This window comes from Eleutherodactylus coqui, unplaced genomic scaffold (assembly GCF_035609145.1).
Source record: "Eleutherodactylus coqui strain aEleCoq1 unplaced genomic scaffold, aEleCoq1.hap1 HAP1_SCAFFOLD_52, whole genome shotgun sequence".
Taxonomy (NCBI): domain Eukaryota; kingdom Metazoa; phylum Chordata; class Amphibia; order Anura; family Eleutherodactylidae; genus Eleutherodactylus; species Eleutherodactylus coqui.
The window spans coordinates 491,061-635,239 of NW_027102355.1; the positions used below are offsets into that span (position 1 = coordinate 491,061).

Sequence of the window (144,179 nt, forward strand, 5' to 3'; positions counted from 1 at the left end):
CACACTAGGACATATTCAGAGGTCCCACTCTTAGGAAACTGGATGAAATTATTCTGCAATCGCTGAAAATTGGCGCCTGGCATTAAGGTCAGGACTGCCAGCTTTTGGTAATTTGGCCTTCCGCCTATCACACCCATAGCAATCCAACAGGGAGAGCCAGTCCCGTCTTCAGATATCTAGCTATGTGCAAAACCTTGTGTCCCGCAACTGTCAGTGGGCGGCTATCCCAGAGCCCAGTTACATATACCTACACTCTATCGGTAGCCAACAACTGTAGAGTCGTATTGAAACCATGAGTAAGGGAAGCGTACAGAGCATAAAAACACAACCACAAGTGAAAATCTATGCGTCAATACCAGAATCTCTCTCTGAAGCGTTAAAATTATATTTACATTCAAGCTCATCTTCTGTAATTGTGCAGAAAAGAATAAAGCAGTCTTCTGGGGAATAAGAGCTGTCTCACAGGGATGTTGCATATCAGTAATCATACTGTAATACTGCACAACATTAATATAAAATAATACACGATGTAGCAGAGCTGAAGAATGACACAGGAAGGCGAGGAAGCAGTAGGGATAGGAAGAGTTAAAGCATGAATACAAGGCAGGAAATGATATGTAGCAGAGCTATTGCTGTGCTGCTTATAGTAAGACAAAGAAAGACAAACAAATAGAAAGATAATTTTACCTGATAGGGAGCAAGTTCAGAAATGCTGAAGCTGTACACCTGACACTGACACCGCAGACGACCCCCTCTCTGTGGAGAAGTCAAGAGAAATCTCTTGCCCCGGGGAACTGCTTCATCCAAGAGAAGAAGGCCGCTGCTCCCCGTTCAGTAAAAAGAGTGTAAAGGTATAGCATCTCGCTGGGGCCTCCAAAACTGTTAAAGAATTTTTAAAGAAGTACACCTAGATCAGGTAAAATTGAATATAAGAGTCACTAGTGACTTAACCCTTAACCAGAATTCAGACACGACATCCGAATGTAGTTAATGGCAGAGAGAGCTTGGCGAGCCAGGCACCCAACTTTTATTGAGTACACAGGAAAGACGTAATTAACATATAGATGAGGGAAGGCATATTCAAATAAGGTATAGGTAAGACATATGGGCGTATACGTTATTGGCAAATTAATGACTTTCCCAAGCTCAAAATATCACATTTGACATAGAAACATTGGAATTCGCAGATGTTGAGAAATCACACAATGAAAGGATAACCCCTACGCACTCCATCAATCTCAATGCATCCTGGTTCCATAATAAAGATAGTTTCCAGCGCAAACATCCTTGTACTAATTACTAGTGTGCATGACATGCTAAGTCAGCACACAGTTCATGACCAGGGCAGTGTGTTCTTCTCTGAAGGCCTTAAAGGGATCTGCAGAGTGAACCAATGTCAGTGAACCAAACTATATCTTTCACAGTATGGAATTTGTGAACTTTCGTTTGGACCATGGCACCATGAATAATAACTAGAGATGAGCGAGCATACTCGGCCACGCCCCTTTTTCGCCCGAGCACCGCGATTTTCGAGTACTTACGTACTCGGGCGAAAAGATTCGGGGGGCGCCGTGGGTGACTGGGGGTTGCAGCGGGGAGTGAGGGGGAGAGGGAGGGCACCCCCCTGTTCCCCGCTACTAACCCCCGCGCCGCCATGCCTCCCCCCGCTCCCCGGCGCCCCCCGAATCTTTTCACCCGAGTACGGAAGTACTCGAAAATCGCGGTGCTCGATCGAGTAATTACTCGAAACGAGTATACTCGCTCATCTCTAATAATAACGTTAAAGGAGAATCATACTTTTACACAGTAAATTTACAAAATATGCAGAAATATTCACTTTACTTACATCTTTTAATCACTTTTTATTTTAAAAAAACATGATGTATTTCACTAGGGTCGACCTCACAGTACAATGAGAAATATTTGGTAGGGTTCAGACATAAGGTTATGTTGTGCTAAAAGGCTATGTCCACCTTGGCAAACAATGTTTTTCTACAGCTCCTATGTAGACCTATGCTTCCCCTTTGTAACAAACAACAAATACAACCTACGTTGTCTGATGTTTCTGTTGATGCCATACATCCTTATATATGTCCGCTAAATCTTGGTAAAGTACATTCAGTAGATAATCATGACAAAAGGGACAGAAAAAATGTATGACAACTGGATCAGACTACACAGAGCATATCTGTAGTCTCTTACCATAGAGACACATAGAACTATATAGGAGCTGCAGAAACAAAATGGTAGGAAATGTTTAAATGAGTTTTCCAGGGAGAATACTACTGCTGACCTGTCCTTTTAATAGGTCATCAATAGTTGATCTGCTGGGGTCTGCCGCTTGGGACCCCGAGAGTTCAGCTGAGCGGGCGCATGCTGTCAGCGTCGCAAATACACAGAGGTCAGAGTGGAAGTCTCCGCGCCAACCTCAGTCTAGTGGCCGGCGCTCGTAACTGCAGGCATGGCTCTCATTGAAATCAATGTGAGCTGTGACTGCAGTTACAAGTGCCAGCCACTACACAGAGGTCGGCTCAGAGACTTCCGCTCCGATCTCTGTATTTGCAGCATGTGCCCACTTAGCAGATCGGTCGGGGCCCCAAGCTACGGACCCCAGCTGATCAACTATTGATGACCGATCATCACCGATCATCAGTAGTATTCTTCCTGGAAGACCCCTTTAAATTTATGCAAAGTTCCTTTGCTTTTAGTTTCAGGTGTATTAGAACACTTAAAAAAAGAATTTAGACTGAGGCCAGCCCCAGGAACTATGGCTTGTTGTATATTTTCAATTAAAGCCGTTAAAATGCAGAGCCATCCATATAATACTTGAATAATCTGGAACAACTCCAGTAGAGAAAACCATATGCCTAGAAAGAGTAAAAAGGGCGTAACGAAAGGGGTACTCGTAATGAGACAGCATTGGGCTCTGCATAAAACTTATGGTTTTAATTGTGGACATGGTTCCCTAAATTTCAAAAAAGGAGAAACTAAATATAAACCAGCGAACTATGATAATCATCTTCAATGAGTAATGTATCACACAGGCAAAAAGTGGGGAAAAGCCCCCTGCGTCCTAACACAGATATAAAGCACAACTTTATTTAAAAATCCTTATTCTTTTTAGTCTCATTCAGTCTACTTTTTTGTCTGATGAACTAGTAGCTTCCTCTATGCTGCTGTTGGTGCCCTGGTTTCCGGCTATGAAGGGTTCTAAATTCTTGTCTTCCTCTTCCTCTTGCTGCAGTACATGCAAGTAATATTTCTGGTGGTCAAGGTAGGTTGTAAACAATTTTGAATATTCTGGATGACTCAGGAAAAAGTTTTTAAACTCCTCTACAAGAAATAGAAATAGAATTAAAATAAGCCATGAAGAATTTTGGTGCACAACCATAAACATATTATTGGAGCATCTCATGTACATGAGGCAGACAAACATGGTATTCCATAGAAGACAGAGCTAAAAAATACACTGATTTTTACCCGTGGCTACTGCTTTTCAGCATACCTGTACTACCTTTATTTTTTATAATAAAGTTACATATTTTGCCTACTGTACTTCTAGTATTTCTAGATTTGTAGGTTGGTGCATATATAGTTAATGAAGTTGTCCAGTTGTAAACTATTGTTGGCCTATCCTTACGATAGGCCATCAATAGTAGATTAATGGGTGTCTGCCGCCCAGGATCCTTGTCCATCAGCTGTTTGCCAAGCCAGTGCACTAATGCAATGAGCAGAATTCTGCAGCAATCAGACAGCTCCTTTCCCACTGTAGTGGTGAGGCTTGGTATTGCAGCCAAGGTTCCCATTAAAGTAATTAGAAACATTTTCTGTAATACCAAGCTGGTCCACTACAGTGAAACTGAAGCTATCTGCTTATTTTAGAAATTAGCTCAGTACTTGAACAAAGCAGCCCCGCAAAGAGTGATTGGTGGAATACAATGCAGCGGAACCCCACCAATCTGCTATTGGATAAAGATAGGCCATCAATAGTTTCCAGTTGGACAACACCATTAATCTGACATTAATTTATGACAGCAGTAAATTTAAAAGACTTGGTTTGGTTGAAGGCATACAGTGTATAAGGGGGTTGTCTGGTTTAGAAAACTGGCTGATAGTTCAACCCCTTAGTGTTAAAGCCCGTTTGTGCCTTAATGATCAGGCCAAATGTTGGAAATCTGACGTGTCACTTTAACATAGAAAAACTCCGAAAAGGTTTTGCATATCCAAGTAATTCTGACATTGTTTTTTAGAAACATATTGTACTTCATTTAGGTAAAAACAGACCAATAGAATTTGTGTATATTTATTAAAAGCACCACAATTGGGAAGATTTTGAGAAAATTGTCAGTTTAACATTTTCAAATGCAATATGTCAAATATGTGCAAACATACTGTACACTTTTTTGCTAAGATATATATTTTCATCTGTTTACTTTATTCTGGAAGCACATTGGAAAAACCTTTGTTTTTTTTAACCATTTAGGAGACATACAAAATTTAACATTAACATTTTGAGAATCATTTTGTTTTCCTACACCAAGCCAAGATTGCAAAGGCTCATAGGTGTCCGAATGACAGATACCCTCACACTTGACCCCATATATTCACCGAAGGGTGTTTTGAGTATTTTGACCCCACAGTTTCTTTTCAGGAGTCAATGCAATTTAGAGGAGAAAAAAACAACAATTTTATATTTTTGAAAATATGTCATTTTAAAGACAGTTTTTTTTTCTATAGTGCACATGAAAATGAGGATTTGTACCCCAAAATGGATACCCCTGTTTGTCCTGTGTTCAAAAACATACCCATTGTGGCCCTAATCTTATATATGTATGCACAATGGGGCCCAAAACGAAAGAAACAGCTGGTGGCTTTCAGAACAGAAATTTTGCTTGAAAGTGTTTAAGGCCCCATTGCCCATTTGTAGAGCCCTAGAGTGGCCAAAATGATGGAGAAACCCCACAAATTACCCCATTTTGAAAACCGACGCACATGTGCAGAAGACTGTGTCAGGTCCTGGAAGGACTCTCAGCTCTTCCTATGGATCCAATCCGTGTGGGGACATGAAACTTTAACCTTCTCCAACTTTTCTTTTACTTTTATGCGATCGCCATTATTGCATAATCACAATCGTGTGACCCATCACAACTACAGGCTATCAGCAACCTCCGGCAACCTTTAGCAGGGAGCTGTCACCCACACAGACCCCGGGGCCTTAATATCCAGGGCAAGCATGTTTTTACAGCCCTGGGGATTAAAGCCCGGAAACCCAGGATGTAAAAACACATATGAGTGGTCACTAAGGGGTTAATGGGGGCCTGTTAGCTCTCCTGACTTGTCCATTTTAGTTAATACTTTTATTCTTCATGAAACATCTTAGAACATAGTTTCTTATAACATTGTGTTGTGCTGTTCCTCTGTTATTCCTCTTGTGAAACGGGTGTGTCTCTACACCAGGGTTCCCCAACTCCAGTCCTCAGGGACCGCTAACAGGTCATATTTTCAGGATTTCCTCAGTGATGCACAGGTGATGTAATTATTGTTGGTGCCTCAGACATTGGCACAGGTGTTCTTTCTATAGGATATCCTGAAAACATGACCTGTTTGTGGTCCCTGAGGACTGGAGTTGGGGACCATTGCTCTACACAACCTGACTCTGTCAAGCACTGATTGGATAGTGTGAGAATATCTAGGGACACGACCCCCAACTAGTAACACCAAGTGGTCAAGCTATTCATACCATAGAAGTGGAAGGAACAATAAAGGAATAGTACAACAAAGAGCTATAAGTAAAGCTGCTCCAAGGTCGCGACAATAATGGGGAATACAATTATTTACCAAAACGGGTATGTCGGGCCTCTTGACAGGTCCTCTTTAAAGCCAGACAAATGGGGCAATCTTGCAATATATGGGCATCCATTTGAATACTTCCCATGTCTACCACACCTCCAAAATAAGGGATTTTAAAGCTCTCACCATTTAACACTCCAAATAAAATGTTTTTCATAGATACATTTGAAGGTCTATAAAAGTAAAGAACTGGCATACTAAGTAGAGAGGGACATGAAATTACAAGACACTGAACTCCTCCATTAGTAAGTATATAATAATCACATGTGTTAGGCTGGGTTATATCCCCTGGGGAGAGAATTGTGTGGGGAATGGTTTTGCAGAGGGAGGCATTTGATTAATGAAAATATATGTATTGTCCTTGCCATATATTCCTCTTCTTTTATACACATTTGGAAAATGTGTATGATCTGTATGACCTCTAATGCTTTGTATGTAAGTGGGATGTGAAAAGGTAACGCAGACTGGATAGTCAAATGTCATTGGTGATAGAATTAGAGATGAGCGAGCATACTCGATAAGGCAAACTACTCGAGTGAGTAGGGCCTTATTCGAGTACCTGCCCGCTCGTCTCTAAAGATTTGGGTGCCGGCGGGGAGCTGCGGGGAAGAGCAGGGAGGAAGAGGGGGGAGATCTCTCTCCCCCTCTCCCCCCCCTCCCCCCTGCTCACCGCCGTAACTCACCTGTCACCCGCGCCGGCAGCCGAATCTTTAGAGAAGAGCGGGCAGGTACTCGCATAAGGCACTACTCGCTCGAGTAGTTTGCCTTATCGAGTATGCTCGCTCATCTCTAGATAGAATGCTTTTGTAGAAATGATGTTGTTGAATGGAGCATAGTTAGAGGAGTGATGTTAATGCTAAAAGTGAAGAAACTAATGCAAACACTAATGTATATGAAGAAAAGTGATACTAATGTTATATTTAATGGGAAAAATATGGTTTATTACACAGATGTTAGTGTTTAGTAAAGGAAATACTCAGGTTTATCATAGCAAATACTGTGTTGTTTATTACATAACTACAGAGGTATATTGGATATTGTAATTGTGTATTATACAACTGTTTGATGTAATTGCTGACATGAGAGTTCGGCTGATGATTACTGCCTGACTGATGATGAGTATTGTTTGTGGCCATGCAGTTAGAAAGTGTGATAGTCTCTGTCATAGCCTCCATGGACGTCATAGGATTAGTTTGTATCCCAGTCATTTTTTTGGTGTTTCTCCCCGGGTATCGTGCTGCGCAGAGTATGTGTGTTGGATGGATGAATAGTGGATCAAGTCTGATTCTGTGGGAAGGTGCCTGTTGGGGTATGATAGGCAGGGTGTGGTGCACAGCTGAGGGTTGCGTTTTCTGTGCTGATAAAGTGCGCAAGAGAATTGTGAGGTTCAAACAGAAGTTGATGCAACCTATAGTCATTAGTCACAAGTGAAGTTCTGTGACGCCTGCTGTGGGGAAGAGGCTGGGTGAAGGTAAACAGGGTATTAGTGTAGTATGTCTACACCGGAAGTGTGGGCATGACAAGGCTGAGCTACAGGTAATGCCCAGGTCACGCCCACAGCTCCCAATTAGCTGTGGCATACACACCTTCACCGAGCTGCCAAAAGCTCGGTGCATCATAGAGACGCTGTTAAAGGGGTTGTCCCGCGAAACAAAGTGGGGGTATACACTTCTGTATGGCCATATTAATGCACTTTGTAATGTACATTGTGCATTAATTATAAGCCATACAGAAGTTATCAGAAGTTATTCACTTACCTGTTCCGTTGCTAGCGTCCTCGTCTCCATGGTGCCGTCTAATTTTCAGCGTCTAATCGCCGGATTAGACGCGCTTGCGCAGTCCGGTCTTCTTCTTTTCTGAATGGGGCCGCTCGTGCCGGAGAGCGGCTCCTTGTAGCTCCGCCCTGTCACGTGCCGATTCCAGCCAATCAGGAGGCTGGAATCGGCAATGGACCGCACAGAAGCCCTGCGGTCCACCGAGGGTGAAGATCCCGGCGGCCATCTTCACCAGGTAAGTAAGAAGTCACCGTAGCGCGGGGATTCAGGTAAGCACTCTCCGGTTTTCTTTTTTAACCCCTGCATCGGGTTTGTCTCGCGCCGAACGGGGGGGGGGGGGGCTATTGGGAAAAAAAAAAAAACGTTTCGGCGCGGGACAACCCCTTTAAGGGTTTTCTTAGAGGGAGGCAGCTCCCTCTGTTTTTGTCATCGGACCCCCGAGATAAAAATCGTGTACTGCCGATGGGTTGTTATGGCAAGAGGATTCCAGATACAGGCGTCCTGTTCTGCTATCAGCCCCCACAGTGACGAGCTCTGGCAGCGGGAGCCAGCTGTCAGTGATAGCTAGCCTCCTGCTGCATCAGCTGCAGGGTGCATTAGAGCAGTGACTCCCATTGTTAACCCCAGGTTGAAGGTGTATGTGTGCCACAGCCAATCGGGAGCTGTGGGCGTGACCTAGCCGTTACCTGCAGCTCAGCCCGGTCACGCCCACACTTCTGATGAAGACATACTACACTAATACTGGTAAACAATGTGAGTGAGAAAATTTACTAGAACCTCTTGTCCTGAGGAAGAGAATGCATAGACAGTTTGGACCATGGTACCGTAGCTCTGAACTGGGACTTGTTGGTTTGAGCAGTCCATGAGAGATAGACTAGCATCATAAAGACTGCAAGTAGACCAGTAACTTGACTGTGTTAGGCCGCCTGCAGATGGGTGGGTCGGATCCGGCTGCGAGGTTTCTCGCCGCGGGATCCGACCCGAGCGCCTGCAGAGAGCGGCGCGTACTCACCTGCGCCCGCAGCTCCAGCTGTTTGATGTGCCGGCTTGCTGGGCAGCCGGTGCATGCGCAGACCAGAGCCGGTGGCCGGACAGTGACGTTTCTGCTCTACGAGCCCCGCACAGAAATAAAGCATGCCGCGGTTTGTTTGCCGCGCGGCCAAACTGCGGCCGTCTGCATAGGATTGCGTTTGTCATCGTACCCCTAGATAAATTCGTTAAGGGGTCTACTTTTCAAAATGGGGTCACTTGTGGGCGTTCTCCATCGTTTTGGTCACTCAATGGCTCTACAAGTGTGCAATAGGGCCTAAATCTTCTTCAAGCAAAATTTCTGTTTTGAAAGCCACCGGTGGCTCCTTTCATTTTGGGCCCCATTGTGCATACAGGCGTAATACTAGGGCCACAATGGGTATGTTTCTGAGCACGGGATAAACAGGCTTATCCATTCTGGGGTGCAAATCCTCATTTTCATGTGTACTATAGAAATAATTCCTGCCTTTAAAATGACATATTTGCAAAAATATGAAATTTTAGTTTTTCTCTTCTAAATTGCATTGACTCCTAAAAAAAACCTGTTTGGTTTAAACACTCATAACACCCCTTAGTGAATACGTTAAGGGGTGTAGTTTTAAAAATGGGGTCATTTGTGGGGGTATCTATCATTTTGACTTCTATGAGCCTTTCCAATCTTGGCTTGGTGTAGAAAAACAAACTGTTCCTCAAAATGCTGAAAAGTAATATTAAATTTGTACGTCTCCTAAATGGTTAAAAAAAAAACGAAAGTTTTTCCAATGTGCGCCCAAAATAAAGTAAACGGATGGAAATATATATCTTAGCAAAAATTTCTATATTATGTTTACACATATTTGAGATATTGCAGTTGGAAATGTGAAAAAATGACTATTTTTAAAAATTTTTCCCAATTTTGGCGCTTTTAATAAATAAACACAAATTCTATCGGTCTTTTTTTCCACCTAAATGAAGTACAACATGTGGCGAAAAAACAATGTCAGAATCGCTTGGATATGCAAAACCTTTCTGGTGTTTTTCCATGCTAAATTGACACGTGTCAGATTTGCAAAATTTGGCCTGGTCATTAAGGCGAAAACAGGCTTGGTCACTAAGGGGTTGATTCCACAAAGACTGGCTAGCAAATACAGCATTAAAAAGATTTCTAAGCCTGTGTAGTTGAGTGTTCCGAATTATATTGACAAAGGATTTAAAACTGTATTACAACATTTGAAAACATATGCTACTTAAAGGGGGTGTCCAATTGTAAGCTATTGAAGGTCTATCCTCAGGAAACGCCATCAATAGCAGATCCGTGGGTGTCTGCCACCTGGGACTACCTCTCATCATCTGTTCTCTGGTCCACTGCTCTCATGCACTGAGCCAATTTTTGCAGGAAGCAGACAGCCCCTTTTCCACTGCAGTAGCCAGGGAACGAAGCAGTCTGCTTCCTGGTAATATCAGCTCAGTGTACAAACTCACCAGCCCAGAGAACAGCATATTGGTGAGAATCCCATGCAGCAGGCCCATTCCAGTCTACTATTGATAACCATCTTGAGGACAGACCATCAGAAGCCTACCACTGGACCAACCCTTAAAGGGTCTGTATGTTTATTGTGTATGTGGGGGGTCTGGAACGCAGACCGAAATGCGAATGTTGCCTGTATCCAAATTAAGAGGAAATATTATATAGAGTACTCATAGTTGAGAACCATAATGACCCACTATACACAGACTTAGTAAATCAGAATGAATTCTGTTTATTGTTGTACATTGCTAGTTTATATGCAAGTTGTAAAGAAGGCGTTTCCAAATGTTACCTGATGCCTGGTTACAAAGTACATTTGGCAACTGTAAATCAACAAGCTTTTCTAAACAAAAGGTATCAACAAAACTGTTTGAAGTAGACATGGAAACAGTTACAGTGTGATAATACAGGTTTTGTTAATTACATTTCTTGTTTGGGAAGAACTGTAATCTTCAAAGTTCATCAGCAATTTGCACATCAAAAGAGGGGACATTGTTTCTAATTTTTACATAGACAAAACTGGTTCAGCCACCTACTCGGAAGTCAGCACAAAGTTGGTAAGTTGGTATTCAGTAAGATAACTGAATAAAATCTAATTAGTCATACATTTAGTATTTTAAAATCAATATTCAAATAAACGCTTGAATATACCTTTTTACATATGATTCTATATCCAAATTCTACTAGCAACTTCCGGAATGTTTTACATATAATACATAACATTATATAACCAAATAACTAATGTCACATTCATTACACTGTTTCCTTATCTTTCTTATGTTAGGTTATTGATTAATAATGATTGACCCCTATCATTCCCCCATTTGGACATCAGAGCCACCATTATCTCCTGGTTCTGTCACCCATAGGTGCCGGGTTCCCAGGTAGGAATGGTGCACTCTATGTCCATCAAGATATGAAGACATAATATCAAATATTGCAAGTCAATCAAGTTCACAATACAGTAATCTTAGATTTATCAACATCAATATCGTCATCGTCATATTAGACACTTAAAGGGGTGTAGAAAATCGGCATTCAGTACATTTAGCTATTCATAAAATTATTACCTTAATTGCAATATATATATATATATATATATATATATATATATACACATAAGATTATACTAGTCGGACGATTGCAGAGTAGCTGTTATTTCTGTTGCCTTAATTCGTTGGCATTTCCCGATTTCATTAGAGTCACAAGTAAAATTACAACATTCTTCAGCCAACGCAACATTTCTCACCTAAAACCGAGTTATATTCGTCCAATGTGTATATTCAATGGTATCGCAATGGGGACAATATTCAAATAAATTAAGGAAGGTGTTTTCCTGAACAACATTGTCATCTACTACATCACTATCATTGTGAACTATTGAGCGTATGTCTCGAAGAGTCTCTACAGGAGTGGGGACAGATAATAGAAAAGTCCGCAAAATGTCCTCTCCACTCCTGAGGTTGGGCATACACGTGTGGGAAATATTTGCCCACCCAGTCCATCGCTTGTCCATGTGGATCGTTCGTAGTGGTGTTTCCCAATAAGAAGACAGTCCAATAAGACAAATGCAGAAGTCAAAATCAAAATGTCCATTACCTCCCCCACCCAAACAACGCCGGGATCCCACCCATCACTTTTCCTCTGGCTCGGGAACTTTCTTGCAGTGGGAGGCATGTATCCACTTTTACAGAAGTAGGTTTTTTTGTTTTTTTTTTTCGACCACCCAGTCTCCAGGCTGCAAGAAATGAGTCCCCTCTAGATTGTCAGGGTCTGGAATTGGGGAAAACACTAGATCGGGTGTTATTTTCAGTTTACGACATAGTTCTTGTACATATTCAATAACCTTATCACACCCCTGCTGTAGGGCCTGTGGATGGTACAGGCCTAATCTTGGCATAGAGCCAAACACTTCTTTTAACTTAAGCATATCATTTCAGTTCTTTCAACTCTGTTAAACTCTGCGGGTGGTATGGAGTGTAAAACGCTTGTTCCACCCCAAGGCTGACATAACCTTTCGCATCACTTAACCTGTAAATTGTGTACCTCTGTCACTCTCAATTGTCTCTAGTACCCCAAATCTACATACAAGTTCTGACACAAGTTTAGCCACTGTACATTGTGCGGTGGCTTTGAACAGGTCCACACACACAAGGACGTACTCATACCTGCCTGATTTGGGAAGCTGGATGTAATCGATTTGTAATCTCTGAATAGGATACAGTGGTCTGGGTGTGCACTTCACATGCCTTCACATATGCCTTTGCCAACCTGTCGAACCCTGGAGCATACCATACCTTGTCCATAACAGAAACCATGGCATTCCGAGAGGCATGCACTTTCCCGTGAGCTAGGACGGCGAGGTGGGGGTAGGCAGCCGCTGGTACATCATCTACGTCCCGTAGGACGCCAAATCCCAAATCAACAAGAGTGGTGGGACCAAGATCCAACTTACAGCACAAGGGGTCTTGCGTCCTGTCCTGGGAGAGCTGCAGCCTTGGCTGCCCTATTCCCCTGTTCTCTGGTGACTGCCCCTGCGTGTGTGCTTTAACCTTTATTATGGCCACCTGTCCTGGCAACATGATAGCTTAATGGGCTTGCCTTGTGCCGTGAGAAAGCTCCTGGACCGCCAGATGGGTCCATAATCGTGTGCAGTACCAAAGGCGTACCTGGAATCAGTGTAGATATTAGTAGTGGTATATTTTTCAATCGTACAGGCCTCAGTTCCTGCGCTGACATGTATGGCGGCAGTGGTTTTTGTACAAGTATCTCATTCAGTATGACTACTTCAAAACCTGTTACAAACCTTCCTTCGTCATTCAGGTATCTAGATCCATCCACAAACATTTCAAGGTGGGGGTTTAGGAGGGGTTTGTCAGTGACATGTGCGAACCCAGCTGTCACAATCATGCTGGTGTTCTGCGTCAAAGGCCTCCTCTTCATCATCAGTCAGAGAATTTGCAAAGAGCTGGTCCTCTGTACTTACTCCCCCATTTGAATCAGTGTCACCTAATGGCAATAAGGTGGCCGGATTCAAAGTGGTGCAACGTTGAAATGAGACATTGGATGAAGAGTGTACTGCAAGTTCCATTTTGATCTGTCTAGCACGGGACAGATGTCTACGGCTTACCTGTGGCAGGATACCATGTATGTCATGTGGGGTGTAGATCACCATGGTGTGATCTAGGACAACGTCAGAACTTTTGTCCATTAGTGCCTGAACTGCTAGAACCGCTCGGACGCAGGATGGAGACCCTCTAGCCACCGCGTCAAGATGGGCACTGTAGTATGCTACAGGTCGCTTTTTGTGTCAGTACAGCGGTGGCGTGTCCCTCCATCTCAGTGATGTACATTTGGAAAGGGTTGTCATAGTCTGGCAGCCCCAGTGCAACCGGTTACCTGTACTTTCAGCTGATAGAAGGCTGACTCGGCCTGCGGGGTCAGGGCAAATGGCCGTGAACCCAAACAGTCGTACAGAGGCTGCATGGTCATGGAGGCAGAGCGTCCATTGCCAATAGTATGAAACCAGTCCCAAGAAGGTACGCAACTGGGCATGGGAGGTGGGAAGTTACATGTCACTTACCACCTTCGTGCGTTCCGGCGTCAGGTGCTTAGTACCTGGACCTAGGCAGTGGCCCAGGAACACTACGTGAGACTTGCAGAACTGAAGTTTCTCTTTGCTGGCTTTTCAGCCATTCTACTCTGATGGAGGAAACACAAAAGGCTTAGTGATGCATTGAGGTAACTGTCAGCAGTACATAAAAGTAAATTAAAAACAAATCATCAACATATTACAAGAGGGCGGTGCCCTCGGGAATTGGCCAGGCGTCTAATACCAGTTTCATGAATCTGGTGAACTGGTATTGGGCTATACTGTGCCCCTTGTGGCAGCACTATCCAACAGTACTGCTTTCCTCTGAAATTAAATACAAACAAATACAGACAGTCTGTCGAGGTCCGTCTGACTGGTAGCCCAAAGGCTCAAAGGAATGACACTAAGAACTTGTTTCTCTGCGTGCGTAAGAGTGAAGACAGGTAGAGGTGTCGCTAGGTCTGCTGCCATCCGACAGAAGGTCGGGTGACTTTCAGACCTGGGGTGTATACGAGCCTCACCGGACGGGTGAAATTCGATACAAGATCCCAAGGATCCCATCATTTCGGTTCCCAATATGCTTTCAGGACTTTCCAGCACAAGGAAGCGCATGAGGCATCGTGACCCTTTAAACATTACCTCTAGTGGTTCAGTTTCTGCCAGCTGAATCGGCACTCCTGAAACCCCTTGCACCAATTACTGCTAGACAATCAGGCTGGTATTCTATTTAAAATAGATCAGAACCTTGTAGCAAAAAAAAAAATTAAAAATTAAAAATTTAGAAATTGCTGACCTGCAATACCTGGATCAATTATGTCAGATGTCCAGTTCCTTGGGCTAAGCAATGACTCAGGAATTGGAGTTTGTCTTGGAGGTGACTTACTATTTGTCAGGACCTGCGGAAAGCTGAGTTTCTGCAGTGGCTATCAAGACAAATACATGAGCCGGATCTACCAAGAGAGCAGTTCGTTTACAAAACCTCCTCTGAACTGTCACTTGAGGTCTCAACCCGTACCGATCCATCCGGTGAAAATTTGATGGATGCAGATAAGGCTTGTAAGATATTAGTACAAATAACAGACATGAATTACAACAAGGCAGAATAATCCACAAACATGTATTCATATTGGAATATGATATTCTTTAAGCAAATTCATTATTAATCTGATCCTGCCTGCAATGTCTCATCAAATTTGAGAAGAAAAAAATTTCCTAACTGCCCAAGCTCCTCACCCCCTCCTTTGTAGACAAAAGAAGGATGAAACATTACCTACTTTTACATTATCTAGCTCCACCCCTTCGATGCTGGTCGTTTGCATGTCTCTCCTACAGAACATTCTTTCAGAGACAGTGCAGTACTAACAGCATTTAGCAGTGATATAGACGTCCAACCAATCACAGAACTGACATTTACACAAAAAGCAAAAAAAAAAAAAAACTAAAATATATCTTAAAAATCCCTATATTCTCTATTTTTAAGACCGTATAATTCACATAATTCATTACAAGTTTCTTTTTTCATCAGCGTCTGTCTTCCTTTCTATGACACTGAATTTTATCTCTATGAAACAGAACAATAGCTAAGATATTAATAAGCAACTAAAACATTCAGACTTCAAACAGCATTAATTATTAGTAATTACTAGACGTATACTTCTCTCCTAGGCTGGTCTGTGTTGAGGGTGGAAGACCTCTTCCTATTGTTCTTCCCTCCCATCTCCTTACATCACCTAGCTCCACCCCCTGTGGTCTGGCTCAGCGTTTGGTCTTTCTTGCCTCATTTAGTTTCTAGCCACCGGACAGTATACACCATATAACACAATCTAACTCTCATACGGGCCCTTCATTAATACACAAATTCACACTCACTAAGGGGTTTTTGTTTTTTGTTTTTTTTTCATTCCTATACGGACTGATAATATGTGAAGTAGAAATTGGGATTGTATTTACTGTACACCAGACTTCCAATAATGAGCGAATTATGTATAGATAAGAAAAACTCTTAGTACCGCGGTTTTTACACAATTTGCTCAGAATAGGCTATCCAATGACAAACATAATACAACTTATGCCCATTTCCACCTACATACTTATATTCACCACTCCAGATAGCAACTATTATTACCGTGCATTGTTAAACCTTCTACCTTTCCTTAACTCATTGACTTGCTTTTTTTCTTTCTTTTAACCTTCAGCTAAAATTGCTTACATCAACTTTACACTCAGGAAAAAAAAAAAACACCACACAGTATATATACTTCATTGTTCTTTTGAACCCCCACAGATGTGAGTGGGGTATAACTTTCTTACACTTAGAAATTAGACATTACAAGAACACTAAGACGTACAACAAAGACTAGTTTACATAACAACAAGACTTACAAGACAAACAATAGTGGTTATTTGTCACATAATTGTCCACAGATTTTGCATGAACTTACTTTATGTCCCAGAGGGACACAAACTATAAGAGGATTCCCTTTCTCTGATAACCCCTTACTGCCGTATCTATACTTGCCTTAATCCATCTGTCTAACATATTTTTATACAACCTTTTGACTATCTCTGAATCTTTTCCCCAAACTTGCTGGTCTAAGACTCCCAAAATTCTAAACACCTTACTACATTCTTCTTCCCACAGCTAACGTGCCTTCTTTGTCTTTTACTATTTCTCTAGCTGATTTCCATATAGGCATACTACTTGCCCTGTACGTTTCCCATATTGTCTGTTCCTTTATCTAAACCGGCGTCTCTGATATCTTTCATATGCTTTTTCCCGTACTATTGCCAGAACTCATAGTTAAAAGGTTCCCGCTTTTCTAAGTCCTATCTGTCTATATATTTTATACGTTTGTCTGCATACGTCTCCCCCTTCCCTTTCTCTTATGGACTTACCTCTTGATTTACCACTGTAACACAGCATTGAGGATGCATACGGCTTTCCTCAGATAAATCTGGCGGTCCCTTCTGCCAAGTCCGAAACTGGCAGGATAACTATTTATTTTATTTCCCACTATTCATCACTAAGTAAACAGGACCTGATATCACCTAGTAAACTAAGGACCCCTGGTCCCTGGTCCTGGAATAGTTTTACGGACTCCTTAAGGGGGGGTTTAGGGGACTTCTGGTGATATTATAACAGACTCAGTAAAAGCAAATTATGGCTAACACGACACAGACAATCAACATACAGATTTCAACAATTACTACAGGCAACATGGCAATATACACACAAGGGTTCTTCCATCTAGCACGGTTACTAAGAACACCGTAAATAACAGGCAGAAGCGTCCTATATAACATACAGCAACTCACCCCCTGTCGACACGAGGACTGAATGAAGTCAGGAGAGCCCAGAGCTTGAGTGGTAAGTCAAGAGCTTACCGTATACCGGTGTTTTGTAGATCTGGGGTCCCGTGGCCTCTCGTCCGGCTGGTCGGCAGGTAGTGTAGTCAGGTATCGGCTGCAGGTAAGGAGCTAGCTTCTGCCCCCCTATCATGTACAACTTAAAGTAAACATTGTTATAGTTTGCTGCAAAATGTGCTTCATCTCTCAAGACTTCTGCACAGTGGGACAACTCCCCTCACATGCTTATACTACTGTCCGGTCTTCCATTCTTCACAGACATGGCCAGTAGGAGGGATTCCTCCTTATTAATGACAGATCCCCTTTGAATGTGTCATTTTGTGATGATAATGTATTAGTTCTGGTCTTTCTTACCATAACAGAGTTTTCCTGACTCATCAGCATCCATATCCTGGAAAAGTTTGGAAACATCAAGGTCTGGAACGCCAAGTGAAGATCTTAACAGGGAACTGAATTCATTTTCTGTGATGCTGCCATCGCCATCAATATCAAATAACTAGGGTAAAGCAAAACATTATAATGGCATGTGATATATGTTGTAATTACTTCAGACTCAGCTGTATGTGATTATTATACCTGTACAGAGACAGAGAAAAGTAATAAGGGCTAATGCCCACGGAACTCCGCGACGTTGCCCTGCAGCTATAAGGTTCTATTGAACCTAATAGCTTAATGTTCATGCAGCGGAGTTTTAAATGCCACAGGAATATGCGTGGCCAGCTTCCATTGTAGACAACGTGGCCTTGCCCACTGTAAATACGTGGCCCTGCCCACTGTAAATACATGGCCCCGCCCACCGCTGGCCACGTCATCTGACACTGCCGGCACGTCATGCACTGTACTGTGAATGCCTGCTGGCCCTCCATGCGGGACGTGTACAGAGGATCCGGAGCGGTCAGTATGGAGGTTTTGTGGTGGGGTGCAGGGGGCGTGGCGGACTGCGCTGTGATATTCCGCTGGCGGAGTCAGTCACGGCCGTGGGCATGAGCCCTAAGGCTGGGTTCCCACACGGCGTATTCCTGGCGGAAATATCGCAGTTTGGCCACAGCGAAAAGCCGCGAGATTTCCGCCTGCAAAGCGCTACTTCAAAACCCGCGGCACTTAGAGGAGAGCGCGGCCGCAATGAAAAAAATATAAGAATGGACATGCTGTGGCCAGTGAATCTGCGCCACAGCACTTGCTTCTGCCACCTTTGCTGCAATGAATTTGCCTTCCCATGTGGACAAGATTTCTGAAAAATCTTGTCCACATGGCTGGCTAATCCCGGGATTACCGTCCGCAAGTGGATTCGCCTCGGCCTAAGAGAAAAAAACAACTGCAGGACTCATCATCTACAAGCCTATAGCAAGTGCTTTACACAAATAAACTGGATCCAGGGTTTGAGCGAACGTCTGATCAACCACATGTACAAGGGTGGACAAAAATATGGAAACACTGAACGAAATGCATAGGATTTTAATCATTAGCACTGAGCTGCCCTATCGGCCCCTGCTTAGTGGAGAGCTTTCCACTAAATTTGTGTTTACTTTACCTCTTGCCCTGCTCTGGGTGGTTTTGGGAGCCAGCTGGTAACAGAAGCTGAGTGGCTCAAACTCCTGATTAAAGGAACCTTGTTGCTCAGGCAGATGTTCACTTTTGCCCAGCAGCATATATGTCCTATTACCTCCACTTAAAATTGGTCTCTATATGTCTTATTGAAATATGGATTATAATCCTAAACATGCATTTTGTACAGTGTTTCCATATTTTTGTCCACCCCCCCCGTATGTCTTATGTAAGCACAGCAGTAATACTCATATGACTTACAAATGTTTTACAGAATGTCATTTATCTAAGAACTACCAGTTTTGTTCTATAAGCGTTAACAGGTCCATTAATGATACTTTTTTCTGCAATTTCGCCATTTGTAAGGCTATTAAAACAGACAGATATGGCCCAATTGCTATATTTTATGCAATTTTTCTAATACATTTTGATTTGTTTTCTGCGTGTTTTCTAACGCAATCCTATGGCAGCTTCCACGGGCGGAAATTCTGCCGGAAATCCCGCCGTGGAATTTCTGCCCATGTGCAGGGGGACTAAGGCATTTTTTTTACATGCATAATAATATATATTGTTTGTAGTACGGTATGCATTGCAGAATATCGTTTGTACTTATACTTGCAGAACCTTGCATAAGCTGAGGCTATGCTTAAATATAAGGGTTAAATAGTACAGATAAGAGGTGATTTTGGTTACCAAGCAGATAGATCTTCAGCAAGTTTTGCAGAGTGCATCAGTTTTTGCAAAGCTAAATTCTAGCAGTTTTGCAAGGCATCACAATCCCCGGGAATGTGGGAGGAGCCAGACGCCAGGCACCAGTCAGAGTAGAGTTGCTTGTGGGATGGGGGAGAGAGAAGAACAACCCGGCAGGTGAGTGCAAAGACCAGAGACCCAGAATCTTCACCCGCCCTGCCATGTTTTCTTTGTGCGCAATATGCAATCAATAGAACCCCTTGATTTCAATGGGTTCGTTCACATGCGCAATCTTGCGCGCAAATTTTCAAACAAAATACGCTGCATGCTCTATCTTCCTGTGGATTTGCACAGGCAAATAGCAGATATAGGACTATTAGACTTAATTACCCATTTCAATGAATTAGGAGTATGGTTGCATGTTGGTTTTGCTGCGCAAATGCACACAATTTGCGCACACAAAAAGTACAGTAGGACATGCATTTGCGCATGCAAATATGCAGCATAAATTCTGCAAATATGTGGCGTAAATGTGCACATAACTGCACTCATGCCCATGTGATAACTTTAATAAGCTTAGTCCTCGTGGCTCTGAATCTATCGCCTTTGATGTGTTAAGCCCCTGTCTGCTGGAGAGTCATGTGTGCTGGCATCAGAAATGGTGGCAGCAAGAATCTTGGGGTGTGTTGAGGGGCATTTTATGCTCAGTTTGCTTCCTGAGTGTAAGGTGCATGCAAAATTAAATGATAGATCAGCCTCTTGCAGTCACATCCAAGTCCTGAGATTGCAGAATGTGTACAGGACATAAGGCTAGCAAGGATTAAACAAAAAGGCCATTTTAATTCAGATCAGCACCACTCTTGTCTATTTTGCAGTGCATTCCTATTCAAGTTCATGGGCCTAATCTACAGTATCAGTCATAGTGGAAGGTCATAGACAAAAAATGGGCTGGGTTTTTTTTGGGGGGGAGGGGGAGAGACAGCATCTTTTCTAACCCTGGATAATCATTCTAAGATCTGTGTTCCTTATGATTTTGCAAAGAAATGCAAACAAATCTAACAGGTGGCATTGCTACCTTTCAAGGTAAGTGCATGACTACTATAAAGTCTGGTGTTTATCAGTAGCATTAGGTTATAAGGCAGGGGTGTAGAATCTGTGGCCCAGGATGGCTATTAATGTGGCCCAACACAAAGGGGAGGCTGCATCTGCAGGAGGCGAGGCCGCAGGCAGTACCTGGCACTGGCATTTGCTGTGATTGAGTTACTCCAGGTCCAGTGTGATTCTCCTTGTCCTCCCAAGTCCTGACTGCTGCCAATCCAGTAACAAGGTGAGGACGAGAGACGTGGTCTCATAGTGGATGGCCAGCGCTGTGTCCCCTGTTGTCAGAATGGCTGTAAACTGCATGCGAGTCTGCACAGGCTTCTGTGTCTAGGCTTGCATGCATGGCCTTGTAGCAGCGGGGGTTATTTGCAGGATGATTGGGGTTGTGTGGAGGTTGATGGAAGCTGTATGGAGTACTGTGGAGGACTATGGGAGTTATGTGGAGGATGATGGGGGTTGTTAGGAGGACTGTGGATTAGGATTATTAGGGGAGGATTTTTTTTGCTCATCTGTGGTGGCAGATATCCCTATAGTTATGCACATATCTGTTTTGTTTGCTTATAAGGCCTCCTTCCCACGAACGTATTTCCGCTGCGTAATTCGCAGCAAAAATCCGCTGCGTTGCCCGCAGCTATTAGGTTCTATTGAACCTAATGGCTCAGGGCACACGGTGCGGAATTCCGCACCGTGAAATCTCCCGTTCTCACCCGCGGCATGCTCTATTTGCCGCGGGTGTACGCGCTGACGGCTTCCATTGCAGTCAATGGAAGCCGTCCGTTCACGCTATCTCCTGCTGTAACACAGCGGAGGATACCGTGAAAACGCTTTCCCGCCTACCACCGCCGCGTCATGTGACGCGGTGGGTGTGTCGTGATGCGGTGGCGGTGGGCGGGGAAGCGTCATGCGGGAGCGAAGAGATCGGATCCGCTGGCAAGTATGGGGTCTCTGGGGGGCACCGTGACAGGCTTCGCCGCGGAATATTCCGCGGCGGAGCCCGTCACGCTCGTGTGCAGCCGGCCTTAGATTTTGTTAGTGATTGTTTATTTACCACTCAGTCCAAGACAACTCCTCTTCTCTGCCCCAGAGATGCCAAAAGGTTTGACAATCCTGTTAATAAGTTTTGTTATGTGGTAATGTAATATTGCAGGCTGGCGAGACCCTGCTGTAAGTGAAAAGGAAGTTGAATTTGTTGCCCGGTGGGGTATATAAATAAGATGTACATCACAGCATGGGGAGTTTCTTTGGGTGAAGCTTTTAGTGAAGTACAAAGTAATGTACATGGAGGACAAGACACACTGCTGCCTGTGGTTAACCGGCGTGAAGTCCAGCAGACCTCTATATGGGTAGCTGAGAAGAGTCCAGGACTTAGCGACTTGGCGTTGCCCGGCGAGGCATATCAGTGGGGCGGACGTCACAGCATGGGGTACTGAGTTTCTAGGAGTGAAGCTTTTCCCGCAAAGTATGCAGTAGTGTAAATAGAGAAGACGCACTGCTGTTTGCAGTAGTCCGGCGTGAAGTCCAGCAGACCTGACCTCTTTATGTGTTGCTTAGCAGAGTCATGACTTAGCCTGGTTGCACATGAGCGAGCCGGAGTCGGCTGTGGGCACCCTGTTCCCAGCTGGCATCTACAGGTACCCATCATTACTTCTCTTCTGTACTGCGGATTCTGCTGTGGGCACCCTGTTCCCAGCCGGCATCTGCGGGTACCCATCATTCCTTCTTCTCTTCTGTACTGTGGATTCTGCTGTGGGCAACCTATACCCGACTGGCATCCACGTGTACCTCATTTCTTCTTGTCTGTACTGCGAATTCCGCTGCGGGCACCCTGTTCCCAGCCGGCATCCACACGTACCTCTCGTTTCTTCTCTTCTGTACTGTGGATTCCACTGTGGGCACCCTGTTCCCGGCCAGCGTTCACACGTACCTCTTATTTCTTCTTCTCTTCTGTACTGCGGATGGCCCGCATGGCTCACCGTCTTCAATGGAAGCCATCTCAAATAGAGAATGCTGCGATTTTTCCTCCACGAGCAGAAAATCACAATTGATTTCCGCTCGTGTGCAGGAAAAACCGCTTTTCCATAACATGCTATGGAAGTGATTTGCTGCAGATGCCCGCTCCGGATTCCGCAATTCAAATACAGTTGTGCAGCCGGCCTTATTTAGTGTACCAGGTGATTGTAATTTCATCCCGCTTGTGCCCCTCATCCTACCGAGGTAGATAAAAGCGTTTCCCTGGCTGTCAGCCTGACCGAAACGTGATTTCCTGCCTGCAGCAATTAAAGCTTGCGCAGTGAAGCCCCTGCCACCTGCAGGTATGTTCTATCAACATCTGGAATATTCCTACTTCTGGACCCGGTTCCATCTGCCACCTAGTCTGCATGGTCAGACCCCCATTACACTCCAATGGGGCCTGTGCATAGGATGGACGTACCCATGAGTTACATATAGACACTTTCAGACGTGGTGGCTTATGTAAGGCTGTCCGTCCTGCCTTGTCCACCACAGTCTAGGATTCTTTTTGCACTATGGAATTTATGCCCGCCTGATACTTCAGTGCGCGACTCGGTATGTCTCTAATGCTTGAAGAAAAGGAAATGCACATTACCTAGAAGGAAAAAAACTACCTGCCTGAATGCCTAAAGCAATGTGTGAAGGTTGATTTTTGAAGTATCTACATATAGTGTCGGGTTATGGTTTGGGTTGGCAGGTTTTTTATTTTAACCCAATAGTAACTTTGGGTTTTCTTTGTAGATTTTAGATGTGTTTACTAATTTTTATAGAAAAAAAATTTGCACACAATTTTCCTTTATGAGGTCATAAAAAGCTTTGTTGTACATTAGGAACTCCAAAGAGAGGGCAAAATAGCCCTCTGTGGTGACATTGATAACAAGTAGAACTGTTCTGGGCCTGCTAAAACCCTTACAGACTAAGAACATCATCTGATCCAATAGAGGCAATGTATGGTCATGGACAGCTTTGCTTCCTTCTAATGTACACAAAAGAGTTCTCATTCACCGACAGCAAACTAATATCTTGTAAATGGTGAGAAATTACATTATAAAGTTTTAGAACTTTTTATTTATTGGGTGACTAAGAGTTAATTGTATATAGAGCAGAAAATCTCGTTACGGCCAGTTTCATAGAAGCACACTGTGGGTACATTTATGCGCCCGTAAGATAGACAACTGTTCCAGCCTTTCTACAGGTCTACTACTCTAAATTCAGAGGGTCTAAGGCTGCCTGTCCACGGCCGTGATGGAATATCGCTAGCGATATTCCGCTCCAGGGGAGGAGGGGGTGGGGGAGCACTGACAGGTCTCTGCGATGAGCCTATCTAATAGATAAGCTCACCGTGTAGAATTGCGGCAAATTGTAGTATGCCACAATTTCAATCCCGCAAGCGTAGAAGCTCGTAGATGTCGGGCTGTGCTTTCCATAGTTAGCCTATGGAAAGCTTTTCATAGCGTGATCCGCGGGCGATTTATCACAAGTGGATCCTCGCCCGTGGAAGGCAGCCTTATGATGCTCTCAGTTCTGATTAAAGGTGCATTTATGCTCGTATAAGCAAACGTAAATGCACCCTTAATACTCATGTGAAATTAGAGGAGAAGGGAGGAAGTGTTCCAGGCACACACACTTGACACTACTGAGACCACTGCGAGTGGGGGTCGCTATTACAACTGAGACCACTGTGGTGGGGGTCGCTATTACAACTGAGACCACTGCGCACGCGCGGGGGGGGGGGTCGCTCTTACAACTGAGACCACTGAGGAGGCGGGGTGTCGCTGTTACAACTGAGACCACTGAGGGGGGTCACTTACTACTGAGACCACTGTGGGAGGGGGAGCGGGTCACTATTACTACTGAAACCACTGGGGGAGGGGGTCACTATTATTACTGAGACCACTGGGGGAGGGGGTCACTATTATTACTGAGACCACTGTGGGGGGGCCACTATTACTACTAAGACCACTGGGGGGGCACTATTACTACTAAGACCACTGGGGGGGGGTGTCACTATTACCATTGTAGTGGGGGTGGGTGTCACTATTACCATTGTAGTGGGGGTCAGCATTACTACTGAGACCACTGTGGGGGGGGGGGGTCACTATTACTACTCAGACCACTAGGGGGGGGGTCACTATTACTACTGAGACCACTGTAGAGGGGGGTCACTATTACTACTGAGACCACTTTGGGGGGGTCACTATTACTATGGTAGTTGCCGTTTGGTTGCATAAGGCATATTTTTCACATGCATAATAGTATATATTGTGATAGACATGATGATTATTTATAAAATGTCTATCGATTTGTATAACCCAAGTGTATTATGCTATTGTAATGACTTCAGCCTAATGTGGAACTCTGCTGCATAAGGAAAGAGTTAAATCACAGTGTTATATACAAGCAATATATATATATATATATATATATATATATATATATATATATATATATATATATCTATCTTGGATGAATCCCCAGCTCTGCCCCCCACGCTGAAACTTCTACAACAAAGGAATTCCTTCAGCCTGAGCACATGTTGATAAGACTTGCCACATACACAGAAACTGCTTAAGGTTGCCTGCATAGAGGGCTATAGTGTTATGTGTATATCCTGTGTTCAATACTGAGTGTTTACCTAGGCCCCCTTCCTCTCCTCACCCAGGCTAGTTAAACAATGATTCATCACTACACAGAGCTGACTTCAGCTAGGACAAAAGTCCATACTACATCAGCATTTGGAGAGGGTGGGCAGAGAGGTGGGGGATGCTATATGATCCGACGAATGAGAATCTTATATGTTACTGATGTAATCTGTTGCACGCCCATTGAAGGGCGGTTGTCATGTGTTATAATAAAAAGCCTGAGCCTCTACACATTGTATGGGAAGACAGATCCCTTAGGGAAGTTTAAAATAAGGGGTATGGTAGATGCAGCCGAATGGAAGCCTTCACTTAGTCCCGTGCCCATAATTAACCCCCTCCGCCGTAAGATAAAGACCTTGACGAACATGATGATCATAGCCGACCCTACCTTTTGAGGACACCTTGACAGTAGCGACTGGCTACTCTGACCAGAATCTCTGGTTGGAGTTGATGAGGTACAATGCTAACAGGAGCAACAAGTCTAACTGTTGCATGTGCGGTAGTGCCCGACTACACTCGGGGATGGTCCCCCTAAATCTCCCTGTAGATGCTGAAGAGTGGTTTATTAGTCTCTTCACGAACATTTCCGCTAATTACACTGTCCGTGAGAAATGGAAGAAGGAATACTCTATAACTACTTAAGTGTTTTGCACCGGAGAGAGTATTACTGACTACCCTGGAAACTACACCTGCCAGGCAATTAGGCAGGGTAGAGGGAGATTTTTGGGGAACTCACCAATATTTCCCTTGTTTAAAAAAGGATGAAGAGCCAGTTCCGATAATGCCAACCACATACGCTACCAAAGGAAAGGAGAAATGTACTAGTACTGCGCCTGCCCCGATCTCCTAAGATGGATTGTCAGTGGAATTCCCATTTGCCAAGGGATAGTGCAGAAGACCTTAGGTTCCGGCGAGGGCACACCCTGTGGGGTGTTAACTTGTACAGATAGAGGGTATGGATGCCCGGAAATGAGCCCAGGGAATCCATGGCCTCCCTCTGAGGTGAGGTAGGGATCCCCCCCCTCCTAGGAGTAGGGACTTACGGGCAGTGGGAAAACCCTGACGCAAGGGTGAGGCGACCTGGACGTGTTCACCATTAGGACTATCTCCAGGAGGGACATTGGTGTGGGTGAAGATTAGGGAGTCCCACGCCGTGCGTACCTGTGCATACTACTAGTATTGTAACATTATACTAGAGCGAGAAGAGAGACCCCTGGTGGTAGTTTTGATCTACACGTGTACATTGACGTCATAGGATAGCCAAGGGGGGTACCTGACAAGTTTTAAAAAAATAGAGACCAAGTTAAAACTAGATTCGAGTCCATTTTCCTGATCATTAGGGTAAATAAACGTTGATTGGATTAATTATGTTTATTATAATTAGCAGTGGTTTATAAATTATACTAGAGTCGCCTTATAGGGACTAGTCGACCAATAGGACCTACCTCGACTATGACTTTTCAAAATAGAATGACCTTAGATATGACTTTAGCTAAAAAGGGGAGTGTCTGTAAGATGATAGGGGAGACTTGTTGTACCTACATCCTAGACGACACGTGACCCGCGGGTAAAGACGCACTTGCCATTAAGAAGCTGACCGCACTAACTAAAAAGAGCTAACTTTTGGGACCAGCACTCGCCATGGATGAGCGGGTGGTAAAGGATCCTGGCACAGACGGGCGTTGCTGTTGTATGTGAACTGATGGTTATCTTTTCTGTTCTAGTCTGCTGTGTTATCCCCTGTGTCAGAGAGACCTGTGAAACTGATGCTGGAAAAGCCGCTCCCACCATGAGTTTGCTGGATGCATCCCCAGAAGGAGTGGACAAGTCCTACACCCCCTTGAAGACTCTAAAACGAACCTTCAACGCGCTCCAGTTATAGGCTCACGCGCAGAGAACTGTGAAAATTAGATAGAGAGTTAGAGGATAGACATTTTAAGGGGGGATTGTGATAGACATGATGATTATTTATAAAATGTCTATCGATTTGTATAACCCAAGTGTATTATGCTATTGTAATGACTTCAGCCTAATGTGGAACTCTGCTGCATAAGGAAAGAGTTAAATCACAGTGTTATATACAAGCAATATATATATATATATCTATATATATATATATATCTATCTTGGATGAATCCCCAGCTCTGCCCCCCACGCTGAAACTTCTACAACAAAGGAATTCCTTCAGCCTGAGCACATGTTGATAAGACTTGCCACATACACAGAAACTGCTTAAGGTTGCCTGCATAGAGGGCTATAGTGTTATGTGTATATCCTGTGTTCAATACTGAGTGTTTACCTAGGCCCCCTTCCTCTCCTCACCCAGGCTAGTTAAACAATGATTCATCACTACACGGAGCTGACTTCAGCTAGGACAAAAGTCCATACTACATCAGCATTTGGAGAGGGTGGGCAGAGAGGTGGGGGATGCTATATGATCCGACGAATGAGAATCTTATATGTTACTGATGTAATCTGTTGCACGCCCATTGAAGGGCGGTTGTCATGTGTTATAATAAAAAGCCTGAGCCTCTACACATTGTAGAGACTCTCCCAGTTTTAGACCAGCACTTGTGTCTGATCTGGTTCGATGATGTGTGCACACGATATAATTCGGAAGCGACAAAATACCCCAAAGCCTGCTGGAGAAAATCATAATCCAGAACAATATAGCTTGTACTTTGCATTGCAGAATGTTGTTTGTACTTATATTTCATCATAGCCTGAGCTTATGCAAGGTTCTGCAATTATAAGGGTTAAAGGGGTTGTCCCGCGCTGAAACAGGTTTTTTTTTTTTTTTTCAATAGGCCCGTTCGGCGCGAGACAAACCCGATGCATGTATTAAAAAAAAAAATCGGATAGTACTTACCCGAATCCCCGCGCTCCGGTGACTTCTTACTTACCTTGCTAAGATGGCCGCCGGGATCTTCACCCACGGTGGACCGCAGGTCTTCTCCCATGGTGCACCGTGGGCTCTGTGCGTTCCATTGCCGATTCCAGCCTCCTGATTGGCTGGAATCGGCACACGTGACGGGGCGGAGCTACGAGCGGACCCATTCAGAAGGGAGAAGACCGAACTGTGCAAGCGCGTCTAATCGGGCAATTAGACGCTGAAATTAGACGGCTCCATGGAGACGAGGACGCTAGCAACGGAGCAGGTAAGTGAATAACTTCTGTATGGCTCATAATTAATGCACGATGTACATTACAAAGTGCATTAATATGGCCATACAGAAGTGTATACCCCCACTTGCTTTCGCGGGACAACCCCTTTAAACTGTACAGAAGAGATGTGATTTTACCAAGCAGATCTTCAGCAAGTTTTGCAGAGTGCATCAGTTTTTGCAAAACTAAATTCTAGCAGTTTTTTGCAAGGCATCACAATCCCCGGGAATGTGGGAGGAGCCAGACGCCAGGCACCAGGCAGAGTAGAGTTGCTTGTGAGATGGGGGAGAGAGAAGAACAACCTGGCAGGTGAGTGCAAAAACCAGAGACCCAGAATCTTCACCCACCCTGCCATGTTTTCTTTGTGCGCAATATGCAATGAATAGAACGCCTTGATTTCAATGGGTTCGTTCACGTGCGCATATCTTGCGTGCAAATTTTCAAACAAAATCCGCTGCATGCTCTATCTTCCTGTGGATTTGCACAGGCAAATAGCAGATATAGAACTATTAGACTTAATTACCCATTTCAATGAATAGGAGTATGGTTGCATGTTGGTTTTGCTGCGCAAATGCACACAATTTGTGCACACAAGTAGTAAAGTAAGACATGCATTTGCACATACAAGTATGCAACATAAATTCTGCAAATATGTGGCGTAAATGCGCACATAATTGCACTCGTGCCCATGTGATAACTTGAATAAGCTTAGTCCTCGTGGCTCTAAATCTATCGCCTTTGATGTGTTAAGCCCCTGTCTGCTGGAGAGTCATGTGTGCTGGCATCAGAAATGATGGCAGCAAGAATCTTGGGGTGTGTTGAGGGGCATTTTATGCTCAGTTTGCATCCTGAATGTAAGGCGAGTGCAAGATTGAGGGATAGATCAGCCTCTTGCAGTCACATCCAAGTCCGGGGACTGGAGAATGTGTACAGGACCTAAGGCTAGCAAGGGTTAGGGTGCGGGCAGACGAGCGTAGGCGTATTTACGTTCGCACGAGCGCAACGTATAATCGCCCGAGAGAACGTTTTTCACCGATCACGAACAGAGCTAGAAAGCGTATTTTCGGTTGTTCCTACTTTGCAAACTATCTTTTCGGCCATCGAATATGCGTTGGCGCGTATTTCGGTCGCATATGTTCCGTTTTTTTTTCGGGTTGCCGTTTTTACGCGCCGTAAAATCGCCCATGTGAACGAATACATTCGAAACCATTGCCTCAGATGGTCACGTATATACGTTTGTTCGCAAAAACGCGCCGTTTATGCGCTCGTGTGAACGCACCCTTAGAGAAAGAAGGCCACTTTATTTCCAATCAGCACCACTCTTGTCTGTTTTGCAGTGCATTCCCATTCAAGTTCATGGGCCTAATCTACAGTATCAGTCATAGTGCAGGGTCATAGACAATGAATGGGCTGTTTTGTTTTTGTTTTGCTTTGTTTGGGGGGGGGGGGGGACACAACATCTTTTCTAACCCTGGATAACCATTTTAAGATCTACTGTTTTCCTTATGATTGTGCAAAGAAATCTAACAGGTGGCATTGCTACCTTTCAAGGTAAGTGCATGACTACTATAAAGTCTGGTGTTTATCAGTAGCATTAGGTTATAAGGCAGGGGTGTAGAATCTGTGGCCCAGGATGGCTATTAATGTGGCACACAAAGGGGAGGCTGCATCTGGAGGAGGCGAGGCCGCAGGTGGTCCCTGGCAGTGGCATTGCGGTACCTGGCATTTGCTGTGACTGAGTTACTCCAGGTCCAGTGTGATTCTCCTTGTCCTTCCAAGTCCTGACTGCTGCCAATCCAGTAATAAGGTGAGGACGAGAGACGTGGTCTCATAGTGGACGGCCAACGCTGTGTTCCCTGTTGTCAGAAATGGGCCCATGGCTGTAAACTGCATGCGAGTCTGCACAGGCTTCTGTGTCTAGGCTTGCATGCATGGCCTTGCAGCAGCGGGGGTTATTTGGAGGATGATTGGGGTTGTGTGAAGGACTGTGGAGGTTGATGGAAGCTGTATGGAGTACTGTGGAGGACTATGGGAGTTATGTGGAGGATGATGGGGGTTGTTAGGATGACTGAAGATTAGGATTATTATGGGAGGATTTTTTTACTTATCTGTGATGGCAGATATCACGAAAATTATGCACAGATCTGTTTTGTTTATCAGATTTTGTTAGTGATTGTGTATTTACTGTTCGCCCGAAGACAACTCCTCTTCTCTGCCCCAGAGATGCCAAAAGGTTTGACAATCCTGTTAATAAGTTTTGTTATGTGGTAATGTAATATTGCAGGCTGGCGAGACCCTGCTGTAAGTGAAAAGGAAGTTGAATTTGTTGCCCGGTGGGGTATATAAGGAAGATGTACATCACAGCATGGGGAGTTTCTTTCGGTGAAGCTTTTAGCGAAGTACAAAGTAATGTACATGGAGGACAAGACACACTGCTGCCTGTGGTTGACCGGCGTGAAGTCCAGCAGACCTCTTTACATGTAGCTGAGAAGAGTCCAGGACTTAAGAGACTTGGCGTTGCCCAGGTATATCAGTGGGGCGGACGTCACAGCATGGGGTACTGAGTTTCTAGGAGTGAAGCTTTTCGCAAAGTATGCAGTAGTGTAAATAGAGAAGACGCACTGCTGTTTGCAGTAGTCCGGCGTGAAGTCCAGCAGACCTGACCTCTTTATGTGTCGCTTCGCAGAGTCATGACTTAGCCTGGTTGCACACGAGCGGGTCAGATTCTGCTGCGGGCACCCTGTTCCCAGCTGGCATTTAACCCTTTTCAATCCAATTTGTATCCTGGTTTTCCTAGGTTGCTTACTCTTTTTCTGCCGTTATATAAACGGCGCTATCTGCTGGCTAAAGCTAGTACTGAATTAGTTGACATGTTGGATAGGCTCCGACAGCAGAAAGGGCTGGCAATATACAGTAAGACAACCCCGACTGACGTCTTTCAACATCGGAGCTGTATAGCCTTAAATCATAATGTCTTCAGATGTCAGACAGTGGATTGGAAAGGGTTAAAGGTACCCATCATTCCTTCTTCTCTTCTGTACTGCAGATTCTGCTGTGGGCAACCTTTACCCATCTGGCATCCACGCATACGTCTCATTTCTTCTTCTCTTCTGTACCTCGGATTCCGCTGCGGGCACCTTGTTCCCAGCCGGCATCTGCGGGTACCCATCATTCCTTCTTTTCTTCTGTACTGTGGATTTTGCTGCGGGCACCCTGTTCCTGGCTGGCACCCACACGCAAGTCTCTTTTTTTTCTTGTCTTCTGTACAGCAGATTCCGCTGCGAGCATCCTGTTCCCGGCCAGTATTCACGGGTATCTCTCATTTCTTCTCTTCTGTAGTGCGAATTCCGCTGCCGAGACCCTGTTCCCAGCTGGCATCCACACGTACCTCATTTCTTCTCTTCTGCAGTTCGGATTCCTCTGTGGGCACACTGTTCCCAGCTGGCATCCACGCGTACCTCATTTCTTCTCTTCTGTACTGCGGATTCCACTGCGGGCACCCTGTTCCCGGCCAGCGTTCACACGTACCTCTCATTTCTTCTTCTCTTCTGTACAGCGGATGGCCCGCATGGCTCGCCGTCTTCAATGGAAGCCGTTCGCGCACAATCTGTTTAAAAATAGAGAATGTTGCAAATTTTCCACCGCAAGCGGAAACAAATCACAATTGATTTCCGCTCGTGTGCAGAAAAAGCGCTTTTCCATAACATGCTATGGAAGTTATTTGCTGCAGATGCCTGCTCCGGATTCCGCGATTCAAATACGGTTGTGCAGCCGGCCTTATTAAGTGTACCAGGTGATTGTATCTTCATCCTACCGAGGTAGATGAAAGCGTTTCCCTGGCTGTCAGCCTGACCGAAACGTGATTACCTGCCTGCAGCAATTAAAGTTTGCTCAGTGAGCCCCTGCCATCTGCAGGTATGTTTTATCCACCTCTGGAATATTCCTACTTCTGGACCCAGTTCCATCCACCACCCAGTCTACATGGTCAGACCCCCATTACACTCCAATAGGGCCTGTGCATAGGATGGGCGTACCCATGAGTTACATACAGACACTTTCAGCCGTGTGCCTTATGTAAAGGTGTCAGTCCTACCTTGTGCACCACAGTCTAGGATTCTTTTTGCACTATGGAATTTATGCCCGCCTGATACTTCAGTGCGCGACTCGGTATGTCTCTAATGCTTGAAGAAAAGGAAATGCACATTACCTAGAAGGAAAAAAACCTACCTGCCTGAAGGCCTAAAGCAATGTGTGAAGGTTGCCCAGACAACAGATGGAAGGTCCAGATTAAACAGGTATTACCACATTAGAAACAAAGGTCACCCAAACCTTCAGGTTATCATTAGGTATATTACCGTATATACCGGCGTATAAGACGACTTTTGAACCCCGAAAAATCTGCTCTGCAGTCGGGGGTCGTCTTATGCGCCGGTAATACAAAAAAAAAAAAGTGTAAAAAAAAAAAATTTTATTACTCACCTCCCCCGGCGTTCTGTCGCGCTCCGGCAGGATGTCGCTCGCTCTGGCAGGCTGTCGCTCGCTCCTCGTCCCCGCCGCAGCATAGCTTTCTGAATGCGGGGCTTGAAATCCCCGCTTCCAGAAAGCTAATACACACGCCGGCAGCCATGACAGCATTGAATGGCTGTGATTGGCTAAAGCACACGTGGCTTCAGCCAATCACACTATTCAATGACATCATTGAATGGCTGTGATTGGCTGAAGGCGCACGTGTTAGCAATCACACCCATTCAATGATGTCATTGAATAGTGTGATTGGCTGAAGCCACGTGTGCTTTAGCCAATCACAGCCATTCAATGATGTCATGGCTGCCGGCGTGTGTATTAGCTTTCTGGAAGCGGGGATTTCAAGCCCCACATTCAGAAAGCTATGCTGCGGCGGGGACGAGGAGCGAGCGACAGCCTGCCGGAGCGAGCGACATCCTGCCGGAGCGCGACAGAACGCCGTGGGAGGTGAGTAATAAAATTTTTTTTTTTTTCTCCACTGAATACCGGCGTATAAGGTGACATTTGGGGGGTCGTCTTATACGCCCCGTCGCCTTATACGCCGGTATATACGGTATATGGAAAAAGCAGCCGGACTCTCCATAAATAGAAAGCTATATCGCTCTAAATAAAACTAAAAGTCGAATGGATTAAAGCAAGGTGATTGGGTAAAAAGGCTAAACATGGACTTTTTAATAGACATGAAACCGTAGCCATGAAATATACAGAAAATACTCCAACACACAGATTAGCCAGAAGAGAAATACAGCTGCAGAATCCAACTAGTCTGCCCCGTTTTCCCCATCAGTCCTGTGATTTGGTTTCTGTCCTTTTTGATGGGTTTGTCATTGATGTTTTTACACCCTTGGTAAAGTGCTTATCACATGGGGAGGAAGCTGTTTTTTTCAGTGTAAAACAATTTTCTCTGATCTTCTAAAGTTACCTTGTGCCCCCCCCTTATTTTTGGTTTACCAGCTGTAGAAAGAGAACCAACTATCATTCAATCCCTTCAAGGGTTTGGTTGGAGCCTTCCCGTATGTCCTACGGGACATCATAAAATGGGGACCTTCCACTTGTGACAGCCCTCACTAATGGGCCAAAGCAGAGCGGTACGAACTACGCTGGTCGTAATACTACAGAAGGACCTATATGGCTGGCCACAACTTCCCCTAGAGCTAACTGTGGATCACTGGGGGTTTCAGAAGGCAAACCGGATCACTGCGCCATTTTCATTTTAAAGGATGTTGTCACGGCAACACAACCTGTTTAATGTAATGAAAGGTTTCAGTCCTGTCCCCTCTGTCTACAGTATATTTAGTTCCTCAAACTAAGGGCTTATTCACACAAGCACATTTGCGCAGTGTATGCAACACGCAGTGAATAGAACCCATTGATTTTAATGGGTTCGCTCACAAGTGTATTTTGCGTGCGCATTTCATTTTCCCCCTAAAAAAATATACAGCATGTTCTATTTTCATGTGTATTATTCAATGTGCGCATTGGTTTCAATGTGTTTTTCTCTCAGCGATGCTGCGAGATTGAGAAATCTTTGGACAATTCCTCACATGGAATCACCAATTAGTTTCTATGAGATCGTTAAAAAAATGGTCTTACACTCACATGCCATGTGGTGTGAATGAGAATGCAATGTGATCTGTTGGGTTTTTGGACTTTTGCTAGTGACGATTGGGTTAGAAGAGGAAGAGTTCCTATTTTTGTTGAGTACGAGTACTTTCTCTCCCTTCAGCCAATTGTTTCTAATGTTTTTGTTATCAGTGTCCATCCATCCTTGTGTTAGCATTCAACACTGGCTCAGACTACAATATTTTAATGAGATTTAGGGTGCCTGTCCACGGGCGTGATTTGCCGGTGAATCACGTCCTCTGAAGCTTTCCATAGCCACTGCTATGGAAAGCGCCGGCCCCCTGTCCACGAGCGGAGAATCATTGCGATTCTCTGCTCGCGGCGGGCAATTCGTAGCATGCTGTGAATTGGCTCGATTCTCCGCAGTCAGCCTATCTATCAGATAGGGCTGACCGGCGGAGATTCGGCAGCAGCCCCTGCTCTCGGGCGGCGGCTCCCGCGGCAGGGCTTCGCCACAGGATACCGCAACACCGTGGACAATTTAGATTTGTATATATGAATAGTTTTTTTCTCAGTGATAGAAAAAAAAAAACAGCGTGCCAATGCATTATTGCTGCCACATGGATATGCAGATACCGGCTGGTGATCGGCCCATACAGCTTTATTTATACTACACTATTTGGAAGAACATGGACAATTGTACAGAACAAACACTTTTTCCTCGTGTCACCCCAATTTTCTTATAGATTGTAAGTCTTGAGAGCAGCGCCCTCAGTCATTATTCAATTTTGATTTAGTTTTACAGCTTGTGAAGTGCTGCAGTAGAAGTTGGCGCTATATAAATTATTATTAATAAAAAAACATGGAAATTGCTTTGTGAAAGTAGAAAATAGCTGAACTGAAGCAACCAATGCCAGGCGGCTTCTGCCAAGCAAAATAAAAGTCATGGGATGTACTAAACAGGCCTAGTAATGAGAGCATAGTTTTACCTTTCTTTGTCTTAGTAATACATTATCCGCAATACTTTGCGTAGGTAATAGAGATGAGCGAGCACCAAAATGCTCGGGTGCTCGTTACTCGGGACGAACGTTTCGCGATGCTCGAGGGTTCGTTTCGAGTAACGAACCCCATTGAAGTCAATGGGCGACCCGAGCATTTTTGTATATCGCCGATGCTCGCTAAGGTTTTCATTCATCCAGAAATGTGTTACAATAAAAATATATACCGGCGTATAAGGCGACGGGGCGTATAAGACGACCCCCCAACTGTCACCTTATACGCCGGGAATACAGCGGAGCAAAGAATAAAAATCATTACTCACTTCACCGATGCTTCTGCGGTGCTGCTGCAGGCTGTCGCTCCCTCCTGGTCCCCGGCAGAGCATTGCTTTCTGGACGCAGTGGTTGAAATCCCCGCCTCCAGAAACACACGTGCCTTCAGCCAATCACAGCCATTCAATGACATCATTGTCATTGGCTGTGATTGGCTGAAGGCACGTGTGTTTCTGGAGGCGGGGATTTAAAGCCCTTCGTAGAGAAAGCAATGCTCTGCCGGGGACCAGGAGGGAGCGACAGCCTGCAGGAGCACCGCAGAAGCACCGGTGAAGTGAGTAATGATTTTTATTCTTTGCTCTGCTGTATTCCCGGCGTATAAGGTGACAGTTGGGGGGTCGTCTTATACGCCCCGTCGCCTTATACGCCGGTATATATTTTTATTGTAACACATTTCTGGATGAATTGCAGGGAAGGGCTTATATATTTAAGCCCTTCCCGACAATTCATCCCGCGATCGCCGGCAGCCCATTGCTTTCAGTGGAACCTGCTGTATTGCCGGCTCCATTGAATTCAATGGGCAAACATCGTTCTTCTCTGCCACAGCTGTTACAGCTGTGCAGAGAAGAATGATTTGTCTTCTATATGTTCTCAATGGGGTCGGCGCTGCTGCCGCCGGCCCCATTAAGCGCATATAGAGAAGAGAACAGGAATCGCAGATCGCACATAGGTGCGATCTGCGATTTCTATGGCCTAAGAAGGACCGTTGGGGTTCTTGAAGCCTAAAATAACTCCTAACGGTCTCCCTATAGCAGCAGCACTTTCCCTGATTTATGTCAGAAGGCATCTGTGGCGAGCCGCGGGAGGGCAGATTTTAATACTCGGGTGACACCTAATCTCGCCAGCCACTCACTGCAGGGGGGTGGTGTAGGGCTTGAACGTTGCAGGGGGAAGTTGTAATGCCTTCCCTGTCTTTCTATTGGCCAGAAAAGCGCGCAACTTTCTCAGGGAAGAAAATGAAAGTAACCCGAACACCGCGTGGTACTCGTTACGAGTAACGAGCATCTTGAACACCCTAATACTCGAACGAGTATCAAGCTCGGACGAGTATGCTCGCTCATCTCTAGTAGGTAACTAATTAATGGCTATATTCTTCTTGCCATATAAATTATAGTAAAAAGACTCTTATTGTAATTGCCTCACAGAATAACATTTTTGCCTTCTTCTCTGACATTACAAACACTCCATGATAATTGGTCATACTAGATTGACTTTTTATATCTTTACATTAGTGATGATGCAACTGTATAAAACAGAATATGTACCGTGTTTCCCCCAAAATAAGACACTGTCTTATATAATTTTTGCCCCAAAAGACACACTATTTCCAGGGGGTGTCTTATAATACTCACCTAGTAGATTGTGTTCGGGTCCCTCACGCTGGTCTCTGGCCCTGCTGCAGGCCTCCGTGGACTCCTGGACACTGATAGAGCATTACTTCCTGGTAGCATAGCTTAAATACCCCGCTTCTAGCAAGCAATTGCTCTAATTGGTTCATCGAGCACCACGTCGGCCAATCAGAGCTGGCACTTGATTATAGCCAATCACAGCCATTCATTGAATGACATCATTGAATGGCTGTGATTGGTTAATCGAACGCCGGCTCTGATTGCTTGATGCGGTGCTCAATGAACCAATCAGAGCAATCACTGGCTGGAGGCGGAGTATTCAAGCCCTGCTACCAGGAAGAAATGCTCTGGCGGCGTTCAGGACTACACGAAAGCCTGCAACAGCGCTGCAGCCCAGCAAGAGGGACCCAAATGCCGTCTACTAGGTGAATATTGCTTTTTTTCCCCCCATGTATTGTAGCTAGGATTAATTTTCGAGGGAGGGATTATACTTCAAACAACCCCCTTGCCTCCCAAAAATTAAATCTGGGTAGGGTTTATTATTGGGGTAGGTCTTCTTTTCAGGGAAACGCGGTAGGTATTACTGATGACCCTGATGTATACTTAGACCCACTCATCCCTGCTAAAATAACAAAGGCAATGTTGTTCTTAGGCCTCGTTCACACGAGCGTGGTTTTAGTGCAGATAAGGCGCGTAAAAAAATTGCGACTAACTGCTCAAAAAATAGCATGAACGGGCGATTTCCAGCTATCAAGTCTCCAGCTTAATTAGCAGTGAAATTGCCCATTCACACGATTGGAGCTGCGTGTTGCGTGTTATCCAGCTACCACAGGAGTCTATGGAAACTCCCATACATCACGCACCAAAGATAGGTCAAGTCCTATCTTTTCACGCACTACAGACCTTAGATGCGTGTATTGCAACGGTGCATCTCCTATTTTTAAAGGTTTGTTGCGTGTCTAGATTTCCTTCAGCTAAACGCTTCTATAGGAAACCATTGATTCTATTACATGAGGTTTTTTTTCCACGCGCCTATTCTGCACTAAAACCACGCTCGTGTGAACAAGGCCTGAATCTATGTAGATTCTTAGTAGTTTTTTTCCAGAGCTGTCATCGCGCTATTAGGGCTAATTCACATGGGCATATGCGTACAACACTGTAAGTATACTCCAAAATTGTACGCCCATACACTCTGCTGGCAGAGATTGTGTAGGGCTGCGAATCTGATGTCACGGACATGTACAGTGTGGTTTTTATTTTTCCTTTTGAAATACCCGCCCTGTTCTGTATTGACAGCGTTTCATATGCACCCAATTCAAGGACTGCGTTTGATACGCGGAGAAATAGAACAAGTTGCAATTTCTCCTGCGTGTCAATACGCAGTGACCACACGCAGGTGTGAATGGAAGAGTGAAAGTCCATAGATTTTTATTGCCTCCGTTCACCGTGTGTTACATACAGGAAATATGCGTGCGTAATACACAGTGACAATACACCCGTGTGAATGAGCCCTAAGTGTGATAAGAAAGATACAACCACAGTCGACCATTTTAAATGCTTTGGAGACGAGTCCCTGTGTTACTCAAGTCACTGGCCGCATACAAACCACTGTCCTGCTCCATCTCCCCTCTCCACTACACTTTTTTAAAGGTTATTTTCACATGGGCGATAAAATTGCGCAATGCGAGTGAAAACGCAGAATTAGGAAACCCATGCTTTTCAATGGTTTCATTCACATCTGCGATGTTTTCTCTCATGCGATGTTGCAAGATTTAGAATTTGCTGCCTGCCCTATCTTTTTTTTCCCAATGGAGCTTTCGTTTTATCGCATTGCAACATACGAACTTGTGATTTTTGTGTGATGCAATACGTTTTTAACATTAGACACCTCTGATGTCTACCGCAAGAGAAAATTGCAAGCGGCAGCGATGCAATGTGAGATTATTTGTCAGGAAAAGCATCGCTGATGCTTAATCATCTCATGGGCACGTATGCAATATTGCCGCGATATTTTCGTGGCGATATCTCACTCGCCCGTGTGGAACTAGCCCGAGGGGGTTTTCCCTCCAAGTTACCCTTTTAGAAGTGTGATTCTCACCTCCTTTTATGATGTTTCCTGTGATGGGTTTATGACTTTATGGGGTTAGTCAAACGAGCGTATGCGTATACACGTTCGCCTGTACGCAACGTATATTTGCATGAATGAATTTTTGACACAATGGACTCCCGACTGTTATTGGCATTTTTAAAGATATTCACCCCGGACACTGCAGCACGCATGTAAAAAACACGCTGAAGCAATTGCTGGCAACATTTGGAAGAAATGCTCGGAATGGTAATGAAATGCCTAATTAGGGCGAGCTGTCTTTTCCAAGCGTTGTACGCAGGGTAACTGCCCCCCCCCCCTTTTCCATCTATGGCAGCTTGCTGTGTTACACAGCGAAAGTATAAAATATACGGCCGTGAAAGATGGAGGACGTCTTATTTTTTCTCACGTAAATATTTTGCGCGGAAAAAAAGACGTTCCTCTGAACGCAAATGCATTGCTTACTCGCGTTATTTGTGCGACTTTTGTGTGCGGAAATGCCTTCGCAAATACAGTCATTTGAAGGAGGCCTCAAAAGGGAGGGAAGTCATTTTGGTAGCGCACAGGAAGGAGAAGTTGCACTATCTTTGGGCAAAAGTAGACAAAAAGAGTGAGACATGGTGGACATGCTGTACGCCTCTCCTCTGGAAGGCATTACCCATACCCAGCGACAACGGTTATTCTCAAAAGGGCTGGTGGTAAACTAAATATCGCTGAGCCAGCTATAAGAAAGGAAGGTTTGGAGAACCGGAATTCCTGTATCGAGCCTCAGGCATCCTCAGGTCGGTCTCACATGACCGGATTTAGATTGCGGAATGCGCAATACTCACCCACGCAGATGATCTGCGGTATTCCGCATCCATTAACAAGAATAGAGCAGTAGCATGTCCATTCACATGAGCGTAAATAAAATCGAAGTACGATCCATTCTTGTGTGAATTCCACACGGATGGCTTCCATTGAAGTCAATGGAAGACGTCCGACCCACAGCCCATCCGAATAGATATTGCGAATAGGTCACTGGTACCCGCGTCATCGCCTAGTGACGGCGCGGGAAGAACAAACATTTGAAAAAAAAATTGTGCTGCACATGACCGACGGCAGCTCGCGGCAGCCACCTGCAGTACAGATAAACGACGATAAGAAAAGGTATTCGCGGATGCTGGCTGCGGTCAGGGCCGGATTCCGCAGCAGGCACCCGCATGCGAAATCCGACCCATCCGTGTGGGACCGGCCAAAATAGAGTGACTTTCCTTACTTCTGAGTTTTGGGTTTGGGAGATTCGGATTCCCCAGAAAGGATGGAGACGCGGATGTCAAGCCAAGGCTGAGTCTGAACAAACACTACTCCAACTGGGCAACCCTCCTCCCAGGGACTGTGCCCATCCTGAACCAATGCCTGGCCCACCACAACACTCTCAGTCACATTTTATGCTTACTGAGTACATAAGACGATGACCCCTATCCTCTGATGAAGGAAAGCCCAAGAATGCAAATGAATTCAAGAGTTTTCCAAATATTTCATTGAAGGGCAAAAAGACTCAGACTGTGGTGAAAGTAGAAGATTCTTCAATAATATCTTTTCTAGCTTTAATACATTATTTAAAGTACTGAAAAATAGAAATCATTTTTACCGTTGCACAAGATAAAATAACGTACCTTAAATGCCATTTGGATAGTATGCTCAGAATTGGCAGGATGGCAGAGGATTGCTATGCCGATCACATACTCTCTGAAGTCTATGGTGCCATCTTTGTTCTGTAACAGAGAAAAGAAGAAATTAAATACAGTTGAGTTAACCCCGTAAAGGACGCAGCCTTGTTCGATACTTAAAGACACAACGGTTCTTTGGGATTTTCTATTTTAAAAGCCATATTTTTTTTCTTCTGTCGGCATATAGCAGTATGAGGGCTTTTACAGACTAGCGTTTTTTTTTCTCCAAATGTCAATGGGACTTTCTAATGTTAAAATCACAATCGCACAAAAATCGCAACAACGCAAACTTGCGATTTTAACATTGGAAACTCCCATTGATATTTGGAAAAAAAATGCAGCGAAATTGCAGTGAGAAAAAGAAGCCGCTAGTGGGTAAAAGCCCTGAGGGCCTGTTTATTGTATGGCAAGCTGTAGTTTTTTTTTTTATTGGTACCATTTTGGGGTACTTACGTATTCTATAATTTATTAATTTTTTTGGTAGGGGATAGAGTAAAAGAACACATCAGCCTTTTTTATGGCATTCACTATCTAGTATAAATGAGGCCATTTTCACATGGCCAAGAGAATCAAGCAAAGACTTGTGCAGTGCGGGGCACAAAAATATGAACCCCATTCTTTTGAATGGGGTCATAACCAAAAGCGATTTTATCGTGCATCGCATTGCACCGCGATGAGATCCCGGGAAACAAATCGCGGCACGTCCTATCTTTGGGCGTGCCCTCTCATCACATGGGGCCGGCGGCAGCAACACACCACGTACTAGGTGCACGCAGGGCGATGTGTGGTCTCCCCATTAAGAACAATGGTAGACACTCCGCAATCCATCGCCGCGGTCTTGATATAAAAACGCTTCAAATCTGCGAAAAAGTCGCATGTTGGCGAGTACGATATTGGACCATGATTCACAGCCCAATATTGCACTCGCCCGTGTGAAGTTAGCCTAACACAGCTTTTTTTTCTGCAGGTCGATACAATTACCACAATATCAAAATTATAATTTTTTTAGGGTTTTTCACAATGAAAACCTTTTCCCCATGGATGGAGCTTTAAGGACGTAACGATTTTTGGCTGATTTTCACCTCCATTCTTCAAAAGCCGTAGCTTTTTATTTTTTCGGCGACGCGGCCGTATAAGGGCTTGTTCTTCGCGTGGCGCACTTTAGTTTTTATTAGTGCCATTTTTTTCGGTACATAGACTATATTGTAAGGCTTAAGGGACAGTTAGGAGGGAAAGCCTCATGGGATCTGGGAGCTTTATGTACATGATGGATGGATGATATGTCACCCTCCATGGAGGAGGTTTTCTGGTTAACCAAGATATGTTACAAAGGTCATTACTGGGTCAGATGAGATGGAAGAGAGTGAGTTCTGCCCAGTGATGGACTGGTTGGCAGCGGCAGATGATTGGCTGAAGAAAAATGGCGGGAAATGGCTGTGGTTGTCAGGCAGAATCAGGTGGCCTGACCGTGGCTGGTGATTGGCCCAGAGGAACAAACAGAGGAGCAGCAGTGAGATATGGAGGTGCAGAGATGTGGGGCCATGATCTGGAAAGGAAGCAGCACCCAAGTAACAGTTCCCTGTTTGGATGGGGAGGAATAGTTTCACAGATGTCTGGAATTCCCTGCGCTTCAGCTTAGGACTTGTCAGCAGCGCCGGCCAGGAGGAGCAGAACAGGCAGAGGACATTGTGTGAACGCTTGTATCTGAGGAGGACTTGTCAGTAGAATACCACCAGCGAAACGAATGTGGAAGGAGAGAGACATCTTTTACCTTCATCCGATCGGAGGCAACTGAGACATAGCAGCAGGAACAGTGCCCACTAGATGCCAACACCAGCGGGAACAGTGCCCACCAGATGCCAACACCAGCGGGAACAGTGCCCACCAGATGACAACACCAGCAGGAACAGTGCCCACCAGATGCCAACACCAGCGGGAACAGTGCCCACTAGATGACAAACCAAGTCCTGTGCTGCTGCAGGCACAGCGTACAGGTGAAGCTCTACAAGTTGGTGAGATCTCTGGTACCCAGGTGGTATACCTGGTACGTGTGCATATAAGGACTTGTTTAACCAGTTGGGGGCGATCCGCTCGCCGCTTTTTGTGTTTGTTTTTTTGTGGGCCAGAACCAGGAGTGGCACGGGGTCCGTCCCCTCTGAGGTAGCCACGGCACGAGGGTCCGTCCCCTCTGAGGTAACCACGGCACGAGGGTCCGTCCCCTCTGAGGTAGCCACGGCACGAGGGTCCATCCCCTCTGAGGTAGCCACGGCACGAGGGTCCGTCCCCTCTGAGGTAACCACGGCACGAGGGTCCGTCCCCTCTGAGGTAGCCACGGCACGAGGGTCCATCCCCTCTGAGGTAGCCACGGCACGGTGGTCCGTCCCCTCTGAGGTAACCACGGCACGGTGGTCCGTCCCCTCTGAGGTAACCACGGCACGGTGGTCCGTCCCCTCTGAGGTAACCACGGCACGGTGGTCCGTCCCCTCTGAGGTAACCACGGCACTGGGGTCCGTCCCCTCTGAGGTAACCACGGCACGGGGGTCCGTCCCCTCTGAGGTAACCACGGCACGGGGGTCCGTCCCCTCTGAGGTAACCACGGCACGGGGGTCCGTTCCCTCTGAGGTAACCACGGCACGGGGGTCCGTTCCCTCTGAGGTAACCACGGCACGGGGGTCCGTTCCCTCTGAGGTAACCACGGCACGGGGGTCCGTTCCCTCTGAGGTAACCACGGCACGGGGGTCCCTCACCTCTGAGGTAACCACGGCACAGGGGTCCCTCACCTCTGAGGTAACCACGGCACGGGGGTCCCTCACCTCTGAGGTAACCACGGCACGGGGGTCCCTCACCTCTGAGGTAACCACGGCACGGGGGTCCCTCACCTCTGAGGTAACCACGGCACGGGGGTCCCTCACCTCTGAGGTAACCACGGCACGGGGGTCCCTCACCTCTGAGGTAACCACGGCACAGGGGTCCCTCACCTCTGTGGTAACCACGGCACGGGGTCTGTCACCCTCTGAGGTAACCACGGCACGGGGTCTGTCACCCTCTGAGGTAACCACGGCACGGGGGTCCCTCACCTCTGAGGTAACCACGGCACGGGGGTCCCTCACCTCTGAGGTAACCACGGCACAGGGGTCCCTCACCTCTGTGGTAACCACGGCACGGGGTCTGTCACCTCTGAGGTAACCACGGCACGGGGTCTGTGGTTGAGGCGGCTGCTGCTGTTAATCAGATCGGTTTTATAATTACTTGTTATTTTATAACTGTTACTTTCATATAAAGAATCAGAATAGAATGATGATAGCCAGAGGAAACAAACATTTTTTATAAATCGGGGCACCGCAGTATCTGGGATGCGAGAAGGGGGGTGGGTTTTACATTTAATGGGAATCAAAGTAAAGGGAGCGGTGTGGGTACCGACATGAGGGCTCATATGGTGCCGCTCTCATCCACAGATTGTTGTTTTAGTCAGAAATCAGTACAAATTCCTTGCATCCAGGAAATAGAGAATGTCCTGCAAAAAGGCAAGACTCCAATCAGGCTCTCATGTTGGAAGTAGGCCCGGCTCATTTAAGAAGGCTCTCAGTACATCTTAGGCAGGGGTCACGCGGGACGTATTCCCAGCGGAAACCTCGTGGATTGGCCGCAGCGAAAAACTGCAAGATTTCCGCTGGGAAAGTGCTGCTTCAAGACCCGCGGCACTTAGCCGCATGCTTTTCCGTTATAGAGGAGAGCGCAGCTGCAACAGAAAAAAATATTGACATGCTGCGCCCGGGAAATCTGCGCCGCAGCGCCAGCTTCTGCCGGCTTTGCCGCAACTGATTGGCTCTCCCGTGTGGACAAGATTTTTGACAAATCTCGTCCACATGGCTGGCTAATACCAGGATTAGCGGCCGCAGGCGGACTTGCCACAGAAAAATTCTGGACAAAATTTCCGCGCCAAATCAGTCCTTTGTGAACCTAGCCTTATATGTGCATGAGTGCAAGGGACTCGGCTGTGAAGGGGTTTGATGAGTTAATTTATTTCCTATCCTGAGGTAGTTCCGTTGATCAGGACATAGATGAGGGCAGAGTTGCATGTCATTCCCGGGACGCAGCATGTCAATTTTTTGTCTTCCATTGTGACCCCGCTCCTCTATGGAAAAGCTGGTCGCAACAGAAAAGCGTGCGGCGAAGCTGCTCCAAAACCCGCGGCTTAGTGCAGCTGGTTTTGGAGCTATGCTTATCCAGCAGAAATGTCATGTTTTTTCAATACAGCAAAACCGAGAAATTTCTGCCGGGAATACGTCCCGTGTGACCCCAGCCTTACAGAGTGCGATAGCGCGGGATCTCACGCTATCCTCACGGTGTAACTGTACGCCCTGTGGAGCTAAGTACCATGTCGTGGCAAGGGGTTAATCACTTTTATTACATCTTTTTGGGGGGCGAAATAAACAAAAACATTTTTGACTCCATCTTTTTTTCGTTCCTTTACAAAAAAAAGGGAAAGCACACAAAATACTTGTTTTACATGGATTTAAATTGTTATTTTGCTTCTTTTCTAGGTAGGGTACTTTAACCTATGATTCAATGATTGCTCAGATTATAGGAAAAAAAAGATAACACGCTATGACGACCCATCGGCCCTCTGCAACCGGATGGTAGAGGGCCAATGACATTAAAGAGGGAGCTCACTTCTTTTGTTGGTAGCTTACATTGCGGCCTGTAAAGGGTTAACAGTAGTGATGAGCGAGCATACTCGCTAAGGTCAATTGCTCGAGCGAGCATTGCCCTAAGTGAGTACCTGCCCGCTCGAGACAAAAGGTTCGGGTGCCGGCGGCGGGCAGGGAGCTGCGGGGGAGAGCGGGGAGGAATGGAGGGAAGATCTCTCTCTCCCTCTCTTCCCCCCGCTTCCCCCTGCTGACTGCCGCTACTCACCGCTCCCCCGCGCTGGCACCCGAACCTTGTGTCTCGAGCGGGCAGGTACTTGCTAAGGGCAATGCTCACTCGAGCAATTGCCGTTAGCGAGTATGCTTGCTTATCTCTAGTTAACAGCTGAAATCAAAGTTCTCTGTAATTCCTATGATAGAGGTATTTCCGCTATCCGTTACTGCCCTGCAGTTGGCGCTGACTCAGTCCTGAGCTCTCGCCATCTCATTATGGTACACGTACGGCATTTCGTGCGAACCCCATCCCTACCGTGACATACATATATATATATATATATCATGGGGTGGGAAGGGGTTAAATGAAACGGTTTGACATTTTCAACACTTCACATCCATGTTTACTATTGTAAAAGGGTGTTCTGGTTTCAGAAAATGAATGCTATTCTTTGCATAGTGAAAAGTTGTGCAACTTCACAATATACTTTCTGTATCAGATCTTCAGAGATTTTAAGAACTCAGCTTGCTGTCATTTTAATAAGAAACATTCCAGGTCATGTGATGAACGTCCGTACAGTTATGTGTCTTGTATCTGCCATACACTTGTGTGCCCACCACCACATAACCAGATTTTTACCCCCTAAAAAAGTTTCAATTGAGTGACAGCAAGCAGAGATCTTGACATATGTGAGAAACAGAAAAAAATATTGGAAAATTGCATAACTCTTTTGTTATACAGAAAATAACCTTTATTTTCTGAAGCCGGACTACCCCTTCAGTGTGACAGGGTTTAAGAAATCAAACGTTATCCTTGTGTTGTTACAGAGCCGCTTGGTGTGTAGAGACATAGGAAGCATGCTGGGCAATATAGTTGGCGAGGCAATGTATGGCACCCTTAGGCCCCTTTCACACTGGTGATAGCACTATTGGCGCTACAAAATCGCGTGTACATTTTTTTCTAGAGAGAAATCCCGCATTGAATTGCTGCCGCGTGCGATAAAATGACGCAACGTTTTATCGCAAAAGTCAATGGGACTTTCTAATGTTAAAATCGCATCGCAACACGATAAAACGCAGGCTCACTGGCTCACTGGTTTCAAAATGTGCTTTTTTATTAATGCCTCATGCGAAAATCGTGCGATTTTTGCGGTGTTATACGAGAACATCGGAGACTAATTAGGCTGCCCAGCCGGCTCAATACCATCACGGGTGTATCCCGCGCCAATGTGAACTGGAAAGGCAATGTGGAAAGTACATTAGAATGTGCACATGTTCGCACAACAGCCCACATCGTTTACGGATCGTATTTGTGCACGCATTAGCGCCGTGTATTTGTGGAACAAATTATGCTTCCCCCCCCCATCTGCAAAAAAATTCACACTTATTGAAATGTCTAATTAGGCCGCCTTCACGCGACCGTATGCATTTTTACGTTCGCCCGTACGCACCGTATTATCGCAGATTTGCCACGATTGAGACTCGGACGTTATTTGCGTATTTCATGCCATTCACACAACAGTACCGGATAGGAGCGCGGTTACACTCGCGAGAGGATGTGGTAGCACTCTATTCAGAGCGCAATGACGTCAAGCTCTCGCAGGCGTGAACACGTTATGTGACGGAGCCCTCGGGGGCGCACACAAGTGTCTGTAAAAACGGAGCGTCTTTTATCAAGTGTTTTGCTCGCAGAGCTGCGTTTTTATGCATTTTGTTTTTGTGCGCGTTTGCCCGCGTTTTTACGACGCATTTTGTACAGTAACAATAGGATGTTGTCGCCACGTTTTTTACGCCCCCTATTCATTTCAAAGGGCGATTTAGTGGGCGAAATATGTGCCGAAACGCCGAAAATGGGACACGCTGCGTGTAAAATATGGTGCAAAAACGCTAATGTGAGGCCCCATGAAATATGTAGAGCTTCAGTGCAGAGTAGTACGCGGGCATGAAAAACGTGCGTAATACATGGTATAAAACCGCTTGTGAGGGAGCGGCCCTAACACTGCTTCTCCCCTGTTGTCAGACAATGGCCGCCGATCGCCATAATCAGTGGAATAGAAGGGTCTATATAACAAGATGGCGTCTGCCGGCCTTCTGTACTGTGAACTATTAAGAACTACAGAGCGATTCACTCGCTAGGAAACCCGAATGTTCCTCAGTAACTTCTCCATTTTTGTCTGGCTCCTCATGAGGAAGATGCTGATGCCTGAGGCGGCCCGCAGGCTGTTGCCCCCGGCAACCAATCACAGAGCAGCTTTCGCTTTCCCTCAGCTCTGTTTAGGACAGTTTTTGTTTTATCCCCCTTCATAAATCTCCCGCCATGTCTGTCAGACCATCAACTCTCAGCAACGTGCGCCATTCCCCTGACGTCGTGACACGACCGCTAGACAGGTGTGCGCCACAGACATGTACTCCGGTGAGCATCTCGTGGCAAACGGCTCCATTTAATCAGTGTCAGAATATATCTATGAAGGCTGCGAGACGCGCAAAACTTGTGTGAATATGAATTATGTATTATGTCCATACACACGAGCGATGCTGTGAGGGGGAAAAAACAAAACAAAAACGCAGCAGGTCGTATTTTTTTCCCGCGTTCCTCAGTCTGCCTCGCCCATTGATTTCAATGGGACCTTAAATACGTCGCATGGCTCTCGTGCGATGCGATGATTCCCATTGGAATCAACCAGAAACACTTCTGATCCGCTCTTATGTGTGAGACTCGCACCAGAGGATCGGAATTTCACAGAAGCAATATGAAGCGTTTTTGGCTGAAAGTCGCCTCGCAGCCGCGGAGTAAAAAGTTGATAAGCGTGATATCGGGCCAAAAATTGCGCCCGCCTGTGTGTAACTAGCCTCAGAGACGTGATATGGCGGGAGGCTGCCGCCATCACTGGTGTCACACTAGCAGATGGCCGGCTATATGCAGATTCACATACAAAAGGTCATGGATGCTGCAGGCGCCATTTTCTGCACTCTTCAGAGGGAATGAGGCAAAAGAGTACAAAGTTAGGGCTTAAACAGACAAGCGGATGCACAAATATGCTCACCGCAATGGAGGGTGTTGGTGCATGAACACGTTAGAAGTCTTGTTTACTGTTCAAACCCGTGTAATCGCGTGCGTTAAAAAAAAACAAAGAAAGCGGGCAAGGCCTATCTTTTCTCGCACGCGAGAAACACGGTCGTCAGAATTAAACCATTAAGATCAATAACTATGCTTCTTCATGTTGTGCGTGCGCAAACAGCTCCACAACCGCGTTCATCTGTTTACGGGCTTATTTAGACGACCTTTAGTGCTGTTAGAAAAGAAAAAAAAACATGAAACGCGACCCCGCGAAGCGCTGGATTCCAAGGTGTTCGGTCTGACGAACAATTTTTTGACGCTTAAAATATTGCGCCTTGAAAAATAGGACATACGCGCCCGTTTTCAGTCGTGCATTTTATATGTCACGTGAAAAGACAGGTCTTCAGGGAGTTACTGGCGTACAACGCAGGGAAAAGAAGGAGGCTCACGCCAACTAGGCGTTCATCGACCTTCTGAGGATTCTACAGCGATCGCTGGTTTCATCGCTTCTGCGTGCTTTTTTTACATTCAAACGGCAGCGAATACAGATCAGGACTTGATTCATTCATCTGGGGCGACCGTTAAACACATACGGTCGTGTGAAGGTGGTCTTAGGGCTTCTTTACACTGGCAATTGCGGCAAAATCGCGTCTTTTTTCTCACAATTTGAGCGTCAGTGCTGCTTTCTCTCACAAAAAGATCAATGTCGCTTAAGATTTTCTCGTGTGATTTTTTATTTTTTTTTTCTTCACGCAATTTTGTAGTAATTTTTGCGTAAAAGTCAATAAGACTTTGTAATGTTAAAAATGCATTGCACGGTCGTGCTTTGCGATGCGGTAAAAGGGAGCCAGTATAGGGAAAAAACGCAAAACGCAGAAAGATAGGGCATCCCGTGATTTTTTTTTTTCACGCAACATCGCATGAGTAAAAACATTGCAGATGTGAAGGAAAGCATTAAAAATCATAATTCTGCATTTTTACTAGCTCCTGCATGGCGCAAAAATTGCATGATTTTATCACGTGTGGGTTTTGCAGGAAGGGAATCGGCCTGTATATGATCTGATTTATAAGTCCGGCGCACACGACCGTAAACGTAAAACGCTGCACGTTGCCGCTGTGGAGCCGGCCTATCGCTGCGTATGGCAGCGGTTTTGCACTGCGCATGACGATGTATCTCGCTCACACTGTCGTGCGCAGACTTCCTGGTTTTGTTTAATTTTCAAGCTCTGTCGCTTTGCAATGGCGCGTATAAACGCCGCACATGCGCCGTGTAATTGTGTATTTATAGCGTAAATTACGTGGCCATAGAGAACAATGGGCTTCATGACACAGTAAAGGCTACGGCCTCTTTCACATGCGGACCTACGCGTGCAAAAATCACCGCAGAAAAATCACGCGACTATTAGGAGGAATGGTTTCCTACGGGATCGTTCAGATGTTTTTTGCGCATGTAACATTTCTTTATCTGAACGTTCGCATAGAAAACCGTCGGTTCCAATAGCTGCAGGTTTTTTTACGTGCGTGATTTTTGCACACGTAGGTCCTCGTGTGAATGAGCCCTTAACCGGGCCCTTTTGTTTTTTGCTCCCCCGTTCTAATAAATCATAACTTGTATTTCTCCGTCGCCGTCGCTGTCTGAGGGCTTGTTTTTTGCAGGCTGAAAAAAAATTGTAAGTGGAAAAAAAAATGAAATTCCGCCATCTTTTGGTGCGTCTTGTTTCTACGGTGTACACACTGCAACGGAAATGACATGATAGCTTTAATCTATGGGTCAGTACGAATACTATGTTACCAAATTTATGTAGTTTTTTTTCTTTTTTCGCCGTACTACTTTTATTTTTTCCAAGATATTTAATTTTTTTTAATTATCTTCTGCCGCCATTTTCTGACGGCCATAACTTCTTTATTTTTTCGTTGACGCAGCTGTGTGAGGGCTCTGTTTTTGCAGGATATCCTGTAGTTTTCCGTTGGTACCATTCTGGAGCACATGTGACTTTTTCATCCCTTTTTATTACATTTTTTTCTTAAAGACGGGGTGTCCAAAAAGCAAAATTCTGGTGTTTTTTTTTCTTTCCTGATGACGTTCACTGTGCGGGGTAAATAATGTGCTACTTTGATAGGTTGGTCATTTACGGAAGCACAGTTGTTTTTTTTCTATTTAATAATTAAAATAACCTTTTATTTTTTTATATAATTAGTAAGACTTTTTAAAACTTATTTTCACTTTTTTTTGTCCCAGAGTGAACATGAGCGTGTGATGCTCTGATCGCTCTTGCAATATGATGAAATGCCATAGCCTTACATCATACTGCGAATTGACAGGCAGTCTACCAAGCCACCCCACGAGAATGCCTGGATAAGCATTCTGCTTTGACAGTCCTGGGGCCTTTCAGAAGGCCCCTGGCTGCCATGACACCCGCACGGCTCCCTGTGATCTCCATAGGTTCATTCTCATAAGCGTGTTTCTCACCTCATCTTTCTGCATGACAGGGAAGGGTTGTGACCCAGCGGACGTCGCAGCGAGAAGATGACCGCCGGCCCTTATTAAGCTTTACATCGGCACTGTATGCCACGGAAAGGAGGTATCGTGCGTGTGAACTGGCATTGTGAGTGCAACCCGATTACTGTAAACCTTGTTTATGCACAAATACGCTCCACTGCGACAATCGTCTTGTCGCGTACATTCGTCTGCCGAAGCCCTAGGGCCTCTTTCACACGGCGATTTAGCACGCTGATTTCTGTGCAGAAAAGCGGTCACAGAAACCGCAATGATTTTTACGTGCATTTGTGCTCCTGATATTCCATTAGAGTCTAGGGGGGTAAGCAAATGCGCTCTCATATGCATAAAATTGCGCCGACGGCTCCTTCACACGAATGTACTTTAGTCCCCTTATAATCACAACCGTATAAAGGGAAAAAACAAAACCGCGGATCTCTATGGGATTTCAGTGGTTTTGTTTTCACCACCTCCTTTCCTGCCCGTGATTTGTACGCATGATTTGCCCGTGCTGCCGAGCGTAGTTTCGCCTGTGCCAGTCTGAATAAGCCTTAGGCCTTATTCACAGGACGCCTTTTACATCAGTATTTTGTGAGCCAAACCAGGAGCGGCCCAAAATACGGAAGAAATGAAACTCTTCCCAATTAGACTTTCTCTCCACTTCTGGTTTTGGCTCACAAAATACTGATAAAAATCCGCCCGTGTGAATAAGCCTTCAATTCTGTGTGCATGAAAAGAAAAATTGTGTCTCACTGGCTTGGCAAGTGATTTATATGCGATGCGTTTTTTCTGTCATATTGGAGCAATATATGATTTTTTTTCACTCGCGTGAAAGTAGCGTGCACAGTATATACAAAATAGCTGAAAAAGCGCAGCTTTAGGCCTCTTTCACACAAGGGTTGCATTTATACGCAAAAGCATCGCGTGGAAGAAATGCGGCAGCGCAGCATTGCTGCAATCTAATTCCTTTTGGAATTAGCGCTGTCTCGTCCATTCACAGGGCTGCATCGCGTAAATGGACTCCGCTGCCGCGCTCGGCAGAATGGCTTCTATTAAGCCTTAATAGCTAAATAGAAACCAGCCGTCTTCTGCAACAAGCGGCGGTAAACTCCTTCCCCCTCTCTGCGATTTTCGGCAAAAGATAGGTCATGGCCCATATTTTGATGCTGTGCGGGAGGGGAGGTAATAATCGCCCGTGTGAATGAATGCATTGCAGTCCAATGCTTCACATGGCGGCGATTTGTGGGCGACGTTTATCTGCGAGAAAACATTTGTATAGCTTTATGAGTGCGATATCAGTCCGATTTTCTAATAGCGATATTGCGCTTGCCCGCGCATGTGTATTCGCATCTGCAGATATTTTGCTGGCTTTTGTGCATTCAGAAAAATACCCACCGCTGCTCCCAGCTATTGAAATTAGTCTAACGAGTTCTGGATGCGTTCCTTTCCTGCGCAATTACGCAGCGTATCACGCACCTCCTGGCATATCACATGCATATTTGTGTATCCCCATTGACTTCTATGGGGACTTTTGGTGTGCAAAAATGCCGCAAAATAGAGTATGTTGCATATTTTTTGCGTGAATTGTGAAAACGCGCATTTGTGAACAAACCCATTGAAATCTACAGGGTTCTATTCGCTGCGTAAATGCGCACGCAAACACACCCATGTGAAGCCAGGAGTTCCTGCACATGGACATTTACACGCGTGTGTTAGCATGCGCAAAATTTCTGAGCACAATACGCAGAGAATAAAACCCATTGATTTCAATGGATTGGTTTTCATTTCCTTTTTTTTTTTGCCCAAATGCGAAAAAACCGCTGCATGCTCTACTTTTGTGTGCATTTAAAGTCTATAGGGAGTGCGCAAATGTGCGTGCAATACGCTGTTCAATTCCACGAGAAAAATAACACACCTGGAACTCACTAGGGTAAATAACCATTTAAGTCGGGGAGGGCTCGTTTGCAGCACGCAAATGAATAGGCCCTGTGACACAGAAATGACAGTAAAATACACGTAAAAAAAAAATTGTTCACTGCGTGCAAAAACGCATACGCCCATGTAAAGCCCTTAGCACTCCTTCACACGCGCGTGACGCAATCACGCGAGTGTGTGACGCATTTTCACTCTAAAATGGAGCGCAATCACTTCGTCTTGTGAGCGTTCCTGCGCAGGTAAGTGTCCTTTTCTGCACTGGCGGCCCTGTTCACACCTGAGAGGGACACAACCAGCGGTGAAAATTGACCAGTGGTTGCAGTTCCCACAGCCGATTCTCTGCGCGCAAAAGCACTCGTGTGAAAGAGCCCTCACTGATCTCTAAGGGCTCATGTCCACGGGCAAAATAAGAATTAAAATCCGCAGCGGATTTTAACTCTTCTCCTGCCCGCGGATCCGCACCCCATAGGGATGCATTGACCACCCGCGGGGTAGATAAATACCCGCGGATCGTCAATAAAAGTGATTTTAAAAAAAATGGAGCATGAAAAAATCTGGACCATGCTCCATTTTCATGCGGGTCTTCTATTGAAGCCTATGGAAGCCGTCCGGATCCGCGGGAGACAAAATTCGGAATTTACTCACACCCTCCGTTTCTTCTCTTCGCGGCGGCGCCATCTTCTCTCCGTCGCGGCCGGATCTTTTTTTTTTCTTCGGGATGGCGCATGCGCGGGGCACGTCACCGACGTCATCATGCGCATCCGCCGAGCCGAAGAAAGAAGATCCGGCCGCGACGCAGAGAAGATGACACCGCAACGAAGAGAAGAAACGGAGCGGATGGGAGGTGAGTTAATTCTCATTTATTCTTATTTTCAGCCCTCATGTCCGCGGGGCAGGAGGGACCCGCTGCAGATTCTACATGGAGAATCCGTAGCGGGCCTGATTTTCCCCGTGGACATGAGGCCTAAGGCTTTATTCACACGAACGAGAAACTTGTGCAATTTCTGTGTGATGCAATGCGCACAAAACACGCACGGATGTGAAGTCCATTCTTTTGAATGGGCTCATACACATGAGCGATGTTTTCCCGCATCGCGGCACGTCCTATCTTTGGGTGAGCTCTCGCATCGCATCTCCCATCTACCTCACTGAAAGGAATCCCCGCAGGGATGAAGGGAATCCCTGCAGCTTGGGACGACCTTCATCGGCAAAGGAAGGGGGAAAGAGATTAACATCCCCGTAGGGACTCCCTTTATCCCCACAGGGATGTTAAACACCGTCCCCCCTCCCTTTGCCGGTTGGCTCGCATAGTCTCCCATAAAAGTCTATGTGGCGTCAAAATTAGAACATTTTCAATGTTTTCACTCATTCGATGTTGCAAGAAAAAAAAATAGCGGCGTGTTCTATCTTTCTGCGCTTTATCTCCCATGTTTCCCTATGGCGCCTCCTTTTTATCACATTGCAAAGCACCAACTTGTGATTTCCATGCGATGACTTTTTAACATTAGAAAGTCCAATTGACTCATAAATCGCGAACGGCAGCCATGTTTTGGGGGAAAAAAGCAGCGCTGATGCTCAAAAAAATTGCGGGGAAAAAAGTAGCGATTTTGCCACGATATCGCGATCGCCAGTGTGCAGGAGCCCTTAGGGAGCTTTCACATGAGGGGGGAAGATAGTCGCACCACAAAACCATCATCAGACTTCTCGCGGTTATTTTCAAACTCCTGCACTCGGACGAGGAGTTTGAAAACCCAACGAATGGGAAGAAATTCCCCTCGTTCAGGCACACCGCAGCTCCGTACTGCCGAGTGTAGTTGTGCCCGCACTCATCTGGAACCGCCCTCACTCTGTATTTGGTCTTTCTTGTGGTTTTCTTTGCAGGTGTATAAAACTACAATTTTTCACACACACACAAAAAAAAAAAAGCGCAAAAATCTCACACAGATTCACTGAATTTAATTGATTTGAATGAACAATTTCGATCAGTAATACAGACCATAACGGGACGTACTGCGATTTTTTTTTTTCACGCATGTAAAATACACATGTGAAAAACACAAGTCTGATTGCCCTAACACAAATCAATGGCGTTTATGCTATCCGTATAAGGGTGCCCACCCACTGGCGTTTTTTTTTCACTGCGAAATTCGCAGGTTTTTTTTTTTCTGCAGGGGGTCTATGGGACTTGTAATGTAAAAATCGCGATCGCGCAAAATCGCGATTTACCGCGATATCGCGATTGCGATTTTAGCTTTGCATGTCCCATAGCCCAAAGACCCCTGCAGAAAAAAAAAAACGCTGCGAATTTCGCAGTAAAAAAACGCTAGTGGGTGGGCACCCTTAAGCGCGTAATCTGGAGCGCAAATACACCCGTGTGAATGAGGCCTGAGTCTAAGGGTGGCTTCACACGGGCGTATGCGTTTTTGCTAGCACAAGGCATTTGTGAGCGTGTTTGCATGCACAGAGCATCTTCACATGGGCACAAGACACACGCCCGCCCTGATTTAAATGCGCATTCTTTCACGGATCCCATTGTACATTTGTCCACCCCGCATAGACTTCTGCTCACGCAAAAAAGGATAATGTGTACGAACCCATGCGTCTCTGCATTTTGCACATGTACATTTTATCCACACGTGTTAATACGTCCGTGTGCCGGATCCCTAAGACACTACGCCTGCTGTGATTGACTAGTGCTGCCCACATGAGCGGCTCTGGCCAGTGAGATCTGCATGCACACAGTATGCATCAGGTAGTCGAAAAAGCGGTCCAGCCATCATTGTTTGGCCAGTACCAGAGGATGTGCTTTAAGGGGTTGTACCAAGATATAAAGAGATCTAAAGTTACTCAGAAGATGGGGAGTAACTCTATGATCAGTGGGGTGTAACCACTGGGGTTCCCACGAGTCCTGAGTATGGCGGTCCTGACTGTCCCCACAGAAATGGAGGACATGCATGCATTCCATTCATTTCAATGACAACACCGAAATTACCGAATACAAGGACAATGTCTGTCTATAGAGGGGGACTGGAGCATTATATCAGGAAAAATGAGCTTCGGCCATTAAACAGATATAATATGATCATGATCAGTGTGGAGTTTTGCACAAGACTGAAGTTTTATTATTGGGGTTATTTAGTTTAGCAAAAAAGACGGTTGGGGGGGGGGGGTGGCGACCTAATAATTATGTATAAATATATCGGGGGACAATACCGAGATCGCTCCCATCATCTGTTTATACCCAGGACTGTGCCAACAGAGCGCCCTCTACGTCTAGAGGAAAGAAGGTTTCTACACCGACATAGAAGGGGGTTCTTTACTGTAAGGGCAGTGAGACTATGGAACTCTCTGCCTGAGCATGTAGTGATGGTGAACATGATAAGCGTACAAGAGAGGCCTGGACGCCTTTCTTGGGTGTTACAATATAATATGTTATAGTCACTGATTACTTCAGAAGGGTCCGTGACCCGGGGATTATTCTGATTGCCAGATTGGAGTTGGGAAGGAATATTTTTCCTAAAGTGAGTATAATTGGCTTCGGCCTCATTAGGTTTTTCTCCTTCCTCTGGATCAACATTGCAGGATAGCAGGCTGAACTAGATGGACACAAGTCATTTTTCAGCCTAACACTATATGCTAACAAGTTCCCAAAAGTTACACGTCTCAAGTTGTGACATCTTATAGTAAGCCTTATAATATAAGACTTACCCGGTCAAACAGTGCGAACAGCTCTCTTAGTAGATCCGACACCGGCAGCTTGAGATGATTGGCAAACTCTTCTATTCCAATCCTTCCTCCCTTTGACAAGTCGGCAATAGATGCGTACACTTCCAGCTGTTTCTCAAAATTGTTCCATTTTAGGCTGAAAACAAATTGCTGAAAGTAAGTAATACAGTAACAAATATAAGTAAGGTAAAGGTATTGGGGCACAATCATTTGGCATAGTTTTGGCGCAGAGATTAGCGCTAGCGTGTGTGCTTGTCAAGAATCTGGCACTAGTTTTTGCTTAATGTTAAATATTCTTTAGGACTCACATAGGCGCAGCGATCTACAGCCGCAGTGAGGCTGAAAAAAACCCGCGTAATCATGCGATACTTCCGCTGTGCTCACAGCGGAAGTATCACGTGATGCATGGCTTCCATTGACTGCAATGGACGCCGGCTGCGCGTTTTTCCGCAATTAGAACATGCCACGATTTATTTCATGCTGCGTGAACATTTAAAGGCAGTAAGCTATTAGGTTCATGAAACGCGGCAGAAATCCATCCGTGGGCATTAGCCCCAAGTAGGTAATTCCTGCCTTGACTCCTCTTTTAGGTCCATTGACTTACTTGCCAAAATATATATTCACCTCAATTCACAGCTCATCTAGGCTACAAAATCAGCGTGTATACCAGAACTATCCCTCCGACTATAAAAGTCAGCGTGTATACCAGAACTATCCCTCCGACTATAAAAGCCAGTGTGTATACCAGAACTATCCCTCCGACTATAAAAGTCAGCGTGTATACCAGAACTATCCCCCGACTATAAAAGCCAGTGTGTATACCAGAACTATCCCTCCGACTATAAAAGTCAGCGTCTATACCAGAACTATCCCTCCGAGTATAAAAGTCAGCGTGTATACCAGAACTATCCCCCGACTATAAAAGTCAGCGTCTATACCAGAACTATCCCCCGACTATAAAAGTCAGCGTGTATACCAGAACTATCCCTCCGACTATAAAAGTCAGTGTGTATACCAGAACTATCCCTCCGACTATAAAAGTCAGTGTGTATACCAGAACTATCCCTCCGACTATAAAAGTCAGCGTGTATACCTGAACTATCCCTCCGACTATAAAAGTCAGTGTGTATACCAGAACTATCCCTCCGACTATAAAAGTCAGCGTGTATACCAGAACTATCCCTCCGACTATAAAAGTCAGCGTGTATACCAGAACTATCCCTCCGACTATAAAAGTCAGCGTGTATACCAGAACTATCCCTCCGACTATAAAAGTCAGCGTGTATACCAGAACTATCCCCCGACTATAAAAGTCAGTGTGTATACCAGAACTATCCCTCCGACTATAAAAGTCAGCGTGTATACCAGAACTATCCCCCGACTATAAAAGTCAGCGTGTATACCTGATCTATCCCCCGACTATAAAAGCTAACAACACACGGACGAGTGCGATATCGGGCCGTGAATCACTCGCTCCCCGACATGCGATTTCCCCGCGGATGTGAGGCATTTTTATCTCAAAACCGCCTCGCATCACTTCGGGTAAGTAGCCGTGCCGGAGGATAGCTAATAGCCGTGGCAGAGGATCGCAGAGTTTCTCTCATTGTTTTCAATGGGAGACCTCGCATTGCATCGTGTGCGCCTAGCATGTGGTGCATTGCTGCCGCCGGCCCCATAGAAAACAATGGGACTGCTATGTAAGTTTATGCAGCAAGATAGAACATGCTGCAGTTGGTTACCTGCAGTGCATTGTGGTGCCATGCGGGAAAACATCCTTCATGTGTAGGACTCAATTCAAAAGAACGGGATTTATATTTGTGCGTCTCGCATGATTTTCTCGCCAGTGTGAAGGCGGTCTAAAGCAAAGAGCTTATTCAAAGATTTGGGAAGTTTTTGCCCATGACAAACCTATTGTTCTCTTATCTTAACACAACAAAACCCATTAGAATCAATTCCAAGTGTCAGTAAACCACCCTGATAATGCAACGTGATGACGGTGTGCCGCGCTAAGAGTCAAGCTTAAGACCAAGGCATCTGTACACTGAAAAGAAAAGTCAAGCGGCACAAAAAAAAACTTTTTCAGAAACCTGTGGCTTTGTTTAAACTTCCATGTTATTTTTTTGCATTAGACTTCCTACACAAGGACGAGTGAGACGTCGGGCCATGAAGGTGCCCGATACCGCGCTCATGAGGCATTGCTCAGGCATAAATACATTGGTGAAGTTCCGATCCTCTTGCACGAATTTCAGGTGCGATAGAGGATCGGAAGCGTTTTCCATTGATTTAAATGGCAACCTTGCATCGCACTCGCATGCACATTGCATGTAATGCAAGAGCAATGCGAGGCATTAAAGCTGTGGCGATGCATTCTGAGGAGTGTGAGGAGTTAGAGCATGCCACGATTTTTTTCCCACACTGCAATTCATATTCGTGTGAGATTGGTGTGTCTCGCAGTGCACAGATGTCGTGCAATTTTGTTGGCCACACATATGGACTATTTATGGATGATTACTGGGGGCTGGGTGACTGATGACAGCATGAAGTATTGCTAGCGCATGAACAAAAAAAATATATGTAAGCCTTTCATTGCCCAAATACGTTGCGCAGGAGCATGCATATTTGTGCTTGCGCTCGCCTGCAGAAGCCTTTAACAAAAATCAATCAGCAACACACCTCCATGCATCAATAGGTGGCGACGATGATGAAAGTGTGTTTGGGTCGAATGGTAGTATTAAGGATTACTCATCTCCCATACAATCTGCATTGGCCTGTGTAAAGACTATTTAAATGAGCGCAGATCTTGATGACCTGCGCTCATCATCTAGCTCAAATTGAGTCAAGTAATGAGAACTCAAATTCAACTTTTATACAAAAAAAAGGGAACAACTGCTTCTCACTTTAACTTCCGGCTGATTTTTGTGAACTCCACAAGCCCAGCCTCCATGGGTAAAGTCAGGTCTCTAGCTGTTAGCATTAGTCTGCAGTCTTCATAGGTATGATCAGTGAATGGTATTCCAAGTGACCTGCAAAAGACAGTAAACCATTGTTAATGGTAGGAGCTGCTAAGGAAGGCTCCAAATCCACATCCAATACACAAAAATAAAGCTGTGTACTCCCATTCTAACACTTTTTATTTTTATTTTTAGGTGACTTGGACATTTTCGCTCCTAAGATCTGCGTTCAACCAACAGACTGGCCTAATGTCACACGATGTCAATAGTAAGTAGCTTGTGCCTCTTACAACTAGGAAGTAGCTTGCTTTCTCCCGCGGGGTTTTGAACGATAATCGTTCCATGTAAAAGCAAGCAGAAAATGAACGACTGGATCAGAATCGTCCAGTTGTTCACTGATGAGGGGAGAGGACAGAATATGGGGGATGTAATGAGGGGAGAGGACAGTATATGGGGGATGTGATGAGGGGGAGAAAACAGTATTTGGGGGATGTGATGAAGGGGAGAGGACAGTATATGGGGGCTGTGATGATGGGAGAGGACAGTATATGGGAGATGTGATGAGGCTGTCAAGCAGCCTAGCAGTGGTGTAAATTCACCACTTCCAGTGGCGTCAAGGTAAATCATTACCAGACAGTATATGCAGGATGTGATAAAGGGAGAGAGGACAACATGGGGTCTGTGATTGGGGGGAGAGGACAGTATATGTGAAATGTGATGAGAAAGGAGAAGACAGTATATGATAATTGTGATGTATAGGGGATATGATGAGCGAATAGGATAGTATACGGGGGATATGATAAGGGGAGGGGACAGCATATAGGGGATGTGATAAGGGGAGAGAGGATACTATATGGGGGATGTGATGAAGGAAAAGGTTAGTATGTGGGGATGTGATGAGAAAGAAAGTAAAGTATATGGGGGATGTGATAAGGGGAGAGAGGACAGTATAAGGGATATTATGAGTGGAGAGGACAGTATATGGGGGATGTGATAAAGGGAGAGAGGACAGTATAAGGGATATTATGAGTGGAGAGGACAGTATATGGGGGATGTGATGAAGGAAGAGGACAGTATATGGGGGATGTGATGAGGCAGGACAGTATATGGGGGGATGTGATGAGGGAGGACAGTATATGGGGGGGATGTGATGAGGGAGGACAGTATATGAGGGATGTGATGAGGGAGAGGAAGGTATATGAGCGATGTGATGATGGGAGAGGACAGTATATGCGGGCTGTGATGAGGGGAGAGGACAGTATATGGGGAATGTGATGAAGGAAGAGGACAGTATATTGGGGATGGGATAAGGTGAGAGGACATTATATGGGGGATGTGATGAGGAGCAGCAGACAGTACATGGGGGATGTGATGAGTCTTAAAGAGGTGGCCTCTGCAGTAATAGTGTCCCCCCACAGTGGCTTCTGCAGTAATAGTGACCCCCCACAGTGGCTTCTGCAGTAATAGTGACCCCCCATAGTGGCTTCTGCAGTAATAGTGACCCCCCCCCCCCACAGTGGCCCCAGTAGTAAGTGTTCCCCACAGTGGCCCCAGTAGTAAGTGTTCCCCACAGTGGCCCCAAGTAGTAAGTGTTCCCCCAAAAGGACCCCCACAGTGGCCTCTGCAGTAATAGTGTTCCCCCAAAGGGACCCCCACAGTGGCCTCTGCAGTAATAGTGTTCCCCCAAAGGGACCCCCACAGTGGCTTCTGTAGTAATAGTGACCCCCCACAGTGGCCTCTGCAGTAATAGTGACCCCCCCACAGTGGCCTCTGCAGTAATAGTGACCCCCCCCCCCCCGCAGTGGCCTCTGCAGTAATAGTGACCCCCCGCAGTGGCCTCTGCAGTAATAGTGACCCCCCACAGTGGCCTCTGCAGTAATAGTGACCCCCCCACAGTGGCCTCTGCAGTAATAGTGTCCCCCCACAGTGGCCTCTACAGTAATAGTGACCCCCCCCCACTGTGGCTTCTGCAGTAATAGTGACCCCCCCCACAGTGGCTTCTGCTGTAATAGTGACCCCTCCATAGTGGCTTCTGCAGTAATAGTGACCCCCCCCCACAGTGGCCCCAGTAGTAGGTGTTCCCCACAGTTGTCCCAGTAGTAAGTGTTCCCCACAGTGGCCCCAAGTAGTAAGTGTTCCCCACAGTGGCCCCAAGTAGTAAGTGTTCCCCACAGTGGCCCCAAGTAGTAAGTGTTCCCCACAGTGGCCCCAAGTAGTAAGTGTTCCCCACAGTGGCCCCAAGTAGTAAGTGTTCCCCACAGTGGCCCCAAGTAGTAAGTGTTCCCCACAGTGGCCCCAAGTAGTAAGTGTTCCCCACAGTGGCCCCAAGTAGTAAGTGTTCCCCACAGTGGCCCCAAGTAGTAAGTGTTCCCCACAGTGGCCCCAAGTAGTAAGTGTTCCCCACAGTGGCCCCAAGTAGTAAGTGTTCCCCACAGTGGCCCCAAGTAGTAAGTGTTCCCCACAGTGGCCCCAAGTAGTAAGTGTTCCCCACAGTGGCCCCAAGTAGTAAGTGTTCCCCACAGTGGCCCCAAGTAGTAAGTGTTCCCCACAGTGGCCCCAAGTAGTAAGTGTTCCCCACAGTGGCCCCAAGTAGTAAGTGTTCCCCACAGTGGCCGCAGTAGTAAGTGTTCCCCACAGTGGCCGCAGTAGTAAGTGTTCCCCACAGTGGCCGCAGTAGTAAGTGTTCCCCACAGTGGCCGCAGTAGTAAGTGTTCCCCACAGTGGCCGCAGTAGTAAGTGTTCCCCACAGTGGCCGCAGTAGTAAGTGTTCCCCACAGTGGCCGCAGTAGTAAGTGTTCCCCACAGTGGCCGCAGTAGTAAGTGTTCCCCACAGTGGCCCCAGTAGTAAGTGTTCCCCACAGTGGCCCCAGTAGTAAGTGTTCCCCACAGTGGCCCCAGTAGTAAGTGTTCCCCACAGTGGCCCCAGTAGTAAGTGTTCCCCACAGTGGCCCCAGTAGTAAGTGTTCCCCACAGTGGCCCCAGTAGTAAGTGTTCCCCACAGTGGCCCCAGTAGTAAGTGTTCCCCACAGTGGCCCCAGTAGTAAGTGTTCCCCACAGTGGCCCCAGTAGTAAGTGTTCCCCACAGTGGCCCCAGTAGTAAGTGTTCCCCACAGTGGCCCCAGTAGTAAGTGTTCCCCACAGTGGCCCCAGTAGTAAGTGTTCCCCACAGTGGCCCCAGTAGTAAGTGTTCCCCACAGTGGCCCCAGTAGTAAGTGTTCCCCACAGTGGCCCCAGTAGTAAGTGTTCCCCACAGTGGCCCCAGTAGTAAGTGTTCCCCACAGTGGCCCCAGTAGTAAGTGTTCCCCACAGTGGCCCCAGTAGTAAGTGTTCCCCACAGTGGCCCCAGTAGTAAGTGTTCCCCACAGTGGCCCCAGTAGTAAGTGTTCCCCACAGTGGCCCCAGTAGTAAGTGTTCCCCACAGTGGCCCCAGTAGTAAGTGTTCCCCACAGTGGCCCCAGTAGTAAGTGTTCCCCACAGTGGCCCCAGTAGTAAGTGTTCCCCACAGTGGCCCCAGTAGTAAGTGTTCCCCACAGTGGCCCCAGTAGTAAGTGTTCCCCACAGTGGCCCCAGTAGTAAGTGTTCCCCACAGTGGCCCCAGTAGTAAGTGTTCCCCACAGTGGCCCCAGTAGTAAGTGTTCCCCACAGTGGCCCCAGTAGTAAGTGTTCCCCACAGTGGCCCCAGTAGTAAGTGTTCCCCACAGTGGCCCCAGTAGTAAGTGTTCCCCACAGTGGCCCCAGTAGTAAGTGTTCCCCACAGTGGCCCCAGTAGTAAGTGTTCCCCACAGTGGCCCCAGTAGTAAGTGTTCCCCACAGTGGCCCCAGTAGTAAGTGTTCCCCACAGTGGCCCCAGTAGTAAGTGTTCCCCACAGTGGCCCCAGTAGTAAGTGTTCCCCACAGTGGCCCCAGTAGTAAGTGTTTTCCACAGTGGCCCCAGTAGTAAGTGTTCTCCACAGTGGCCCCAGTAGTAAGTGTTCTCCACAGTGGCCCCAGTAGTCCGTGTTCTCCACAGTGCCCCAGTAGTCCGTGTTCTCCACAGTAACATAGTACCATAGTATGTAAGGCTGAATGAAGACAATGTCCATCTAGTCCAGCCTGTCTATCCTACTGTGTTGATCCAGAGGAAGGCAAAAAAACCCAAGGCCAGAAGCCAATTAGCCCTTTTGGGGAAAAAATTCCTTCCCGACTCCCTAATGGCAATCAGACTGTTCCCTGGATCAACCCCTAATAGTTCCTACCTGCCTGTATACCCGGATTGACACTTAACCTAATATTTATATCCTGTAATATCCTTCTTCTCCAGAAAGACATCAAGTCCCCTTTTAAACTCCTCTATGGATTTTGCCATCACCACTTCCTCCGGTAGAGAGTTCCACAGTCTAACTGCTCTTACAGTAAAGAATCCCCTTCTATGTTGGTGATGAAACCTACTTTCCTCTAATCGTAGCGGATGTCCTCTTGTTACCGTCGTGGTCCTGGGTGTAAACAGATCGCGGGAGAGATTCATGTGTTGTCCCCTCATGTACTTATACATGGTTATTTGGTCGCCTCTTAACCTTCTTTTTTCTAGAGTAAATAGTCCCAATTTGGATAGCCTCTCTGGGTATTCCAGTCCCGTCATTCCATGTATTAGTTTAGTTGCCCTTCTTTGAACCCCCTCAAGCACTGTGACATCTTTCCTGAGCACCGGTGACCAGAATTGTACGCAGTATTCCATGTGAGGCCTGACAAGTGCCTTATATAATGGAAGGATAATGTTCTCGTCCTTCGCCCCTATACCTCTTTTAATGCACCCCAAGACTTTATTTGCCTTTGCAGCAGCTGACTGGCATTGGTTACTCCAGTTTAGTCTATTATCCACTAATACCCCCAGATCCTTTTCCATATCACTTTTCCCTAGTGGTACCCCATTAAGTGAATATTTGTGACATCCGTTTCTCCTGCCCATGTGCATAGTCTTACATTTTTCAACATTGAACTTCATTTGCCATTTTTCTGCCCAAGCCCCTAGCTTATCCAGGTCCATTTGTAGCCGCACATTGTCCTCCGTTGCATTAATTATGCTGTATAATTTTGTGTCATCTGCAAATATTGATATTTTGCTGTGCAGCCCCTCTATCATGTCATTGATAAATATGTTGAACAGAGTGGGGACTAATACTGAACCCTGTGGCACCCCGCTAGCGACTGTGGTCCAATCAAAGTACGCACCATTTATTACCACCCTCTGCTTTCTATCATTGAGCCAATTTTTTACCCACTTACACACATTTTCGCCTAGTCCGAGCTGCCTCATTTTGTATATTAGCCTATTATGTGGCACGGTGTCAAAGGCTTTAGAGAAGTCCAGATATACAAGATCAATAGATTCTCCCTGGTACAGCTAAGAGCTTACTTCATCGTAGAAACTGATCAGATTTGTCTGACATGAGCGACCCTTCATGAATCCATGCTGGTGAGGAGTTATTCCCTTATTCTCCTTGAGGTACTCATCGATGGCGTCTCTCAGAATCCCCTAGAAAATTTTTCCCATTACTGAAGTGAGACTTACTGGCCTGTAGTTACCAGGCTCACTTTTGCTCCCTTTTTTGTAAATTGGAACCACGTTGGCAATGCGCCAATCCAATGGTACTACACCGGTCTTGATAGTGTCTAGAAATATTAGGTATAGTGGCCTAGCTATCTCGTCACTTAGTTCCCTTAGTATCCTTGGGTGTAATCGATCTGGGCCCGGCGATTTATCAATTTTAGTTTTCTTTAGCCGCTTCCGCACCTCCTCCTGCGTTAGGTATGAGATCTTTTGTGAGGGGTTCATTTTATTCCCCTGCATCTCGTGTGGCATTTCCTTTTCTTTTGTGAATACACTTGAGAAGAAACTGTTTAGTAGATTTGCTTTCCCTTCGTCATCATCAATGATTTCTCCTGCATTGTTTTTTAAAGGGCCAGCGCTCTCCCTGCAAATCCTTTTGCTGTTAATGTAGTTGAAAAATAGCTTCGGGTTGTTTTTGCTCTCTTTGGCGATCCGTCTTTCTGCTTCCTCCTTGGCAGTTTTGATCATATCTTTGCATATTTTGTTTTTTTCCCTGTATGTTTTTAGCGCTTCTTCGCTGCCTTGTTGCTTTAGTAGTTTGAACGCTTTCTTTTTTTCGTTTATTGCCCCGCTTACCGTCTTGTCGAGCCACATTGGTTTCCTTTTAGTTGAGTTTCTTTTATTTTTAAAGGGAATGAACTGTTCACATGAGGCGATTAGGATTCTTTTGAACTTTTCCCATTTGTCCTCCGTACTGATATTTTTGAGGATGTTGTCCCAATTAATGTTACCGATAGTTCTAAGCTCATCAAATTTTGCTTTACTAAAGTTTAGTTTCTTTGTCACTCCCTGATAAGGCTTCCTATTGATTGACAGCTGGAAGTTGATTATATTGTGGTCACTGTTCCCCAAGTGCCCCTCAACCTGCACCCCCTTTATACGGTCCGGTTTGTTGGTTAGTACTAGGTCCAGAATGGCCCTCCTTCTTGTTGGTTCCTGCACAAGTTGGTTCAGGTAATTGTCTTTAATTACTCTCAAGAATTTATCACCCCTGTGAGATTTGCAGGTTTCGTTCTCCCATGTTATATCTGGATAATTAAAGTCCCCCATGATAATTACTTTGTTTCGCTTTGACACCTCTTCTATCTGCCTTAGTAGTAAGTTTTCAGTTTCTTCTGTTGCTTTTGGTGCTCTATAGAAGACCCCTATCAGGATTTTGTTATTTTTTCCTCCCTGTATTTCTACCCACAGAGATTCCACCTGTTCGTCTCCTACCCCTATATCCTCCCGTAGCCTCGGCTTCAAGTTCGATTTGACGTACAGACATACCCCTCCCCCTTTCTGGTTCCTTCAGTCTCTTCTGAAGAGATTGTACCCCTGCAAATTCACCGCCCAATCGCACTTATCATCAAGCCATGTTTCCGTAATTCCGACTATATCATAGTTTTCATCAGTCATTCTCGCTTCAAGCTCACCCACTTTACCAATCAGACTTCTTGCATTCGTGGTCATACAATTTATATAATTTTTTTTGTTTTTTAAATTTGTTTTGTTGCTATTCGTACTTATGGCTGATCTATCAATTCTATCTGTACTAACCCCACCCCCTGCTCGACCCCCCCCATTCCCTTTGCTTGGACCCGGATCGCTAGGTACACTGGCTACCCCACTATTTCTCATTTTACCCCCCCCCCCACCCCCAGTCCCTAGTTTAAACACTCCTCCAGCCTTCTAGCCATCTTATCCCCCAGCACAGCTGCACCCTCCCCATTAAGATGCAGCCCGTCCCTACGGTAGAGCCTGTAGCCGACAGCAAAGTCAGCCCAGTTCTCCAGGAACACAAATCCCTCCTTCTTACACCAACTCCGGAGCCACTTGTTTACCTCCCTAAGATCCTGCTGCCTTTCTAGTGTGGCTTTAGGTACAGGTAGTATTTCCGAGAAAAGTACCCTGGAGGTCCTCGCCCTAAGCTTGGACCCGAAGTCCCTGAAATCATTTTTGAGGGCCCTCCATTGACCTCTAACTTGTTCATTGGTGCCAACGTGCACCATGACCGCTGGATCCTCACCAGCCCCTCCCAGTAATCTGTCAATCCGATCCGCGATGTGTCGAACTCGAGCGCAAGGAAGACAACACACCGTTCGACGATCCCGGTCTTTATGGCAGATTGCCCTCTCTGTCCCCCTAATTGAGTCCCCCACCACTAGAACCTGTCTAGCCTGCCCTGCGCTCCCCATCCCCGTCTCACTGGAGCAGTCATCCCCCTGGCGTTCAGAGGGCATGTCGTGCTGCAGCGGTGCTGGCTCTGTAATGGCATCGCCCTCATCTGCCAACGTTGCAGACATGTTGGGTTGTGCCAGTTCAGGACCAGCCTCCCTGCATCTATTCCCTCTACGCCTCCTTCTATCTGACACCCAGCTGACTGCCTGCTCCCCCTGCACTTCCGTACTACCATCCGCCCCCGCCTCTACCCCAGCGAGTGTCTGCTCAGTGAGCACCAAACTCCTTTCCATGATGTCAATGGCTCTCAGTGTTGCCAGTTGCCCATTTAGATCCAGAATTTGGGCTTCTAAATGTGCGACGTGCACGCATCTTGCGCAACAGTATGCCCCCCTCGATCGGCTGATCAAGGACCGCATACATTGCACAAGTAGCACACTGGATGACATTGCCAGACATGGAGCTCATCCTAATGGGGATCTACAATTTACTTGTGGAAGTAGTGAAGATAGACTTGATCACACTCCGCCCACACGCTGCTACAACCGCTCACACGCTGCTGCAACCGCTCAACCGCTGACCCACTGCTGCAACCGCTGACCCGCTGCTGCAACCGCTGACCCGCTGCTGCAACCGCTGACCCGCTGCTGCAACCCCTCACCCGCTGCTGCAACCCCTCACCCGCTGCTGCAACCCCTCACCCGCTGCTGCAACCGCTCACCCACTGCTGCAACCGCTCACACGCTGCTGCCTCTGTGCAACTACTCACGCTGCCGCTCTCACGCAACCTCTTACCCGCTGAGACTTATGCACAACCGGTCACAAATTTTTTTTTTTTTTTACCCCCCTCACAAACACTTAGACCCCCAGACACACACACACACAGAAGACACAAATAACCAGATACACAGAGGACACACACTTAGCTCACAAACACACACAGAAGATACTTATCAGCTCCTCCACTCCTCCTGGTGACGTCACCCGCTGTCCCGGCGGCCGCTCACTCTGCCCTCCTGTCTCAGCTGCTCCGTTCTGGTCCCCTCCGCTGCTGCTGGCGCTGGACTCCTGGTGGCCTCTTGGCGCCGGCTACTGCGCTCCGGCCTTCTCCTTGCTGCCCCCGCACCTGCTTCGGCGCTGGTATCGGCTGCTGAGCTGCTCCGCTGTCCCCTTCAGCCCCCCGCTCGTACCTCCGTCTCGTGCCGCTGCTCCTGGCGTCAGCCCCAGTAGTACGTGTTCCCCACAGTGGCCCCAGTAGTACGTGTTCCCCACAGTGGCCCCAGTAGTACGTGTTCCCCACAGTGGCCCCAGTAGTACGTGTTCCCCACAGTGGCCCCAGTAGTACGTGTTCCCCACAGTGGCCCCAGTAGTACGTGTTCCCCACAGTGGCCCCAGTAGTACGTGTTCCCCACAGTGGCCCCAGTAGTACGTGTTCCCCACAGTGGCCCCAGTAGTACGTGTTCCCCACAGTGGCCCCAGTAGTACGTGTTCCCCACAGTGGCCCCAGTAGTACGTGTTCCCCACAGTGGCCCCAGTAGTAAGTGTTCCCCACAGTGGCCCCAGTAGTAAGTGTTCCCCACAGTGGCCCCAGTAGTAAGTGTTCCCCACAGTGGCCCCAGTAGTAAGTGTTCCCCACAGTGGCCCCAGTAGTAAGTGTTCCCCACAGTGGCCCCAGTAGTAAGTGTTCCCCACAGTGGCCCCAGTAGTAAGTGTTCCCCACAGTGGCCCCAGTAGTAAGTGTTCCCCACAGTGGCCCCAGTAGTAAGTGTTCCCCACAGTGGCCCCAGTAGTAAGTGTTCCCCACAGTGGCCCCAGTAGTAAGTGTTCCCCACAGTGGCCCCAGTAGTAAGTGTTCCCCACAGTGGCCCCAGTAGTAAGTGTTCCCCACAGTGGCCCCAGTAGTAAGTGTTCCCCACAGTGGCCCCAGTAGTAAGTGTTCCCCACAGTGGCCCCAGTAGTAAGTGTTCCCCACAGTGGCCCCAGTAGTAAGTGTTCCCCACAGTGGCCCCAGTAGTAAGTGTTCCCCACAGTGGCCCCAGTAGTAAGTGTTCCCCACAGTGGCCCCAGTAGTAATAGTGTTCCCCGCAGTGGCCCCAGTAGTAATAGTGTTCCCCGCAGTGGCCCCAGTAGTAAGTGTTCCCCGCAGTGGCCCCAGTAGTAAGTGTTCCCCGCAGTGGCCCCAGTAGTAAGTGTTCCCCGCAGTGGCCTCTGCAGTAATAGCGTTCCCCGCAGTGGCCTCTGCAGTAATAGCGTTCCCCGCAGTGGCCTCTGCAGTAATAGCGTTCCCCGCAGTGGTCTCTGCAGTAATAGCGTTCCCCGCAGTGGTCTCTGCAGTAATAGCGTTCCCCACAGTGGCCTCTGCAGTAATAGCGTTCCCCACAGTGGCCTCTGCAGTAATAGCGTTCCCCACAGTGGCCTCTGCAGTAATAGCGTTCCCCACAGTGGCCTCTGCAGTAATAGCGTTCCCCACAGTGGCCTCTGCAGTAATAGTGTTCCCCACAGTGGCCTCTGCAGTAATGGTGTTCCCCCAAAGGGACCCCCACAGTGGCCTCTGCAGTAAGTGTTCCCCCCACAGTGGTCTCTGCAGTTTAGTGACCCCCCACAGTGGCCTCTGCAGTTTAGTGACCCCCCACAGTGGCCTCTGCAGTAATAGTGACCCCCCCCCCCCACAGTGGCCTCTGCAGTAATAGTGTTCCCCACAGTGGCCTCTGTAGTAATAGTGTTCCCCACAGTGGCCTCTGCAGTAGTAGTGTTCCCCACAGTGGCCTCTGCAGTAATAGTGTTCCCCACCGTGGCCTCTGCAGTAATAGTGTTCCCCACAGTGGCCTCTGCAGTAATGGTGTTCCCCCAAAGGGACCCCCACAGTGGCCTCTGCAGTAAGTGTTCCCCCCACAGTGGTCTCTGCAGTTTAGTGACCCCCCACAGTGGCCTCTGCAGTTTAGTGACCCCCCACAGTGGCCTCTGCAGTAATAGTGCCCCCCCCCCCACAGTGGCCTCTGCAGTAATAGTGACCCCCCCCCCCCCCACAGTGGCCTCTGCAGTAATAGTGACCCCCCCCCCCTCCCACAGTGGCCTCTGCTGTAATAGTGACCCCCCCCCCCCCCCCCACAGTGGCCTCTGCAGTAATAGTGACCCCCCCACAGTGGCCTCTGCAGTAATAGTGACCCCCCCCCACAGTGGCCTCTGCAGTAATAGTGACCCCCCCCCCACAGTGGCCTCTGCAGTAATAGTGACCCCCCACACAGTGGCCTCTGCAGTAACTGCGACCCCCACAATTGCCCAAGTAGTAATAGTGCCCCCCAACCCCCCATAGCGGCCCCAGTGGTAATAGTGAATTAAGATGAGTCAGCACGATGAACAATAAAATGTCTATGTGCACACGAGCGTGTAGACCATTTTTGTAAATAGTATATAAGACGGGCTGAGAGTATATGGGCAGCAGGCTCGCCTATGGATCTGATGAGATGCCTGGGACCTTTACCCTGATTTGACGTGACTCCTGCCTCGATAGAAATCCAGGGCTTCATTTACAATGGGCTCTGGGTCTCTAGAGCGATGGCAGTTTTTGGGGACCGCTATAGACCAGAAATGGAAGGGACCTTTTTATTTGTTTTTAATACTTCTGTCTGCTTTATTGTCCTTTCTCTTGTGTCAGTGGGTCCCAAAATCAATCCTTCCACTATAAGGGGGTATTGCAGGCTAATGCTGAGGATGTGATGTCCCCGGGATGGGTTGTCAGTGGTTGACCAGCTGGGGTCCGCCACTTCGATTCGCCGCCGATCAGCTGATTGTCCGGCTTGTCAGTGCAGCAGGCTGGACATTGTCATTGGTGGTCTGGGTCAGGAGTGTGGTGGGTGGCTTCATTCCCATTGAGATCAGTGGGAGTGATGCTTTCAATTACACTTCCGGATTCTCATTGCAGTCAGAGCCAAAGGTGAAATGGGAGGCATCGCTCCTGTTGGTTTTGGTGAGGGGGGAAGCCATCTATTGCATTTCTAGCCTTGACTACCAATGACTATATCCAGCCCCGCTGTACTGACAGTGAGCCAGAGGATAAACTAATGTAGCGGGGATCCTGAGCGGCGGATCCCCGCTGGTTGACTGTTGGTGCTCTATCCTGGGGATAGGTCATCAATGGTAAAAGCACGGAATAACCCTTTAATTGCCAACATATTCCTTACATATACTTTTGATGTATATATTCTATATATATTGATATTTTATCAATTGCAGCTTGAACAAGGTAGTAAATGGTTGGCTATCAGTTCCATGGAAATAGAGCCGTGCTCACACATTAGCAGTATAACTCCATTCACAAGGGGGCTAGGGTACTGCCATTCTCGTGATCACTGGAGGTCCCGGTGGTCGGTCTCCCAGCCTCGTACATTTATCTCCTAGTTTTCCTGGTGGTTTAGGGTAGAAGAACGGGTTCAAATGTATTTCACTTCACACTGTGAGGTGCCCCTAAGTGGTTTAGGGAGTTTTGACCAAAGTGATTATATGTTGCACAGGGCTTCTGTGGGTTCAGCTATTTCCAGTTCAGCAACAGAACTACCCTGCACTTCTTTTAATGTTTTTATGGGTTCAGGTGAGAAATGTTAAGATAAGGTAACTTTTAAAAAGGTTGAAATGCTTTAGTATGGAAAACTAATTTGAACTAAACGTCTTATATATAATGTTTATGGCCATCTCTACCACCCCAGCTGAGGCCATGCGGACACACAACTGGGTACATAGAAGTGTCGGACAAAGCCTAAGGCCTCATGTCCACTTGAAAAATACAATCCGCGCAGAATCTGCCGCGGATTTGCTTTAAGTGGTATTTTTTTTGCATGCAGATATCCGCACACATTGCTATCAATGTGATAGCAATGTTGCCGATCCGCGCGGAATGCGCGGCAGAATCGAGCATGCCGCTTTTTTTCTCCCGCGCATGAAAAATGCAATTCTTTTAAAATGCCATCCGCAGGTGCAAAATTCAATTTAACGGACCGTGGATGGCCAATGATTCCCTATGGGCAAAATCCGCTGCGGATTCCGCAATTCCATTTAGCTAGTGGACATGAGGCCTTAGAGCTCTCCTTACTGCTACACATGAAGTTCAGTTCTGGTCCCAGGGCCTTAAAGGGGTTCTACCAAGATTATAACTTATCCCCTATACACAGGATGAGGGAATAAGTGTTTAATCAGTGAAGGTCCAGTTGCTAGTACACCTACTAATGAAAAGAAATGGGGTCCTTTGTTTTTCATGGATGAATGGAGTGGCGGTCAAGCATACACATTGCTTCTTCTACATCCCTATGGAACTGCCAGAGATAGCGAGCATGCGTGCTGGGGAAGAGCTGTATCATGGGATTGATTGGCTAGTGGGAGTGGCCTAATTTAGGGATGTGGACACTATTGGGGATTATAGGACAATCAGGCCTCTATGAAGCAACATGCTCTACGGGGGCTCCTGTGAAGTAAGCAGGAACAGAGTAGAGGAGAACAAACAGTCTTTCTCGTATTATAAGCTTGCAACGTTTAAGCTTTTCTTTAGGTTTCTGTACCACTTGTTGGCGGTTGCATTTAGTAAAGTTGCGTTGTTTACACTAAATGTGGTTGCAGTTGTTTTCTTAATGGGGAACCACTTGGGATTCACCACCCTACATGTTACTAATCAGTGTATCGCTTCACATCAGGAAGGAGGACATGATGGGTTGGTTGTCTGGTTATGCCCAGGATCTGTGATCATCTCAAGTGTCTCTGATCCTGGGTTTACACATACAATATCTTCCCTTGGGCTTGCCGTACAGGCTGCACTGCAGTTTGTGGCTTACGTGTTAATATTCATATCTTTGTGGAAACCAGAGCTGTAATTGCCTTCACATGGGGCAAATATTCAGTTTGTTGCACTTGCCCTGCATTTACATACCTTACCAAGGCCTCCCCCTGGCACCTGGGGCACGTGCTCCCTCTCATCCCTCATTTACATACCTCACCAAGGCTTCCCCCGGCACCTGGGGCACGTGCTCCCTCTCATCCGTCATTTACATACCTCATCAAGGCCCCCCTGGCACCTGGGGCACATGCCCTTTCTCATCCCTCATTTACATACCTCACCAAGGCCCCCCCCCCCCTGGCACCTGGGGCACATGCCCCCTCTGATCCCTCCCTGACCTCCGTCTAGCTACAACTTTGCTGCAAACAACCATTTTCTCACCCATATGTATTTGGATTCAATTCCATAAATTTAAGAAATGGTTTATTTAGAAAGTATTGTCTAAAATCAGCCTTCACCAGAAATTAGACACCAGAAAATAAATTCTCGCATGCTCCAAAATAAAAACTTAAGAGAAGTATCAATTATAAAAGACTTTATTTATTTAAGGTTTTCAACATTTTAGTGTTATGGCTTCCCTAAGGCTGCAGATCCAGAAGAAAGCGAAAAATCCCTCGACACTTTTAGCCAATTTGTGTCACAGGGAAAAAATTCCTTCTTGACCCCGGGAAAAGGCGATCAGTCCTAGAACCCTGGATCAGAGCCGCTGATGATAGTGTGATGGTGGTGGGCATTGTACATGTAGAGCTGGGGGGGCGCGCTGTGTGGGTGTCCAAATGAAGTTGCTGGCTGGGTGTACAGCTAGTAGACGCTGTGTGGCGGGGTGCATGGTGACGGCGCTGTATGGCGGGGTTCAGGGTGAGGGTGTTGTGTGGCGGGGTGCAGGGTGAGGGCGCTGTACGGCAGGGTACAGGGTGGGACGCTGTGTGACTGCACCCCCCTTATAGTCCGAGGGAAGAATCATTTGCTGTTTCAGTGGATGAATGAGAGATCCTGGTTGTCAGGTCATGGTCACATGATCAGTACTTCCAGAATTACAGCCTTCATTCATTCAGAATTGTTGTCGCAGCAAATGGAGGATAATGCTTGCTTCATTGCAGCATCTCTCTGTAGAGCTGGGGGGCGCTGTGTGGCTGCGTGCTGGGTGAATGCGCTGTGCGGCTGCCTGTTGGGTGAGGGCGCTGTGTGGCGGGGCGCAGGGTGGGACGCTGTGTGACTGCACCCGTCCAAGGGAAGAATCATTTGCTGTTCCAGTGGATGAATGAGCGATCCTGGTTGTCAGGTCATGGTCACATGATCAGTACTTCCAGAATTACAGCCTTCATTCATTCAGAATTGTTGTCGCAGCAAATGGAGGATAATGCTTGCTTCATTGCAGCATCTCTCTGTAGAGCTGGGGGGCGCTGTGTGGCTGCGTGCTGGGTGAATGCGCTGTGCGGCTGCCTGTTGGGTGAGGGCGCTGTGTGGCGGGGCGCAGTGTGGGACGCTGTGTGACTGCACCCGTCCAAGGGAAGAATCATTTGCTGTTCCAGTGGATGAATGAGCGATCCTGGTTGTCAGGTCATGGTCACATGATCAGTACTTCCAGAATTACAGCCTTCATTCTTTCAGAATTGTTGTCACAGCAAATGGAGGATAATGCTTGCTTCATTGCAGCATCTCTCTGTAGAGCTGGGGGGCACTGTGTGGCTGCGTGCAGGGTGAATGCGCTGTGCGGCTGCCTGTTGGGTGAGGGCGCTGTGTGGCGGGGCGCAGGGTGGGACGCTGTGTGACTGCACCCGTCCAAGAGAAGAATCATTTGCTGTTCCAGTGGATGAATGAGCGATCCTGGTTGTCAGGTCATGGTCACCTGATCAGTACTTCCAGAATTACAGCCTTCATTCATTCAGAATTGTTGTCACAGCAAATGGAGGATAATGCTTGCTTCATTGCAGCATCTCTCTGTAGAGCTGGGGGGCGCTGTGTGGCTGCGTGCAGGGTGAATGCGCTGTGCGGCTGCCTGTTGGGTGAGGGCGCTGTGTGGCGGGGCGCAGGGTGGGATGCTGTGTGACTGCACCCGTCCAAGGGAAGAATCATTTGCTGTTCCAGTGGATGAATGAGCGATCCTGGTTGTCAGGTCATGGTCACATGATCAGTACTTCCAGAATTACAGCCTTCATTCATTCAGAATTGTTGTCACAGCAAATGGAGGATAATGCTTGCTTCATTGCAGCATCTCTCTGTAGAGCTGGGGGGGCGCTGTGTGGCTGTGTGCAGGGTGAATGCGCTGTGTGACTGCACCCGTCCAAGGGAAGAATCATTTGCTGTTCCAGTGGATGAATGAGCGATCCTGGTTGTCAGGTCATGGTCACATGATCAGTACTTCCAGAATTACAGCCTTCATTCATTCAGAATTGTTGTCACAGCAAATGGAGGATAATGCTTGCTTCATTGCAGCATCTCTCTGTAGAGCTGGGGGGCGCTGTGTGGCTGCGTGCAGGGTGAATGCGCTGTGTGGCGGGGCGCAGGGTGGGACGCTGTGTGACTGCACCCGTCTAAGGGAAGAATCATTTGCTGTTCCAGTGGATGAATGAGCGATCCTGGTTGTCAGGTCATGGTCACATGATCAGTACTTCCAGAATTACAGCCTTCATTCATTCAGAATTGTTGTCACAGCAAATGGAGGATAATGCTTGCTTCATTGCAGCATCTCTCTGTAGAGCTGGGGGGCGCTGTGTGGCTGCGTGCAGGGTGAATGCGCTGTGTGGCGGGGCGCAGGGTGGGACGCTGTGTGACTGCACCCGTCCAAGGGAAGAATCATTTGCTGTTCCAGTGGATGAATGAGCGATCCTGGTTGTCAGGTCATGGTCACATGATCAGTACTTCCAGAATTACAGCCTTCATTCATTCAGAATTGTTGTCACAGCAAATGGAGGATAATGCTTGCTTCATTGCAGCATCTCTCTGTAGAGCTGGGGGGCACTGTGTGGCTGCGTGCAGGGTGAATGCGCTGTGCGGCTGCCTGTTGGGTGAGGGCGCTGTGTGGCGGGGCGCAGGGTGGGACGCTGTGTGACTGCACCCGTCCAAGAGAAGAATCATTTGCTGTTCCAGTGGATGAATGAGCGATCCTGGTTGTCAGGTCATGGTCACCTGATCAGTACTTCCAGAATTACAGCCTTCATTCATTCAGAATTGTTGTCACAGCAAATGGAGGATAATGCTTGCTTCATTGCAGCATCTCTCTGTAGAGCTGGGGGGCGCTGTGTGGCTGCGTGCAGGGTGAATGCGCTGTGCGGCTGCCTGTTGGGTGAGGGCGCTGTGTGGCGGGGCGCAGGGTGGGATGCTGTGTGACTGCACCCGTCCAAGGGAAGAATCATTTGCTGTTCCAGTGGATGAATGAGCGATCCTGGTTGTCAGGTCATGGTCACATGATCAGTACTTCCAGAATTACAGCCTTCATTCATTCAGAATTGTTGTCACAGCAAATGGAGGATAATGCTTGCTTCATTGCAGCATCTCTCTGTAGAGCTGGGGGGCGCTGTGTGGCTGCGTGCAGGGTGAATGCGCTGTGTGGCGGGGCGCAGGGTGGGACGCTGTGTGACTGCACCCGTCCAAGGGAAGAATCATTTGCTGTTCCAGTGGATGAATGAGCGATCCTGGTTGTCAGGTCATGGTCACATGATCAGTACTTCCAGAATTACAGCCTTCATTCATTCAGAATTGTTGTCACAGCAAATGGAGGATAATGCTTGCTTCATTGCAGCATCTCTCTGTAGAGCTGGGGGGCACTGTGTGGCTGCGTGCAGGGTGAATGCGCTGTGCGGCTGCCTGTTGGGTGAGGGCGCTGTGTGGCGGGGCGCAGGGTGGGACGCTGTGTGACTGCACCCGTCCAAGGGAAGAATCATTTGCTGTTCCAGTGGATGAATGAGCGATCCTGGTTGTCAGGTCATGGTCACATGATCAGTACTTCCAGAATTACAGCCTTCATTCATTCAGAATTGTTGTCACAGCAAATGGAGGATAATGCTTGCTTCATTGCAGCATCTCTCTGTAGAGCTGGGGGGGGGGGCGCTGTGTGGCTGTGTGCAGGGTGAATGCGCTGTGTGACTGCACCCGTCCAAGGGAAGAATCATTTGCTGTTCCAGTGGATGAATGAGCGATCCTGGTTGTCAGGGCATGGTCACATGATCAGTACTTCCAGAATTACAGCCTTCATTCATTCAGAATTGTTGTCACAGCAAATGGAGGATAATGCTTGCTTCATTGCAGCATCTCTCTGTAGAGCTGGGGGGCGCTGTGTGGCTGCGTGCAGGGTGAATGCGCTGTGTGGCGGGGCGCAGGGTGGGACGCTGTGTGACTGCACCCGTCTAAGGGAAGAATCATTTGCTGTTCCAGTGGATGAATGAGCGATCCTGGTTGTCAGGTCATGGTCACATGATCAGTACTTCCAGAATTACAGCCTTCATTCATTCAGAATTGTTGTCACAGCAAATGGAGGATAATGCTTGCTTCATTGCAGCATCTCTCTGTAGAGCTGGGGGGCGCTGTGTGGCTGCGTGCAGGGTGAATGCGCTGTGTGGCGGGGCGCAGGGTGGGACGCTGTGTGACTGCACCCGTCCAAGGGAAGAATCATTTGCTGTTCCAGTGGATGAATGAGCGATCCTGGTTGTCAGGTCATGGTCACATGATCAGTACTTCCAGAATTACAGCCTTCATTCATTCAGAATTGTTGTCACAGCAAATGGAGGATAATGCTTGCTTTATTGCAGCATCTCTCTGTAGAGCTGGGGGGCGCTGTGTGGCTGCGTGCAGGGTGAATGCACTGTGCGGCTGCCTGCAGGGTGAGGGCGCTGTGTGGCGGGGCGCAGGGTGGGACGCTGTGTGACTGCACCCGTCCAAGGGAAGAATCATTTGCTGTTCCAGTGGATGAATGAGCGATCCTGGTTGTCAGGTCATGGTCACATGATCAGTACTTCCAGAATTACAGCCTTCATTCATTCAGAATTGTTGTCACAGCAAATGGAGGATAATGCTTGCTTCATTGCAGCATCTCTCTGTAGAGCTGGGGGGGCGCTGTGTGGCTGCGTGCAGGGTGAATGCGCTGTGCGACTGCCTGTTGGGTGAGGGCGCTGTGTGGCAGGGCGCAGGGTGGGACGCTGTGTGACTGCACCCATCCAAGGGAAGAATCATTTGCTGTTCCAGTGGATGAATGAGCGATCCTGGTTGTCAGGTCATGGTCACATGATCAGTACTTCCAGAATTACAGCCTTCATTCATTCAGAATTGTAGTCACAGCAAATGGAGGATAATGCTTGCTTCATTGCAGCATCTCTCTGTAGAGCTGGGGGGCGCTGTGTGGCTGCGTGCAGGGTGAATGCGCTGTGCGGCTGCCTGTTGGGTGAGGGCGCTGTGTGGCGGGGCGCAGGGTGGGACGCTGTGTGACTGCACCCGTCCAAGGGAAGAATCATTTGCTGTTCCAGTGGATGAATGAGCGATCCTGGTTGTCAGGTCATGGTCACATGATCAGTACTTCCAGAATTACAGCCTTCATTCATTCAGAATTGTTGTCACAGCAAATGGAGGATAATGCTTGCTTCATTGCAGCATCTCTCTGTAGAGCTGGGGGGCGCTGTGTGGCTGCATGCAGGGTGAATGCGCTGTGTGGCGGGGTGCAGGGTGGGACGCTGTGTGACTGCACCCGTCCAAGGGAAGAATCATTTGCTGTTCCAGTGGATGAATGAGCGATCCTGGTTGTCAGGTCATGGTCACATGATCAGTACTTCCAGAATTACAGCCTTCATTCATTCAGAATTGTTGTCACAGCAAATGGAGGATAATGCTTGCTTCATTGCAGCATCTCTCTGTAGAGCTAGGGGGCGCTGTGTGGCTGCGTGCAGGGTGAATGCGCTGTGCGGCTGCCTGTTGGGTGAGGGCGCTGTGTGGCGGGGCGCAGGGTGGGACGCAGTGTGACTCCACCCGTCCAAGGGAAGAATCATTTGCTGTTCCAGTGGATGAATGAGCGATCCTGGTTGTCAGGTCATGGTCACATGATCAGTACTTCCAGAATTACAGCCTTCATTCATTCAGAATTGTTGTCACAGCAAATGGAGGATAATGCTTGCTTCATTGCAGCATCTCTCTGTAGAGCTGGGGGGGCGCTGTGTGGCTGCGTGCAGGGTGAATGCGCTGTGCGACTGCCTGTTGGGTGAGGGCGCTGTGTGGCAGGGCGCAGGGTGGGACGCTGTGTGACTGCACCCATCCAAGGGAAGAATCATTTGCTGTTCCAGTGGATGAATGAGCGATCCTGGTTGTCAGGTCATGGTCACATGATCAGTACTTCCAGAATTACAGCCTTCATTCATTCAGAATTGTAGTCACAGCAAATGGAGGATAATGCTTGCTTCATTGCAGCATCTCTCTGTAGAGCTGGGGATGCGCTGTGTGGCTGCGTGCAGGGTGAATGCGCTGTGCGGCTGTCTGTTGGGTGAGGGCGCTGTGTGGCGGGGCGCAGGGTGGGACGCTGTGTGACTGCACCCGTCCAAGGGAAGAATCATTTGCTGTTCCAGTGGATGAATGAGCGATCCTGGTTGTCAGGTCATGGTCACATGATCAGTACTTCCAGAATTACAGCCTTCATTCATTCAGAATTGTTGTCACAGCAAATGGAGGATAATGCTTGCTTCATTGCAGCATCTCTCTGTAGAGCTGGGGGGCGCTGTGTGGCTGCATGCAGGGTGAATGCGCTGTGTGGCGGGGCGCAGGGTGGGACGCTGTGTGACTGCACCCGTCCAAGGGAAGAATCATTTGCTGTTCCAGTGGATGAATGAGCGATCCTGGTTGTCAGGTCATGGTCACATGATCAGTACTTCCAGAATTACAGCCTTCATTCATTCAGAATTGTTGTCACAGCAAATGGAGGATAATGCTTGCTTTATTGCAGCATCTCTCTGTAGAGCTGGGGGCGCGCTGTGTGGCCGCATACGGGGTGAGTGCGCTGTGCGGCTGCGTGCGGGGTGAGTGCGCTGTGCGGCTGCGTGCGGGGTGAGTGCGCTGTGCGGCTGCGTGCGGGGTGAGGGCGATGTGCGGGGTGAGGGCGCTGTGCGGCTGCGTGCGGGGTGAGGGCGCTGTGAGGCTGCGTGCGAGGTGAGGGCGCTGTGCGGCTCCCTGCGGGATGAGGGCGCTGTGCGGCTCCCTGCGGGGTGAGGGCGCTGTGCGGCTCCCTGCGGGGTGAGGGCGCTGTGCGGCTGCCTGCGGGGTGAGGGCGCTGTGAGGCTGCGTGCGGGGTGAGGGCGCTGTGCGGCTGCCTGCGGGGTGAGGGCGCTGTGCGGCTGCCTGCGGGGTGAGGGCGCTGTGCGGCTGCGTGCGGGGTGAGGGCGCTGTGCTGCTCCCTGCGGGGTGAGGGCGCTGTGCGGCTGCCTGCGGGGTGAGGGCGCTGTGCGGCTGCCTGCGGGGTGAGGGCGCTGTGCGGCTGCCTGCGGGGTGAGGGCGCTGTGCGGCTGCCTGCGGGGTGAGGGCGCTGTGCGGCTGCCTGCGGGGTGAGGGCGCTGTGAGGCTGCCTGCAGGGTGAGGGCGCTGTGAGGCTGCCTGCAGGGTGAGGGCGCTGTGAGGCTGCCTGCAGGGTGAGGGCGCTGTGAGGCTGCCTGCAGGGTGAGGGCGCTGTGTGGTGGCGCGCAGGCTGGGCATGGGCTGGGCTACTCACAGATCGTCCATGCTTGGCGGGTTGGTAGCGTGTGGTGTTGGGTAGTTCCTCAGTATCTTCCTTAATCTTTCACTGGATGCCATGAACTCGGGTCTTGCTTCCCGTCCGTCTAGGTTGGCCCGTTCCTCACGCACATTGCCTGGTAGCCAGCAGCTCTGCGACTTCCGGAAAGTGATGGTGTTACCTGCGCTGGATCCTCTCTCTTCGTCCTCGCCTCGTGATCAGAGCTCCAGGCTTTCCACGCTGCAGGGTTAGCTTGGAATGCGGTGATGTCACAATGTTTAGAATTCTCTCATCCTATGATGTCACAATAAGTGCTCCACAGGCCGCCATCTTGTTATATCGCAAATGATGATGAAAGCGGTCGCATCACTACATGCAAAGTGGATGGGACCATAAAGGTCGCATATAAATTATGCACAACATTAACCCCTTAATGCTCCATGATGTACTGTTAAGTCATGGAGGTTTGGGCTTTGTATGGAATGGGTTCTGGGCCGATCCTACTCTATACAATGCTGTCTGGTATAGCTGACACCCGCCTGCAACATATTAACCCTTTAAATGCTCCGATCGAAGTTTGGAGGTCCCTAACGGTTACAATGGCAGCTGGGGGCCTTCTGCACACTCCCAGGGCTTCCATTGCAGATTGCCTATGAAGCCTGATCTTAAAAGGGGTTGTCCCAAGTTTGCATTCATTATAATGTTGCTTCCATCAAAAAGGCTCTTAGAGAATCATTATATTGTGCATGAGACCTAAGGTGAAATGCAAGTGCCTGTAGCGCCAAATGGTGAGGGATAGAGGAATACAATGCTTTGACATCGCAAGTTACCCAGGTTTTATCTGCCCCCCATTTGTGTCCTGCTAATATTTGAATGACACTATTGCTATTAGGAATATATCCGGGGATTTGAACTACCACAGCAATTGGGTACATAGAAAATTACAGCCTGAGTCTCTCACATAGGGATCCTCGTCCCGAAACTATTGGGCGCATGGGAGGTGGAAATACATTTTTGTGAGACTTGGGAATCCCATAAAAATTTGCAAGAATAGGATTTTTGGGAACTAGATAAGCCATTTCTTTGTCACTTAATACCCCCATTGAGCCCCCTCTGGTAATCAAATCAGACAATGAATGGGTGAATGTTACGGTGGGATCAATCTCTAATTTTCTATAAGTTTTATCATCATTGAGTATTTTTTCAACACATAAACTGTATAATGCATTGTCCATTATGGCAATGGTGCCCCCTTTGTCCGATTGCTGAATTATTAAATCAGTATCGTTAATGAGATTCTGTAAGTCACGTCTCTGGGACACTGAGATGTTAACATTTTTATATTTGGATGCATCTTTCTTCTGACTGGATCTATATAGGTCATTAAGATCTCTTTCCATACTGTTTTGAAAATCATCCAGCCATCTAGTTCTGAGATGTTTGGGGTAAAAAGAGGGATTGGGAATCCTCATATCTGATGGCATTGGAATTGAATCTGGTGCCATATCAGTGTCCATCTGTTCTTTTTCTAGTTGTTCTAAATCCCAGAGAAAGGCAGTGTCCCTTGTTGTTAGGTCTCCATGTTTGTCGTCTTGTTTTACAGACTCCTAAGAAGCTGTTCTGTTTGCCCCATTGATTCTGGTTTGTTCGCAGAAATACTTCTTTACAATGAGGTCCCGAACAAATTTGTTTAGGTCCAGCATAGTATTGAAAGGGTCAAACGTGCAGTCAGGTACAAAATTCCTACCCTTATTGATAATTTCCAATTGCTGGTTAGAGAGAATACGGGGTGTGAAAAAAATTATATTGTCCGCTAATTCCGAATGGTTGGTCTGCGGCTGGGGTATCTCCTTCTTGGCATATGGCCCCCTCTCGGTGCCTTGTTTTTTGACAGTCTCCCCATAGTCTGCATTCTTTGTGTTGGTTCTTCAAATACCTGAGGGTCACCACTGGAGACATCTGATGATACATGGGATGTGTCCCCTTCCCACTCTGAGGAGGAGAATGTGACACTATTCAAATTGCCTGTATGACTTCTCATTGATTGTTTCTTGAGAATTGATTTGGGTTTTTGAATCCTTTTGGAACTCCAGTTGTAAACTTTGTCATCTTGGTAATCGCGTCTGTCTCTTTCCAGTTTGGTTTTTTTTATGTGAATTATCTTTTCTTCCATTTTATGTAGTTCCATATCCTCTTTTTGTATTAGATTATCCCATTCTGTGGAATTCTAAGTTGCTCTCAATTTATGTTCAATGTCTTGTATGTCTTTCTGCAATTTATTTAATTTTAATTGCTCATTATCAACTATCAATCTCATCAGAGCAATCGGAGAAGATATCATTCCAACTGGACAGAAAATCATCATCATAAATTGTTGTTGGTATTTTTTCAAACGCAATCCTCTTGGGATCATTGTAAGATCCAAATATTTATTCAGGGAGTGTTGGTCCCACCAAGTCTGTAATTCTGATTTCTTATATTTGGTTAATGATTGGATTAACCCCTTTGTGTCAGGATGCATACTTTGTATATTGTCCTGAAACAGACTGGATAATTTTTGCATCCTGGCCCGGACAACTGTTTCTTGTTCAGCCATCATACTTTGTTGAAAACACCAATAAAAATGAACATAGGTACATTAGAGTCCCATAAAACGTACTAATAATAGATGGTATACCTTAGTGGCTAAATTTTCATTTACAAATAGTGTGAGGATCGTGAGCAAATGTCCAAAAATAATGGAGATACTGCACTTATAAATATGGGTAGAATTTACCTCAATCCTTGTATACTTGCATTTGGTGCTGTGCATAGTCTCCTCAGAACAAGTTATTCATAGCAACAGCGGCCGGGTAATTCCAAAGAAAAAGACACTTGAAAATAGTGTGCTGTGCTGTCAGCTTGCTCACTTCATATGTCTCACGATCCACTGCTTGCTCAAGCGGTTTCACCTGCCCCCGGTCCTGGGCTTAAACAGCAGAAAATTCCATGCAGGAAAAAGTGTCATCCACGCTTGCTTGCAGAATAAAATGTATAATCTTCCTTTATTTAGACATATTTTAAATTTGCCAGGTATACACATCTCTGGACCAGACGCGTATGGGGATGGGATGAGGTGAGAGGACATTATATGGGGGATGTGATGAGGAGCAGCAGACAGTACATGGGGGATGTGATGAGTCTTAAAGAGGATCTGCAGCACCTGAAGTAAGGAATGTCTTCTCATTCACTGCCTGACTGACATGAGGCTCTTCTTAAGGAGAGTATATAGTAGATAGGTTGTTGAATCTTATATATTGTATATCATACATGTGACTATATATATATGTGTGATCAAGGAGACGTACTGTCAGATGATGGGTTCTTCTTCCCCCTTTCGTTTACTTCCTTTCCTTAATTAATTCTGAATACTTGTAAATTTCAGCTTTTTCTTTCCCAGCGGAGGACACGGCCCAGGTACGATCCTGTCCTATAACAGAGCTAACAGTGCGGTTGCTATACTTTGCATCAGCAGGAACCCCTAAACATTCAATCATCCATGGCTAATCTGAGATCAGAGGTGGGCAAGAAATATAATGTCACTCGCAGTCACCAATAAGATGGTGGATCAGTGATTTGCAGCTGACGGCTCTCCAGCTGTTCTGTGACCGCAGTGTGATGGGAGTTACATATCACAGACCACTTTATGTAGTAGTACAAGTATTTTGTTAGTGTTTTATATAATTGAAGCTTAATTTATATAAAACCCTAACAATATACTTGCACTACTACAACCGATCAGCTGTTCAGCGGTCGGTGCACACCTGCACTTATATAACTTCTGCAGGAAGCACGCAGCTCTGTTCCCGCACTGGTGAGGCTTGGTATTACAGGCCATTCACTTCAATGGGAAGTTACCCTGCAATATGAGACCGGACCACTGCTGTGGGAACAGAGCTGTCTGCTTCTTGTAGAGATTAGCTAGTGTGCAAGTGCAGCGGCCCAGCGAACAGCAGAGTGTTGGGGGTCCTGGAAAGCAGACCCCACTGATCTCCTATTGATCATCTATTCTAAGGACAGGTCATCAATGGTTTATAACTGGACAACCCCTTTGTCTTCTCTTATTTCTCTCCAGATTGAGGCCAATAAAGAGCAGATTTCATAAAGAAGAAGCTGAATGAAGAGAAGAAAGAAGCTAAAGAAAACAACCCGGAGAAGCTGGTGTAGTATGTAGGATGCTCTAAATGTCATCTTAATAGGACTAGCATTGTGGTGTGCACCATGTAAATGAGCGTGCAGCTATTTCTGGGGGACTTTTTCCTTCCAGATCCCCCTGTGTATTAATCCTTCGGATTCCATATATCAGCTACCACTATGGTCAGTTCATATGAGGTGTAATGACGATGTGATGCTGGCAGGAAAATTCATCAAAACTGGTGCAGGTGAAAAATGGTCAGTGGAAATCTATTTGCTTTGGGTAACTGCGCCAGTTTTCCTTGCACAAAGTTCATTGAAATTCTCCCTTTGCGAGTAGACTACTGTAGGTGAAATGATATTCCGAGATGTTCCCCATAACTTCTGACAGCACCTAATAATATAACAGGAGGGTCTACTGAATGAGCAGCTGTATAGGATGTAATTTACTTAGACAGCCTATTCGCTGCATATCGCTGCTGAAGACTTAAAGGGATTGTACCAAGATATAACGTTATCCCCTATCCCCCACTGATCACAAGAACGGGGGTCCTGATGGTCTTCCCACATGAATGGAGCAGAGATAACGCATGCCTACTGCCACTCAAATCAATTAAATGACAGCACTGGAGATTGCTGGGAGTTTGTACAATTTCAGCATTGTGATTGAATGAATAGAGCGACGGTCACATGATGCGCATTCTCCTCTCCATTTATCTAGGCACTTTCAGGAACTCTTTTCTCAGGATTGGTGGGAGTCCCAGCGTTTGGATCACCACTGATCATAAGGTTATTCCCTATCTGGTGGATACGGGATAATTTTAGTTCTTGGTACAATTCCTTTAAACAAAGGTTTTAAACTCCTCGTTTCTGCTGGAATCAACTCCTGGGTTTGGCTCAAAGAACTGCAGTGGAGTTATTCCAAAAAGCGCTGTGTGGGAAACCACCTTTAGCGTAAGGCCAGACGTAGAATACGCATCTACCGCCGCAGAATTGTGTGCGGTAAATCTGCGATGTGTCACAGTACAAGCAATGCAGATGCGACTTCACGTAACCTTCGCACCACTTGGGGCAGATTTTGCCACTGCAAAAAATTAGTGTCAGATCTGTAACAACGTACAGCTTTACCGTAACAGTCACTTGGGGAACTCTTTCTTTGGATGTGGTATATGATGCTTTCCACAAGTCTAAGACAAAAGGAAGACAAGAAGAAATCTGTCATAAGAACAGAAGAACGGCAACTGAACTTGGAGGTGCAGGAGACTGACTGAGAAGACAAGAAACAGATGGCCTTGAGTTCCTTCAAGCTGAACTATCTGGATCCCCGGATTTCGGTGGCTGGTGAGTTCTTTAATTTCTTGTGGAAAGTTTGCATATTCTTTATGTCTGCAAATCAATTATGTGCATTGCATGTCTTTATAACAAAGTCTATTGCTGGTCTCACACATTAGATAGCAGTCGGCCAAATAGTTATTTGGGTGACAGCTATTCCTTTTGACACAGTTGGAACATCCCTGTACACATGAAATGGTAATCTGGTCCTACCAAAATCAGTGTGTTCAGCTGCTGTTGATCTAATGTGTATGGGCACATTTTAAAGGGAACCTGTCACCACCTGAGAGCACCATAAACTAAGCTCTACTGCTCATAGGGCAGGTTCTGAGGGGTTCAGGAATGTTATTATGATTACCTGTCTCTCTATTCCCGCGCGGTCACCCACGGAGGTCGGCAGCAGAGGACTCATCTCTACAGCTGTGTGTCCGCTTCCATAGAGCGCAATATGTATTTTCCTGCACAGCCTGCAGACGTGAGTCCACTTGCGCATCCTTTCACATGTGATGGCGTGGGAATGAGCCGGGTGAGCTTAAAAACTACATCCCCGGACTCCTTGGAACCTGCCCTGTGAGCACTATAATTTAGTTTATACAGATTCAAGAATAGGTTTTTGTCCTGCGCTCATAAGGATTACATAAAAACAATCTGATAAATGGAAAACTTACTTAGATGGGAGCTCTCATGTCCTTGAGACCTCCCCAAATGGATTCCAGGCTGGGTAAGTTTATCCAAAACAGTTGTCGTCCAAAAAGGGGGGATTTTAATTGACCAAATAGCAATAAATACAGGTAGGTAGACAAATCACTGGGCACAGGTAATAAAACAGATGGTGCAACGTGTTTCAGGACGGTATGTGGCCTTTTATAAAGCATAGTAAACAGGGTATCAGGACTTCCTTTTATACTAGGTGGTATTCCCTTCATAGAGGAGCAGTGTACTGGCGCTGTTCTCACAGTAAGGCCCACATCGATGACATCACACGTCATAACGCTGGCGTCCATCACTGCCAGCTTTATAGTAACGTGGTGTCTCCCTGAGCTCGCTCGCCCGGGTGCTGTCACGGCACCTAGTTGTGATGTAACTAGTGATATTAGCTATGTGAAACGTTATCCCGAACGGGCGTTGCGTTCCAGCGCCCGTTCCACTGGACATTGGATGGCCTCCCTGGAGTGTCATGTGCTCCAAAGGGTGCGTTCCAGCGGGGTGTGTATATCTCTTAGCTAGGTAGCCATCCTGAGAGTGAAAAAATGTAGTGTTGTTGTTTGTACAGCATTAATGATTAAAGCAGTGTGTTTAATATGGTCCATCCCTGGTCTAATGTATAAGGTTGTTAAAATGTTGCGGATTTGGGAAACATTAAATATAAATAGTTGTAACATATAGTATTTTTGAATATGAAAACTACACAACTAATTACATATATTATTAAGCAAATAAAAGCAGCTGCAGCACTACTGCAGGCAATCAATATATTATTATGCCATGGCTGCGACGATACAAGCGGCTGCAGCACTACTGCAGGCAATTCATATCTAAATATAAGCGGCATTGTGATATATATATTTTTTTTAAACTCGTTTTATTGAACAGTATGTATTTTGTACAATACATGAATAAATAACTTTGAATACATCATAGGCTCCTTGTGCTCATGTCATCAAAACTTGAGTACGTTACATTGATATATGCAGTAGTTGAATACAGTGCGTCAGTACATTTTCTCATGGTATCAGTGGAAGGCGGTAACATTCGTTCGTTTTACCGAGCATTCCTAGGTATCGTTGCCCTCAGCAGGTCCTGTAATCGATCTTGCGTGAATACTGTGTACGTTGATCCGCACCATCTTTCCCAAACCTTATTGAATTTTTCAGGGCATTTTCTATTTTTATATACTATTTTTCGTATGGCAAAATGGTGTTAATAATATTCTGCCATTTCGAGAGTGTCGGAGGACGTCTGTCCATCCAACGTAGGGCTATTGCTTTGCGGGCAAAGAATAATACTTTGGTAAGGAATATCCTGTCATGGTATTGCCATTGTTCTTCATCTAGAAAGCCTAATAGGCACACTGCTGGATTGTGTGGTACTGGTATACCCATCAATTGGGTTAGAAATTCTGTGATCACTCCCCAGTACGTATAGATATCTGGGCAGCTCCATATTAGGTGGTTAAAATTTGCGTTAGGTGCTCTGCACCGATGGCACTGGTTTGTGGGTGTCCTATTCATTTTATATAGTCTGGTCGGTGTTAGATAGCATTGGTGTAGTATGTATAATTGTGTTAGTTTATTGTTTGCAGCTGGTGATACCGTGGTGTATGCGGACATTGCAGACTCCCAGTCCTCGTTAGTGAGAGTGGGAATGAGCTCTCTCCATCTCTCTACCACCGCCATCGGCGTGTCAGGGATCTTGGATTGTAGTAAGTGAGTGTACAACACCGATATCAGGCCTTTGGGCCCTTGGGTGCGAAGTATGCCTATTAATGGATATTGTGAGAAGGATTGTCTGGGCTCTGGGAATTGTGTTGTCAGAGCGTGCCTGAGTTGCAGGTATCTAAAGAAGCCCTCTCTTGGGATTTGATATAATTGTTGTAGTTGTTCGAAGGAGACCAATACTTGGTCGATATATAGATGTTCCAGTGTGGTAATTCCTAGATTTATCCAGAACTGTTTATCCGGTAGATTCATCAGGTGCGGCAATGCTCTATTGTCCCATAAGGGGGTCTCCAGAGGGGTGTCGTCTTACTTAGTCAGTGCTTTGCATGTCTGCCATACGTTGACTGCAAGTCTATGGATTGGTAGCATCTGCTTAGTCAATAGTCCTGGTTTTTCCAGGAGGACCCAGAGTGATGCCTCCGAGAGAAAGAACATCAAGTGGTGCTCGGAGTTTGGGAGAAGAGAGCCCGATAACCAGTGACGGATATATCTCACCTGTCCCGCTAAGTAGTAAAGTTTGAGGTCTGGTAGCGCCATTCCTGCCATCTCCTTGGGTCGCTGTAGGGTGTCCATGCGGAGTTTCGCTCTGGAGTTCCCCCAAATGAATGATGTTATTAGGGAGTTAGTTTTTTTGAAGAACTTTTGTGGTATGGCTGTTTCTGCGTGCTCTAGGCAGTATAGGTACTTGGGGAGTATTATCATTTTTATAAGGTTCATTCTGCCCGCTACAGATAGTGGTAAGGAGCTCTAGTTTTTTAATTTTAGTTGTAGGGTTGCCAATAAGGGGGTGATGTTTAAATCAAGGCTCTGAGTGTGATCTCTGGTGATGTGTATCCCTAGGTATTTGAATTTGGGAGTGACTTGTAGTTTACAAAATACGTCTCCCATTTGCCATCCCTCTGGTCTTAGGGGCATAAAAGCGGATTTTTGCCATTTGATACACCGGCCTGAAAAGTTCCCGAATTCAACTATTAGTGAGATAGCCAGCGGCAGGGCATTCTTGGGGTCTGACATGTATAGTATTAGATCGTCTGCATATAATCCTATTCTATCTTCTCTGGGTCCTATCTGGATACCCCTATATGACGTGTGTTGTCGGATTCTCAGAGCCAGCGGTTCTATTGCAATTGCAAACAGGAGGGGGGAAAGTGGGCAGCCCTGTCGGGTTTCTCTGTGGAGTGAGAAGGAGGTGGAGGTCAGGCCGTTTACTACTACTCTGGCTGTCGGAGATTTATATAGAATAGAGATCCACTTGATGAATGAGTCTCCGAATCCAAACCTCCGTAAGACCTCCATCAAATATGGCCATTCAACTGAATCGAATGCCTTAGCCGCATCTAGTGAGGCCAAGGCCCAATCTGACCTCCACCTCCATCCCACCTGTGTAATCACCTGCGTCCTTCTGATGTTGTCTGATGTAGACATTCCTGGGATAAAGCCAGATTGATCAGGGTGTATAATTTCCTTAATGGCTTGGTTTAAATGAGAGGCCAATATTTTAGTGAGGATTTTGTAGTCTGTATTTAATAAGGAAATTGGTCTATATGAACCACAATCTTCTGGGTTTTTATCTGGTTTTAAAATAAGGACTATATTGGCTTCTAACATTGATTCTGGGAGTTGGTTTTTGTCGAATATATATGTGTATAGGGAGAGCAGGTGCGGCATTATTTCCTTTTTGTAGTGTAGGTAGACCTCCACTGGGAGTCCATCTGGACCCGGTGTCTTATTTTTTGCCATATCATTTATTGCCTCCTCTATCTCTTCCTCTGTAATGGGGGAGTCTAATAGGGTCTTAGAGGTATCTTGCAATACTGGGAATGTTATGTCGGCTAGGTAAGACTCTAGTTCTGCAGGTGAGTAGTCTGTTCGCGATTGGTAGAGGTCATCATAGAATTGCTGAAACCTGTCTAGGATGTCTTTTGGGTCTGTGAGCGTTATTCCTTCAGCTGATTTAATTCTTAGAACAGACGGTGGGGCGGTCTCCTGTCTTGCCATGTAGGCTAGTAATTTGCTGGACTGGTTTCCTAATTCAAAAAGGGATTGTCGAGTAAAGAAGAGGTTTCTCTGGGCTTTTTCTTTTAGATATATTAAGTAATCTCTACCTGTCTGTAGCCATCTATCTCTTTTGGTATCTGTAGGGTCGGCGACAAATTCCTTTTCTAGTTGTTGACATTGCTCTGCTAGGAGTTCTCCTTTCCTTGCGGTGGCTTTTTTAATAAAGGAGATTGAGGATCTAAAGCAACCTCTAAGGTACGGTTTGAATGCCTCCCACACTAGCATTATATCCGTGTGTGCCTAGTGCGCTTCGTAGTATATCTGGATCTGGTCTGGTATGCGGTCATTGGGGCCAAATAGCGAGAGCCAGAATGGATGCACCTTTAGTCTCTTAATTGTGGCCGGGCCTGGGTTTTTAAGAGCCATGCGGATTGGTGAGGGGTCTGAGATCCCTCGAGGGAGGAACTCTATGGATTCAATTTTGGGAAATAGTGAGGGGGACCCAAATATATAGTCTATTCGACTAAGCGCATGGTTGTGGGCTGCATGGCAAGTAAACTCTTTTTGTTGTGGGTGGAATATGCGCCATAGATCTAGCCAGCCCGTCACTGATATAATAGAGGCTACGCGGGTCATATTGTGTCTCCCTCCCTCCGAGCACCACTTTCGAATCTATCAATAGTGGGATTCATTACCATGTTCATATCTCCCATACAGACGATCGTTGCGTCTGGCGAGAATGATGCGCATTGGATGCCGTCTGCTAAGATGGCTGTTGTCGCCGGAGGTGGGTTATAGCAGCACAAAAGGACGTATGGGTCGTTATTGATTCTGGCTCTCACAAAGACGTATCTACCCTCCGGGTCTCTCCTAAGTTGTTCCATCTCCCATCTGAGCGACCTTCCTATTAATAGAGACACCCCTCTGGAGTAGGATGTGTGGCATGAATGGGCAGACCACTGTATCCACGGTTTCGACAGGACTTTTGTAGTTTCAGGTGTCAGGTGGGTCTCCTGCAGGCACAGCACATGTGGTTGCCAGGAGCGTACTAAAGAATTTATTGCTGATCGCTTTCTGGCTGATGCCATACCCCTGACATTCCAGGACACAAAAACTATCCCCGCCATAGTCTGGGGAGAGTCGATCGGGTCCGGATGAATTTCTTTATATTGTTCCGACCGTCAGGAGTCCCACCCCGACACTCGGTTACATTCTTATTATACATCATGCAACAGTATTTCAGTGCATTTTTAAGATCATCATGGAGCTCTTGATGCGTACAATTTGTTAACATTACGGTAGTATACTACCAACTTAACACTTAAACAGCTTATTTTGGAACAAACTTTAAATGCTTTTTCTGTTGAGATAGTATGCGTGGCGAACTGGTATTAGGGGGAACCTACTTAGCATAGCTTTAATATGGGCTATACTTGAGATACTGTTATATAGATCAATAATAGAGGCCGACTTTAGCCTGGTGGGCATCATCTAGGTGGGCCCCCTTGCGGGGGGGGGGGGGGATCTCTCCTCTTCGGGCACTTCCACGTTACCTTTCTCTATATAAATGATAAATTTCGCTATGCCCGGAGCAGAAGACAGGAGGGGGTGAAGGGGGGGGGGGGGGAGGAGGTATATGATAGGTCAGAAGGAAGGGGGGGGGGGGATTAATGGTACCAAGGGGGAGGACGGCTCACCGCCATCTTCGGGGGGGAGCAAGTCGAGCAGCCACAATAGTTTGCAGGAGTCTCAGTCCTGTGTCTCAGTCTCAGATATGGTCTCGGTATGTCTGGGGCACAGTTTCTGATGCGCAGTCATGTGGCTTTTAAAGGTATGTTCGTGTGTTTACACAGGAGTCCTGGCACCTGGAGGAAGAAAGGAGTGGGGTTATGTATACATTACGGCCCTTCTGGACGACGTCTGGTAGCCAGCCACTCTTCTGCTTCGGATGGGGTAGAGAAGAAGCGGGCACGGTCTCCGTTTGTCACTCATAGTTGTGCCGGGTACATCATGGAGTACGGGAGCTGCAGGTCTCGAAGTTGCCTTTTGATTCCCAAGAACGATGCTCGCTGTTTTTGGAGGTCCGCTGAGAAATCTGGGAATATGGAAACTGTGGCGTTGTCATATCGCAGAGGTCCTCTTTTTCTAGCAGCTTGTAAAATTATATCTCTATCACGAGAGTTGAGTAGTTTAACCAGCAAGGGTCTAGGTGGTGCGCCTGGTATGGGCGGCTTCATGGGCACCCGGTGGGCTCGCTCAATCACAAAGACTTGTGATAGTCCGGCATTGGGAATAGTGGCATCCCACAGCAGTCCCCAGCAGTAGTAGTGATATCCCACAGTGGCCCCCAGTAGTAATAGTGACATGCCACTACAGCCACTAGCAGTAATAGTGACATCCCACAGCGGCCCCCAGTAGTAATAGTGATATGCCACAGTGGCCTCAGTAGTAATAGTGACATCCCACAGCAGCCCCAGTAGTAATATTGACACCCCACAGCGGCCCCAGTAGTAATAGTGACATCGCACAGCTGCCCCAAGCAGTAATAGTGACACCCCACAGCAGCCCCAGTAGTAATATTGACACCCCACAGCGGCCCCAGTAGTAATAGTGACACCCCACAGTGGCCCCAAGAGTAATAGTGACATTCCACAGCAGTCCTCAGTAGTAATAGTGACATCCCACAGCGGCCCACAGTAGTAATAGTGGCATCCCACAGCGCCCCAAGAAGTAATAGTGACATCCCACAGCGACCCCAGTAGTTATAGCACCCTCCTGAGACCCATATACTTACCCCTTCCTCCTCATGAAGCGCTGCTGCTCCTCTGCTTGGCAATGCTAGCGGCGCTGATCCCAGGTGCACAGTCTGACCTCAGTGTACGCTGCCGGAAGCCTCCTTTCCCTGCTCTCGCGGAACCTAAGAGGAAACGTCAGGGGAGGTGAGAGGAGGATCCCGGCTGCACAATAACGTCACAGTGTGCGCCGGGATTAGCACCGCAGCTGAGTGAATATCGGCATGTGCTGCTGCTTAGCCCAATTCCTCCCATTCTTTATGTGCTATTTTTATTTTTCTTGCCCAGATGCAGGACTTTGCATTTCTCCTCGTTAAATATCATTGTGTTAGTCACCACCCACTGTTCAAGCTATTCTAGATCTTTTTGAATACTCTCTCTTCCCCAATGTTAGCTATCCCTCCTAGCTTTGTGTCGTCAACAAATTTGATCAGTTTACCATTATTTCCCTTCTCCAGATCATTTATAAAAATGTTGAACAACACTGGGCCTAGGACAGAGCCTTGTGGTACCCCACTTGATACATTCTTCCACTTGGATGTGCAGCCATTTATGACCACTCTTTGAGTACGATCACTCAGCCAGTTGTGAATCCACCTACCAATTGCCTTATCAATCCCATACTTGGTCATTTTTTCAATAAGTATGGTATGAGAAATGCTTTACTAAAGTCAAGATATACTATATCCAGCGCATTTCCCTGATCAACCCACTTGGTTATTCTGTCATAGAAGGAAATTAGATTTTTCTGGCATGACTTGTTTGTTAAAAATCCATGCTGGCTCTGGTTAATTACTCTATTTTTATCCAAGTACTTGCATACATGCTGTGTAATAATTATAAATGTTAGGCTCACAAGCCTGTAGTTTCCTGGATCTACCTTCTTCCCCTTTTGAAGATAGGGACAGCATTGGCCCTTTTTCAATATTAGGGGCATACTGTAGGATAAGGAAGGGGGAGTGTCAAGGGAACATTGTATGATAAGAGGGGAAGAACTATTAGGGGCATACTGTGTGACATGGGGGAAAGAGCTGTGTGTGTGATGTCCAATGACATCACACACACAGCTCCGCTGCATCCATCCTGATCCCCAGACATCACACACACAGCTCCGCTACATCCATCCTGATACCCAGACATCACACACATACAGCTCAGCTACATCCATACTGATCCCCAGACATCACACACACAGCTCCGCTACATCCATCCTGATCCCCAGACATCACACACACAGCTCCGCTACATCCATCCTGATACCCAGACATCACACACATACAGCTCAGCTACATCCATACTGATCCCCAGACATTACACACACAGCTTACATCCATCCTGATCCCCAGACATCACACACACAGCTCCACCCACTCCATCCATTCCGACCCCCACAGCTCCAACACACACACCATAGTCCTGAATCCACTGATCTCCATGGTCATGTGATCCCTCACTCCTCCCACACAGGGTATCACATGATTCTGCCCCCCCCCCCTTCCCTCATGTCAGGACTGAATAGAAAAGATTAGTCGGCGCTAGGGGGCAGTGTGGGCTCTGTGAGAGGCTTATGGCAGACTGGGCTGTGCGGGAAGCTAATCTGTAGCCAGTCAGTCACACGTCGCATCGGGCAGAGGGAGGACAGGACGGCCAGTAGGCGCAGGTTCTCCTGCAGCAGCTCCAATAGTAGCTCCTTCACCCGCCAAATGGCTGAGCTGTCACCCCCTCACTGATAGCACCAGGGGCATCCTGCACCCAGCTTGCTACGCCACTGCCCTTAGCTCAGATGTGACACCGCCCTCACTGGGAGACATCTGGTGCATTTTAGGCGGTCCTGGATCTGTTTGCCCTGTGTGATTACTGCCCAGCATGAGTATATCAGTGAATAGAGGGCACTCAGTAACTGCACAGCACGCAGCAGGGACAGAGAAGGGGGACTAAGCACCAGGGCGTCCAGCCCCGAGGCTCCGCCTACAGCAGCCAACTATCTCCTCCGCAGGCTCTCTTCTGCTGAGGCCCGGAGAGCACTGGCCGCTGAGGAGCGGGAAATAAGCCGTGCGCTGACAGGCCGAGCCGTAGCCAATCACTGCTCAACTCCTGCAGTACAAGGGCAGCGCTGACTGGAGGCTGGCCAATCACTGCACAGCTCGTACAGTACATGGGGGAGAGCTGACAGGAGGCTAGCCAATCACTGCTTAGCTCCTTCAGTACATGGGGAGCGCTGACTGGAGGCTCTGTAATTGGTGCATTGCTTGTTCTTGTGGTGTTTACCCTCTTTATCAGGCCCGCAGAGAACAAGAGCGCAGGGCGGTGGAGCGCTGGAGGAGGAAGTACACAGGGCTGTGATGGGGAAGAGGACAGTATATGGGGGATGTGATGTGGGGGACAGGACAGTATATGGGGGTTGTGATGGAGGAGAGGGCTGTATATGGGGGATGTGATGAGAGAGGACAGTATATGGCGGATGTCTTGAGGAGGAGAGGACAGTATATGGGGGATGTGATGAGGAGAGGGCAGCATATGCGGGATGTGATGAGGGGAAGAGGACAGTATATGGGGGGATGTGATGGGGGGAATGGGACAGTATATGGCGGATGTGTTGAGGAGGAGAGGACAGTATATGGGGGATGTGATCAGGGAGAGCACAGTATATGGGGGATGTGATGAGGAAAGGGCAGCATATGCGGGATGTGATGAGGGGAAGAGGACAGTATATGGGGGGATGTGATGAGAGAGAGGGCAATATATGGGGATGTGATGAGAGAGAGGACAGTATATGGGGGATGTGATGGAGAGGACAGTATATGGGGGGCTGTAATGAGGGGAGAGGACAGTATATGGGGGATGTGATGAGGGGAGAGGACAGTATATGGGGGATGTGATGAGGGGAGAGGACAGTATATGAGGGATGTGATGAGGGGGAGAGGACAGTATTTGGGGGATGTGATGAGGGGGAGAGGACAGTATATGCGGGCTGTGATGAGGGGAGAGGACAGTATATGGGGGCTATGATGGAGGAGAGGGCTGTATATGGGGGATGTGATGAGAGAGGACAGTATATGGCGGATGTGTTGAGGAGGAGAGGACAGTATATGGGGGATGTGATGAGGGAGAGGACACTATATGGGGGATGTGATGAGGAGAGGGCAGCATATGCGGGATGTGATGAGGGGAAGAGAACAGTATATGGGGGATGTGATGAAGGAGAGGACAGTATATGGGGGGCTGTAATGAGGGGAGAGGACAGTATATGGGGGATGTGATGAGGGGAGAGGACAGTATATGAGGGATGTGATGAGGGGGAGAGGACAGTATTTGGGGGATGTGATGAGGGGGAGAGGACAGTATATGCGGGCTGTGATGAGGGGAGAGGACAGTATATGGGGGATGTGATGAAGGAAGAGGACAGTATATTGGGGATGGGATAAGGTGAGAGGACATTATATGGGGGATGTGATGAGGAGCAGCAGACAGTACATGGGGGATGTGATGAGTCTTAAAGAGGATCTGCAGCACCTGAAGTAAGGAATGTCTTCTCATTCACTGCCTGACTAACATGAGGCTCTTCTTAAGGAGAGTATATAGTAGATAGGTTGTTGAATCGTATATATTGTATATCATACATGTGACTATATATATGTGTGATCAAGGAGACGTACTGTCAGATGATGGGTTCTTTTTCCCCCTTTCGTTTACTTCCTTTCCTTAATTAATTCTGAATACTTGTAAATTTCAGCTTTTTCTTCCCCAACGGAGGAGACGGCCCAGGTACGATCCTGTCCTATAACAGAGCTAACAGTGCGGTTGCTATACTTTGCATCAGCAGGAACCCCTGAACATTCAATCATCCATGGCTAATATGAGATCAGAGGTGGGCAAGAAATATAATGTCACTCGCAGTCACCAATAACATGGTGGATCAGTGATTTGCAGCCGACGGCTCTCCAGCTGTACTGTGACCGCGGTGTGATGGGAGTTACATATCAGGCCCGCAGAGAACAAGAGCGCAGGGCGGTGGAGCGCGGGAGGAGGAAGTACACAGGGCCGTGATGGGGAAGAGGACAGTATATGGGGGATGTGATGTGGGGGACAGGACAGTATATGGGGGCTGTGATGGAGGAGAGGGCTGTATATGGGGGATGTGATGAGAGAGGACAGTATATGGCGGATGTGTTGAGGAGGAGAGGACAGTATATGGGGGATGTGATGAGGGAGAGGACACTATATGGGGGATGTGATGAGGAGAGGGCAGCATATGCGGGATGTGATGAGGGGAAGAGAACAGTATATGGGGGGATGTGATGGGGGGAATGGGACAGTATATGGGGGGATGGGATGAGGGAGAGGGCAATATATGGGGATGTGATGAGAGAGAGGACAGTATATCGGGTATGTGATGAGGGGAGAGGACAGGTTATGGGGGATGTGATGAGGGGAGAGGACAGTATATGGGGGATGTGATGAGGGGAGAGGACAGTATATGGGGGATGTGATGAGGGGAGAGGACAGTATATGAGGGATGTGATGAGGGGGAGAGGACAGTATTTGGGGGATGTGATGAGGGGGAGAGGACAGTATATGTGGGCTGTGATGAGGGGAGAGGACAGTATATGGGGGATGTGATGAAGGAAGAGGACAGTATATTGGGGATGGGATAAGGTGAGAGGACATTATATGGGGGATGTGATGAGTAGCAGCAGACAGTACATGGGGGATGTGATGAGTCTTAAAGAGGTGGCCTCTGCAGTAATAGTGTCCCCCCACTGTTGCCTCTGCAGTAATAGTGACCCCCCACTGTGGCTTCTGCAGTAATAGTGACCCCCCATAGTGGCTTCTGCAGTAATAGTGAACCCCCCCCCCCCCCACAGTGGCCCCAGTAGTAAGTGTTCCCCACAGTGGCCCCAGTAGTAAGTGTTCCCCACAGTGGCCCCAGTAGTAAGTATTCCTCACAGTGGCCCCAAGTAGTAAGTGTTCCCCACAGTGGCCCCAGTAGTAAGTGTTCCCCACAGTGGCCCCAGTAGTAAGTGTTCCCCCAAAAGGACCCCCACAGTGGCCTCTGCAGTAGTAGTGTTCCCCCAAAGGGACCCCCACAGTGGCCTCTGCAGTAATAGTGACCCCCCACAGTGGCCTCTGCAGTAATAGTGACCCCCCACAGTGGCCTCTGCAGTAATGGTGACCCCCTTCCCCCCCACAGTGGCCTCTGCAGTAATAGTGACCCCCCCCTCCCCCCACAGTGGCCTCTGCAGTAATAGTGACCCCCCCCCCCCACAGTGGCCTCTGCAGTAATAGTGTCCCCCCACAGTGGCCTCTGCAGTAATAGTGCCCCCCCCCCACAGTGGCTTCTGCAGTAATAGTGACCCCCCATAGTGGCTTCTGCAGTAATAGTGACCCTTCCCCACAGTGGCCCCAGTAGTAAGTGTTCCCCACAGTGGCCCTAAGTAGTAAGTGTTCCCCACAGTGGCCCCAGTAGTAAGTGTTCCCCACAGTGGCCCCAGTAGTAAGTGTTCCCCACAGTGGCCCCAGTAGTAAGTGTTCCCCACAGTGGCCCCAGTAGTAAGTGTTCCCCACAGTGGCCCCAGTAGTAAGTGTTCCCCACAGTGGCCCCAGTAGTAAGTGTTCCCCACAGTGGCCCCAGTAGTAAGTGTTCCCCACAGTGGCCCCAGTAGTAAGTGTTCCCCACAGTGGCCCCAGTAGTAAGTGTTCCCCACAGTGGCCCCAGTAGTAAGTGTTCCCCACAGTGGCCCCAGTAGTAAGTGTTCCCCACAGTGGCCCCAGTAGTAAGTGTTCCCCACAGTGGCCCCAGTAGTCCGTGTTCCCCACAGTGGCCCCAGTAGTCCGTGTTCCCCACAGTGGCCCCAGTAGTCCGTGTTCTCCACAGTGGCCCCAGTAGTCCGTGTTCTCCACAGTAACATAGTAACATAGTATGTAAGGCTGAGTGAAGACAATGTCCATCTAGTCCAGCCTGTCTATCCTACTGTGTTGATCCAGAGGAAGGCAAAAACCCCCAAGGCCAGAAGCCAATTAGCCCTTTTGGGGAAAAAATTCCTTCCCGACTCCCTAATGGCAATCAGACTGTTCCCTGGATCAACCCCTAAGGCCTCATGTCCACGGGGAAAATCAGGCCCGCTACGGATTCTCCATGTAGAATCCGTAGCGGGTCCCTCCTGCCCCGCGGACATGAGGGCTGAAAATAAGAATAAATCAGAATAAACTCACCTCCCATCCGCTCCGTTTCTTCTCTTCGCTGCGGCGTCATCTTCTCTCGTCGCGGCCGGATCTTCTTTCTTCGGCTCGGCGGATGTGCATGATAACGTCGGTGACGTGCCCCGCGCATGCGCCGTCCCGAAGAAAAAAGATCCGGCCGCGACGGAGAGAAGATGGCTCCGCCGCGAAGAGAAGAAACGGAGCGTGTGAGTAAATTCCGAATTTTGTCTCCCGCGGATCCGGACGGCTTCCATAGGCTTCAATAGAAGCCCGCGGGAGCCGTCCCCGCGGGAGACCCGCATGAAAATGGAGCATGGTCCAGATTTTTTCATGCTCCATTTTTTTTAAAATCACTTTTATTGACGATCCGCGGGTATTTATCTACCCGCGGGTGGTCAATGAATCCCTATGGGATGCGGATCCGCGCGCGGGAGAAGAGTTAAAATCCGCTGCGGATTTTAATTCTTATTTTCCCCGTGGACATGAGGCCTAATAGTTCCTACCTGCCTGTATACCCGGATTGACACTTAACCTAATATTTATATCCTGTAATATCCTTCTTCTCCAGAAAGACATCAAGTCCCCTTTTAAACTCCTCTATGGATTTTGCCATCACCACTTCCTCCGGTAGAGAGTTCCACAGTCTAACTGCTCTTACAGTAAAGAATCCCCTTCTATGTTGGTGATGAAACCTACTTTCCTCTAATCGTAGCGGATGTCCTCTTGTTACTGTCGTGGTCCTGGGTGTAAACAGATTGCGGGAGAGATCCATGTGTTGTCCCCTCATGTACTTATACATGGTTATTTGGTCGCCTCTTAACCTTCTTTTTTCTAGAGTAAATAGTCCCAATTTGGATAGCCTCTCTGGGTATTCCAGTCCCGTCATTCCATGTATTAGTTTAGTTGCCCTTCTTTGAACCCCCTCAAGCACTGTGACATCTTTCCTGAGCGCCGTTGACCAGAATTGTACGCAGTATTCCATGTGAGGCCTGACAAGTGCCTTATATAATGGAAGGATAATGTTCTCGTCCTTCGCCCCTATACCTCTTTTAATGCACCCCAAGACTTTATTTGCCTTTGCAGCAGCTGACTGGCATTGGTTACTCCAGTTTAGTCTATTATCCACTAATACCCCCAGATCCTTTTCCATATCACTTTTCCCTAGTGGTACCCCATTAAGTGAATATTTGTGACATCCGTTTCTCCTGCCCATGTGCATAGTCTTACATTTTTCAACATTGAACTTCATTTGCCATTTTTCTGCCCAAGCCCCTAGCTTATCCAGGTCCATTTGTAGCCGCACATTGTCCTCCGTTGCATTAATTATGCTGTATAATTTTGTGTCATCTGCAAATATTGATATTTTGCTGTGCAGCCCCTCTATCAGGTCATTGATAAATATGTTGAACAGAGTGGGGACTAATACTGAACCCTGTGGCACCCCGCTAGCGACTGTGGTCCAATCAAAGTACGCACCATTTATTACCACCCTCTGCTTTCTATCATTGAGCCAATTTTTTACCCACTTACACACGTTTTCGCCTAGTCCGAGCTGCCTCATTTTGTATATTAGCCTATTATGTGGCACGGTGTCAAAGGCTTTAGAGAAGTCCAGATATACAAGATCAATAGATTCTCCCTGGTACAGCTAAGAGCTTACTTCATCGTAGAAACTTATCAGATTTGTCTGACATGAGCGACCCTTCATGAATCCATGCTGGTGAGGAGTTATTCCCTTATTCTCCTTGAGGTACTCATCGATGGCGTCTCTCAGAATCCCCTAGAAAATTTTTCCCATTACTGAAGTGAGACTTACTGGCCTGTAGTTACCAGGCTCACTTTTGCTCCCTTTTTTGTAAATTGGAACCACGTTGGCAATGCGCCAATCCAATGGTACTACACCGGTCTTGATAGTGTCTAGAAATATTAGGTATAGTGGCCTAGCTATCTCGTCACTTAGTTCCCTTAGTATCCTTGGGTGTAATCGATCTGGGCCCGGCGATTTATCAATTTTAGTTTTCTTTAGCCGCTTCCGCACCTCCTCCTGCGTTAGGTATGAGATCTTTTGTGAGGGGTTCATTTTATTCCCCTGCATCTCGTGTGGCATTTCCTTTTCTTTTGTGAATACACTTGAGAAGAAACTGTTTAGTAGATTTGCTTTCCCTTCGTCATCATCAATGATTTCTCCTGCATTGTTTTTTAAAGGGCCAGCGCTCTCCCTGCAAATCCTTTTGCTGTTAATGTAGTTGAAAAATAGCTTCGGGTTGTTTTTGCTCTCTTTGGCGATCCGTCTTTCTGCTTCCTCCTTGGCAGTTTTGATCGTATCTTTGCATATTTTGTTTTTTTCCCTGTATGTTTTTAGCGCTTCTTCGCTGCCTTGTTGCTTTAGTAGTTTGAACGCTTTCTTTTTTTCGTTTATTGCCCCGCTTACCGTCTTGTCGAGCCACATTGGTTTCCTTTTAGTTGAGTTTCTTTTATTTTTAAAGGGAATGAACTGTTCACATGAGGCGATTAGGATTCTTTTGAACTTTTCCCATTTGTCCTCCGTACTGATATTTTTGAGGATGTTGTCCCAATTAATGTTACCGATAGTTCTAAGCTCATCAAATTTTGCTTTACTAAAGTTTAGTTTCTTTGTCACTCCCTGATAAGGCTTCCTATTGATTGACAGCTGGAAGTTGATTATATTGTGGTCACTGTTCCCCAAGTGCCCCTCAACCTGCACCCCCTTTATACGGTCCGGTTTGTTGGTTAGTACTAGGTCCAGAATGGCCCTCCTTCTTGTTGGTTCCTGCACAAGTTGGTTCAGGTAATTGTCTTTAATTACTCTCAAGAATTTATCACCCCTGTGAGATTTGCAGGTTTCGTTCTCCCATGTTATATCTGGATAATTAAAGTCCCCCATGATAATTACTTTGTTTCGCTTTGACACCTCTTCTATCTGCCTTAGTAGTAAGTTTTCAGTTTCTTCTGTTGTTTTTGGTGCTCTATAGAAGACCCCTATCAGGATTTTGTTATTTTTTCCTCCCTGTATTTCTACCCACAGAGATTCCACCTGTTCGTCTCCTACCCCTATATCCTCCCGTAGCCTCGGCTTCAAGTTCGATTTGACGTACAGACATACCCCTCCCCCTTTCTGGTTCCTTCAGTCTCTTCTGAAGAGATTGTACCCCTGCAAATTCACCGCCCAATCGCACTTATCATCAAGCCATGTTTCCGTAATTCCGACTATATCATAGTTTTCATCAGTCATTCTCGCTTCAAGCTCACCCACTTTACCAATCAGACTTCTTGCATTCGTGGTCATACAATTTATATAATTTTTTTTGTTTTTTAAATTTGTTTTGTTGCTATTCGTACTTATGGCTGATCTATCAATTCTATCTGTACTAACCCCACCCCCTGCTCGACCCCCCCCATTCCCTTTGCTTGGACCCGGATCGCTAGTTACACTGGCTACCCCACTATTTCTCATTTTACCCCCCCCCCCACCCCCAGTCCCTAGTTTAAACACTCCTCCAGCCTTCTAGCCATCTTATCCCCCAGCACAGCTGCACCCTCCCCATTAAGATGCAGCCCGTCCCTACGGTAGAGCCTGTAGCCGACAGCAAAGTCAGCCCAGTTCTCCAGGAACACAAATCCCTCCTTCTTACACCAACTCCGGAGCCACTTGTTTACCTCCCTAAGATCCTTCTGCCTTTCTAGTGTGGCTTTAGGTACAGGTAGTATTTCCGAGAAAAGTACCCTGGAGGTCCTCGCCCTGAGCTTGGACCCGAAGTCCCTGAAATCATTTTTGAGGGCCCTCCATTGACCTCTAACTTGTTCATTGGTGCCAACGTGCACCATGACCGCTGGATCCTCACCAGCCCCTCCCAGTAATCTGTCAATCCGATCCGCGATGTGTCGAACTCGAGCGCAAGGAAGACAACACACCGTTCGACGATCCCGGTCTTTATGGCAGATTGCCCTCTCTGTCCCCCTAATTGAGTCCCCCACCACTAGAACCTGTCTAGCCTGCCCTGCGCTCCCCATCCCCGTCTCACTGGAGCAGTCATCCCCCTGGCGTTCAGAGGGCATGTCGTGCTGCAGCGGTGCTGGCTCTGTAATGGCATCGCCCTCATCTGCCAACGTTGCAGACATGTTGGGTTGTGCCAGTTCAGGACCAGCCTCCCTGGATCTATTCCCTCTACGCCTCCTTCTATCTGACACCCAGCTGACTGCCTGCTCCCCCTGCACTTCCGTACTACCATCCGCCCCCGCCTCTACCCCAGCGAGTGTCTGCTCAGTGAGCACCAAACTCCTTTCCATGATGTCAATGGCTCTCAGTGTTGCCAGTTGCCCGTTTAGATCCAGAATTTGGGCTTCTAAATGTGCGACGTGCACGCATCTTGCGCAACAGTATGCCCCCCTCGATCGGCTGATCAAGGACCGCATACATTGCACAAGTAGCACACTGGATGACATTGCCAGACATGGAGCTCATCCTAATGGGGATCTACAATTTACTTGTGGAAGTAGTGAAGATAGACTTGATCACACTCCGCTCACACGCTGCTACAACCGCTCACACGCTGCTGCAACCGCTTAACTGCTGACCCGCTGCTGCAACCGCTGACCCGCTGCTGCAACCGCTGACCCGCTGCTGCAACCCCTCACCCGCTGCTGCAACCCCTCACCCGCTGCTGCAACCGCTCACCCGCTGCTGCAACCGCTCACACGCTGCTGCCTCTGTGCAACTACTCACGCTGCCGCTCTCACGCAACCTCTTACCCGCTGAGACTTATGCACAACCGGTCACAAAATTTTTTTTTTTTTTACCCCCCTCACAAACACTTAGACCCCCAGACACACACACACACAGAAGACACAAATAACCAGATACACAGAAGACACACACTTAGCTCACAAACACACACAGAAGATACTTATCAGCTCCTCCACTCCTCCTGGTGACGTCACCCGCTGTCCCGGCGGCCGCTCACTCTGCCCTCCTGTCTCAGCTGCTCCGTTCTGGTCCCCTCCGCTGCTGCTGGCGCTGGACTCCTGGTGGCCTCTTGGCGCCGGCTACTGCGCTCCGGTCTTCTCCTTGCTGCCCCCGCACCTGCTTCGGCGCTGGTATCGGCTGCTGAGCTGCTCCGCTGTCCCCTTCAGCCCCCCGCTCGTACCTCCGTCTCGTGCCGCTGCTCCTGGCGTCAGCCCCAGTAGTACGTGTTCCCCACAGTGGCCCCAGTAGTACGTGTTCCCCACAGTGGCCCCAGTAGTACGTGTTCCCCACAGTGGCCCCAGTAGTACGTGTTCCCCACAGTGGCCCCAGTAGTAAGTGTTCCCCACAGTGGCCCCAGTAGTACGTGTTCCCCACAGTGGCCCCAGTAGTACGTGTTCCCCACAGTGGCCCCAGTAGTAAGTGTTCCCCACAGTGGCCCCAGTAGTAAGTGTTCCCCACAGTGGCCCCAGTAGTAAGTGTTCCCCACAGTGGCCCCAGTAGTAAGTGTTCCCCACAGTGGCCCCAGTAGTAAGTGTTCCCCACAGTGGCCCCAGTAGTAAGTGTTCCCCACAGTGGCCCCAGTAGTAAGTGTTCCCCACAGTGGCCCCAGTAGTAAGTGTTCCCCACAGTGGCCCCAGTAGTAAGTGTTCCCCACAGTGGCCCCAGTAGTAATAGTGTTCCCCACAGTGGCCCCAGTAGTAATAGTGTTCCCCACAGTGGCCCCAGTAGTTATAGTGTTCCCCACAGTGGCCCCAGTAGTAATAGTGTTCCCCACAGTGGCCCCAGTAGTAATAGTGTTCCCCACAGTGGCCCCAGTAGTAATAGTGTTCCCCACAGTGGCCCCAGTAGTAATAGTGTTCCCCACAGTGGCCCCAGTAGTAATAGTGTTCCCCACAGTGGCCCCAGTAGTAATAGTGTTCCCCACAGTGGCCCCAGTAGTAATAGCGTTCCCCACAGTGGCCCCAGTAGTAATAGCGTTCCCCACAGTGGCCTCTGCAGTAATAGCGTTCCCCACAGTGGCCTCTGCAGTAATAGCGTTCCCCACCGTGGCCTCTGCAGTAATAGTGTTCCCCACCGTGGCCTCTGCAGTAATAGTGTTCCCCACCGTGGCCTCTGCAGTAATAGTGTTCCCCACAGTGGCCTCTGCAGTAATGGTGTTCCCCCAAAGGGACCCCCACAGTGGCCTCTGCAGTAAGTGTTCCCCCCACAGTGGTCTCTGCAGTTTAGTGACCCCCCACAGTGGCCTCTGCAGTTTAGTGACCCCCCACAGTGGCCTCTGCAGTAATAGTGTCCCCCCCCCCCACAGTGGCCTCTGCAGTTTAGTGACCCCCCACAGTGGCCTCTGCAGTAATAGTGTCCCCCCCCCCCCACAGTGGCCTCTGCAGTTTAGTGACCCCCCACAGTGGCCTCTGCAGTAATAGTGTCCCCCCCCCCCACAGTGGCCTCTGCAGTAATAGTGACCCCCCCCCCCACAGTGGCCTCTGCAGTAATAGTGACCCCCCCCCCCCCACAGTGGCCTCTGCTGTAATAGTGACCCCCCCACAGTGGCCTCTGCTGTTATAGTGACCCCCCCCCCCCACAGTGGCCTCTGCAGTAATAGTGACCCCCCCCCCACAGTGGCCTCTGCAGTAATAGTGACCCCCCCCCCCCCACAGTGGCCTCTGCAGTAATAGTGACCCCCCCCCACAGTGGCCTCTGCAGTAATAGTGACCCCCCACACAGTGGCCTCTGCAGTAACTGCGACCCCCACAATTGCCCAAGTAGTAATAGTGCCCCCCAACCCCCCATAGCGGCCCCAGTGGTAATAGTGAATTAAGATGAGTCAGCACGATGAACAATAAAATGTCTATGTGCACACGAGCGTGTAGACCATTTTTGTAAATAGTATATAAGACGGGCTGAGAGTATATGGGCAGCAGGCTCGCCTATGGATCTGATGAGATGCCTGGGACCTTTACCCTGATTTGACGTGACTCCTGCCTCGATAGAAATCCAGGGCTTCATTTACAATGGGCTCTGGGTCTCTAGAGCGATGGCAGTTTTTGGGGACCGCTATAGACCAGAAATGGAAGGGACCTTTTTATTTGTTTTTAATACTTCTGTCTGCTTTATTGTCCTTTCTCTTGTGTCAGTGGGTCCCAAAATCAATCCTTCCACTATAAGGGGGTATTGCAGGCTAATGCTGAGGATGTGATGTCCCCGGGATGGGTTGTCAGTGGTTGACCAGCTGGGGTCCGCCACTTCGATTCGCCGCCGATCAGCTGATTGTCCGGCTTGTCAGTGCAGCAGGCTGGACATTGTCATTGGTGGTCTGGGTCAGGAGTGTGGTGGGTGGCTTCATTCCCATTGAGATCAGTGGGAGTGATGCTTTCAATTACACTTCCGGATTCTCATTGCAGTCAGAGCCAAAGGTGAAATGGGAGGCATCGCTCCTGTTGGTTTTGGTGAGGGGGGAAGCCATCTATTGCATTTCTAGCCTTGACTACCAATGACTATATCCAGCCCCGCTGTACTGACAGTGAGCCAGAGGATAAACTAATGTAGCGGGGATCCTGAGCGGCGGATCCCCGTTGGTTGACTGTTGGTGCTCTATCCTGGGGATAGGTCATCAATGGTAAAAGCACGGAATAACCCTTTAATTGCCAACATATTCCTTACATATACTTTTGATGTATATATTCTATATATATTGATATTTTATCAATTGCAGCTTGAACAAGGTAGTAAATGGTTGGCTATCTATCAGTTCCATGGAAATAGAGCCGTGCTCACACATTAGCAGTATAACTCCATTCACAAGGGGGCTAGGGTACTGCCATTCTCGTGATCACTGGAGGTCCCGGTGGTCGGTCTCCCAGCCTCGTACATTTATCTCCTAGTTTTCCTGGTGGTTTAGGGTAGAAGAACGGGTTCAAATGTATTTCACTTCACACTGTGAGGTGCCCCTAAGTGGTTTAGGGAGTTTTGACCAAAGTGATTATATGTTGCACAGGGCTTCTGTGGGTTCAGCTATTTCCAGTTCAGCAACAGAACTACCCTGCACTTCTTTTAATGTTTTTATGGGTTCAGGTGAGAAATGTTAAGATAAGGTAACTTTTAAAAAGGTTGAAATGCTTTAGTATGGAAAACTAATTTGAACTAAACGTCTTATATATAATGTTTATGGCCATCTCTACCACCCCAGCTGAGGCCATGCGGACACACAACTGGGTACATAGAAGTGTCGGACAAAGCCTAAGGCCTCATGTCCACTTGAAAAATACAATCCGCGCAGAATCTGCCACGGATTTGCTTTAAGTGGTATTTTTTTTGCATGCAGATATCCGCACACATTGCTATCAATGTGATAGCAATGTTGCCGATCCGCGCGGAATGCGCGGCAGAATCGAGCATGCCGCTTTTTTTCTCCCGCGCATGAAAAATGCAATTCTTTTAAAATGCCATCCGCAGGTGCAAAATTCAATTTAACGGACCGTGGATGGCCAATGATTCCCTATGGGCAAAATCCGCTGCGGATTCCGCAATTCCATTTAGCTAGTGGACATGAGGCCTTAGAGCTCTCCTTACTGCTACACATGAAGTTCAGTTCTGGTCCCAGGGCCTTAAAGGGGTTCTACCAAGATTATAACTTATCCCCTATACACAGGATGAGGGAATAAGTGTTTAATCAGTGAAGGTCCAGTTGCTAGTACACCTACCAATGAAAAGAATTGGGGTCCTTTGTTTTTCATGGATGAATGGAGTGGCGGTCAAGCATACACATTGCTTCTTCTACATCCCTATGGAACTGCCAGAGATAGCGAGCATGCGTGCTGGGGAAGAGCTGTATCATGGGATTGATTGGCTAGTGGGAGTGGCCTAATTTAGGGATGTGGACACTATTGGGGATTATAGGACAATCAGGCCTCTATGAAGCAACATGCTCTACGGGGGCTCCTGTGAAGTAAGCAGGAACAGAGTAGAGGAGAACAAACAGTCTTTCTCGTATTATAAGCTTGCAACGTTTAAGCTTTTCTTTAGGTTTCTGTACCACTTGTTGGCGGTTGCATTTAGTAAAGTTGCATTGTTTACACTAAATGTGGTTGCAGTTGTTTTCTTAATGGGGAACCACTTGGGATTCACCACCCTACATGTTACTAATCAGTGTATCGCTTCACATCAGGAAGGAGGACATGATGGGTTGGTTGTCTGGTTATGCCCAGGATCTGTGATCATCTCAAGTGTCTCTGATCCTGGGTTTACACATACAATATCTTCCCTTGGGCTTGCCGTACAGGCTGCACTGCAGTTTGTGGCTTACGTGTTAATATTCATATCTTTGTGGAAACCAGAGCTGTAATTGCCTTCACATGGGGCAAATATTCAGTTTGTTGCACTTGCCCTGCATTTACATACCTTACCAAGGCCTCCCCCTGGCACCTGGGGCACGTGCTCCCTCTCATCCCTCATTTACATACCTCACCAAGGCTTCCCCCGGCACCTGGGGCACGTGCTCCCTCTCATCCGTCATTTACATACCTCATCAAGGCCCCCCTGGCACCTGGGGCACATGCCCTTTCTCATCCCTCATTTACATACCTCACCAAGGCCCCCCCCCCCCCTGGCACCTGGGGCACATGCCCCCTCTGATCCCTCCCTGACCTCCGTCTAGCTACAACTTTCCTGCAAACAACCATTTTCTCACCCATATGTATTTGGATTCAATTCCATAAATTTAAGAAATGGTTTATTTAGAAAGTATTGTCTAAAATCAGCCTTCACCAGAAATTAGACACCAGAAAATAAATTCTCGCATGCTCCAAAATAAAAACTTAAGAGAAGTGTCAATTATAAAAGACTTTATTTATTTAAGGTTTTCAACATTTTAGTGTTATGGCTTCCCTAAGGCTGCAGATCCAGAAGAAAGCGAAAAATCCCTCGACACTTTTAGCCAATTTGTGTCACAGGGAAAAAATTCCTTCTTGACCCCGGGAAAAGGCGATCAGTTCCTAGAACCCTGGATCAGAGCCGCTGATGATAGTGTGATGGTGGTGGGCATTGTACATGTAGAGCTGGGGGGGGGGGGGGGGGCGCTGTGTGGGTGTCCAAATGAAGTTGCTGGCTGGGTGTACAGCTAGTAGACGCTGTGTGGCGGGGTGCATGGTGACGGCGCTGTATGGCGGGGTTCAGGGTGAGGGTGTTGTGTGGCGGGGTGCAGGGTGAGGGCGCTGTACAGCAGGGTACAGGGTGGGACGCTGTGTGACTGCACCCCCTTATAGTCCGAGGGAAGAATCATTTGCTGTTTCAGTGGATGAATGAGCGATCCTGGTTGTCAGGTCATGGTCACATGATCAGTACTTCCAGAATTACAGCCTTCATTCATTCAGAATTGTTGTCGCAGCAAATGGAGGATAATGCTTGCTTCATTGCAGCATCTCTCTGTAGAGCTGGGGGGCGCTGTGTGGCTGCGTGCTGGGTGAATGCGCTGTGCGGCTGCCTGTTGGGTGAGTGCGCTGTGTGGCGGGGCGCAGGGTGGGACGCTGTGTGACTGCACCCGTCCAAGGGAAGAATCATTTGCTGTTCCAGTGGATGAATGAGCGATCCTGGTTGTCAGGTCATGGTCACATGATCAGTACTTCCAGAATTACAGCCTTCATTCATTCAGAATTGTTGTCACAGCAAATGGAGGATAATGCTTGCTTCATTGCAGCATCTCTCTGTAGAGCTGGGGGGCGCTGTGTGGCTGCGTGCAGGGTGAATGCGCTGTGCGGCTGCCTGTTGGGTGAGGGCGCTGTGTGGCGGGGCGCAGGGTGGGACGCTGTGTGACTGCACCCGTCCAAGGGAAGAATCATTTGCTGTTCCAGTGAATGAATGAGCGATCCTGGTTGTCAGGTCATGGTCACATGATCAGTACTTCCAGAATTACAGCCTTCATTCATTCAGAATTGTCACAGCAAATGGAGGATAATGCTTGCTTCATTGCAGCATCTCTCTGTAGAGCTGGGGGGCGCTGTGTGGCTGCGTGCAGGGTGAATGCGCTGTGCGACTGCCTGTTGGGTGAGGGCGCTGTGTGGTGGGGCGCAGGGTGGGACGCTGTGTGACTGCACCCATCCAAGGGAAGAATCATTTGCTGTTCCAGTGGATGAATGAGCGATCCTGGTTGTCAGGTCATGGTCACATGATCAGTACTTCCAGAATTACAGCCTTCATTCATTCAGAATTGTTGTCACAGCAAATGGAGGATAATGCTTGCTTCATTGCAGCATCTCTCTGTAGAGCTGGGGGGCGCTGTGTGGCTGCGTGCAGGGTGAATGCGCTGTGCGGCTGCCTGTTGGGTGAGGGCGCTGTGTGGCGGGGCGCAGGGTGGGACGCTGTGTGACTGCACCCGTCCAAGGGAAGAATCATTTGCTGTTCCAGTGAATGAATGAGCGATCCTGGTTGTCAGGTCATGGTCACATGATCAGTACTTCCAGAATTACAGCCTTCATTCATTCAGAATTGTCACAGCAAATGGAGGATAATGCTTGCTTCATTGCAGCATCTCTCTGTAGAGCTGGGGGGCGCTGTGTGGCTGCGTGCAGGGTGAATGCGCTGTGCGACTGCCTGTTGGGTGAGGGCGCTGTGTGGTGGGGCGCAGGGTGGGACGCTGTGTGACTGCACCCATCCAAGGGAAGAATCATTTGCTGTTCCAGTGGATGAATGAGCGATCCTGGTTGTCAGGTCATGGTCACATGATCAGTACTTCCAGAATTACAGCCTTCATTCATTCAGAATTGTTGTCACAGCAAATGGAGGATAATGCTTGCTTCATTGCAGCATCTCTCTGTAGAGCTGGGGGGCGCTGTGTGGCTGCGTGCAGGGTGAATGCGCTGTGCGACTGCCTGTTGGGTGAGGGCGCTGTGTGGCGGGGCGCAGGGTGGGACGCTGTGTGACTGCACCCGTGCAAGGGAAGAATCATTTGCTGTTCCAGTGGATAAATGAGCGATCCTGGTTGTCAGGTCATGGTCACATGATCAGTACTTCCAGAATTACAGCCTTCATTCATTCAGAATTGTTGTCACAGCAAATGGAGGATAATGCTTGCTTCATTGCAGCATCTCTCTGTAGAGCTAGGGGGCGCTGTGTGGCTGCGTGCAGGGTGAATGCGCTGTGCGGCTGCCTGTTGGGTGAGGGCGCTGTGTGGCGGGGCGCAGGGTGGGACGCTGTGTGACTGCACCCGTGCAAGGGAAGAATCATTTGCTGTTCCAGTGGATAAATGAGCGATCCTGGTTGTCAGGTCATGGTCACATGATCAGTACTTCCAGAATTACAGCCTTCATTCATTCAGAATTGTTGTCACAGCAAATGGAGGATAATGCTTGCTTCATTGCAGCATCTCTCTGTAGAGCTAGGGGGCGCTGTGTGGCTGCGTGCAGGGTGAATGCGCTGTGCGGCTGCCTGTTGGGTGAGGGCGCTGTGTGGCGGGGCGCAGGGTGGGACGCTGTGTGACTGCACCCGTCCAAGGGAAGAATCATTTGCTGTTCCAGTGGATGAATGAGCGATCCTGGTTGTCAGGTCATGGTCACATGATCAGTACTTCCAGAATTACAGCCTTCATTCATTCAGAATTGTTGTCACAGCAAATGGAGGATAATGCTTGCTTCATTGCAGCATCTCTCTGTAGAGCTGGGGGGCGCTGTGTGGCTGCGTGCAGGGTGAATGCGCTGTGCGACTGCCTGTTGGGTGAGGGCGCTGTGTGGCAGGGCGCAGGGTGGGACGCTGTGTGACTGCACCCATCCAAGGGAAGAATCATTTGCTGTTCCAGTGGATGAATGAGCGATCCTGGTTGTCTGGTCATGGTCACATGATCAGTACTTCCAGAATTACAGCCTTCATTCATTCAGAATTGTTGTCACAGCAAATGGAGGATAATGCTTGCTTCATTGCAGCATCTCTCTGTAGAGCTGGGGGGCGCTGTGTGGCTGCGTGCAGGGTGAATGCGCTGTGCGGCTGCCTGTTGGGTGAGGGCGCTGTGTGGCAGGGCGCAGGGTGGGACGCTGTGTGACTGCACCCGTCCAAGGGAAGAATCATTTGCTGTTCCAGTGAATGAGCGATCCTGGTTGTCAGGTCATGGTCACATGATCAGTACTTCCAGAATTACAGCCTTCATTCATTCAGAATTGTTGTCACAGCAAATGGAGGATAATGCTTGCTTCATTGCAGCATCTCTCTGTAGAGCTGGGGGGCGCTGTGTGGCTGCATGCAGGGTGAATGCGCTGTGTGGCGGGGCGCAGGGTGGGACGCTGTGTGACTGCACCCGTCCAAGGGAAGAATCATTTGCTGTTCCAGTGGATGAATGAGCGATCCTGGTTGTCAGGTCATGGTCACATGATCAGTACTTCCAGAATTACAGCCTTCATTCATTCAGAATTGTTGTCACAGCAAATGGAGGATAATGCTTGCTTTATTGCAGCATCTCTCTGTAGAGCTGGGGGGCGCTGTGTGGCTGCGTGCAGGGTAAATGCGCTGTGCGACTGCCTGTTGGGTGAGGGCGCTGTGTGGCGGGGCGCAGGGTGGGACGCTGTGTGACTGCACCCGTCCAAGGGAAGAATCATTTGCTGTTCCAGTGGATGAATGAGCGATCCTGGTTGTCTGGTCATGGTCACATGATCAGTACTTCCAGAATTACAGCCTTCATTCATTCAGAATTGTTGTCACAGCAAATGGAGGATAATGCTTGCTTCATTGCAGCATCTCTCTGTAGAGCTGGGGGGCGCTGTGTGGCTGCGTGCAGGGTGAATGCGCTGTGCGGCTGCCTGTTGGGTGAGGGCGCTGTGTGGCGGGGCGCAGGGTGGGACGCTGTGTGACTGCACCCGTCCAAGGGAAGAATCATTTGCTGTTCCAGTGGATGAATGAGCGATCCTGGTTGTCAGGTCATGGTCACATGATCAGTACTTCCAGAATTACAGCCTTCATTCATTCAGAATTGTTGTCACAGCAAATGGAGGATAATGCTTGCTTCATTGCAGCATCTCTCTGTAGAGCTGGGGGGCGCTGTGTGGCTGCATGCAGGGTGAATGCGCTGTGTGGCGGGGCGCAGGGTGGGACGCTGTGTGACTGCACCCGTCCAAGGGAAGAATCATTTGCTGTTCCAGTGGATGAATGAGCGATCCTGGTTGTCAGGTCATGGTCACATGATCAGTACTTCCAGAATTACAGCCTTCATTCATTCAGAATTGTTGTCGCAGCAAATGGAGGATAATGCTTGCTTCATTGCAGCATCTCTCTGTAGAGCTGGGGGGGCGCTGTGTGGCTGCGTGCTGGGTGAATGCGCTGTGCGGCTGCCTGTTGGGTGAGTGCGCTGTGTGGCGGGGCGCAGGGTGGGACGCTGTGTGACTGCACCCGTCCAAGGGAAGAATCATTTGCTGTTCCAGTGGATGAATGAGCGATCCTGGTTGTCAGGTCATGGTCACATGATCAGTACTTCCAGAATTACAGCCTTCATTCATTCAGAATTGTTGTCACAGCAAATGGAGGATAATGCTTGCTTCATTGCAGCATCTCTCTGTAGAGCTGGGGGGCGCTGTGTGGCTGCGTGCAGGGTGAATGCGCTGTGCGGCTGCCTGTTGGGTGAGGGCGCTGTGTGGCGGGGCGCAGGGTGGGACGCTGTGTGACTGCACCCGTCCAAGGGAAGAATCATTTGCTGTTCCAGTGGATGAATGAGCGATCCTGGTTGTCAGGTCATGGTCACATGATCAGTACTTCCAGAATTACAGCCTTCATTCATTCAGAATTGTTGTCACAGCAAATGGAGGATAATGCTTGCTTCATTGCAGCATCTCTCTGTAGAGCTGGGGGGCGCTGTGTGGCTGCGTGCAGGGTGAATGCGCTGTGCGGCTGCCTGTTGGGTGAGGGCGCTGTGTGGCGGGGCGCAGGGTGGGACGCTGTGTGACTGCACCCGTCCAAGGGAAGAATCATTTGCTGTTCCAGTGGATGAATGAGCGATCCTGGTTGTCTGGTCATGGTCACATGATCAGTACTTCCAGAATTACAGCCTTCATTCATTCAGAATTGTTGTCACAGCAAATGGAGGATAATGCTTGCTTCATTGCAGCATCTCTCTGTAGAGCTGGGGGCCGCTGTGTGGCTGCGTGCAGGGTGAATGCGCTGTGCGGCTGCCTGTTGGGTGAGGGCGCTGTGTGGCAGGGCGCAGGGTGGGACGCTGTGTGACTGCACCCGTCCAAGGGAAGAATCATTTGCTGTTCCAGTGAATGAATGAGCGATCCTGGTTGTCAGGTCATGGTCACATGATCAGTACTTCCAGAATTACAGCCTTCATTCATTCAGAATTGTTGTCACAGCAAATGGAGGATAATGCTTGCTTCATTGCAGCATCTCTCTGTAGAGCTGGGGGGCGCTGTGTGGCTGCATGCAGGGTGAATGCGCTGTGTGGCGGGGCGCAGGGTGGGACGCTGTGTGACTGCACCCGTCCAAGGGAAGAATCATTTGCTGTTCCAGTGGATGAATGAGCGATCCTGGTTGTCAGGTCATGGTCACATGATCAGTACTTCCAGAATTACAGCCTTCATTCATTCAGAATTGTTGTCACAGCAAATGGAGGATAATGCTTGCTTTATTGCAGCATCTCTCTGTAGAGCTGGAGGGCGATGTGTGGCTGTGTGCAGGGTAAATGCGCTGTGCGACTGCCTGTTGGGTGAGGGCGCTGTGTGGCGGGGCGCAGGGTGGGACGCTGTGTGACTGCACCCGTCCAAGGGAAGAATCATTTGCTGTTCCAGTGGATGAATGAGCGATCCTGGTTGTCTGGTCATGGTCACATGATCAGTACTTCCAGAATTACAGCCTTCATTCATTCAGAATTGTTGTCACAGCAAATGGAGGATAATGCTTGCTTCATTGCAGCATCTCTCTGTAGAGCTGGGGGGCGCTGTGTGGCTGCGTGCAGGGTGAATGCGCTGTGCGGCTGCCTGTTGGGTGAGGGCGCTGTGTGGCGGGGCGCAGGGTGGGACGCTGTGTGACTGCACCCGTCCAAGGGAAGAATCATTTGCTGTTCCAGTGGATGAATGAGCGATCCTGGTTGTCAGGTCATGGTCACATGATCAGTACTTCCAGAATTACAGCCTTCATTCATTCAGAATTGTTGTCACAGCAAATGGAGGATAATGCTTGCTTCATTGCAGCATCTCTCTGTAGAGCTGGGGGGCGCTGTGTGGCTGCATGCAGGGTGAATGCGCTGTGTGGCGGGGCGCAGGGTGGGACGCTGTGTGACTGCACCCGTCCAAGGGAAGAATCATTTGCTGTTCCAGTGGATGAATGAGCGATCCTGGTTGTCAGGTCATGGTCACATGATCAGTACTTCCAGAATTACAGCCTTCATTCATTCAGAATTGTTGTCACAGCAAATGGAGGATAATGCTTGCTTCATTGCAGCATCTCTCTGTAGAGCTGGGGGGGCGCTGTGTGGCCGCATACGGGGTGAGTGCGCTGTGCGGCTGTGTGCGGGGTGAGTGCGCTGTGCGGCTGCGTGCGGGGTGAGTGCGCTGTGCGGCTGCGTGCGGGGTGAGGGCGATGTGCGGTGTGAGGGCGCTGTGCGGCTGCGTGCGGGGTGAGGGCGCTGTGCGGCTGCGTGCGGGGTGAGGGCGCTGTGAGGCTGCGTGCGGGGTGAGGGCGCTGTGCGGCTCCCTGCGGGGTGAGGGCGCTGTGCGGCTGCCTGCGGGGTGAGGGCGCTGTGCGGCTGCCTGCGGGGTTAGGGCGCTGTGCGGCTGCCTGCGGGGTGAGGGCGCTGTGAGGCTGCCTGCGGGGTGAGGGCGCTGTGAGGCTGCCTGCGGGGTGAGGGCGCTGTGAGGCTGCCTGCAGGGTGAGGGCGCTGTGAGGCTGCCTGCAGGGTGAGGGCGCTGTGAGGCTGCCTGCAGGGTGAGGGCGCTGTGTGGTGGCGCGCAGGCTGGGCATGGGCTGGGCTACTCACAGATCGTCCATGCTTGGCGGGTTGGTAGCGTGTGGTGTTGGGTAGTTCCTCAGTATCTTCCTTAATCTTTCACTGGATGCCATGAACTCGGGTCTTGCTTCCCGTCCGTCTAGGTTGGCCCGTTCCTCACGCACATTGCCTGGTAGCCAGCAGCTCTGCGACTTCCGGAAAGTGATGGTGTTACCTGCGCTGGATCCTCTCTCTTCGTCCTCGCCTCGTGATCAGAGCTCCAGGCTTTCCACGCTGCAAGGTTAGCTTGGAATGCGGTGATGTCACAATGTTTAGAATTCTCTCATCCTATGATGTCACAATAAGTGCTCCACAGGCCGCCATCTTGTTATATCGCAAATGATGATGAAAGCGGTCGCATCACTACATGCAAAGTGGATGGGACCATAAAGGTCGCATATAAATTATGCACAACATTAACCCCTTAATGCTCCATGATGTACTGTTAAGTCATGGAGGTTTGGGCTTTGTATGGAATGGGTTCTGGGCCGATCCTACTCTATACAATGCTGTCTGGTATAGCTGACACCCGCCTGCAACATATTAACCCTTTAAATGCTCCGATCGAATTTGGAGGTCCCTAACGGTTACAATGGCAGCTGGGGGCCTTCTGCACACTCCCAGGGCTTCCATTGCAGATTGCCTATGAAGCCTGATCTTAAAAGGGGTTGTCCCAAGTTTGCATTCATTATAATGTTGCTTCCATCAAAAAGGCTCTTAGAGAATCATTATATTGTGCATGAGACCTAAGGTGAAATGCAAGTGCCTGTAGCGCCAAATGGTGAGGGATAGAGGAATACAATGCTTTGACATCGCAAGTTACCCAGGTTTTATCTGCCCCCCATTTGTGTCCTGCTAATATTTGAATGACACTATTGCTATTAGGAATATATCCGGGGATTTGAACTACCACAGCAATTGGGTACATAGAAAATTACAGCCTGAGTCTCTCACATAGGGATCCTCGTCCCGAAACTATTGGGCGCATGGGAGGTGGAAATACATTTTTGTGAGACTTGGGAATCCCATAAAAATTTGCAAGAATAGGATTTTTGGGAACTAGATAAGCCATTTCTTTGTCACTTAATACCCCCATTGAGCCCCCTCTGGTAATCAAATCAGACAATGAATGGGTGAATGTTACGGTGGGATCAATCTCTAATTTTCTATAAGTTTTATCATCATTGAGTATTTTTTCAACACATAAACTGTATAATGCATTGTCCATTATGGCAATGGTGCCCCCTTTGTCCGATTGCTGAATTATTAAATCAGTATCGTTAATGAGATTCTGTAAGTCACGTCTCTGGGACACTGAGATGTTAACATTTTAATATTTGGATGCATCTTTCTTCTGACTGGATCTATATAGGTCATTAAGATCTCTTTCCATACTGTTTTGAAAATCATCCAGCCATCTAGTTCTGAGATGTTTGGGGTAAAAAGAGGGATTGGGAATCCTCATATCTGATGGCATTGGAATTGAATCTGGTGCCATATCAGTGTACATCTGTTCTTTTTCTAGTTGTTCTAAATCCCAGAGAAAGGCAGTGTCCCTTGTTGTTAGGTCTCCATGTTTGTCGTCTTGTTTTGCAGACTCCTAAGAAGCTGTTCTGTTTGCCCCATTGATTCTGGTTTGTTCGCAGAAATACTTCTTTACAATGAGGTCCCGAACAAATTTGTTTAGGTCCAGCATAGTATTGAAAGGGTCAAACGTGCAGTCAGGTACAAAATTCCTACCCTTATTGATAATTTCCAATTGCTGGTTAGAGAGAATACGGGGTGTGAAAAAAATTATATTGTCCGCTAATTCCGAATGGTTGGTCTGCGGCTGGGGTATCTCCTTCTTGGCATATGGCCCCCTCTCGGTGCCTTGTTTTTTGACAGTCTCCCCATAGTCTGCATTCTTTGTGTTGGTTCTTCAAATACCTGAGGGTCACCACTGGAGACATCTGATGATACATGGGATGTGTCCCCTTCCCACTCTGAGGAGGAGAATGTGACACTATTCAAATTGCCTGTATGACTTCTCATTGATTGTTTCTTGAGAATTGATTTGGGTTTTTGAATCCTTTTGGAACTCCAGTTGTAAACTTTGTCATCTTGGTAATCGCGTCTGTCTCTTTCCAGTTTGGTTTTTTTTATGTGAATTATCTTTTCTTCCATTTTATGTAGTTCCATATCCTCTTTTTGTATTAGATTATCCCATTCTGTGGAATTCTAAGTTGCTCTCAATTTATGTTCAATGTCTTGTATGTCTTTCTGCAATTTATTTAATTTTAATTGCTCATTATCAACTATCAATCTCATCAGAGCAATCGGAGAAGATATCATTCCAACTGGACAGAAAATCATCATCATAAATTGTTGTTGGTATTTTTTCAAACGCAATCCTCTTGGGATCATTGTAAGATCCAAATATTTATTCAGGGAGTGTTGGTCCCACCAAGTCTGTAATTCTGATTTCTTATATTTGGTTAATGATTGGATTAACCCCTTTGTGTCAGGATGCATACTTTGTATATTGTCCTGAAACAGACTGGATAATTTTTGCATCCTGGCCCGGACAACTGTTTCTTGTTCAGCCATCATACTTTGTTGAAAACACCAATAAAAATGAACATAGGTACATTAGAGTCCCATAAAACGTACTAATAATAGATGGTATACCTTAGTGGCTAAATTTTCATTTACAAATAGTGTGAGGATCGTGAGCAAATGTCCAAAAATAATGGAGATACTGCACTTATAAATATGGGTAGAATTTACCTCAATCCTTGTATACTTGCATTTGGTGCTGTGCATAGTCTCCTCAGAACAAGTTATTCATAGCAACAGCGGCCGGGTAATTCCAAAGAAAAAGACACTTGAAAATAGTGTGCTGTGCTGTCAGCTTGCTCACTTCATATGTCTCACGATCCACTGCTTGCTCAAGCGGTTTCACCTGCCCCCGGTCCTGGGCTTAAACAGCAGAAAATTCCATGCAGGAAAAAGTGTCATCCACGCTTGCTTGCAGAATAAAATGTATAATCTTCCTTTATTTAGACATATTTTAAATTTGCCAGGTATACACATCTCTGGACCAGACGCGTATGGGGATGGGATGAGGTGAGAGGACATTATATGGGGGATGTGATGAGGAGCAGCAGACAGTACATGGGGGATGTGATGAGTCTTAAAGAGGATCTGCAGCACCTGAAGTAAGGAATGTCTTCTCATTCACTGCCTGACTGACATGAGGCTCTTCTTAAGGAGAGTATATAGTAGATAGGTTGTTGAATCGTATATATTGTATATCATACATGTGACTATATATATATGTGTGATCAAGGAGACGTACTGTCAGATGATGGGTTCTTCTTCCCCCTTTCGTTTACTTCCTTTCCTTAATTAATTCTGAATACTTGTAAATTTCAGCTTTTTCTTCCCCAGCGGAGGACACGGCCCAGGTACGATCCTGTCCTATAACAGAGCTAACAGTGCGGTTGCTATACTTTGCATCAGCAGGAACCCCTAAACATTCAATCATCCATGGCTAATCTGAGATCAGAGGTGGGCAAGAAATATAATGTCACTCGCAGTCACCAATAAGATGGTGGATCAGTGATTTGCAGCCGACGGCTCTCCAGCTGTTCTGTGACCGCAGTGTGATGGGAGTTACATATCACAGACCACTTTATGTAGTAGTACAAGTATTTTGTTAGTGTTTTATATAATTGAAGCTTAATTTATATAAAACCCTAACAATATACTTGCACTACTACAACCGATCAGCTGTTCAGCGGTCGGTGCACACCTGCACTTATATAACTTCTGCAGGAAGCACGCAGCTCTGTTCCCGCACTGGTGAGGCTTGGTATTACAGGCCATTCACTTCAATGGGAAGTTACCCTGCAATATGAGACCGGACCACTGCTGTGGGAACAGAGCTGTCTGCTTCTTGTAGAGATTAGCTAGTGTGCAAGTGCAGCGGCCCAGCGAACAGCAGAGTGTTGGGGGTCCTGGAAAGCAGACCCCACTGATCTCCTATTGATCATCTATTCTAAGGACAGGTCATCAATGGTTTATAACTGGACAACCCCTTTGTCTTCTCTTATTTCTCTCCAGATTGAGGCCAATAAAGAGCAGATTTCATAAAGAAGAAGCTGAATGAAGAGAAGAAAGAAGCTAAAGAAAACAACCCGGAGAAGCTGGTGTAGTATGTAGGATGCCCTAAATGTCATCTTAATAGGACTAGCATTGTGGTGTGCACCATGTAAATGAGCGTGCAGCTATTTCTGGGGGACTTTTTCCTTCCAGATCCCCCTGTGTATTAATCCTTCGAATTCCATATATCAGCTACCACTATGGTCAGTTCATATGAGGTGTAATGACGATGTGATGCTGGCAGGAAAATTCATCAAAACTGGTGCAGGTGAAAAATGGTCAGTGGAAATCTATTTGCTTTGGGTAACTGCGCCAGTTTTCCTTGCACAAAGTTCATTGAAATTCTCCCTTTGCGAGTAGACTACTGTAGGTGAAGTGATATTCTGAGATGTTCCCCATAACTTCTGACAGCACCTAATAATATAACAGGAGGGTCTACTGAATGAGCAGCTGTATAGGATGTAATTTACTTAGACAGCCTGTTCGCTCCATATCGCTGCTGAAGACTTAAAGGGATTGTACCAAGATATAACGTTATCCCCTATCCCCCACTGATCACAAGAACGGGGGTCCTGATGGTCTTCCCACATGAATGGAGCAGAGATAACGCATGCCTACTGCCACTCAAATCAATTAAATGACAGCACTGGAGATTGCTGGGAGTTTGTACAATTTCAGCATTGTGATTGAATGAATAGAGCGACGGTCACATGATGCGCATTCTCCTCTCCATTTATCTAGGCACTTTCAGGAACTCTTTTCTCAGGATTGGTGGGAGTCCCAGCGTTTGGATCACCACTGATCATAAGGTTATTCCCTATCTGGTGGATACGGGATAATTTTAGTTCTTGGTACAATTCCTTTAAACAAAGGTTTTAAACTCCTCGTTTCTGCTGGAATCAACTCCTGGGTTTGGCTCAAAGAACTGCAGTGGAGTTATTCCAAAAAGCGCTGTGTGGGAAACCACCTTTAGCGTAAGGCCAGACGTAGAATACGCATCAACCGCCGCAGAATTGTGTGCGGTAAATCTGCGATGTGTCACAGTACAAGCAATGCAGATGCGACTTCACGTAACCTTCGCACCACTTGGGGCAGATTTTGCCACTGCAAAAAATTAGTGTCAGATCTGTAACAACGTACGGCTTTACCGTAACAGTCACTTGGGGAACTCTTTCTTTGGATGTGGTATATGATGCTTTCCACAAGTCTAAGACAAAAGGAAGACAAGAAGAAAGCTGTCATAAGAACAGAAGAACGGCAACTGAACTTGGAGGTGCAGGAGACTGACTGAGAAGACAAGAAACAGATGGCCTTGAGTTCCTTCAAGCTGAACTATCTGGATCCCCGGATTTCGGTGGCTGGTGAGTTCTTTAATTTCTTGTGGAAAGTTTGCATATTCTTTATGTCTGCAAATCAATTATGTGCATTGCATGTCTTTATAACAAAGTCTATTGCTGGTCTCACACATTAGATAGCAGTCGGCCAAATAGTTATTTGGGTGACAGCTATTCCTTTTGACACAGTTGGAACATCCCTGTACACATGAAATGGTAATCTGGTCCTACCAAAATCAGTGTGTTCAGCTGCTGTTGATCTAATGTGTATGGGCACATTTTAAAGGGAACCTGTCACCACCTGAGAGCACCATAAACTAAGCTCTACTGCTCATAGGGCAGGTTCTGAGGGGTTCAGGAATGTTATTATGATTACCTGTCTCTCTGTTCCCGCGCGGTCACCCACGGAGGTCGGCAGCAGAGGACTCATCTCTACAGCTGTGTGTCCGCTTCCATAGAGCGCAATATGTATTTTCCTGCACAGCCTGCAGACGTGAGTCCACTTGCGCATCCTTTCACATGTGATGGCGTGGGAATGAGCCGGGTGAGCTTAAAAACTACATCCCCGGACTCCTTGGAACCTGCCCTGTGAGCACTATAATTTAGTTTATACAGATTCAAGAATAGGTTTTTGTCCTGCGCTCATAAGGATTACATAAAAACAATCTGATAAATGGAAAACTTACTTAGATGGGAGCTCTCATGTCCTTGAGACCTCCCCAAATGGATTCCAGGCTGGGTAAGTTTATCCAAAACAGTTGTCGTCCAAAAAGGGGGGATTTTAATTGACCAAATAGCAATAAATACAGGTAGGTAGACAAATCACTGGGCACAGGTAATAAAACAGATGGTGCAACGTGTTTCAGGACGGTATGTGGCCTTTTATAAAGCATAGTAAACAGGGTATCAGGACTTCCTTTTATACTAGGTGGTATTCCCTTCATAGAGGAGCAGTGTACTGGCGCTGTTCTCACAGTAAGGCCCACATCGATGACATCACACGTCATAACGCTGGCGTCCATCACTGCCAGCTTTATAGTAACGTGGTGTCTCCCTGAGCTCGCTCGCCCGGGTGCTGTCACGGCACCTAGTTGTGATGTAACTAGTGATATTAGCTATGTGAAACGTTATCCCGAACGGGCGTTGCGTTCCAGCGCCCGTTCCACTGGACATTGGATGGCCTCCCTGGAGTGTCATGTGCTCCAAAGGCTGCGTTCCAGCGGGGTGTGTATATCTCTTAGCTAGGTAGCCATCCTGAGAGTGAAAAAATGTAGTGTTGTTGTTTGTACAGCATTAATGATTAAAGCAGTGTGTTTAATATGGTCCATCCCTGGTCTAATGTATAAGGTTGTTAAAATGTTGCGGATTTGGGAAACATTAAATATAAATAGTTGTAACATATAGTATTTTTGAATATGAAAACTACACAACTAATTACATATATTATTAAGCAAATAAAAGCAGCTGCAGCACTACTGCAGGCAATCAATATATTATTATGCCATGGCTGCGACGATACAAGCGGCTGCAGCACTACTGCAGGCAATTCATATCTAAATATAAGCGGCATTGTGATATATATATTTTTTTTAAACTCGTTTTATTGAACAGTATGTATTTTGTACAATACATGAATAAATAACTTTGAATACATCATAGGCTCCTTGTGCTCATGTAATCAAAACTTGAGTACGTTACATTGATATATGCAGTAGTTGAATACAGTGCGTCAGTACATTTTCTCATGGTATCAGTGGAAGGCGGTAACATTCGTTCGTTTTACCGAGCATTCCTAGGTATCGTTGCCCTCAGCAGGTCCTGTAATCGATCTTGCGTGAATACTGTGTACGTTGATCCGCACCATCTTTCCCAAACCTTATTGAATTTTTCAGGGCATTTTCTATTTTTATATACTATTTTTCGTATGGCAAAATGGTGTTAATAATATTCTGCCATTTCGAGAGTGTCGGAGGATGTCTGTCCATCCAACGTAGGGCTATTGCTTTGCGGGCAAAGAATAATACTTTGGTAAGGAATATCCTGTCATGGTATTGCCATTGTTCTTCATCTAGAAAGCCTAATAGGCACACTGCTGGATTGTGTGGTACTGGTATACCCATCAATTGGGTTAGAAATTCTGTGATCACTCCCCAGTACGTATAGATATCTGGGCAGCTCCATATTAGGTGGTTAAAATTTGCGTTAGGTGCTCTGCACCGATGGCACTGGTTTGTGGGTGTCCTATTCATTTTATATAGTCTGGTCGGTGTTAGATAGCATTGGTGTAGTATGTATAATTGTGTTAGTTTATTGTTTGCAGCTGGTGATACCGTGGTGTATGCGGACATTGCAGACTCCCAGTCCTCGTTAGTGAGAGTGGGAATGAGCTCTCTCCATCTCTCTACCACCGCCATCGGCGTGTCAGGGATCTTGGATTGTAGTAAGTGAGTGTACAACACCGATATCAGGCCTTTGGGCCCTTGGGTGCGAAGTATGCCTATTAATGGATATTGTGAGAAGGATTGTCTGGGCTCTGGGAATTGTGTTGTCAGAGCGTGCCTGAGTTGCAGGTATCTAAAGAAGCCCTCTCTTGGGATTTGATATAATTGTTGTAGTTGTTCGAAGGAGACCAATACTTGGTCGATATATAGATGTTCCAGTGTGGTAATTCCTAGATTTATCCAGAACTGTTTATCCGGTAGATTCATCAGGTGCGGCAATGCTCTATTGTCCCATAAGGGGGTCTCCAGAGGGGTGTCGTCTTACTTAGTCAGTGCTTTGCATGTCTGCCATACGTTGACTGCAAGTCTATGGATTGGTAGCATCTGCTTAGTCAATAGTCCTGGTTTTTCCAGGAGGACCCAGAGTGATGCCTCCGAGAGAAAGAACATCAAGTGGTGCTCGGAGTTTGGGAGAAGAGAGCCCGATAACCAGTGACGGATATATCTCACCTGTCCCGCTAAGTAGTAAAGTTTGAGGTCTGGTAGCGCCATTCCTGCCATCTCCTTGGGTCGCTGTAGGGTGTCCATGCGGAGTTTCGCTCTGGAGTTCCCCCAAATGAATGATGTTATTAGGGAGTTAGTTTTTTTGAAGAACTTTTGTGGTATGGCTGTCTCTGCGTGCTCTAGGCAGTATAGGTACTTGGGGAGTATTATCATTTTTATAAGGTTCATTCTGCCCGCTACAGATAGTGGTAAGGAGCTCTAGTTTTTTAATTTTAGTTGTAGGGTTGCCAATAAGGGGGTGATGTTTAAATCAAGGCTCTGAGTGTGATCTCTGGTGATGTGTATCCCTAGGTATTTGAATTTGGGAGTGACTTGTAGTTTACAAAATACGTCTCCCATTTGCCATCCCTCTGGTCTTAGGGGCATAAAAGCGGATTTTTGCCATTTGATACACCGGCCTGAAAAGTTCCCGAATTCAACTATTAGTGAGATAGCCAGCGGCAGGGCATTCTTGGGGTCTGACATGTATAGTATTAGATCGTCTGCATATAATCCTATTCTATCTTCTCTGGGTCCTATCTGGATACCCCTATATGACGTGTGTTGTCGGATTCTCAGAGCCAGCGGTTCTATTGCAATTGCAAACAGGAGGGGGGAAAGTGGGCAGCCCTGTCGGGTTTCTCTGTGGAGTGAGAAGGAGGTGGAGGTCAGGCCGTTTACTACTACTCTGGCTGTCGGAGATTTATATAGAATAGAGATCCACTTGATGAATGAGTCTCCGAATCCAAACCTCCGTAAGACCTCCATCAAATATGGCCATTCAACTGAATCGAATGCCTTAGCCGCATCTAGTGAGGCCAAGGCCCAATCTGACCTCCACCTCCATCCCACCTGTGTAATCACCTGCGTCCTTCTGATGTTGTCTGATGTAGACATTCCTGGGATAAAGCCAGATTGATCAGGGTGTATAATTTCCTTAATGGCTTGGTTTAAATGAGAGGCCAATATTTTAGTGAGGATTTTGTAGTCTGTATTTAATAAGGAAATTGGTCTATATGAACCACAATCTTCTGGGTTTTTATCTGGTTTTAAAATAAGGACTATATTGGCTTCTAACATTGATTCTGGGAGTTGGTTTTTGTCGAATATATATGTGTATAGGGAGAGCAGGTGCGGCATTATTTCCTTTTTGTAGTGTAGGTAGACCTCCACTGGGAGTCCATCTGGACCCGGTGTCTTATTTTTTGCCATATCATTTATTGCCTCCTCTATCTCTTCCTCTGTAATGGGGGAGTCTAATAGGGTCTTAGAGGTATCTTGCAATACTGGGAATGTTATGTCGGCTAGGTAAGACTCTAGTTCTGCAGGTGAGTAGTCTGTTCGCGATTGGTAGAGGTCATCATAGAACTGCTGAAACCTGTCTAGGATGTCTTTTGGGTCTGTGAGCGTTATTCCTTCAGCTGATTTAATTCTTAGAACAGACGGTGGGGCGGTCTCCTGTCTTGCCATGTAGGCTAGTAATTTGCTGGACTGGTTTCCTAATTCAAAAAGGGATTGTCGAGTAAAGAAGAGGTTTCTCTGGGCTTTTTCTTTTAGATATATTAAGTAATCTCTACCTGTCTGTAGCCATCTATCTCTTTTGGTATCTGTAGGGTCGGCGACAAATTCCTTTTCTAGTTGTTGACATTGCTCTGCTAGGAGTTCTCCTTTCCTTGCGGTGGCTTTTTTAATAAAGGAGATTGAGGATCTAAAGCAACCTCTAAGGTACGGTTTGAATGCCTCCCACACTAGCATTATATCCGTGTGTGCCTAGTGCGCTTCGTAGTATATCTGGATCTGGTCTGGTATGCGGTCATTGGGGCCAAATAGCGAGAGCCAGAATGGATGCACCTTTAGTCTCTTAATTGTGGCCGGGCCTGGGTTTTTAAGAGCCATGCGGATTGGTGAGGGGTCTGAGATCCCTCGAGGGAGGAACTCTATGGATTCAATTTTGGGAAATAGTGAGGGGGACCCAAATATATAGTCTATTAGACTAAGCGCATGGTTGTGGGCTGCATGGCAAGTAAACTCTTTTTGTTGTGGGTGGAATATGCGCCATAGATCTAGCCAGCCCGTCACTGATATAATAGAGGCTACGCGGGTCATATTGTGTCTCCCTCCCTCCGAGCACCACTTTCGAATCTATCAATAGTGGGATTCATTACCATGTTCATATCTCCCATACAGACGATCGTTGCGTCTGGCGAGAATGATGCGCATTGGATGCCGTCTGCTAAGATGGCTGTTGTCGCCGGAGGTGGGTTATAGCAGCACAAAAGGACGTATGGGTCGTTATTGATTCTGGCTCTCACAAAGACGTATCTACCCTCCGGGTCTCTCCTAAGTTGTTCCATCTCCCATCTGAGCGACCTTCCTATTAATAGAGACACCCCTCTGGAGTAGGATGTGTGGCATGAATGGGCAGACCACTGTATCCACGGTTTCGACAGGACTTTTGTAGTTTCAGGTGTCAGGTGGGTCTCCTGCAGGCACAGCACATGTGGTTGCCAGGAGCGTACTAAAGAATTTATTGCTGATCGCTTTCTGGCTGATGCCATACCCCTGACATTCCAGGACACAAAAACTATCCCCGCCATAGTCTGGGGAGAGTCGATCGGGTCCGGATGAATTTCTTTATATTGTTCCGACCGTCAGGAGTCCCACCCCGACACTCGGTTACATTCTTATTATACATCATGCAACAGTATTTCAGTGCATTTTTAAGATCATCATGGAGCTCTTGATGCGTACAATTTGTTAACATTACGGTAGTATACTACCAACTTAACACTTAAACAGCTTATTTTGGAACAAACTTTAAATGCTTTTTCTGTTGAGATAGTATGCGTGGCGAACTGGTATTAGGGGGAACCTACTTAGCATAGCTTTAATATGGGCTATACTTGAGATACTGTTATATAGATCAATAATAGAGGCCGACTTTAGCCTGGTGGGCATCATCTAGGTGGGCCCCCTTGCGGGGGGGGGGGGGATCTCTCCTCTTCGGGCACTTCCACGTTACCTTTCTCTATATAAATGATAAATTTCGCTATGCCCGGAACAGAAGACAGGAGGGGGAGAAGGGGGGGGGGGGAGGAGGTATATGATAGGTCAGAAGGAAGGGGGGGGGGGATTAATGGTACCAAGGGAGAGGACGGCTCACCGCCATCTTCGGGGGGGAGCAAGTCGAGCAGCCACAATAGTTTGCAGGAGTCTCAGTCCTGTGTCTCAGTCTCAGATATGGTCTCGGTATGTCTGGGGCACAGTTTCTGATGCGCAATCATGTGGCTTTTAAAGGTATGTTCGTGTGTTTACACGGGAGTCCTGGCACCTGGAGGAAGAAAGGAGTGGGGTTATGTATACATTACGGCCCTTCTGAACGACGTCTGGTAGCCAGCCACTCTTCTGCTTCGGATGGGGTAGAGAAGAAGCGGGCACGGTCTCCGTTTGTCACTCATAGTTGTGCCGGGTACATCATGGAGTACGGGAGCTGCAGGTCTCGAAGTTGCCTTTTAATTCCCAAGAACGATGCTCGCTGTTTTTGGAGGTCCGCTGAGAAATCTGGGAATATGGAAACTGTGGCGTTGTCATATCGCAGAGGTCCTCTTTTTCTAGCAGCTTGTAAAATTATATCTCTATCACGAGAGTTGAGTAGTTTAACCAGCAAGGGTCTAGGTGGTGCGCCTGGTATGGGCGGCTTCATGGGCACCCGGTGGGTTCACTCAATCACAAAGACTTGTGATAGTCCGGCATTGGGAATAGTGGCATCCCACAGCAGTCCCCAGCAGTAGTAGTGATATCCCACAGTGGCCTCAGTAGTAATAGTGACATGCCACTGCAGCCAGTAGCAGTAATAGTGACATCCCACAGCGGCCCCCAGTAGTAATAGTGATATGCCACAGTGGCCTCAGTAGTAATAGTGACATCCCACAGCAGCCCCAGTAGTAATATTGACACCCCACAGCGGCCCCAGTAGTAATATTGACACCCCACAGTGGCCCCAAGAGTAATAGTGACATTCCACAGCAGTCCTCAGTAGTAATAGTGACATCCCACAGCGGCCCACAGTAGTAATAGTGGCATCCCACAGCGCCCCAAGAAGTAATAGTGACATCCCACAGCGACCCCAGTAGTTATAGCACCCTCCTGAGACCCATATACTTACCCCTTCCTCCTCATGAGGCGCTGCTGCTCCTCTGCTTGGCACTGCTAGCGGCGCTGATCCCAGGTGCACAGTCTGACCTCAGTGTACGCTGCCGGAAGCCTCCTTTCCCTGCTCTCGCGGAACCTAAGAGGAAACGTCAGGGGAGGTGAGAGGAGGATCCCGGCTGCACATTAACGTCACAGTGTGCGCCGGGATTAGCACCGCAGCTGAGTGAATATCGGCATGTGCTGCTGCTTAGCCCAATTCCTCCCATTCTTTATGTGCTATTTTTATTTTTCTTGCCCAGATGCAGGACTTTGCATTTCTCCTCGTTAAATATCATTGTGTTAGTCGCCACCCACTGTTCAAGCTATTCTAGATCTTTTTGAATACTCTCTCTCTCTTCCCCAATGTTAGCTATCCCTCCTAGCTTTGTGTCGTCAACAAATTTGATCAGTTTACCATTATTTCCCTTCTCCAGATCATTTATAAAAATGTTGAACAACACTGGGCCTAGGACAGAGCCTTGTGGTACCCCACTTGATACATTCTTCCACTTGGATGTGCAGCCATTTATGACCACTCTTTGAGTACGATCACTCAGCCAGTTGTGAATCCACCTACCAGTTGCCTTATCAATCCCATACTTGGTCATTTTTTCAATAAGTATGGTATGAGAAATGCTTTACTAAAGTCAAGATATACTATATCCAGCGCATTTCCCTGATCAACCCACTTGGTTATTCTGTCATAGAAGGAAATTAGATTTTTCTGGCATGACTTGTTTGTTACAAATCCATGCTGGCTCTGGTTAATTACTCTATTTTTATCCAAGTACTTGCATACATGCTGTGTAATAATTATAAATGTTAGGCTCACAAGCCTGTAGTTTCCTGGATCTACCTTCTTCCCCTTTTGAAGATAGGGACAGCATTGGCCCTTTTTCAATATTAGGGGCATACTGTAGGATAAGGAAGGGGGAGTGTCAAGGGAACACTGTATGATAAGAGGGGAAGAACTATTAGGGGCATACTGTGTGACATGGAGGAAAGAGCTGTGTGTGTGATGTCCAATGACATCACACACAGCTCCGCTGCATCCATCCTGATCCCCAGACATCACACACACAGCTCCGCTACATCCATCCTGATACCCAGACATCACACACATACAGCTCAGCTACATCCATACTGATCCCCAGACATCACACACACACAGCTCCGCTACATCCATCCTGATACCCAGACATCACACACATACAGCTCAGCTACATCCATACTGATCCCCAGACATTACACACACAGCTTACATCCATCCTGATCCCCAGACATCACACACACAGCTCCACCCACTCCATCCATCCCGACCCCCACAGCTCCAACACACACACCATAGTCCTGAATCCACTGATCTCCATGGTCATGTGATCCCTCACTCCTCCCACACAGGGTATCACATGATTCTGCCCCCCCCCTTCCCTCATGTCAGGACTGAATAGAAAAGATTAGTCGGCGCTAGGGGGCAGTGTGGGCTCTGTGAGAGGCTTATGGCAGACTGGGCTGTGCGGGAAGCTAATCTGCAGCCAGTCAGTCACACGTCGCACCGGGCAGAGGGAGGACAGGACGGCCAGTAGGCGCTGGTTCTCCTGCAGCAGCTCCAATAGTAGCTCCTTCACCCGCCAAATGGCTGAGCTGTCACCCCCTCACTGATAGCACCAGGGGCATCCTGCACCCAGCTTGCTACGCCACTGCCCTTAGCTCAGATGTGACACCGCCCTCACTGGGAGACATCTGGTGCATTTTAGGCGGTCCTGGATCTGTTTGCCCTGTGTGATTACTGCCCAGCATGAGTATATCAGTGAATAGAGGGCACTCAGTAACTGCACAGCACGCAGCAGGGACAGAGAAGGGGGACTAAGCACCAGGGCGTCCAGCCCCGAGGCTCCGCCTACAGCAGCCAACTATCTCCTCCGCAGGCTCTCTTCTGCTGAGGCCCGGAGAGCACTGGCCGCTGAGGAGCGGGAAATAAGCCGTGCGCTGACAGGCCGAGCCGTAGCCAATCACTGCTCAACTCCCGCAGTACAAGGGGAGCGCTGACTGGAGGCTGGCCAATCACTGCACAGCTCGTACAGTACATGGGGGAGAGCTGACAGGAGGCTAGCCAATCACTGCTTAGCTCCTTCAGTACATGGGGAGCGCTGACTGGAGGCTCTGTAATTGGTGCATTGCTTGTTCTTGTGGTGTTTACCCTCTTTATCAGGCCCGCAGAGAACAAGAGCGCAGGGCGGTGGAGCGCGGGAGGAGGAAGTACACAGGGCTGTGATGGGGAAGAGGACAGTATATGGGGGATGTGATGTGGGGGACAGGATAGTATATGGGGGCTGTGATGGAGGAGAGGGCTGTATATGGGGGATGTGATGAGAGAGGACAGTATATGGCGGATGTCTTGAGGAGGAGAGGACAGTATATGGGGGATGTGATGAGGGAGAGGACACTATATGGGGGATGTGATGAGGAGAGGGCAGCATATGCGGGATGTGATGAGGGGAAGAGGACAGTATATGGGGGGATGTGATGGGGGGAATGGGACAGTATATGGCGGATGTGTTGAGGAGGAGAGGACAGTATATGGGGGATGTGATCAGGGAGAGCACAGTATATGGGGGATGTGATGAGGAAAGGGCAGCATATGCGGGATGTGATGAGGGGAAGAGGACAGTATATGGGGGGATGTGATGAGAGAGAGGGCAATATATGGGGATGTGATGAGAGAGAGGACAGTATATGGGGGATGTGATGAGGGAGAGGACAGTATATGGGGGTCTGTAATGAGGGGAGAGGACAGTATATGGGGGATGTGATGAGGGGAGAGGACAGTATATGGGGGATGTGATGAGGGGAGAGGATAGTATATGGGGGATGTGATGTGGGGGACAGGATAGTATATGGGGGCTGTGATAGAGGAGAGGGCTGTATATGGGGGATGTGATGAGAGAGGACAGTATATGGCGGATGTCTTGAGGAGGAGAGGACAGTATATGGGGGATGTGATGAGGGAGAGGACACTATATGGGGGATGTGATGAGGAGAGGGCAGCATATGCGGGATGTGATGAGGGGAAGAGGACAGTATATGGGGGGATGTGATGGGGGGAATGGGACAGTATATGGCGGATGTGTTGAGGAGGAGAGGACAGTATATGGGGGATGTGATCAGGGAGAGCACAGTATATGGGGGATGTGATGAGGAAAGGGCAGCATATGCGGGATGTGATGAGGGGAAGAGGACAGTATATGGGGGGATGTGATGAGAGAGAGGGCAATATATGGGGATGTGATGAGAGAGAGGACAGTATATGGGGGATGTGATGAGGGAGAGGACAGTATATGGGGGTCTGTAATGAGGGGAGAGGACAGTATATGGGGGATGTGATGAGGGGAGAGGACAGTATATGGGGGATGTGATGAGGGGAGAGGACAGTATATGGGGGATGTGATGTGGGGGACAGGATAGTATATGGGGGCTGTGATAGAGGAGAGGGCTGTATATGGGGGATGTGATGAGAGAGGACAGTATATGGCGGCTGTCTTGAGGAGGAGAGGACAGTATATGGGGGATGTGATGAGGGAGAGGACACTATATGGGGGATGTGATGAGGAGAGGGCAGCATATGCGGGATGTGATGAGGGGAAGAGGACAGTATATGGGGGGATGTGATGGGGGGAATGGGACAGTATATGGCGGATGTGTTGAGGAGGAGAGGACAGTATATGGGGGATGTGATCAGGGAGAGCACAGTATATGGGGGATGTGATTAGGAAAGGGCAGCATATGCGGGATGTGATGAGGGGAAGAGGACAGTATATGGGGGGATGTGATGAGAGAGAGGGCAATATATGGGGATGTGATGAGAGAGAGGACAGTATATGGGGGATGTGATGAGGGAGAGGACAGTATATGGGGGTCTGTAATGAGGGGAGAGGACAGTATATGGGGGATGTGATGAGGGGAGAGGACAGTATATGGGGGATGTGATGAGGGGAGAGGACAGTATATGAGGGATGTGATGAGGGGGAGATGACAGTATATGCGGGCTGTGATGAGGGGAGAGGACAGTATATGGGGGATGTGATGAAGGAAGAGGACAGTATATTGGGGATGGGATAAGGTGGGAGGACATTATATGGGGGATGTGATGAGGAGCAGCAGACAGTACATGGGGGATGTGATGAGTCTTAAAGAGGTGGTTTCTGCAGTAATAGTGAACCCCCCCCCCCACAGTGGCCCCAAGTAGTAAGTGTTCCCCACAGTGGCCCCAAGTAGTAAGTGTTCCCCACAGTGGCCCCAGTAGTAAGTGTTCCCCACAGTGGCCCCAGTAGTAAGTGTTCCCCCAAAAGGACCCCCACAGTGGCCTCTGCAGTAGTAGTGTTCCCCCAAAGGGACCCCCACAGTGGCCTCTGCAGTAATAGTGACCCCCCCACAGTGGCCTCTGCAGTAATAGTGACCCCCCACAGTGGCCTCTGCAGTAACAGTGACCCCCCACAGTGGCCTCTGCAGTAATAGTGACCCCCCCATAGTGGCCTCTGCAGTAATAGTGACCCCCCCACAGTGGCCTCTGCAGTAATGGTGACCCTCCCCCCCCCCCACAGTGGCCTCTGCAGTAATAGTGACCCCCCCTCCCCCCCACAGTGGCCTCTGCAGTAATAGTGACCCCCCCCACAGTGGCCTCTACAGTAATAGTGTCCCCCACAGTGGCCTCTGCAGTAATAGTGCCCTCCCCACAGTGGCTTCTGCAGTAATAGTGACCCCCCATAGTGGCTTCTGCAGTAATAGTGACCCCCCCCCCACAGTGGCCCCAGTAGTAAGTGTTCCCCACAGTGGCCCTAAGTAGTAAGTGTTCCCCATAGTGGCCCTAAGTAGTAAGTGTTCCCCACAGTGGCCCTAAGTAGTAAGTGTTCCCCACAGTGGCCCCAGTAGTAAGTGTTCCCCACAGTGGCCCCAGTAGTAAGTGTTCTCCACAGTGGCCCCAGTAGTCCGTGTTCTCCACAGTGGCCCCAGTAGTCCGTGTTCTCCACAGTAACATAGTATGTAAGGCTGAATGAAGACAATGTCCATCTAGTCCAGCCTGTCTATCCTACTGTGTTGATCCAGAGGAAGGCAAAAAACCCCAAGGCCAGAAGCCAATTAGTCCTTTTGGGGAAAAAATTCCTTCCCGACTCCCTAATGGCAATCAGACTGTTCCCTGGATCAACCCCTAATAGTTCCTACCTGCCTGTATACCCGGATTGACACTTAACCTAATATTTATATCCTGTAATATCCTTCTTCTCCAGAAAGACATCAAGTCCCCTTTTAAACTCCTCTATGGATTTTGCCATCACCACTTCCTCCGGTAGAGAGTTCCACAGTCTAACTGCTCTTACAGTAAAGAATCCCCTTCTATGTTGGTGATGAAACCTACTTTCCTCTAATCGTAGCGGATGTCCTCTTGTTACCGTCGTGGTCCTGGGTGTAAACAGATCGCGGGAGAGATTCATGTGTTGTCCCCTCATGTACTTATACATGGTTATTTGGTCGCCTCTTAACCTTCTTTTTTCTAGAGTAAATAGTCCCAATTTGGATAGCCTCTCTGGGTATTCCAGTCCCGTCATTCCATGTATTAGTTTAGTTGCCCTTCTTTGAACCCCCTCAAGCACTGTGACATCTTTCCTGAGCACCGGTGACCAGAATTGTACGCAGTATTCCATGTGAGGCCTGACAAGTGCCTTATATAATGGAAGGATAATGTTCTCGTCCTTCGCCTCTATACCTCTTTTAATGCACCCCAAGACTTTATTTGCCTTTGCAGCAGCTGACTGGCATTGGTTACTCCAGTTTAGTCTATTATCCACTAATACCCCCAGATCCTTTTCCATATCACTTTTCCCTAGTGGTACCCCATTAAGTGAATATTTGTGACATCCGTTTCTCCTGCCCATGTGCATAGTCTTACATTTTTCAACATTGAACTTCATTTGCCATTTTTCTGCCCAAGCCCCTAGCTTATCCAGGTCCATTTGTAGCCGCACATTGTCCTCCGTTGCATTAATTATGTTGTATAATTTTGTGTCATCTGCAAATATTGATATTTTGCTGTGCAGCCCCTCTATCAGGTCATTGATAAATATGTTGAACAGAGTGGGGCCTAATACTGAACCCTGTGGCACCCCGCTAGCGACTGTGGTCCAATCAAAGTACGCACCATTTATTACCACCCTCTGCTTTCTATCATTGAGCCAATTTTTTACCCACTTACACACGTTTTCGCCTAGTCCGAGCTGCCTCATTTTGTATATTAGCCTATTATGTGGCACGGTGTCAAAGGCTTTAGAGAAGTCCAGATATACAAGATCAATAGATTCTCCCTGGTCCAGCTTAGAGCTTACTTCATCGTAGAAACTGATCAGATTTGTCTGACATGAGCGACCCTTCATGAATCCATGCTGGTGAGGAGTTATTCCCTTATTCTCCTTGAGGTACTCATCGATGGCGTCTCTCAGAATCCCCTAGAAAATTTTTCCCATTACTGAAGTGAGACTTACTGGCCTGTAGTTACCAGGCTCACTTTTGCTCCCTTTTTTGTAAATTGGAGCCACGTTGGCAATGCGCCAATCCAATGGTACTACACCGATCTTGATAGTGTCTAGAAATATGAGGTATAGTGACCTAGCTATCTCGTCACTTAGTTCCCTTAGTATCCTTGGGTGTAATCCATCTGGGCCCGGCGATTTATCAATTTTAGTTTTCTTTAGCCGCTTCCGCACCTCCTCCTGCGTTAGGTATGAGATCTTTTGTGAGGGGTTCATTTTATTCCCCTGCATCTCGTGTGGCATTTCCTTTTCTTTTGTGAATACACTTGAGAAGAAACTGTTTAGTAGATTTGCTTTCCCTTCGTCATCATCAATGATTTCTCCTGCATTGTTTTTTAAAGGGCCAGCGCTCTCCCTGCAAATCCTTTTGCTGTTAATGTAGTTGAAAAATAGCTTCGGGTTGTTTTTGCTCTCTTTGGCGATCCGTCTTTCTGCTTCCTCCTTGGCAGTTTTGATCGTATCTTTGCATATTTTGTTTTTTTCCCTGTATGTTTTTAGCGCTTCTTCGCTGCCTTGTTGCTTTAGTAGTTTGAACGCTTTCTTTTTTTCGTTTATTGCCCCGCTTACCGTCTTGTCGAGCCACATTGGTTTCCTTTTAGTTGAGTTTCTTTTATTTTTAAAGGGAATGCACTGTTCACATGAGGCGATTAGGATTCTTTTGAACTTTTCCCATTTGTCCTCCGTACTGATATTTTTGAGGATGTTGTCCCAATTAATGTTACCGATAGTTCTAAGCTCATCAAATTTTGCTTTACTAAAGTTTAGTTTCTTTGTCACTCCCTGATAAGGCTTCCTATTGATTGACAGCTGGAAGTTGATTATATTGTGGTCACTGTTCCCCAAGTGCCCCTCAACCTGCACCCCCTTTATACGGTCCGGTTTGTTGGTTAGTACTAGGTCCAGAATGGCCCTCCTTCTTGTTGGTTCCTGCACAAGTTGGTTCAGGTAATTGTCTTTAGTTACTCTCAAGAATTTATCACCCCTGTGAGATTTGCAGGTTTCGTTCTCCCGTGTTATATCTGGATAATTAAAGTCCCCCATGATAATTACTTTGTTTCGCTTTGACACCTCTTCTATCTGCCTTAGTAGTAAGTTTTCAGTTTCTTCTGTTGCTTTTGGTGCTCTATAGAAGACCCCTATCAGGATTTTGTTATTTTTTCCTCCCTGTATTTCTACCCACAGAGATTCCACCTGTTCGTCTCCTACCCCTATATCCTCCCGTAGCCTCGGCTTCAAGTTCGATTTGACGTACAGACATACCCCTCCCCCTTTCTGGTTCCTTCGGTCTCTTCTGAAGAGATTGTACCCCTGCAAATTCACCGCCCAATCGCACTTATCATCAAGCCATGTTTCCGTAATTCCGACTATATCATAGTTTTCATCAGTCATTCTCGCTTCAAGCTCACCCACTTTACCAATCAGACTTCTTGCATTCGTGGTCATACAATTTATATAATTTTTTTTGTTTTTTAAATTTGTTTTGTTGCTATTCGTACTTATGGCTGATCTATCAATTCTATCTGTACTAACCCCACCCCCTGCTCGACCCCCATTCCCTTTGCTTGGACCCGGATCGCTAGTTACACTGGCTACCCCACTATTTCTCATTTTACCCCCCCCCCCCCACCCCCAGTCCCTAGTTTAAACACTCCTCCAGCCTTCTAGCCATCTTATCCCCCAGCACAGCTGCACCCTCCCCATTAAGATGCAGCCCGTCCCTACGGTAGAGCCTGTAGCCGACAGCAAAGTCAGCCCAGTTCTCCAGGAACACAAATCCCTCCTTCTTACACCAACTCCGGAGCCACTTGTTTACCTCTCTAAGATCCTGCTGCCTTTCTAGTGTGGCTTTAGGTACAGGTAGTATTTCCGAGAAAAGTACCCTGGAGGTCCTCGCCCTAAGCTTGGACCCGAAGTCCCTGAAATCATTTTTGAGGGCCCTCCATTGAACTCTAACTTGTTCATTGGTCCCAACGTGCACCATGACCGCTGGATCCTCACCAGCCCCTCCCAGTAATCTGTCAATCCGATCCGCGATGTGTCGAACTCGAGCGCCAGGAAGACAACACACCGTTCGACGATCCCGGTCTTTATGGCAGATTGCCCTCTCTGTCCCCCTAATAATTGAGTCCCCCACCACTAGAACCTGTCTAGCCTGCCCTGCGCTCCCTGTCCCCATCTCACTGGAGCAGTCATCCCCCTGGCGTTCAGAGGGCATGTCGTGCTGCAGCGGTGCTGGCTCTGTAATGGCATCGCCCTCATCTGCCAACGTTGCAGACATGTTGGGTTGTGCCAGTTCAGGACCAGCCTCCCTGGATCTATTCCCTCTACGCCTCCTTCTATCTGACACCCAGCTGACTGCCTGCTCCCCCTACACTTCCGTACTACCATCCGCCCCCGCCTCTACCCCAGCGAGTGTCTGCTCAGTGAGCACCAAACTCCTTTCCAGGATGTCAATGGCTCTCAGTGTTGCCAGTTGCCCATTTAGATCCAGAATTTGGGCTTCTAAATGTGCGACGTGCACGCATCTTGCGCAACAGTATGCACCCTCGATCGGCTGATCAAGGACCGCATACATTGCACAAGTAGCACACTGGATGACATTGCCAGACATGGAGCTCATCCTAATGGGGATCTACAATTTACTTGTGGAAGTAGTGAAGATAGACTTGATCACACTCCGCTCACACACTGCTACAAACGCTCACACGCTGCTTCAACCGCTGACCCGCTGCTGCAACCGCTGACCCGCTGCTGCAACCGCTGACCCGCTGCTGCAACCGCTGACCCGCTGCTGCAACCGCTGACCCGCTGCTGCAACCCCTCACCCGCTGCTGCAACCGCTCACATGCTGCTGCCTCTGTGCAACTACTCACGCTGCCGCTCTCACGCAACCTCTTACCCGCTGAGACTTATGCACAACCGGTCACAAATTTTTTTTTTTTTACCCCCCTCACAAACACTTAGACCCCCAGACACACACACACACAGAAGACACAAATAACCAGATACACAGAAGACACACACTTAGCTCACAAACACACACAGAAGATACTTATCAGCTCCTCCACTCCTCCTGGTGACGTCACCCGCTGTCCCGGCGGCCGCTCACTCTGCCCTCCTGTCTCAGCTGCTCCGTTCTGGTCCCCTCCGCTGCTGCTGGCGCTGGACTCCTGGTGGCCTCTTGGCGCCGGCTACTGCGCTCCGGTCTTCTCCTTGCTGCCCCCGCACCTGCTTCGGCGCTGGTATCGGCTGCTGAGCTGCTCCGCTGTCCCCTTCAGCCCCCCGCTCGTGCCTCCGTCTCGTGCCGCTGCTCCTGGCGTCAGCCCCAGAACTACGTGTTCCCCACAGTGGCCCCAGTAGTAAGTGTTCCCCACAGTGGCCCCAGTAGTAAGTGTTCCCCACAGTGGCCCCAGTAGTAAGTGTTCCCCACAGTGGCCCCAGTAGTAAGTGTTCCCCACAGTGGCCCCAGTAGTAAGTGTTCCCCACAGTGGCCCCAGTAGTAAGTGTTCCCCACAGTGGCCCCAGTAGTTAGTGTTCCCCACAGTGGCCCCAGTAGTTAGTGTTCCCCACAGTGGCCCCAGTAGTAATAGTGTTCCCCACAGTGGCCCCAGTAGTAATAGTGTTCCCCACAGTGGCCCCAGTAGTAATAGTGTTCCCCACAGTGGCCCCAGTAGTAATAGAGTTCCCCACAGTGGCCCCAGTAGTAATAGTGTTCCCCACAGTGGCCTCTGCAGTAATAGTATTCCCCACAGTGGCCTCTGCAGTAATAGTGTTCCCCCAAAGGGACCCCCACAGTGGCCTCTGCAGTAATGGTGTTCCCCCAAAGGGACCCCCAGAGTGGCCTCTGCAGTAAGTGTTCCCCCCACAGTGGCCTCTGCAGTAATAGTGACCCCCCCCACAGTGGCCTCTACAGTAATAGTGACCCCCCACAGTGGCCTCTGCAGTAATAGTGACCCCCCCACAGTGGCCTCTGAATTAACAGCGACCCCCACAATTGCCCAAGTAGTAATAGTGCCCCCCAACCCCCCATAGCGGCCCCAGTGGTAATAGTGAATTAAGATGAGTCAGCACGATGAACAATAAAATGTCCTAATATATAGGGGAGCCAGACATGACTACAAAGTGCAGCCTTAGTACTTGTCCTAATATATAGGGGGCCCACAAATGGCTACACAGTGCACCCTTAGTACTTGTCCTAATATATAGTGGACCCAGACATGGCTACACAGTGCACCGTTAGTACTTGTCCTAATATATATGGGGACCCAGACATGGCTACGCAGTGCACCCCTAGTACTTGTCCTAATACATAGGGGACCTAGACATGACTGCACAGTGCAGCCTTAGTACTTGTCCTAATATATAGGGGACCCAGACATGGCTACACAGTGCACCATTAGTACTTGTCCTAATATATAGGGGACCCATACATGACTACACAGTGCACCATTAGTACTTGTCTTAATATATAGGGGACCCACACATGACTGCACAGTGCCCCCTTAGTACGTGTCCTAATATATATAGGGGACCTAGACATGACTGCACAGTGCAGCCTTAGTACTTGACCTAATATATAGGGGACCCAGACATGGCTACACAGTGCACCATTAGTACTTGTCCTAATATATAGGGGACCCAGACATGACTACACAGTGCACCATTAGTACTTGTCCTAATATATATGGGGACCCAGACATGACTACACAGTGCAGCCTTAGTACTTGCCGTAATATATAGGGGACCCAGACATGACTACACAATGCACCGTTAGTACGTGTCCTAATATATAGGGGACCCAGACATGGCTACACACTGCATCGTTATTACTTGTCCTAATAGATAGGGGACCCAGACATGACTACACAGTGCAGCCTTAGTACTTGTCCTAATATATAGAGGACCCAGACATGACTAAACAGTGCACCCATAGTACTTGTCCTAATATATTGGGGACCCAGACATGACTACACAGTGCATCCTTAATACTTGTCCTAATATATAGTGGACCGAGACATGACTACACAGTGCAGCCTTAGTACTTGTCCTAAAATATAGGGGATCCAGACATGACTACACAGTGCACCGTTAGTATTTGTCCTAATATATAGGGGACCCAGACATGGCTACACAGTGCACCCTTAGTACTTGTCCTAATATATAGGGGACCCAGACATGACTACACAGGGCAGCCTTAGTACTTGTCCTAGTATATAAGGGACCCAGACATGACTACACAGTGCAGCCTTAGTACTTGTCCTAATATATAGGGGACCCAGACATGACTACACAGTGCACCCTTAGTACTTGTCCTAATATATAGTGGACCCAGACATGGCTACACAGTGCACCCTTAGTACTTGTCCTAAAATATAGGGGACCTAGACGTGACTACACAGTGCACCCTTAGTACTTGTCCTAATATATAGTGGACCCAGACATGGCTACACAGTGCACCATTAGTACTTGTCCTAATATATATGGGGACCCAGACATGACTACACAGTGCAGCCTTAGTACTTGCCGTAATATATAGGGGACCCAGACATGACTACACAATGCACCGTTAGTACGTGTCCTAATCGATAGGGGACCCAGACATGGCTACACAGTGCATTGTTAGTACTAGTCCTAATAGATAGGGGACCCAGACATGGCTACACAGTGCACCATTAGTACTTGTCCTAAAATATAGTGGACCCAGACATGGCTACACAGTGCACCCTTAGTACTTGTTCTAATATATATGGCGACCCAGACATGGCTACACAGTGCACCCCTAGTGCTTGTCCTAATATATAGGGGACCCAGACATGGCTACACAGTGCACCATTAGTACTTGTCCTAATATATAGGGGACCCAGACATGGCTACACACTGCATCGTTATTACTTGTCCTAATAGATAGGGGACCCAGACATGACTACACAGTGCAGCCTTAGTACTTGTCCTAATATATAGAGGACCCAGACATGACTAAACAGTGCACCCATAGTACTTGTCCTAATATATTGGGGACCCAGACATGACTACACAGTGCATCCTTAATACTTGTCCTAATATATAGTGGACCCAGACATGACTACACAGTGCAGCCTTAGTACTTGTCCTAAAATATAGGGGATCCAGACATGACTACACAGTGCACCGTTAGTATTTGTCCTAATATATAGGGGACCCAGACATGGCTACACAGTGCACCCTTAGTACTTGTCCTAATATATAGGGGACCCAGACATGACTACACAGGGCAGCCTTAGTACTTGTCCTAGTATATAAGGGACCCAGACATGACTACACAGTGCAGCCTTAGTACTTGTCCTAATATATAGGGGACCCAGACATGACTACACAGTGCACCCTTAGTACTTGTCCTAATATATAGTGGACCCAGACATGGCTACACAGTGCACCCTTAGTACTTGTAGTAATATATAGGGGCACAGACATGGCTACACAGTGCACCGTTAGTACTTGTCCTAATATATCAGGACCCAGACATGGCTACACACCGCACCCTTAGTACTTGTCCTAATAAATAGGGGACCTAGACATGACTGCATAGTGCAGCCTTAGTACTTGTCCTAATATATAGGGGACCCAGACATGGCGACACAGTGCACCATTAGTACTTGTCCTAATATATATGGGGACCCAGACATGGCTACACAGTGCACCCCTAGTTCTTGTCCTATCACATAGGGGACCCAGACATGGCTACACAGTGCACCCCTAGTTCTTGTCCTATCACATAGGGGACCCAGACATGGCTACACAGTGCACCCTTAGTACTTGTCCTAATATATATGGGGACCCAGACATGGCTACACAGTGCACCCCTAGTGCTTGTCCTAATACATAGGGGACCCAGACATTACTTCACAGCACACTTTTAGAACTTGTCCTAATATATAGGAGCCCAGACATGACTACACAGTGCACCCTTAGTACTTGTCCTAATATATAGGGGACCCAGACATGACTACACAGTGCACCCTTAGTACTTGTCCTAATATATAGGGGACCCAGACATGACTACACAGAGCACCCTTAGTACTTGTAGTAATATATAGGGGCACAGACATGGCTACACAGTGCACTCTTAATACTTGTCCTAATATATATGGGGAGCAAGACATGACTACACAGTGCACCCTTAGTACTTGTCCTAATATATTGGGGACCCAGACATGACTACATAGTGCATCCTTAATACTTGTCCTAATATATAGTGGACCCAGACATGACTACACAGTGCAGCCTTAGTACTTGTCCTAAAATATAGGGGATCCAGACATGACTACACAGTGCACCGTTAGTATTTGTCCTAATATATAGGGGACCCAGACATGACTACACAGTGCACCGTTAGTACTTGTCCTAATATATAGGGGATCCAGACATGGCTACACAGTGCACCCTTAGTACTTGTCCTAATATATAGGGGACCCAGACATGACTACACAGAGCAGCCTTAGTACTTGTCCTAGTATATAAGGGACCCAGACATGACTACACAGTGCAGCCTTAGTACTTGTCCTAATATATAGTGGACCCAGACATGGCTACACAGTGCACCCTTAGTACTTGTCCTTATATATAGGGACCCAGACATGGCTACACAGTGCACCCTTAGTACTTGTCCTTATATATAGGGACCCAGACATGACTACACAGTGCACCCTTAGTACTTGTCCTAATATATAGGGGACCCAGACATGACTACACAGTGCACTCTTAGTACTTGTCCTAATATATAGGGGCACAGACATGACTACACAGTGCACCCTTAGTGCTTGTCCTAATATACAGGGGACCCAGACATAGCTACACAGTGCACCCTTAGTACTTGTCCTAAAAAATAGGAGACCCAGACATGGCTGCACAGTGCACCCTTAGTACTTGTCATAATATATAGGGGACCCACACATAACTACACAGTGAACCATTAGTACTTGTC

General features: G+C 47.6%; 1 protein-coding gene across 1 annotated transcript; it reads right to left on the reverse strand.

The window, feature by feature from the left end:
* Nucleotides 1-2,956: 2,956 nt before the first annotated feature.
* Nucleotides 2,957-59,933, reverse strand: LOC136601944 (lysophosphatidylcholine acyltransferase 2-like). Its single transcript, XM_066588864.1, has 5 exons — nucleotides 59,813-59,933; nucleotides 56,898-57,051; nucleotides 40,784-40,882; nucleotides 17,474-17,615; nucleotides 2,957-3,333 (listed from the first exon to the last, which is right to left on the reverse strand). The coding sequence occupies exons 1-5, from the start codon at nucleotides 59,887-59,889 to the stop codon at nucleotides 3,131-3,133; spliced, it is 675 nt and encodes a 224-aa protein (XP_066444961.1). The 5' UTR covers nucleotides 59,890-59,933; the 3' UTR covers nucleotides 2,957-3,130.
* Between the last annotated feature and the right edge of the window lie 84,246 nt (nucleotides 59,934-144,179).

Excerpts from the sequence above, each read along its gene's own strand:
- LOC136601944 (XM_066588864.1), bottom strand. The coding sequence starts at position 59,889 with ATGCTAACAGCTAGAGACCTGACTTTACCCATGGAGGCTGGGCTTGTG. Across the intron at positions 57,052-59,812 it reads AAAATCAGCCGGAAGTTAAA|CCTAAAATGGAACAATTTTG; the intron begins GTGAGAAGCAGT and ends ATTTGTTTTCAG. Across the intron at positions 40,883-56,897 it reads TGTTCGCACTGTTTGACCGG|AACAAAGATGGCACCATAGA; the intron begins GTAAGTCTTATA and ends TCTCTGTTACAG.